Source organism: Lampris incognitus, chromosome 17 (assembly GCF_029633865.1).
Source record: "Lampris incognitus isolate fLamInc1 chromosome 17, fLamInc1.hap2, whole genome shotgun sequence".
In the NCBI taxonomy this organism is placed as follows: Eukaryota; Metazoa; Chordata; class Actinopteri; order Lampriformes; family Lampridae; genus Lampris; species Lampris incognitus.
Window position 1 is genome coordinate 20,984,222 of NC_079227.1, and position 142,720 is coordinate 21,126,941.

At 44.0% G+C, this 142,720-nt stretch overlaps 3 protein-coding genes across 3 annotated transcripts in view; 1 reads left to right on the plus strand and 2 right to left on the minus strand.

Annotated features, from left to right (window-relative positions):
• Nucleotides 1-11,690, minus strand: part of myo1d (myosin 1D) — a 126,368-nt gene extending 114,678 nt beyond the window's left edge. Inside the window, exon 1 of the mRNA XM_056296605.1 lies at nucleotides 11,125-11,690. Within this exon, the coding sequence (XP_056152580.1) occupies nucleotides 11,125-11,219 (95 nt within the window). The 5' untranslated portion in view covers nucleotides 11,220-11,690. The remainder of the gene's footprint in view (nucleotides 1-11,124) is intronic.
• Nucleotides 11,691-25,176: 13,486 nt separating this feature from the next.
• pdk2a (pyruvate dehydrogenase kinase 2a) lies at nucleotides 25,177-32,283 on the minus strand. The gene is made up of 11 exons (XM_056296562.1): nucleotides 32,027-32,283; nucleotides 31,244-31,385; nucleotides 30,428-30,499; nucleotides 29,843-30,027; nucleotides 28,592-28,681; nucleotides 28,266-28,343; nucleotides 27,781-27,857; nucleotides 27,534-27,632; nucleotides 26,833-26,943; nucleotides 26,334-26,447; nucleotides 25,177-26,127 (listed from the first exon to the last, which is right to left on the minus strand). The coding sequence occupies exons 1-11, from the start codon at nucleotides 32,166-32,168 to the stop codon at nucleotides 25,984-25,986; spliced, it is 1,254 nt and encodes a 417-aa protein (XP_056152537.1). The 5' UTR covers nucleotides 32,169-32,283; the 3' UTR covers nucleotides 25,177-25,983.
• Nucleotides 32,284-39,985: 7,702 nt separating this feature from the next.
• tbkbp1 (TBK1 binding protein 1) lies at nucleotides 39,986-121,647 on the plus strand. Its single transcript, XM_056297190.1, has 10 exons — nucleotides 39,986-40,242; nucleotides 72,234-72,492; nucleotides 78,598-78,720; nucleotides 82,089-82,193; nucleotides 90,150-90,297; nucleotides 99,120-99,322; nucleotides 100,244-100,305; nucleotides 112,469-112,584; nucleotides 117,778-118,562; nucleotides 119,235-121,647. Exons 2-10 carry the CDS (start codon nucleotides 72,250-72,252, stop codon nucleotides 119,361-119,363), a joined length of 1,914 nt encoding a protein of 637 aa, XP_056153165.1. The 5' UTR covers nucleotides 39,986-40,242; nucleotides 72,234-72,249; the 3' UTR covers nucleotides 119,364-121,647.
• Nucleotides 121,648-142,720: the final 21,073 nt, after the last annotated feature.

Genomic DNA, 142,720 nt, shown 5'->3' on the forward strand with positions numbered 1-142,720 from the left:
TTCTCTGGAGGGGAACACATGTGCAGCAGGAATTCCCTTTTGTATATGAGCCATGATGCAAACAGTGGAACTTCTATGATGTCTGTCATTAGACGCAGTAGATTCAAAGCCAGCTCAGGCCACATCACGTCTTACTCTCACTGATTTAGTCCGTTTTAAGTACAGGTTGAGAAATAACTGAAATTATGACCATATTCTCTTTTAAAAGTTTCAAGGGGGGCGTCCGGGTAGCGTAGCGGTCTATTCCGTTGCCTACCAACACAGGGATTGCCGGTTCGAATCCCCATGTTACCTCTGGCTTGGTCGGGTGTCCCTACAAACACAATTGGCTGTGTCTGTGGGTGGGAAGCCGTATGTGGGTATGTGTCCTGGTCGCTGCACTAGCGCCTCCCCTGGTCGGTCGAGGTGCCTGTTTGGGAGGGGGGGAGAAACCGGGGGGAATAGAGTGATCTTCCTACATGCTGCGTCCCCCTGGCAAAACTCCTCACTGTTAGGTGAAAAGAAGTGGCTGGCGACTCCACATGTGTCGGAGGAGGCATATGGTAGTCTGCAGCCCTCCTGGATCAGCAGAGGGGGTCGAGCAGCAATTGGGACGGCTTAAAAGAGAGAGGTAATTGGCTGGATACAATTGGGGAGAAATTTTAAAAAAGAAAGATTTTTTTTTTCAAAAGCCAAAACAAGACGGCGTTGTGCTATTAGCAATCTAATAAATTTTGCATGAGAAAACTGAGGAGTCTTCATCGACACTATGTAGGACAATACCTTCTGAAATACTGAAATACATCTGCAATACTGAGTGATTATAGAGGTAAACTGGTCCAGATGAAAATCAGGTCTGATCTAATTTTACATAATCATTTGCCGTGGGTGACAAACACATCAGGCTTAGATTAGGTCACATTATTGCGCATTTTGCAACCAGTCATCGGTGATAAAAAGTCTGATTCAAACCTGCTGAACCGCAGCTACTGAAGTAGCGTCAACTGGGTGATATGGAAAATATTATCATCATGAAAATCACGTAAAATTTTACATGATATCGTTGTATATCACAATAACTGCCTACGTATCTAAGGATAAAAAGTGTTTAAGAATCCAGCTGAGGAGCAGCACATTGAACTGACGGGTCATGTTCTGCCAAGTACAGGTCTTATATAACACCAAAGCTAGTTTTCTGAGAGTACTTCAAATATTTCAGACCTAATTTTGTGAGAAATTCTAGATAAATACATTCTTGTTTTCATTAGACAGCAAAATTGTGCATCACAATAAGTGAATCCATATTTTATCCCAATACACTACCCTTGCAAGACGATAAATGGCACTGAATTATTGTCCAGCCTGAGCTCATACCTTACGTCTCATATCCGGTGACTATTAAAATTTCTACTCGTCTATAGTGTACACTTGAAATTCTTCAAACATCTCAGCCAGGGTCCTAAATGCAAATAAAACTTGACCTGGCTGTTGGACACGGTCTAATGAAAACATATACGAACTCTCCGTGGCCCAAACCCACAGGAAAGGAGCGCGGCTCGACTGTACCGTGTTGCTCTCTAATCCGCTCCGCTCTCTTTAGCGCCGAGTGACATGGTCAGCAGCCATTCTAACATCTGGACTCGGCATTAGGGGGATTTTCTGCTGCTTTGTAAAGCCTGCTTGGTGCTAAACAGCAGCTCCCGGGCCGCGTCTGTACAAGACGACTCCCTTCCAACACTCGACACTCCCACCCGTTTCCTTAGCCTGCAGATGAATCAATCTCCTACCAAAGGGGTGTGTGTGTGTTTGTGTGTGTGTGTGTGTGTGTGTGTGGGGGGGTTCCCCTCCAAAGCAGCTTCCTATACAGGATGTTGTGTTGCTTACTGAGTTCTGAGGTATGCACCTGTTTGATGAGGTTGCTGCATACTTTACAAAGTACTAACACTTTTACGCACAATTAGACTTGTACTTAAAAAAAAATCCCCATTGAAAGTGTTTTCAATTGAAACCCCGCATTTGTTGATTATTTATAGAGATCTCAGCCCCCATGTTTGTCGTACTGTGACAGGTTTACATAAGTCACGTATTATTTTATTATCTATGGCTCTGTGTTAAAACACACACGCACAAAAAAAGAAAACCTGTTTTTCTTTCCCTTGCCCTGTGCTGACCGCACGACTGTCTGCCGATGACAAATTTAAACCACAGGAGTTGGATCCTTGTCAGGTCAGAGAGAAAGAGGCAGATAGAGGTGGTGGTGATGGTGTGTGTGTGCGCGCGCGTGTGTGTGTGTGTGTGTGTGTGTGTGGGGTGGAGTGAGAGAGAGAGAGAGAATTGCCAGCACTGTCCATCCACACAACACCTAGAGCAATCCACCCACAAGCACAAAAACAAACACACAAGGAAAACTGCCTTCGCTCTGCAATCACATCATCACATAAGCAGTGAGCAAGTGTAATCTCACACCAGAGCATGAGCCATAGTGGTGGCGGTGGTGATATGAAACACCGCACAGTATAAACCTGTTAAGCTGCCCTTGATTTCTGAGCCCAACACCAATAATGAAAACGGCTGCAGCCTTTGAACGCTTTCGAATCCATGAATGATCATGGTCACTCCTGAAAGGTACTCCTTCAAAGTTTGTTCTTCAAGTGTCAAATTCCCCAGTTGTATCCAGCCAATTACCCCATTCTTCCGAGCTGTCCTGGTTGCTGCTCCACCCCCTCTGCCAATCCGGGGAGGGCTGCAGACTACCACATGCCTCCTCCAATACATGTGGAGTCGCCAGCCGCTTCTTTTCACCTGACAGCGAGGAGTTTCACCAGGAGGACGTAGCACGTGGGAGGATCATGCCATTTCCCCCAGTTCCCCCTGCCCCCTGAATAGGTGCCCCGACCGACCAGAGGAGGCGCTAGTGCTGCGACCAGGACACATACCCCACATTCGGCTTCCCACCCGCAGACACAGCCAATTGTGTCTGTAGGGATGCCTGACCAAGCTGGCAGTAACATGGGGATTTGAATCAGGATCCCCGTGTTGGTAGCCAATGGAATAGACCGCTATGCTCCCCGGATGCCCTCTTTGTCTCTTGAGCCTATGACTTGATGGAGCCTCTGCCATAGGTCTTACCAGTTGCCTCTTCAAAACTGATTATATGAGCATTTTACATTGCTTTTACTACAGATATTCATAGATGGACCTCCAAAATACCCATTTGGAATCTCTAAATATCTACTTTACCTATATGACGTTATGGGAGTGTGCAAGACGGCATATTTTTGATATCTCGACGGCCCCCATAGGGAACCAGTGCATACAAGGTTGAGAACGAGTCTTTGAGATAGAGCAGCTATGCATTGTGGGAACACTGCAACAAGCAAACAGACAAACATACAATCAATATTGCAACGAGGCGGACAGGCTAAGTGAGCCCGGTCGTCATGCTATGCTGGAACAGCATGTGTGGTTCCCATCCACGCCGGGTTCCCCGGGGGCTGGCGGGCCTGAATACTTAGGGAAATGAGAGCCAGGTGTAAACAGCCAAGCCAAAGATCAGGTGGCTAACAGTTATTTTTCTGAGCCCCGGCCCTTTTCATCGTCCGAATGTGATCACAGTTAATCCCCCACCAACCACCTACACACCACACACACGCACGCACGCACGCACACACGCACACACACACACACACACACACACAACTTGAGCCCTGAGCTGTAACTGTAACACATAGTCAGGGAGTGAACAGAAAAGATCATTTCACTTGGATTAAATTTCTAGGATTTAATAACAGGGCCTTCTGTCGACAACTGGGAGAAAGGGAGGGGGAAAGGGAGGGGGAAAGGGAGGGGCGAGGAGGAGTTTGCCGGCCTCATGCAGAGAACCGTTCGCACTTAAACACATCAGCCAGTAGCGGCTGATGTAAAGTTGCAGCAGGCTCAACTAACAGCTGGGATGACGGACGATGGGAGAAAAAGAGAAAGAAACTTCCACAAAAAAAAAAAAGGCAAATGCAAGAGAGAGGAAGAGGCGATCCAAAAGGAACCAGACATTAGTCAACGCACTATTTCAGGAAAGCACCGATTTCTATTGGGGCTAGAAGGCAGGCAGGGGAAAGCACAAAAACAGACAGAGGGATGGGGAGGAAGAGCATGATTCACTCTCTATTCTTGAAAAAAAAAAGGCAACAGAAAAAAAACCCCGAACATTGAAAGGTGGCAGTGAATCAACAAGCACACAGTGATAGAGCTAGAGCATAGTGGCAGGGTTCAGTGTGAGTGTGTGTGTGTGTGTGTGTGTGTGTGTGTGTGTGTGTGTGTGTGTGTGTGTGTGTGTGTGTGTGTGTGTGTGTGTGTGTGTGTGTGTGTGCATCACATGGAGGCTGAGAAGTGATGATATGAGGCCCCGGCCATGAAAGTGAGTAAGTTGCCTCCACCCCTTACTGAGTCGCAGGGCAATTCTCCAGCAGGTGGACAAGAGAACAATAAAACACAGAGGGAACAGGACAATGACATCATCACACAGAACAATAGACACATGCATGTGCACATACACACTCAAAAGAACCCCCCCCCCCCACACACACACACACACACAGTGCCACCCATCTAACTCACACACATCATTTATCATGAGATTCCCAAACAAGCCACACAAGCTGATTCTTGAAAAACCAAAATACGCTCTTTCAATCAGTAGATGGAATGAGATAGAAGATAAAAGACTGACACATGAATGCTTTTACATCTCAAGCCTTCAAGTGAGAGACTGGGGCTTCTGGGAGGTTGTGTCAGAGGGTAATGTTGCAGAGAGAGAGGGCGCAATCGCTTTTTATATCGGACGCCAGACATCATTAACGGGAGGCCCGATCTCATCAAAACCTCTACCATGATCATAACAATGGCAGAGATGGAAATTACACTTTCGCTAATTTTTTTTTTTCAGTGCAGGGTATTGCAAGATTATGGTGAGAGACTATTACATGGGCCATATCTGACCTCAAACCACTGTACTGGCAAACCACACAATTCAATCCTCCCAACAACTATGCATGACATCTAATGTTACAACATCTAAAAAATACAAGTTAGACAGAGAGAAGACACACGTTACACAGCAGCAGAACAGAGGAGATGAGGAAAGTTGTAATGAGAGATCAGATCGGGGGGGAAAAGAGACAGAAATGACAACAGCAAGAAAAAAAAAAGGACAAAGAGAGGGAGAAAGGGGAAAAAGGCGAACTTGTGCTGGAGGGCCTGCTCCCGATCTCGCCTGCCAACACAGGCAGTCCGCAAATGAGACGTCTGCGAGGGCTGCCGAACTTATTTTAGAGGGCGAATAAAGCTCCACATGCACGGCCTCTGTTTATGTAAGGATGGTAATGTGTTTCAGATTACAGGGGGTTGTATGGAAATTCCTGTGGCGAGACTGGACTTTTCATTGCTGGAGAAGTGGGAGAGAGAGAGTGCCTTGGAGGCGTTTCTCAAAAAGCTTTCTATGAATCGGCCGATCCAGAGGAAAACTTCACCATTAGGAAGAGTTCTCTTGCCATGGCTAAGAGCCTTTGCCAGTCTGAACCCAACCCTGAAGCACTAGGGAAGAAGATTTTTCTTGCAAAAAAAAAAAAAAAAGAGTGGCGTGAATTCAACATACCACCGCAGGCCCAAACCAGACGTTTTATTCAATCATTCTTATCAGCTCATCGCTTCCTACAAGGCCTATCATCTGCATCAGAGACCTTTAAGTCTATCAGCATAATTGACGTCTACGCTCCCTCCTGCCTGGCTTTGGTAGGACAGATGACAGACTGCACACAGGGGAGCCCGCTCCATCAGAGCTCCTCTTTAAATATTTCTCTTGCATCGAACGACCACCGCTAAGAGCAGAAAAAGTTTTAATAGGCAGGTTGGGATACAATATTAAAAGAATTAAAAGTAAATTCAAGTTTTTAAGAGGATATATATATATATATTTTTTTTTGCTCCAGAGTTCAGCACCGTTTGTCAGAACAGCATGTTCTGCACATGGGCCTTATTTTCATCAGAGATGCATGAACAAAGGCCAGAAAATATCTGGGATCTGGCTTTGGAAAACACTGTGGGCAACAAAAAAAAAAAAAAAACAACAACAACTTCCGTGCCAGTGCATTAAGTCCAATGGAGCATGAATGAAATTGGGCCTACAACATATAAACAAGCACTGTCTGGTAAATAAAACTTGTTTTCCGTATCAAATGTACTGTAAGTGAAGATAACCACAGCCTTTGATTACTGGACCAAGTCTTACAAGAATAGGAATTATATCCTATAACCTTTGACCTTTTTTCCCTCTTACTGTCGTGGCTCACTCTACCTTAAAGCTACAAGGGTACTTTGATCTATACGTTTTTTTCTGCAGAGACAGATCGAAGTAGAGAGAGAGAGAGAGAGAGAGAGAGAGAGAGAGAGAGAGAGAGAGAGAGAGAGAGAGAGAGAGAGAGAGAGTCAGGTTCCCATATTCTGCACCTCTATCACAGTCTATGTGCAGTTCAAGCAATAAATGAAACACACCTGGAACAGGAGAACAATTGTTTGTATGCCAGCCGGTGGATGAAATTTTCCGTACAAATTTACGGTCAATCTAAGGTGCAAGGAGAACAGAATTATAACTTAGATTTTGACAGATGTGGGTTTTTTTTTTTTATTGCATGAACCTGCACTTGTACTGACAAGAACAGCTTTCCGATAACGTTAAATCTCACGTATTAACCTGTTAATATCCCCTGCTGTGCTAGGGAGAAGAGCTCCAGGAAACAATGAAATATGAGGACCAAAGGCAAGGAAATGCCAGTGGGAAGAGGAGGCCGCTCTTCCTGCTTCCTTACTTTCTCCTTATTATTGGAACCCATTGGTTCAGAAACTCTGCAAACTCCCCATAGATGGGTTCAAAGGTCAAACCACTTGGAGCAGGCCACACACACACACACACACCGAGAGAGGCTGGGGTTTTACCATTCATTTTATCCCAAGTTTCCATAGGTTTACTGATGTGATAAATCTCATATCACATAGCACCACCACAAAAACCCAAAGTAAGCTGAAAGATCTGGGTCAGAAAGTATTCAATATTATATTCTTGTGATACCAGATTTTTTGGGGGGGGGGTGGACTTAACATATCAGGGCAATTCAAACTGTGAGACCCTAAACACTGTCAAATAGGCTAGAGGGCTTGGCACTCATTGCATTTTCCTGTTTGATAAACTCCACCCATCTGGTACTCAAACAAGATTAAAACAGATACCTAGAAATATTTGAAGTTACTTTTGGACCGAGGTCTGCAGTGTTCAGAGCCCATCAAGTACAGCTAGACTGACACTCATTCATCTGCACATCAGTGAATGAAAAAGTTCTTTAAAAAGAACCGCAGACTGAGGCAAACACAGGCCCTAATAGCATACATGGCAAAGGGTTTGTCAGCTATTTAATCTGGAGTATCAGATGCTCATTTAGAGGGGGAATTCAAAATATGTCTCCGTAATTGTTTTGGAAGCACACACTGGTTTGGCAAGATGGGTTTTCCTGTACTGCAACGGACAGTCCAAACAACAATGCTTCGTGAAGACAAGCACAGAGATTTGAGGTGACTGTGTTAGCCCAGTTAGCTTCCAGATAAATCACATGCATATGTGCATGTAACGCAACGATAAGGTGCCAGGACATACAAAACCTTTACAAAAGATACCAATGCTGCATCCAGGGCGTTCACTCAGAATGTCTTTCTTGACTTCAGTGAGTGATACCTTCTTTTAATACATCTTTTATTTGCACTGGGTGAGAGTAGAAGGTAAGTAGGCAGGTTTAAAGCCCTGTGTCTACAAGAATCTGACCCTGCCATAATGTCTTTCAACAAAACACTGAATCTCTTCAAACTGCATGAATAATGTTCAGCAACTGATCTGAGCTCCATATGGAGGAAGGCAAAGGAAAAAAAAAAGTTTCCTTAAAACAACTCTCGAAGAATCCCATCAGAGATGAATCAAAGTACAACAGAGGATATTTTTGAAAGTATTATTCATCAATGACTGTAAACTATTCCCTGCAGTTCACTTGTCTTGAGTCAAACATAATCAGGTAGGTCATTTCAGTTGATTTATCTAAGGGCTTTCATAAATACACATCTGCTGTTTGGGATAGTGTCTCTCACTGCTGTAGTCCACCTTGCTGCTTTGCCAAAATGACAAACTATAGTCCAAGTATAGTGGGCTGTGCCACAAAGATTCTGGCCAAGAGTTCTTCTCTGCTTGATGGTCAGGTCAGGCTGCATTCCCAAGACCTCTACGGGAATGTAGCCTGAGCAGTTTTCCTACCAAATCTCTCCACAAAAAGCCTGAGCATCTGCTGGAGGTCTATTTGTGGAGGTTCTCTGGGACGGCCCTCTCCAACAGGCCAGACTGCTTAACCTCAAGTCAAACAAAGTAAATGTCAACTTGGACAAGCGACTCTGGCCAAATCAAGGGGAAAGCGCACAAGCTTCTGCAGATTGTTCTTCACATGCAGTCACAGGGGGGACTTCACAGCGATTTCCCCCTCAAAATGGCAAGCTATTACCGCCTGGGCATATTTCCCACAGACAGTGTAAAACACACCCAGGAGACCCTGGTATGTGTACCAACTCTACTTGTTTTGAATAACTGCACAAAAGGAGGCCATTAGACACCTCACGTCCTCCGTGTCCTTACCACTGCTCGACTCCGCTGTAGACAGACAGACAGACAGACAGACACACACACACACACACACCAAGGAAAAAGGAGTTAGGAGGAAGTTCTCCCGGTCAGACACACCCTCTGCAAATAACAATCTGCACACGCCATCTCCGGGCTGAGCTGTCCAGCCGAAGGGAAAACAAACAGTCAGAGAAGGGGGGAGACGCTGGTAGAACAAGGACTGGTGTTTCTCCCTCGTCCTCCAGTTTGCTTGCCAGGACTACTGATCACACCACCTGACAAATTCAAGAGCTGAGGTTACGGAACACTTTATCAGCACTGCCATGTCTGCACTATTTTTTGTACTATTATCTGGGGCATATTTACTAAGCTCTTTCTTCTTCTTCTTCTTCCAGCTACACCGTGCTTTCACAAACTGTCCAACCGTCAGCCGCCCATCAGAACAGTGGTCAGCAACGACCATGCACGGAGCACCTTTTCTGACACAGTTTTAGGGAAATAAGCACTTTATTTCAGAGCCCTCAACATTATCTCGTGAAGACGAAGGCAACGACAAGAAATGCAGAACCCCCATTCCTCAAAAACACAAACTGCAAAAAAAGTAACACCGCTAACAGTGGGGAACATTTTTAATTCAAACTTATTGAGAACATGAATTTCTAGCATTGTTGGTAGTTTTTCTAGGGCAAGTCGACATAAGCAGTCAGATATTCTCCGTCTGTCAGACAATTATAAACATGCCTCAGACCACACACACACACACACACACACGGGCTTAAAGCAATTTACAGTATGACAAGGACGTGAATGTTTACTGTCGTGGAAAGAAACTATGAAGAGGCAGAAGCCAGATACTGATAAAAGCTTCTGAGTATCAAAACCAAACCCACCCACAGCCGAGCAAAGTAGTGCCACACAATGCTACAACCATACACAGTATACTTGACCTTTAAGCAACAAAAAAAAAAGTTTTTGTAGCAAAAATGCAGCAGGAATCACATGCATCTCGACCTAGTGTGTACTCTGGTAAAACAACTAAGCCATGTCTTGTTTTGTTTGGCTCTTTAGAGCTGATCAGGTTGCTGATCTTCTAACGTCTAAGCCCTCAAATCTGTATCCTTGAGAAAATCCAAACACAAACCATGACAGTGAAAGTAAATACTGGCTACCTGAGGCATCATCTGATTTAGATGCCCCAGGTGGATTAGCCTATTAATCTTGCTCTACCAGTCACTCAACTTTCCAAAGCTGCAGTGTCAGTAGTGTAGTGCAACAACAAAACGGTGTTAATTCCCACTAGGCTGTCCCATTTGGACTTGCTTAAAAAACAGGTCCAAATGCAATTAAATTATGTATCCAAGATTATCACAGGAGAAAGTGGAGCATTTATTTGTACCAGAAGATTGGAGACAGGTTTTAAAAAGGCACCTCTGATGGAAATATCACACCTCTCTACAGAGAACGGCCACAGTGCTCTGCCACGACGCCTTAGCAGGAACTTGATTTTTGTACTGGTCATATACCCCTAAAATCATGTCAAAGGCTCAAAATCGTGATCACATGCAACAGGTTGGGAACTATTAAAGCTCTTCTAAACTCTTGCTGATCTGGCATCAGTTTTGCACTTTCCCCAGTGAATGGCCGAGGTGAGGAAATGAGTTGACAGAGAGACAGACTATGGGAAAATTCTACCCGCTGTCCCATAATTCACAACTGGTGAGTGCTTGACATCAATGAAACAGTGAAACTACAATGGATGTAAACCAGCCTGTATGGGGGCCTGTTAAAAGTGATGCTCACAATGGGACACTGTCCACTTGGGTGGAGTCCCTTTCAAACACAGCATAGCTCACCATGAATCACCGGTCTAGTGGAAAGACAACATCAGGTGGAATGTACTCAGTCAGTGGTTGACTCAAAAAAAAAAGAAAAAAGAGAGAGATAAATTGCTATTGTTGCAGCTGCATGCCTTTGTGAACACACGGGGACCACCGGAATGCTTCAAGTAACAAATTGGATGTAAGCTATACAGGCAAGCTCGACAAGGAGGACAGAGAGAACATATCACGTCATGCCGAGTTGTTCTGCATGTGTAGTTCATCCATTTCTCTTTCAGTAAAGGTGCTAGCGAACAAAACGTGCATTTTTTTGGTCAGCGTTTCTGCAGAAAGCAGCAACAGCGCCGGCACACGCTACGAAATTCAACAACTCCGTTAAATCTGAGAGCGCGTCGCACCTGTTGTACGTACAGCGCCTATACGAACGACAGCTACCAAGAGCTTCGTCATAATAATGTTGCTGAAGGAGAAGTGAGCGATGAGGTCATGGCGGGTCGACTCTTCACCCTCCCTTTTTGTTTTTTGCAAGTGCCTGCTGCAGTTGCTGGGAATCCTGTTGACAGCGCGGAGGTGGACGACGGCGTTTTTTGGTTAGCCTCTTACCTGAGCTTTAGGTTAGCCATGAATTCTTCCGTAGACACGTTGTCCAGCAGGACAAAGTCAGCCTTTCCAAACTCCAGACTCTCATGTTCTGCCATGACTTTATCCGTTTCTTGTTAAGGTCCCGGCTGGGTATATCTATAGCTATATAGATGTAGATATGTATTTTCTACAGCAACTTCTTACGCCTGTGCAGCGCCCCAGGACGGCCAAGGTAAACCAGGTAAACAAGGTAAACTACGCCGCGCGCCTTCTTTTAATGGACAGCCGTACGACAGACGCACATCGTGGGTTTTAATCTCGCAAAAGTAAGTACAAGTCAAATTACATTGATGCTCATTTTACACTAAGTCCGGAAGAGCTACTGGGAAAAACAAATGAAAACAAGTTTATCAGTTAATCACTATTCTTCAAACTTCCGGCGATTTTTTTTGTTGTTTTCTCTAGATATAGCAGACTATCCCAAACGTATGTAGATCCATACGAAGCAACAGCAGCTTTTCGCCCAAACGCGTCCTTGTCCCGTTACTCTGAGACAGCCCATACACATTCCTCCCTTTTTCCTTCAAGTTCTCTTGCCTTGTCCCCGATGAGTCGACGGGACGAATAGGAGCCCGGCCGCCTGGCACAGAGCTCCGCCCCCTCCCTCCCTCTCCGTCTGTCTGTCTGTCTGTCTGTCTGTGGAGGTGTCGGGCAGGGTTTGCCGCGTGTGTAACTTGAAAACTATTACAAACATTTCGTAGGACCGCCGTTTTAACGTTTTACATAGTTCACCGATGACGTGTCATCCTCCTAAACTGTAAAACACTCGGCGAAAAGCGCAATCAGTTGCCTTTTCAATTACGGGATGCCCACATGACCATATAAGGAAATATAGTAAGACTTTATTCACGTTTGTCGACCGGGTTGTTTTTTTCCCCTTCTTCATTAAAAATAGCGACACACGGCGTGAACCAAAAGAGTTCCGAATAGTACACAGGGACTATAACATTATCAAGACAAGCCTGTATTTGAACGGTCCGGGAATTTAACGAGCACACTTCATCAATTTGTATGACGTTGACTGATTCTATCGATATATCGTGGAAGACCCTGTGCTTTGGGTGTGTGATATCAAATTTTGTATCCCCCCCCAAAAAACTGAATCCCAATTTATCCAGGGCGTGGCGGGATTTTTTTCTCCAATTTTAGGTGGTTTTCACCCTTTTTTTCTTTCTTTTTTTTAGATTATCAACATCGTTTTACATAACAAAGTAACATACCGACAACAACTGGAACAACGCTTATGCGTTCAGTCTGCTACTTTGTGAAACCGTGTTAATAATGTACAAAACAAATTACTATCACATTTCCAGTCCCTCACTTGAAATGTAACTAAAAATCAAGGGCCACTTGGAGTAAACGCATGCGTGCTGCCGCCGCGACGCCACGGATATCGTGGATATACAAATTGTTTTGGGGATACAAAATTTGACATCACATGGGCTCTAATTATTCTAACGGCAGTACGAGTTTACTGCTGGACATGACTTTACCATGCCTACATAGAGCCTAGTGAGCCACCTTGTGTAAGACAGAAGTAAATGCTCAACCGATTTAGCTCAATTTCTATTTTGTTCCATTCTCCAATGGCCATTTCATAGTCATTGCTGGCCACTTATACTCTAATCTGCCAAAGTTTCCATAAAGCACCACGACTAAATATTTTACTATTTTAGAATATAAAATATATTTCATTATAAGAATAACAAATGTCAGTTATAATGGCATAAAACAACAATAAACTTGGTTTGTTATGAGTCAAATACATCGTTCCCTCACATACACATTGCAACACATTCTGCTCAAGGCTCTAGATAAATTATACACGAAACCTGAAAAAGCTATACTATATATGTGTGCAATGTTGCCATATGCTTTACAGAAAACTCAACCCCACTTTGTAAGTGTAAATGGTAATGATGAATAATAAAATAATGAAACAGCCCCCGAATGCAATGGCAATGGATGCAGTGTTGACCTGGAAGCTACCACTGTCACTGCTATGGGTGACACAGGCCAATGGCCCTATGACCTGCTAAAAATGAACGGACTTTGGATGCGAGTGTGAGGGGTAGCACTTGGTTACTGTTTACCACCAGGTGGTTATCATGAGCCATAGATCGGTCTGGAAGAGAGAGACTGGTACTCCTTTGAACGGTGCTCTGAACAACCCTGTGCTCCTGCTGAGGGCCCTGCCCATGTTCCCCATCATATTACTGCAGCGGATTTTGTTCACCTTGCCTGAGAGTTGACCAGAAAACGGGTAAAGGGGTAAAAAAAAGAAAAAGAAATTGGATTTTTCATCAAGCGGTCTTGTATCAAGACTGATTGTGTTTTTCACATGCATTCAAAATAACCAAGATTGTTCAAACTGCTGAGGACAAGCATTTGTCAGGTCAAGACACCAAATCAGAAAGCTAATCCTGCACACTGGAAACAAGGCTATGCATGAATCTATTGGAACCTGGGTCTTGGATCATATATTCACAAAACAGTCTAGTGGAAAGCCACAGCCAGGTCAAAAAATGCCAAAACTAGTATTTTACCAACAATGAAATTATACCATTGTAATGAATAACATCATAAGAATGGTTTACATCCTCTCTCCCTACTGCATCTGCAGTCTTTGTTGTCTCTGCCCAGACAGGACTCAATTTAATCTGCACAGCCCTCATACAAAAGTGTTGATGTCTGAGAAGAAACGTAACATATGGGAGAGTGCACAGACCGAATCCACATGAGTTTAAAGCAGTGCATGGGGCTTGCATGCCACAAGACAATCATCTATTCAAGAGCTCCACAATTCAGGTACATGCTCGAATGGGAGCATAAAGCCGGGGCTGCACAAAGCTGTAATGTGCTCATTCCTGTGGTTTTGAATAAATATTTTGCTCACCACCATTCACATAAAACAAGGCATAGTATCCGTGGAAAAAGCAATATAACCCACTCTAAAGAAAGGGGGGCATGTCTGAAGGGAACTCATTCTGCCACAGGAGACTCGTTTTTTATCATAATTCTTATTTTATAATCTCATATGGTGCGTTTCTTATGATGGTGAATGCTGTCCTCCACTGCTATAGAATTTAACTGCGGCCGAGCTATAAAACTGGTCAGAATTGGGGTATCATGGAGCGTGGCACAGACAGCATTGGGAATGAGCCAGGCAAAAGAATGTAAATGATTCTATTTGATGTAAAGGAAGTTGTTCATTTTTTTTATCGATCGACCTGCTTCCTTCATACTTCCTTATCTATCTGCACGGATAAAGGTGAAGAGTCTGGCGTTCAGCACTTCTGCCAAAAGGAACGTCTGCAGCTTTTGAAGTAAACGGAGGTCATGCTCGTCGTGCTGCCGCCGCCCATGTGTCTCTAAGCATGAAGCGTATATTTTACTGCTGCCATAATCTGTGATGGAAGGTACTGTAGTGACCTACTTTGACGTTAAGTATTCATCATGGGGAGAGACGGTCCCTTTAAGACATTGGGCTGGGTTCAGGGGTTAGCGGGGAGGGGGGTTGTGGGTAGACTTGTGGAATAAATTACCCCAACCGACCAGAGGAAGAGCTAGTGCAGCGACCAGGACAAATACCCATATCCGGCATCCCACCTGCAGACACGGCCAGTTGTGTTTGAAGGAATGTCCTACCAACCCGGAGGTAACACGGGGATTCGAAATGGCGATAAATAACGGAATAGACCGCTATGCTACCCAGATGCCCTCCTAGCACCAGGGCTGTACAAAGGACAGTTACCTCATATTTTCTGTATTGGTTAATGGTTTTCTTATTTTTTTAAATATCTAAAACAGGCAATGGAAATGCTGGGAAAGCCTGATGTGACCGTTTGCACACGAGATCACAGATCCCTGAAAAGCTTCTTTTCTCACTACTTTTCCCACTTGTTGCAGCCATACAGAACATTTTAAACTCTGAATCACGGGCCAAGTAGTATAGCTATAGTAAAAGTACAGGAGTCTGTCTGGATGGAATTGGTGCCAAGATGCAATAAGTAGCTCCCCATAACAAAATAGTACATACTGACACACCACACCATATGTACATCAACACATGGACATGTCGGTGGACGATGCATGACATACAATAGCATTCTTTGCGGCCATAACAACCTGGAGCTGAACACACTCAAAACTGTGGCGATGACAGTGGACTTCAGGATCCCCCCACCATACTCAACAGCACGGTGTCTATGGTGAAAACCAACAAATTTCTAGGTTCCACAATCTCCCAGGACCTAAGGTGGGCATCCAACATAGACACAATCATCAAAAAGGCCCAGCAGAGGATGTACTTTCTCCACCAGCTCAGGAAGTTCAACCTGCCTCAGGAGCTGCTGATTCAGTGCTACACTGCAATAATCCAGTCTTTCCTCTGCACATCCATCACTGTCTGGTTTGGATCGGCCACCAAACAGGACAGGGCCAGACTACAACAGACAGTTAAGTCTGCAGAGAAAATCATTGGTGCCAATCTGCCTTCCATTCAGGATTTATACATCTCCAGAGTCAGGAAATAGGCAGGCAACATCACTGCTGACCCATCACACCCTGGTCACAACCTGTTCCAACTCCTCCCCTCTGGTAGGCGCTACAGAGCACTGTACCCCAAAACAACCAGATATAAAAACAGTTTCTTTTCACGGGCTGTCATTCAAATGAATGCTTAACACTGTCAACTAAATCTAACCATTTTGTACCGTACTGTACATTGTATGTATATTTGTATGCTCTGTCATGTCCATCTACCTCAGGTATGTATGTAAGTAACCTGCTAACATCTATTTCAGCATCTCATATATATTCTCTGCACCATTGCAACTTATCACCTCTTATTTCACCTGTATGCTATAGTCAATCCTTGTGTACATATCTGAAGATTGTTGTGTTGTAGTGTTGTTATTCTATGAGTACACTGTGAGAGCCATGAAACTGGAGTCAAATTCCATGTTTGTGCAAACCTACATGGCCAATAAACATGATTCTGATTCTTTTAATATACGTTTAACATGCAGTTTATTAAGTAATATGCTTACATTCAGCAGCAAGGTGAAAAACTGTGGGTGGATTTTTCTTGGTCTAAAGCTTTAGTGAAACCTATTGTGGGGGGGGGGGAGCAGTGTCGGACAACTGAGAGATTCTCAGGCAACTACATAATTGCACTTAATATATTCTAATTTTCCATTCTCTTTATATAAGGTCTGCATGATAACATCTCAGCACAAATGCTGTATTTATGCTTGTAAAAACATCTGGGAATAACAGGAACATTTTGGATGTATAATACATGAGTTTTATGTTCCAGCTGCCCGACAGTTTTTTTGTTGTTTTTGTTTGTTTTTAATATAAGCAGACGAGACACACAGAGCTGAACTGATTGTCATGTAAGATGATATCTAGTAGAATCTTAGGGACCCCTAATATCTATCAAAAGTACAATGAATGTTGGTTTTGCATGTGTTGGGGGTATGCATAATTTATGTCAAAATGCCCTGGAATACTATAATTATTATGAAACCATTATATAACATGGACTTGAAATTCTCTGTCATGTGAGAAATAGCCAAACACTTCATATTGTACTGTCCTGAAATAAACCCAAACATCATCATTATAATTGTGCATAAACTCTTAATATTTAAATCAACATGGTCTTCCAAATGGCCCCCATTAATTTTATTCTACTTTACAATATGTCCCAGTGGTTTGTTTTGGTCTCTGAACTGTGAATTTTTTTTCCATGTGAAGAGCAATGCTGGATGTCTTTTTTGTTGTTGCAAGAATCAGACTAAATCTCGATGTTTCATGGTGATTTACACTTTAAGGATGAATTTAGTTGAAAGGTTTACCCATGAAAATATTCAAAAGCTATTGACTTCATTGAACAATACCGCATACAGTTCATCTTATTCGCCCTTCTATGTTCCCCTCTCTTCTTCACTATCTACTTTTAAACTCCCAACTGTTGCTGAAATATCTGGTCTTATTCACAAATCCAAATCATCTACCTATCAGCTAGACCCCCTTCCCACTCATTTAGTAAAAGCCTGTCTACCTACCCTGTCCTCTTTAATAAATGATATCATACATTCCTCCCTTACCTCTGGTCTTGTTCCCTCATCTCTCAGAACAGCTGCAATAACTCCAATAATCAAGAAACCTGGTGCAGACCCCAACAATTTGAACAATTTTCACCCAATCTCAAATTTACAATTTCTGTCCAAAACACTTGAAAGAACAGTTGCATCTCAGGTACATGCTCACTTGATGCACAACAATGTTTGAGCAATTCCAGTCTGGTTTTCACTCCATGCACAGTACGGAGACAGCCTTGGTGAAAATCACTAATGATCTGTTGATGGCAGCTGACTCCGGGCTCTTAACCATACTTGTCCTTCTTGACCTGAGTGCAGCCTTTGATACCATCTCACATAACATCCTCCTAGAGAGATTAGCTTCCATTGGAATAACTGGCACCCCCCTTGACTGGTTTAGCTCAAACTATCTCTCTGGCCACACTCAGTTTGTCCAACTTAAAAATGTGAGATCACAGTCCTTTCCTGTTTCTACCGGTGTTCCCCAGGGCTCTGTATTGGGACCCCTCCTATTTATTATTTACCTATTATGTCTTGGCCACATTTTCAGGAAATTTGGCATTCAATTTCACCGCTACGCGGATGACACCCACCTTTATCTATCCACCAAGCCTACTTCCACTCTTCCATAAACTTCAATTGGTCCAGAATTCAGCTGCCCTTATCATTGCCAGAACTCCTTCCATAGATCATATCACTCCTGTTCTTCAGCAACTCCACTGGCTCCCTGTTAAATACCATATTGATTTCATGATACTGCTTCTCACTTTTAAGGCCCTTAATAACCTAGCTCCTTCATATCTTTCTGAACTCCTTCATATCCACACGCCCTCCTGCACTCAGATCCTCTTCTGCTCTCCAACTCACTACACCATTGGCCCGCTTGACGTAAATTACATGTATTGTGGGGGTCTAGAGCCTTCAGTCATTCTGCCCCCCGCCTATGGAACTATCTCCCACAATACATTCGCAACATTGACTCTCTTTCAACCTTCAAATCCCAACTCAAAACGTACCTACGTACGTAAAACTGGCATATTCAGTCTGATCCAACCTTCATTGAGTTTTGTGCAATGATGATTTTATACTTATCTGTTGTATTAAATTTTTGTCTACCCTGCTTTGTTTTCATTGTCTGATACAGTGCTGCTTGTTTTTTTAACTGTGTTCTGTAAGGTGTCCTTGAGTGCTCTGAAGTAAAATGTATTATTATTATTATTATTTTCTTAGGCTAACACGATCTCTCCGATATGGGTGCATAGTAGTCTACATCTTAGCAAACACAATTAAACCACCGTTACATAAACAATGTTTTAGGCGCATATTAAGAGGCATACGTTAAATGCCTCTTAATCGACATTTATGTTGTGTTAATCACCATCTTTTTTTCTTTGTTTTTTTTACCGCTTCATTAACTTCTTTGAATAAATGATCAAAGGGCTCCTGGGAGCATTTCCCCAGAGAGCGGCCATGTAAACGCTAGGGGCTGTTTATTGGCAAGAATCTGGCAATACGATACAGGAATTACGATTCGATAACTTGCAATACATTGCAATACTGTAAGCAAGGTGAGCTATTGCGATTTTTTTCATTTAATATCAGAAATACAAAATACATGTAACAGTAAAAGGAATAACAAAAAAGCAAATATACAGTGCCAGGGGTTACAAAGTTTGATATATAGTAAAATGCCTTTATTATTCTCCCCCCCCCGCCCCAATTAATGATACACGTGACATTAAATGTATTTTTTATATTTTAACTGCCTGCCCTTCCAACTGTGCCAACACCACCCACCACCACCATATGATATACATAAATTACCCCCATTTTACGTTACCTTGTTATATTCTAAATGTATGCTATTTCAGCAGTTGCCCTGGTCATTTAAATGCTTTTTCAAAACAAGCCCAAATCCCTTACCCCATTTGTTGTAACGTTTTCTACCCCACCATTGGTTGCTTTGCATCGTAACTACCTACCCATTGGTTGTAATAGTTGAAATGTTTTCTCCTCTCATTGGTTGCTGTCCACCGAAATTAGGGGCGTGATGGGATAACGTATACTGTGTGTTTTTCTTTGTTTAATCACGTTAGCAGCAGCTGATGAGTGCACGACGCACGAAACAAGCTTGTACTGCTATATATTAAACGTTTTTTTCCTACATCTATATACATATAAATTATTAATATGTTACATTTGGAGCATAAATTTAAAGTTTTCACAGCTTTTGTATTGCATGACGTCGATAATGTTCTAATGTAAGACTCTGCTTCCTTTTAAAAGGTGGTTGGTCACAAGACCGTAATATCGGCCGTTTTTGAACCTGTCTCACAGTGAGACCGGACAAATCGCACAGGCTTCAGGAAGAAAGTAAAAATTCAGGTAAGGTTGTTTTTGTAAAGATATAACTATCTTCAGAGTTTGACTGAACTTGCAAAAAAGAAACAAAAACAAAAAATAAATAAATAAATAAAACGTAGTATGTCTCTGTTTTTACCTTTCAGCTTGAACCGAGCGATATGGCCCAGTTTAAACTTGAACGTACTTGTTTAAAAATGAAAAGAACAGTTTAAATCCAGTTTGGAAAAACGGGAAAATAGCGCCATCTGCTGGCCAACTGAGCGCGTGACTTATTGAGCTAGTAGGAACGTTAGTTTACAGCTGCTGTTTCCTCGGTTCAGGTTTACAGTGCCACACTTCCGCTGCGCGGGTTTTTTGTTGTTGTAATGGTGGAAGGAATAAATGGTGCACGTTGTGTAGCCGAAAGAGAAAGTTGTCACGACTCCTGCTTGAGCTCCTCTACACCACTGCCTAGTGGATACCTCGGGAGAGGAATAGGCTACGGGAGTAAACCCCTACAGAAAATCAACATCTACAGTGCTGTGTTTTTTTGTTTGTTTGTTTTTCTTGCCCTTTTGTATGTTTAAGTCGGAGAGTACTGCTGGCGTCGTGTGTGACTGCCGCTTCTCCCTCTCGTAGCCCCCCCTTCCCATCCACCGCTGTATGTTTGTGCTGTTTATCTGTTGTCTTGTTTTACCCGTTCACTGTAAAGTGACTTTGAGTGTTAGAAAAGCGCTATATAAGATTGATTTATTATTATTATTGTGTGTGCCATCCAAATGTTGGGGAGAGAAATTTCCACACTGACTTTTTCCACGTGGTTAAGTTTTTCCCATATGTTTATAGAAGCGTGATGAGAAGTCCGCCATCCGTCAGATGATCTTACATAATTATCGAGCGTCACAGAGGCACAAAACCTATGGGGAAAGATGGACTTTGGCATCCGGATAGTGTAGCGGTCTATTCCATTGCCTACCAACATGGGTATCGCCGGTTCGAATCCCCGTGTTACCTCCGGCTTGGTCAGGCGTCGCTACAGACGCAAGGCTGTGTCTACGGGTGGGAAGCCGCAGATGTGGGTATGTGTTCTGGTCCAGCGCTGTGCATAGAGTCTGGCCATCCTAACACGTGCTGTGATTGGCTGAGAGCCTGCCACGTGCTTAACGGGCGCCATGTTGCCTACCAACGTGTGGCTCTGTCATCCTGACGTTTCAATGATTTTTCCTGCTTTTTCGGCCAATTTCTCGCCGATTTGTAGCAGTTGAAGAAGAAATGGTGTGTTGTGCGGCTTGGGGCTGTTCCGTTGGCCGGGACAAGGCCGTATGATGCACCGATTTCCACAGGATGCACAAAGGAGGGCAGTTTGGACCGTGAAGATTGGGCTGGTCCCCCTCAGCTTATTCCTACTTGTGCTCGGTGAGCTCATTTCAGTGTTTACGATTTTTCGTTAAATGAACTTCCCTAGAGCAATCTGGGAGTCTGTAAGGTATTGATGTGTGGAAATCAGTTGTATAACACATCCAAGCCATGTACAACCGTTGATAAACTAGACAAGAGCCCCAATACAGAACTGATGCTGCACTGGCTAAACCTCGAAACAGGTAGGCCTAATATTTCTCAAGTGTCCCTGATATTATTGCTCATTATCATTCACTAGTAGCCTACTGAACATTGCAAAATATGTAATACTGGTACTGATCGCCAATTTACCCACCACACCAGTGTAGTGGATAAAATCTAAAGTCTCTGGAGTAAATTCTTTTGGTTGAAATCTACGTGTATGCAGCAGAGGCCCCTGCTCAGTGCCTGCGACTGTGTTATGACCGCTGGTGGGTTTCTTCCTGATCTCATCACCTTCATCATGGACTGAAAAGGTGAAACATGTTATTACCATAGCCTCTGCTCCTGATCTGGTGTTAAACCAGCTACTCTAACTACTGCTACACAATGATAAAAAAAATCTGGTTCTCTGAAACTGGGATCGAAATGATGGAAAATCCATAATTTCTGGAACCCTAAGTACTGGTACTGAATGATGTAAAACACATAATGTGCCTCTCAAAATTATTTACGCAGTGGTGTGGCCTTAAAAGGCCAAACCATTTTCTCAGTAGCTTCAATATGTTGTCTAAATTTTTAATCTAATAAATTCTTGTTTCTTCTAAGTTGGGGTCAACATCTAGTCATAGAAATTAACAGAGTGATCCATTCATGGTACGTTACACCCACAAAACAGGGTCAGCTGTGAGCCTCATTTTGCCATGTGACCAATTAATAAGGTGACAGACACAATAGTCATGTTAAATTCTTATTTAACAGTGGTCAAAAGTGAGGCAACTTTCGGTCAGTTATCTCATTAAGCTGGTCACATGACATAACAAGGCTCGTAGCTTACCCTGTCATATGGAGTGCTTCAATCCTCCTGATTTCTATTACTGCACTTGATCTGTGACCCCTGACTTACAGGAACATGGATTTATTAGATTAAAGAATTTAGACAACATTTTGACACTATTCAGAAAGGGGTTTGGGCTTTTCTGAGGCTGTCATTAGCATTTTTAAGACTTGCAGCGCGATTTTGCATAGCGCGCACATAGGGCTGCCTACCAGTTGGTAGGCAATATGGCGCCCGTGTAGCTAGTTGGCCAGACTCTCTCTATACACGGCGCTGTCCTGGTCGCTGTACTAGCGCCTCCTATGGTCGGTCGGGGTGCCTGTTCGGGGGGAGGGGGTGCTGGGGGGAATAGCGTGATCCTTCCACGTGCTACGTCCCCCTGGCGAAACTCCTGTCTGTTGAAAAGAAGCGGCTGGCGACTCCACACATTGATCGGAGGAAGCATATGGCAGTCTGCGGCCCTCCCCAGATCAGCAGAGGGGGTGGAATAGCGACCGGGACAACTCGGAAGAGTGGGGTAATTGGCCGGGTACAATTGGGGAGAAAAAGAGGGGGGGGGGTTGGATTTTGGATTAATCGCCTGTAGATGTAGACGTGAAATCATCACTGTGTCAGCAGTTTTTTGTTTTTTTGAGAAAGGATGATTAGCTCACAGACCTGTGTAAGCATGACTTATTCTACTAAAAAAAAAGCCACAGTATTCCGCTAACACAGTAGGTCACTGATGTATTATATAAAATAGCAAGAGCAGGCTTGCTGGAAGAGAGTTGCTTCTGCGGAAAAACTTTTTCCACTAACAAACATTGGTAAGCCTCTAGGCTAACCTGATTCAGTTTATATTTTCACCACATCTCTTCACACCCACATTATTGGCCTCCAAATGTGCAGTAAAAGAACACACATGCATGTCAAAGATAGTTGTGATATCTGGGAAGTTGATGATTTCGGAAGGTGGAGGCGAAACTACCCTCAAACGGCTCCATCTGAGATCCTCGTTACCGCCAAAAGTACGACAGAGATCGACCTAAACAGATTGTGCATATAAGTATGTAACTGTGCTAGCCACCTGGTGTCACGTCACCATAACTACAGTCCCTTTACCCATTACTGAACTTGATACATCTCTATTGGGACGACGCTACTGATGAGAATGGCTGTTATGAACGGAACCGACCACTAGAGGACAGTAGTAGCAATCTGACATGACCCCAGCTTCTGTCCGCCTCTCCCTTATCGTTAGAGGATACTGTATATCCCTCTAGCTATAGCATTATTATATTGATTTTAATGGGGAAGGCGATTGCAAGGCATTGTAGCAGAGAAAAATTGAGCTCAAAATAAAGTGGTAAAAAAAGGACTGGAAAACGCTCAACCCACTTTACTGAAAACACTATCGCTTGATTAAAAAAAAAGATAAGATAACCTACCATAGTGTAGTTATCTGTGTTGACAGTTACTGCGCCGACAGAGCAGTATGACATATAGGCCTGGCTATTTGTAAGTGCTCAGGGCACTGTGGCTTGGGTCAGTAATGGGGGTTATCCTTGTCTCCCTTATACCTGTTTGTCAGAGCTCCTACAATAATTGCAGTGATGGACGAATACAAATATCCCTTCCTATTTGATTGTCTTGGTGCATTAAGATGCAAATGGCTGGATTTTAACTTCCGTTAAGTTTGCCGGCCGTTGTTGTTTATCTGGGATACAGCAGACACGAGGGGATTCTGTCATCCTCTTATCCAGCTGTGTTGGGTTCAGTCCTCTCTCACATTTTCTTCCAAACACACTTACACACATATATGCACAGTACGCACTGTCCTACGGGTGACAACACTGACTGACTGACCTTAATATAGCGGTGCTGCTGTATGAGCCACATAAACATGAGGTAAACTGAGCTGTGTTTTGACATTTACAACTCTCAGGATCTTTTACTCATCCAAAAACAAAAACAAAACACAGGGCATTCCCAGTAAGAGAAACTTGCATTCAAAAATAAAGACTATATTTATACTGCCATACAAATTATAAAGATATGAATGTGCATCTGCCCACGTGAAACGACACCAAATGAGGTTAGATCTAAACTTGCTGTCGTGTTACCTAAAGATGAACGTTTGCCTTTTACCCACATCACAGCAGAATAAACTTCGGTATCCAGGAAATGTCGAGGGAAAGTTAATTTGCTCTTGCAAGCTCACTTGCAGTCACGATTTTATCTGCCAGAGGTGCCGGCGATGAAACGGCTGCAGGATAGGGCGAGTCTTGATCGTACCTTAAATTATGTGCACTAGCAAAAGTCTGGTGATATGGTAGCTTCAGACTTGATCCTACAGCATGAGCAAACCTTTCAATTAGTTCCCTTCTCATCAGCTCCCCTTACCTATCACATGTGGCTGCCTTGCTCACTGCTCCACACATCTGGTGAGTGATTTAAAGTGCTTTACAATCCTCAAGCCGAGCTGTATTCCCCACAAATCTGAGTAAAAACAAAACACACACACAATGTAGGTCGCACTGAAATTATTTTATTATTGGGATTAAACGTCTTTAAAATCATTTCAGTTGCAAAAAAAAAGTGGCTATAAAAATAACCTTTCAAATAACGTTGTTTAATTTACAATACAACAAAATATAGTCCCAACAGATATGGACCCTGGGCATTAACCCCTATTCTTCATATTACACAGCGTAAGACACTTTCAGAGACCAGCTTTGCCTTTAGGGATCAGAAAATGGCACAGAAGTTAATCAAATATGACACATAATGCCTTCCAGCATGTGTAGTAGTAACACTGGTTTCACTGAACTCGACCACAAGCTGAAAACCACAAAATGTGTGAGTGAACTGTTGTGGCACAGTTCCAAATCAAGGCTGGTTATGCAACAGAGAGAACTTGAACCAAAACAGTCATTTCAACAGTTGTATCTAGAACATTAATACACAGAAATGACCAGGAAAGGTTGAACCTGGTGCATGGAACGAACACAAGTAGACACAATAGCTTAAATCAGTCAATGTGACTTAGTCTGTGGAGGCTAAAATGCTTGTGCAGACAACTGCACTCAGAGACAGTGCTTCATTTACATTTGTATTCCTCAGTCAGCTCCACGGCCTCACTACCTGGTGAGCTCATTAACATAAAAAAATACTGTTAGAGTGTGGGAACTTAAATGTGTCCTGCGGTTTCAAGGTTGGACTGAACTTTTCTGGCCTTCGCCGTCTCAGAAATGATAGGATCTGCTTGTCACAACTTTTCAGTTGTTCGACAACAGGTCGCCTTGTCAGGCTGTATGGAGCACCACCCCGTGTCTCTTCCCGGACGCCTGTGTCAGATCAGATTACCGTATGTAAAATGTCTTGCGCCAAAATACTTAAGATAGACCTTCATCTGTACTCTCGTTTTGGTTCTCTCACATTACAACACACGCTTACTGACGCACACGACCACACCCATTTCTATTACCATGCTGGGTGCTGCTTCTGGGTCTCTGCCTCCAGCTCTCACCTCGTAAATAGAAACATGAAACATGACTCTGGGATGTGTGTCCATACAGTGCCCCCAACGCCCCCCCCTCCCCGATAATTCTGGATGTATTTCCATGACATCAGAGCTGCCTCCCGTAAATCTCACTGGGGTTTTGGCAAAAGTCATAACAACAAGTCTACGGAAAAATGTCCTGCCTTTTGCTCAGATCCCCATTTCAAGAAGTCTACTATCTGATGAAGAACCCAAAGGATAGCAAGCCATCTAGAGAGGCATTAATTTACTGCATGAGTGTGGATGTGCTATTGCTAAAACCAGAATGAAAGACTTAGTACCCTCTATACTGTAGGTGGCCCTCTCAGGAGCTAGAGAACAGGCCCTTGTCTTCCTTTGTAGTTAAGGAAAAATTAAGAAAGACAGTCTGGCAGGCAGGCAAGGAGGCCTCATGGGATGAAAAACCTAAAGCAGGGGACCATGGAGGCACTTTACTTGGCCATTTTGTAGTTAGCAAGGTCCAGGGGCTCTCTACTGGGTATACACCAGTCGTCAGCCTCCTGACTCACTTTGTAGTTCTTCAGAGCTGTCTTGTTGTACACCGGCAGCCTCTCTATGGAGTCTGTAGACAGTGCCTGCACAGAGAGGAGTCAAAGATGTAATTATAGCGGCCAGGCATTGTTTGCAGTACATCGCTGCACCTTTGTGAAAAGAGTTCAACTTGCGTTTACCTGAAGCACGTCATGGGAGAATTTAATCACTTTCATTATGTGTTGTAGTGATTTTGAAACGTTTGGCCCCTTGTCACAGTCTCATGTATTGGTCCCTGCACCTGGCTTACCTTCAAGTAGATAACAGCGTCTGTGCCATAGCCCTCCATGGAGTAGAGCTGCAGATCCCCCTGGAAGTACTTGGCATAGAGACGAGAAATGGGCAGACCGTATCCAAAGCCAGCCTGCACGGAGAAAGGAGATCAAGGTTTAGCCAAGCCTTTGTTCTCCAGAAGCAGGGATGGGAAGTAGCAGAGCTCTTCGGTGAGATTGAGCACGCAGGTCTTTTTCAATTTTGCTTTGAATATGTTTGGTTGTTTGTGATTGAGAACAATGGATGCAACATTTTCCAAATCGTTAAAAAAAGGCATAAAAAAGGCTGCACGGTAGCTGACATAGGCTGCAGACAAGTGCACCTTTAAGGCAGCTATTAATGCAAACGATGGGACTGAAGAAAATTATCAAAAAATATGGCATGTGTCGATAATGTCAAAATAAATGAACTGGCACACAAGTGCATCCTTGTAAATCCTGCCTGCGTGCCTTCCCAAAGTGTTTGTACTTGCTTACCAATGGAGTCCGCGTGTGTTCCCCAATTTGCGGAGTAGGGGCAGTGGAGTACATGTAGCTGAAGAGATTCTCAGTCCTCCTGAAGGGAACACCCCCGCCCTTATCACTCACCTATGGAAGAGCCAAAACAGATTAAGGGTTAAAGTGCAAAGAACAGGGAGGGACAGCAGTGAGACATAGGAAAAAGAGAAGGAGGCAATAAAGTGGAACAGTGCTAGGCCATAAACAAGTCCACGTAACGACAAGACAGACAAGCAGTTGCATGTCGTGAGGGCCTGGGCAAAATTCAAAAGGCAGAAGTCAAGTGGCTCTCTTGTTTACCTACTCTGCATGTCATCATGGTAACGGAACAACAGCGCCAGACCCACTCGCTTCTCAAACGTCTGTTATGTCACTGACAGCCAGGTGTACACACTTTGAACCAAGACTCTCGACGATCAAGTTACAGAGAGGCCAGGATAATAGGATCTCTAATATGGAGCTTGGCACATGGCCCGTCATGCTGATCTTATTAGAGCTTAATGGCTTTTCCCACTATTAAAAACTGAATTCTTACATAACAGGTTAAAATAGGAAATGCAAGTGGAGATTGGAACAAGGCACATTATTATCTGATACATTTCTCTGTGTTTGCTATTATCGGCTGGTGAATGGCTGTAGTACTGTTGAGCGTGGACATGCAAAATCTAGTGGCCATTTACCTTGATTGACATATCCTCCCCTCCGAGAGACACCATGACTTGAATAGGTGGGAGGCTGTTGCTGCTTTCGTGGTATTCAATGGTGGCCCTCATCGCATTCTACAACCAAGTGCAGTACAGATGATTTATATCTAATGAAAACATTTAGAAAAACTAAACACTGTAAAAGTCTATAAAACCAGCAATAGGAAGAATGCATCATAGTAATTGATAACACATGAGAGTAAGTAATAGTGTATGTAAATACCTTGAACAGTTCAAACAGCATATGATAAAGATGAGAGGGCACATAAACAATGTTTATGGGTTGATTCTTCTTATTGCCTGGATTGGGGAACAAACAGGCACGCACATTGAGAACTACCTCATTTAAAATTCATTACCATCGCTACTACTGGATGTTTTCCATCAATGGCAACGATTCTGTTCTGCCATGCTTTTAGTATTTGGGGAGTGGAGAGGAATGAGTCTGTGTCAATATTGTCTGATGCAGTCAGCCAGCGTCACTTAGCCATTACTTTAGCTTTGATGCTATAATTAGGGGGCCCTCTGGTCCATCGGGCTGAACAAGTATTCACACAAACACACACACACACACACAGAGCTATGTTGAACATTTCTCCTTCATCTTATTCTTTGAAATCGTCACAAGATGCCTTTGGTCCACCAGAAAGCTGGATTGAGAATAAGAAAATGTTTTGAATCTGCCAGATTAAATCAAGGCAATCTTACTGTTCATTTCTTGCACAATTACATCAGGGGAGCTGAGATAATATTGGTCACACAACATCTTGGCACTCTGGAAGGCATCTGCAGAAGAGAGGGGGAATAACAATGTCATCATTAATAGCTGCCATAAGTACACGGCTACTTTAATCAACATATGATAATACAAGTAGATTATAGTACAGTCTTCGTTTTGAGGGAGTGAATTCTACCCATTTTGAAAGGAGATAAAATATGAAATAAGTACAAACCATCTCATTTCATCATATCTGAACAAATCCGGTTCACCCCATGAGAGGACAACTTCCATGAAGTATAATTAGTGGATTTACCTTGGACTACCTCTGTGACTTCACAGTGAGGGTCAATGCTCCCAATGGTATTAGGGTGAACTGGGTTTGTGGCGCCATCAAAAATAAGAGCTGCAGATGAAAAAAGATAAAACAGAGTCAAACAAATAAGATCATAAAACTGTACTACCTAGGGTTCATAATCACTCAGGATATCTTAGTGGCTGAACTAGTTTACATATACCACACAGGCTAAGACCTTAACACTTAATGTTGGGTTTGGGGCATATGCTGCAGGGCACCTCTTTTTCATTCTCTTCTGTCACTTCTCACAGTTCCTATCTAATAAAGCAAAACATTACTTAAACTATAAATAAATGCCGTTAAGTAGAAAACAATATTTAAGGAGATAGTCGTCGCTTGAAAAAAGTGACATCAGGGTCCGCGGTGGCGTAGCGGTCTAAGCGTCGGCTTGGTGTCGATGCAGTTGCCCACTGGGGACTGGGGTTCGCGCCCCGGTCTCGTCAGATCCGACTATGGCCGGACTCGATGAAGCAGCGATCATTGGCAACGCTGTCTTCGGGAGGGGGGTGGAGTCGGCTTGTGTTCGTCATGTGAATGCGTCTCTGTGTGTGTCGGAAAAACAGTGGTTCGGCTTGGATTCGCCTTGTCACGAAAGTGGGGAGGCGCTTTCCTTCGAGACTGCCGGCCGGAGAGATGCAGTTGGCGAACGCATGCAATACGAGGGTGGGTGTTTGAATTAAAATAGGGATCAATTGGCCACTAAATTGGGAGAAAAAAGGGGAAAATCAGAAATAAATTTTTTAAAAAGAAAAAAGTGACATCAAAATATGGAAAATGTGTGATAAGTAAAGTAAAATGAGGGTCCTCTCAAATGGTAGTCTGCAAATCTTTGATTTGCAAAATACCCATGCTTATATAACTAATGCTCACTCTTACAAAAAGGAACCTCTGTACTTAAGAGATAAGGACTGATTGGGGTACACATGAGTGATTAAATCCACCTCCTCTACGATCATGAGGGTAAAACCGAATCCCTGTTTATCTATCGTGACTCCTTTTCTTTGCCTTCCTCTCAACTCTACAACTACCTAAAGAGGAAATGATAAAACTTACTGAACTGCCAGCTTTCCTTTTTTTTTCCCCTTCAAACATTTTTAAAAAGATGTTAGCTTTTCTGGCAAAGTCAACATATTGCTTCTTGGGAGTGGAATCTTCATTCAATCGCTTTCTTACTGACTCAAGAGAACTCCAGAGCAGGTGGGTACTCACTGTGCTGATTGATGAGCATACGGATAGAAATGCGGCTCATGTAGAAGCGGTCAAGGAAGTATTGGATGTTCTGGTTGGTTACTGCGTCCTGACGAAAGGCTTCTTTATACTCTATGATACCCTGGGCCATGGTGGGCACCACATCATTATGCCTGTTCCTGATAGTCACTAAGGCATCAACAAACCTAGGGGGAACCGAACACAGTTCAAGAAATTGTCAGGATTCAAGGTGGTATCAACCCCAGCAATTAAAGGCTGACTGAAGCAGTGAAATAAATACAGAAAAACATTCGAAAATAACCAAGAAAGAAAATGATTCCCACTCCAATGAAAATGAATGAAAGTCATGTGTCTTAACTGCAGGAGCACCTCATGTGTTGGTCCTGTACCATTACAGGCAGAACCCCCCCCCCCATCTCCAAAATCTAATTCTAAAGGTGCTCTCGGGCTATAAGACTTCATTAAGGAGTTACCCCAATTTTAATTGAGAGCCTTGTGTGGCATGATTACCGTATAATCAATGAATCTTATGCCATTTAGTTGAATGAAAATGGTACAATGAACAAAGCTAATAAGGGAACTTACTCTCCCAAAACTCTGTGATCATCAGGATTCTTATCTAAAAACTCAAGGATCTCCATCAAACTCTGAATGTACCTGCAACAATCATACATACAAAGACACACACACACACACACACACACACACACACACACACACACACACACACACACACACACACACACACACTTAAATAACAACATACTGTAGGTGAAATACAAACACAGCACAACCCATCATAATCCTATTCACTGACCAACTTTTCAACTGTATGTGTATTATTGAAAGGTTAAATCTGATGATTTCTTGAAAGAAAATGTGGGCCAAAAGAGATTCCTAGTTTTTATATTCAAGGGGTAATCTCAAAAGAGGGCATTCCCGACAACGGAAAAAAGGGGGCTGTTGAAAAACAAGGTCACATGACATGTGACGAGAAAGTAGAGCAAAGTTCATCATGGAGATTCCCCGCCCTGCAGAGAGTTTATTGGAAGAACTACAAGTTGGTCAAAGGGAGTCCATTGGAATTCTGAATGTGACGTTACCCCTGTGATAAAATACATGTGTGACCTCCATCCAACAGACGTATAAACAAGTTAACAGCTGTTCAGTTCATTTGTGAACGGTCAGGGGATGAATCTGAGCCCTAATAAGGATTGTAATCATAAAGTTATACATTTTCATTTTGTATTTTTCATATTATATGTAAACCGTCCCGTTTATATAACAGTTTTACTCTTCATATCCCAGTATCAACAACTTGTCAAGGAGCACTGCTCTTAATGATGAACAAAACAAAAACTGTTTGTGCAAAACACTGATAAAGCATGTCATCAGACTTACCAGCTCTGTACAATTTGCACAGATGGGGTTGTCAGAAGTTTATCAGGTAAATGTTTGATTTCCTTCATAATATTGGATAATCTGACAGGAAGCTCCTGTCTCAGAAAGACAAAAGAGGTCTTCTCACAGGCGTTGATGGAACCTGAAAATCCCACAAAAGAACAATAATGTCGATTGTATCTTGGAATTCTTGGCCAAACACTGGGTCTTATTACCCACACACATATTTAACAACATAAAATAAATCCTAAAGTCATCTTTTCACTACTAACACACAAAAAACGTCAACCAAACTGTTGTAGAGCCCGCAGGATGGGTCATATGATTGTTAAAAGCTGTGTAGATATATAAAAAATGTATGCAGTCGTGCACGTATTATTTATCATGCATACTATTTATTGTTGTCACGAACTGTTTGTCATGCATATTATTGACATGCATCAGAAGCCTTCAGCCATGCAGTGTATGCATGATGGTCAAATGCAGTTTTTGACCCACAGCATTGTTTTTATCCAGAGAGCTGGGTCTGACGCAATACTCTCTGCACTGTAAAGTGCTGCATAGGCTGACAAAACAGGGGGGGGGTTCAAAATATGGCTTACAACGGCTAACTTCATCAACGAACAGGTCATCGAAATAACAGTCGCAATAAAAACGATTTGCTGAAATGTGGATGAATCGCACATTTCCCAAACGCTTGAATAAAAAAAGCGACGGTCCAAAACTGTAAACACCCCCCTCCCTCCCTCGAAAAGGAGACCAACGTCAACGCCATCTACTCACCAAAATCGAGAAATTGTTTCATGGAGAGGGGCGAAGGTGAAAATTTTGAAAAATGTTCGATATGTTTAGGCACGCTGGCCAAATAGGCGTTTTTCATGATAAACCGTACGAACTTCATCGTAGCTATGTTGGTTCCGGACATTTCGTAAAATCTCGAAATTCGTTTTGTGTGGTCCAGCGGTCAGGGTCTTCCTATAACCGTGCGAACCTATTACCATGTTGACGACTGAACCGGGGGGTATAGAGAGGCTGCAGGCAGAAAACTTGTCTCGTTCAGCCAGTAGGAAAGCGCTATTTTTTTTATTTACAACTCTTTGAGCCAATAGAAACTGCTTATAGAGAAAGGGGCGGGGTTATTGGACCAGTTGCTTGGATGCGCCAGGAACGCATAGATAATCAATGACTAAAGGTACTTTTGACATACCTCAGATTACAGTGGTTCTCTATCAGGTCCTCTGGTACCACCAGTGCTGGTTTTCTGTTCTGACATATATATTTCATTACATTCACCTCTTGTGTCAGTTAGTCCAGCCTCCGATCAGAGATATCATGGACCCTGGAGCAACAGGTGAATGTAATGAACAACATGGTAGAATACAAAACCAGAAGTGTTGGCGGTATGGGGACCGAAATGAGAACCACTGCCTCAGACAAATTGTTATATGTTCTTCAAGAGCCCAGTCATGATGTTGACAACTCTTAAAGTGCAGGTTAAACAACCTTATCATGAGAAAATGCAATATAGCCTTTTTTTAACTCCGCTGGTTTGGACTTTAAACTTAAAAATATTTACTTCAAAGTGTCTGAAACATTTTTACACCGTGTAACAATATATGTAACACCAGTAGATGTAAGATAAACTATAGAATAGTCTCACGACACGGCATATAGTGGATATACTTGTGATCACCTCCTGACATTCTGACCAAATGTTCTGTTTTCACAAGATCTCAGACCAGTTCATGTTTATGTCTGCATGAACTGATAAAGAGGTGGAGGAAATTTTTACCAGGATAGACCCAAGTATTCCGTGACATTTTTGTCGATAATTAGACATCTCCTTATTATCCACAGTTGTGTACACAATTTTCACATATGTTCAGGATTTCTTTGTTGGCAATGAAAGGCTTAAATGTCTCAGGATGAAAAGCTTAAAAGCTCCATATCTCAGGCACATACTGTAGATGTGTAGAAAAATAATACAGTCCTTTTGAGTTTGCACATATAGCCCAAACTCTGCTACTAGTTTACTCTCTACTAGGCTTCTAGTCTGCCAAAGGAACCTTCGTCTCTGAAAGATACTGGGTTCAGGTACTTTATTCTAACCCTACTGTAAGACTTTGAGCATGTGTGCACTCTGTTTCATAAGTATTAATATAACCATGTTTATTTATTTATTCAATGAGGGGATGGTAAGCGGTATAATCAATCAGTAAATACATTATTTCACTGCACATAAGCCCATGGGCACTGCTAGTGATAACTCTTTCAAATACTATCTGTTATTTGTTCCCATCTCTTCAAAGAAACGGACACAAATTTTCCCTGCATGCATGATTTTTTGGAAAGTGGCCACCCATGGTTTTGAATAGAAATACCATTGTCAGAGAACACTGTGTTCTGATGAAATCCCCATTGCATAACCAATGGCTTTGTCAATAAGGTGTGGACTGTCCTCAAGGGACCCTGCCATTCCGTCACTTCATGAGCAGGACATTTTGAAGCGATAAGTAAACATAGATGTAAAAGTAATAAATGAAGATGCAGAAAGTCCCTAGAGACTAATTTGAATGTGGCTGTACTTTTAAAATTAGACATCTAAAGGGAAAAACAAACACGCTTGCTATCAGACATCTGTGAAGGAGGAAATCACGGTATTCAATTCAGCAGCTGTTTGCCAGCAGTGAGTGAATGACAATAAGGTGTTCCTTGAAAAATGCTATGAATACATGAATGTGAGTCATGTTTTCGAGCGGCAGCTGTTTTTGTGTGAGATGCATGAACTATGAAAACTTCCAAGATCTCATAGGGGGCAACTTCACTGAATCATGCAATATAATCTCATGTGAACTGCTGTAGCCTGCCGGAGGTTTTATGCTTGATGAAATACCTGTGATAGAAACTGGTCACTGGTTATTGCAGTGACATACCAGCACAACCCCCGCCCCTTTTTAAAAATAAAAATAAAAACCAAGTTTGAAAGTAAGCACCCACCCTTGCACAACTTACTAGTGTAGGCTTAAAAACCTTCTGCAGGAACTTAGTACACCAGCTCTTAGGCAGTGATGTGTTGAATGCACTCCCACACTAAGGTTTTTTGTTTTTTTTCTTGTCTGTTTTGTTTTGCTTGCATAAAGGCCTTGATTTCAGTTTAGGCTTCCTTTGTGGCAAAAAGATTCAACTACTTTTCAGAAAGTGTCAAATGCTAAAGATGTGTTGTGAGCTGCAAAAGGCATTAGTTATCTCTTGCAAGCCAAATAGATGTGTAGAAAAATGACAAAAGCTATTTCTCAGAGATAACTGAATGCTTATGTTTGGCTGCTTCTGTAACTACACAAATGTCCTGCTTGGCCTGGATTGGATCCCTCCGGGAAATTTCTCTCTTGTGTCTCCACTTCCTTACCTGTCTCTCAGAATTCCTTTCATGGAAAATCCGAGGAAAAAAATTAGTAGACAACCCCACTGCATGTTTCTAGGAAAAGAAAAATGATGCAGTCCTTTTATGAGTTTGCACGGTAACCCCTAAAATCTACTAGCCACCCAGATGAACGTCTACTGGCCAAGAGGTTTAAGGATTCAAGCATTCCTATCTAACAATATAGTAGCAAAATTCCCAGAAAGTTGAATCAGTTCATATGGACACAACATTTACTGGGAGAATGAATGAATTCCAGATGAACTGATTCAACTTTCTGGGATTTCCTTACCTGGATTATTGAGCATTTATCAAGACATAGCTGCAAAATTTACTGTAAGGCTTTAGCATTTATCAAGGTACGCATCAAGCCATATAGAAAACAACAGGTTTGCTAAATTGTGATGCATTTTGCATGTAGTTTTCAACCACAAGTAAATTAGCTTATATGCTTAACCATAAACTAGCTAAAATAATATAGTAGTGGTCTAATTCATACAATTTCATTTCATTCAAGATGAAAAGCAAAATGACCTCTAGATCAGGACCAAAAGTAAAGAGACTCTAACAGTCAATGTGGACGTCCCGCCATGAAACTGTTTTGCATTTATGTTGCAGGGTTTTTCGTGACAATTCCACAATTTCTCTGTGGGGCAACAGTGCATAGACTGTGTAAAAGGCATGTTGAAATGTACAGTAAGATTTTGCAAGATTGCAGGTTAGTCAGCACACTATTATATGTCAACATTTTATCATCATATGCCATTTGAAGTATAATTTCTCCAAACTGCTTTGCAATATCTCTAAGATGCATAACTCGACCCTCGTGGTGATCCACTCAACTTCGTGTTGGATAAGCCTTTACTACATATTTGTTTTTTTGCCGCACATTCATAGCCCATTAAGTTTATAGTTCTGCTCTTGCTTATTGAATTTCAATTCTGTTCCATTCCTCGTTCCTCGGCTGTCCCGTGTCTACACATGGCCCGCGGTGTCATATCGAGTCTAGAGCACTCCTAAATGAATGGGGGGGGGGGGCAGCTACCCCAGTACTTTTCCATTCCCCATGATCCCAGATTCCTGCCAGTAGCCAGCTCCCACTCCCCACTGTCAACAAACCGCCAGGCACTGTCAGGCCTAATTGGCAGAGCATTTTGTCAGCGCCTTAATGATTGAATAGGGAGCAACTGGACAACAGCTCTGGTGGAAAATTCCTTTCCCCACATGCCAAGCTCTGGTCATCCATCCGGCAGGGTTGGCATGACCTTATATTCAGTCAGTTAATATGTAAATGACAATGTAATTGAGTATAATTGAGTGCTCATAGTGGAGCATTAAACTGCCAATTGTTTTCTTGATGGGTTGGATACAACCTCATCGTACCAAGATTTCTTTTAATAGTTTTTGAATTTCAAAGCTATTCCGTTCCCTTAATGTACTGAATTGAAATCCAGAGCTGTGTTCCAAATGCCACCTAATAATCAATTAGTTCTGACTGGAAAATCTGGGACAGATGTGAGCGGGATGATAATCTCCCCATTCATGTCCTATTCATCCATTAATGTCGGAGAAAAGATTGAAGTATTCAAAAGTCTGAATATTATGAGCCTTTATCAGCTTCATCATAGCTATAATGTACTCTTTTATTCATAGTAAAGATGATTTTGAATAGCAATTGAACAGCTTAGCCAACAGTGATTAATGTCAAAAGCGCAAGAGAAAGAGGTCAATCTTGGGAGATGGCATAAAGCCAATACATGGATTTGGAAATATCTTTTAGATGGGCACCCAGTTTAGGACACTTTATTAACAAGAGTTTTTTTCGATGCAGCTTTGGTAATTTCTCACTATATGGTCTCGCTTTCTGAGTTTGATGAATGATAATGTTGAAATTTCATTCTCAATCACTTGTCACAGGTGGAAAAACAGGAAAGTATGCAATAAGCCTCAAGATATGTTCTTGTCATTTACACCAAACATAATCGTCAATGGTCAGCTTTTTCTTCACTCCAAGTATAGCGGTTATCCACAAAACAAATTCTATTTTACATTACCATAAATTAGACACTAAATGCTCTCACCCTTTTCCGGGTGGTGTGTGTCTTCCTCAAGCTCAGGTCCTCTACCAGAGGCCTGGGAGGTTGAGGACTCTGTGCAGTATCTTAGCTGTTCCTAGGACTGTACTCTTCTGGACAGAGACATCAGATGTTGTTCCTAAAATCTGCTGGAGCCACTTTCCCAGTTTGGGGGTCACAGCCCCTATTGCGCCTATTACCACTGGGACTACTGTGGATTTCACCTTCAACGCCTGATCTAGTTCTTCCCCCAGCCCTTGGTATTTCTCTAGCTTCTGGTGCACTTTCTTCCTGATGTTGCTGTTGCTCGGGATTGCTATATCGATCACTACTGCTGTTTTCTGTTCCTTGTCAACCACCACAATGCCTGGTTGGTTAGCCAGCACCTGCTTGTCAGTCTGGAACTTGAAGTCCCACAGGATCTTAGCTCTGCCATTCCTAACCACCTTTGGTGGTGTCTCCCATTTGGACTTGGGGACTTCCAGTCTGTATTCAGTACAGATATTCCTTCCAGCCATTTGGCTATGCCTTTCAGCAGACGGTTTTCCAGCTAGCATTTTACACCCTGCTACTAAGTGCTGGACTGTCTCAGGGGCATCTTTGAACAACCTCCATCTTGGGTCTTGTCTGGTGTGGTGGACCCCTGTCTCAACTGATCTGGTGCCGAGTGCCTGTTTTTGTACTGCTATGATCAGAGCCCCTGTCCTTCAATCCAGCCTTTTCTAGCCACTGGTAGGATTTCTCGATATCAGCTACATCTTCTATCTGTTGATGGTAAAGCCCATGGAGGGGTTTGGTCTTCCATGATACCACCTCTTCTTCTTTGTCGCTACTCTCTTTCTTCTGCTGCCTGAGGTACTCCCTCAGCAGTTCATCCTGGGGACCTCTGCCTGATATTCTCGTGGATGTTCCTTGTTTCATCAAGGACAATGGCTCTGACACTCACTGGCCCCCATCGTTTTGCTTATCGTGCAGTCTCAGGCTGCTGGACTTCAGGTGGAACCCTCCGTGCATTGTGAAGAATTTCTGTTTCCTGATTCTTTGGCCTTTACCTCCTCCTTTGGCCAGCTTATTATTCCAGCTGGGTATCTGATGACTGGAAGGACATATGTGTTGATGGCTTGGATCTTATTTTTCCCACTGAGCTGGCTCCTCAGGACCTGTCTCACTCCCTGGAGGTATTTGGCTGTGGACATACTGCAGCATGTTGTTGGGCTTAATGTATGGCTTTTATGTGCCATTCCTAAGGTCCATGGACATCTCAATGGACCTTAGGAATGGCACATACAAGGCGTACATTAAGCCCAACAACACGCTGCAGTATGTCCATAGAGAAAGCAACCATCCACCCTCACCCTCCATCTTGAAGAACATCACAGAAAGCATTAATAGAAGACTCTCAAAATTATCATCAAATGAGTCCATCTTCATCAAACTACACCCCCATACCAAGATGCATTACAAAAGAGCGGCTACAATTTTAAGCTCAAGTACAACCCACCATTAAATACTGACTACCAGCAAATCAACAAACGTAGCAGAAGACGAAACATCACCTGCTACAACCCACCCTACAGTGATACCATGGCCACAAACAATGGAAAGCACTTTTTTGAACTTTTGGATAAGTGCTTCACCCCGGACCACCAACTGTGGAAGATATTCAATAAGAACACCATCAAAATTAGTTACAACTGCATGCCTAACATTCAACAAATAATATCGTCCCACAACACAAGAATCATGAACAAATCAATGACACCTTCATCACAAATGGACACTCCCAACTGCAACTGCCGCGTGAACGACTCATGCCCCCTCGAAAGAAATTGCCAGATGAAAGGAATTATCTACCAAGCTACTGTGATGAGAAATGACAACGGCAAAATAGCGACTCACGTCGGTCTAACAGAGGGAACATTCAAAAAGAGGTTTAATGCACACGTGTAACTTTAGAAACAACCGTTTAAGGAATGTAAAAAGGAATGTACATTTGGTCATTGGCGGACAGAAACATCAATTATTCAACCACCTGGAAAATTCTCTCTAAAAACAAAGCATTTTCAACCAACAGTAAAACGTGCAATCTATGTCTAACTGAAAAATATTTCATCATTTGCAAACCAAAAATGTCTACATTGAATAACAGGAATGAATTGGCCAGCAGTTGCAGACATAGATATAAGCATCTATTTTGTTATTATAAATAAATCATGCCAATGGACAAATACCATTAACCTTGTATGCAAACTACCCCCCCCCCCCGCGCCGTACTGGACGGTTATCGATCACGTTTTTGAATTTTTGAATGTAGGCACCTCCCTCTTCCCCACTGGACGTTGTGCACGTGATGTGCATGACGAGGCAGGTAATATGTTATGTTCTTTCCCGTGTAGCTTTATTGACAGCTGGTGATTGCTTATGGCATGAAACAGGCTTGTACTGTCTCATAAAGAATTTACTTGACTCACTGGATTATTTTGCTCCTTATTTGTTGATAGATATATATATATATCTATATCTATCTATATATACAAATAAAACTTTGTTAAAAGAAACACTCAATGGTAGGGAAAGTGCTCAACAAATAAGGAGCAAAATAATCCAGTGAGTCAAGTAAATTCTTGATGAGACAGTACAAGCCTGTTTCATGCCATAAGCAATCACCAGCTGTCAATAAAGCTACACGGGAAAGAATATAACATATTACCTGCCTCGTCATGCACATCACTGTTTCATTGACAGCTGATGATTGTTAATGGCATGAAACAGGCTTGTACTGTCTCATAAAGAATTAACTTGACTCACTGGATTATATATATATATATATGCGCATACATATATATGTGTGTGTGTGTGTGTGTTAGAATTTAAACCTGACATTTCTGAAACTAAACGTGAAGTTTAGGCGTATCCTAAATCGTCATATTTAAAGAAATAAAAAGGAAAGAAGGAACTAGTTCGTAGTGACAAAACGGTTATTAACATCTTTACGGCAGTCTGATTGTGTTATAAACGCCCATAAGTGCCCTATCATCCATTCATTTATTAATCCCATTTTAAAAAAAATTATTATTGTTACAGCCGCTCGTTATGACGCGTCGCAGATTAAGGTTATGCTACGATAACCATCCCCAGGTGTGTCATGTCTTTAATTAGAGGGCGCGCACAGCGCCTCAGCCTATACGGACGTCGACGTTCACGTCTGGACAGAACGACGCTCCTGTTCGCGCGACAACATCCCACACCAGCCGAGCTCCGTGTTACTGCTGTGTGAGCCTCAGTCACACAGCAGTAACGGGAGGCGTGCAGGATATAGTGGCGGTGGTGGGAGCACACGAGGAGCAGAGACCACTGTGAACCGGGCTTTGGATAATTACCGTGAAGCGGGCGCTTTTTGGGGCGCACTTGCCTCCCCCCCCCTCCCGCCCCCATCCCCAGCCCCATCACCCCCACCCCCCACCCCCCCGGAGCAATGGCATCTATGGATCGATCAAAGGGACTGCGTGAGTATCCTCCTGATTTGTTTCGCTCTTTCTTTCTTTTTTTCTGGACATACAGGAGTAGTAGACGGAACAGCCTGCATCTTCGGCGTGAGCGTTGACGCTACAAAACTGGACGTAGTGGGAGGTTATAGCGCGTCACAGCCATGTTTTAGTAGTAGTACTCCTCGCAGTGCGAATGCCTACACTGGAAGATCACTCAAAAGTCCCGTTAGGAGAGAGAGGGAGAGGGAGAGAGGGAAAAAGAAGAAGATCGGCAAGCCAACATACAGTGTTTATTGTTCTTGCGGGAGAAAATGTGCCATTCATTTGCGGCGAACGCGAGTGACGGGTGCATCTTCTTAAAGGAGACGCGCACCGCTTTGTGTTTTGGCAACATCAGCATCACGTCGGATCGGCTGGCGTGAGCCTTGGTTTTGCCACCGGAAACGCTGAAGTTGAGCCCGGCGCTGCTGGGTCGATTGCTCTCCGGACGCGGATGAACACGGGCCCACTTTACCGCCGCCGCCGGTTATGTGTGTATGTGTGTGTGTGTGTGTGTGTGTGTGGGGGGGGGGGGGGGGGCGATCCCGGTCGAGACAGTGATCAGATAAGTAACGTTATAGTTTGCGTAAAAACAGAAACATTACGATAGCCTAGCCTTATCCCCACGAGTATGGGGTCATGTTAAGAGGTCATCTAACATCTCACAGCTTTCTAGGCATGCTCTAGAAACAGCCCAAGGCCGCACTATATAACCAGCCCAAGTCAATATTATGATATTCTGTTGTTTAAATGGGCATATAACAAGTTGTGTTCAGAGCGTAGTAGACGGTTTGCTGCTGCTGCTGTTGTTGTTATTGTGATGTTATTGTGCTTATGTACAACGAGCATGGTCAAAACTGGTCATTTCTGAGATGTTTTGTTCAGGTTTATCGCACCTCTCAGTCACTGACACAGCACATGTCAACTGCCTTCCTTAGAGTATCAGCATTGTATTCACATGGGTTTTAGGAGGAGCGTGGGATGCAAGGACAAGATGCTTAAAATGAAATGACGAGCAACTTTGTGCAGTGCCATGGGATTAAAAGTGTAGAGTGGAAAGCGACGCGGTGCTGAAATGTGTCTGTGGTACAACCCAGAATCAGTCGACAAGTAAGTTTACACAAAAATTTAGCTTGGCGGGTTGCTCATTTAGAGAGCGAGAGAGAGAGAGAGAGAGAGAGAGAGAGAGAGAGAGAGAGAGAGAGAGAGAGAGAGAGAGAGAGAGAGAGACAGAGATTCTTTATTGTCCTGCTTGAGGAAATGTCTTGTCACAGCCTGTACATCAAAAGACAAGTTCACCTCCAAACATCAGAATCACCTTCATATATACTTCCATACATATATAAATGTATGCATAAACCTCAGTAAAGTTAGAAACTACACAGGTACCGCCACATCCTACACCCAAACAAAAGCGCATTACACAAGACATGTATGTAGTAGTATAAAAACATTTGGGGAAAAAAGATGTGAAAATTATTGAAACAGAAAATCAGGAAATAGCGGGTCACTTCTACACAGTATGAAGTTAAACACTCTAGGTTAGGAGGAACCCCATCATTTATTTAGCCTTACTGTAAGATGGAATTTTACATCAGCAGAGGACTTTTTTTTTGTTATGTCAAGGACAAGGCAAAATATAGAGATCTACTTGTAAACCTCCCTGAAATGATACATCGAGAAGGCAAGTCCGAATAGCACGAAAACCTATCCAAAGTGTTGCTTTCATTAAGACAACACTACTCACTTCAGCTGGCATTAGAAATAAAACTTGTGGCAGGTCTGGGGAGTCTCTCCACACACAACACTGTCATCCATTGTGGATGTTCCTCTCTAGGGGAAGTTGACGTTCAAATCATGTGGGGAAGGGGGGGGGGACTAATATGCCTGATGTAATAAAACTTGATAACTGTTGACACCTTGGGTCAGCAGAATGCACTGCTTCCTCTGCCTTCTTGCTTCCTCATCCCCCATCAACTCATTCATCCATCCGACTGACAGATCAGCCATCCAGCCACCAGTCTAGACCTCTTATCACTGGTCTTCAGACTGGAGTTGATTACCATCCACTTCATTTGCAGTATCCGCCTCTCCCGTCAATGCCAATGCCCACCGGGGTTTGTCTGAGGGAGATAATTCAAGGGAGGGAATCGTGGCATTAGCTTACCTGCTAATCACCACTCACATAGCTACTGTGCTGATGTGCAGTCTCTCATGGGCTTGGGCTTGTTTTTCTGCCCTCGTTTGCTGTGTTGTTGTTGCTGTTGTTGTTGTTTTTTGAGAGAGGGGAGTGTTTCACGCTTTTAAATCAGATGGCAGCAAGATAGCCTCCAAGCTCTTACATAAAGTTGTGGGTTTATGCATTGAAAAGCGTTGCTAATGCTGTTTACGCGAGCCGTGCACGGCTAAGTGAGGTTAATGTATGCTGGTGACTTTGGTCTCCCGTGGAACTGAGCTTTTAGGTGGGGCTATGTTTGTACTTTCTTGTCATATTGACAAATAATTACATTTCTACAGCTGACTGGGGATGAGAGAAGGTCATGATGCAAGGCCAACTGCAGCCTGTTGACCCCAGTTAAACAAGGTCATATAGTGCCATAGTTGTGAAGACTTTGTTGTGAACAGCATGATATGCGATCATTGTCTTGAGTTTGCAATTGAGGTAGGCCTTGGTATTGCCTGCACATTTTCACCCGAGTTGCAAATGTTGCATATAATTTACATAACATCCCGTATGGATGTTTAACATTGTCATCGCAATAGATAGTTTTTGCACCAAATCAACAGAGCTAACGTTAGCTTGTCTGAATCATGTTTTTAGGTAATCAACGACCCCGAAAAGCAAGGTGACACATCAGAAACATGCTAAAACATTTATCAAAATATTGATTTGAGCACATTAAAGGTGATAGAGCACGTCTTACATGCATCTCTGTTTCTGTTGATGGTGTTTCTGTGAAATCCTACCTGATAGAATATGAGGGAGAGGCTGAGGGATAATCCACCGCAAGAGATGGTCTTCAACCCTCATGTAATTAAAATGGCGATTTTCTTTAACATCTTTCAGTAGCATATATTTTTAGATGCACTCAATCAACAGCATTTTTGGAGGGGTTGCAATGCCCCAAGTTAGAAGGTGGGTTCTTGAGGTGCTTTGCACCTAAAAAACCAAAGTAGAGGCATTCACAACAGCTGGCAGCTTAGATTAAAGTGGCATGGAGGACCTCATTAGATTTGGCTAAATGTGCAATGTGCCTAAAATCCTATAGTTATAACCCATCATCTTTGCATCTGAAAGGCCAGTGTCTCTCTAACACCAACACCTTCTAATATATATATATATATATATATATATATATATATATAGTATATGACATTATTCAGACCTCAGAGATGCTGATCACCGTACATGAACAATGCATGTGATGCGTTTCATGATGGGTAAAAGTGGCGCAGGAAGCGGTCTGTGTCGCTGCTATGAGGGATTCATATTTGGAGAGATACCCACCCTGCAGATGATTTCTCCTGGTGAGTTAATTTTGAAGCTCTTGGGTTTTCTCCGTTTTCGTTTTTTTTCTCAACTGACCTTCAGCAAGGCTGATTTAGCCGGAGGAATTTTCAGCGAGCAGAGAGAGAGTGTCAGTGGGGGTGGGGGGGTTGCTTGGGGGCGTATGGACACAAACAAATTATAGATTAAGAGCACTATGGCACATTTGAGTTGCTGGGCAGAAGGAATGCACTCCCCCCCCCCTCTCTGTTGAATAAGGTATTCCACCGAGGAAAATGTGGAGCATCATTGAATCAGCTGCTTTAAGCATGACTTGTTGTTCAATGTTCTGCATAATGCGACCTAATCTATCTGAAAATCACATACCAACCATGGGAGAATGCATGTAAAGCTTGCATAAAGTTGAAACAGCAGAAAATAGGAGACACTTTTACTCATCAGTTCTCATAGGAAACCATTTGTATGGAGTCTATGTTGTCTCAAACTCTTAATGCAGCAATTTCATAATATAAAGCAAAATCGTGTTTTTAGTAAAAAAAAAAAAGGCCTTATTTACATGAAGCTATTTTCATGCTCCGAATGACATCATGGCCCACCATGATGGAAAGAGGATGTAAGGTGATAGGTAAAAAAACCAGGTCTCTAAATTCAGTTTTTCTTTCCTCTCTACAGTTTAACATTTCTGCAGCATTCTAACACAGCAAAACATATGGCTGCAGACATTCCCAACGTACTGACGGGCCAACGAAAATAAAAGAAAATACGTTCAAATTGTACTCTTTAACAATTAGCAATCTGCAAAATGCATGGCTTGTATGGGAACGCACAAGTTGGAGGCTGAGTTGAACCCTTCGACAATTTCCTGCTGCTTAGCTTTGCCTCACTGTTTCTATCTACTACAAAGTGAGTCTCTTGACAGCTGAAATGAGGGGCCCCGCTCTAAACCTGATGACGTGGGCACCTTTTTTTTGAGTCTCTTCTTCAGGTGAGTCATGGAGAAATTAATTTTCGTGTGCAGCACATATCAGCACCCAAACACAGAGCTCTACTATCAGTTACAGTGGAAAGTAATCACCTTTCTGCAACCCCGTCCATGCTACTAAAACAAAGAACAAATCAAAGTATAATGTAACTGACTTTGTATATACCCTTGATGGTAATTAGCTAGGCGTGTTCATGACAGGAGGATAGCGTCCTATTAGTCAAGCCCCTGAAGCCACATGAATAGCCACCCCTGCAGATTCTGCCTGGCCTTCAGGTTTCTGATGGGTTACTCAAAAGCCATGCTTTAGACATTAGAATATTAAAGTAATTTATCTCTCTCCCAGGTCTCATTTCTGAGGGCCGACACACATTACATCGGACCACCCTTATGCTGTCCTTTGCATTTCATGCGGAATATCCACGCACCTTAAGAGATAATCCTGCCAAGAAACAGTGCAAACATGACTCACCGATGTACTATATGAAACGCATTCCTTGTTCTTTCAATGCCTTTCTCCCCCCCCCCCCCTTTCTGATTTCATATCATCCCTGATTGATGTCTTTGGGAGGGTAAGCCACTTAGAATAATGTGCATGTGTGTAAATGTGAACATTTATGTAAGCTACTTAGACTGACAGAATTAGCAGATGAACGGGGAGAGCAGAGGCCCTGCTGATGGAATATTCATAGGCAGCTTTTAAGGGTCACAAGGGGTGATGGGAGGCAGGGGAAGAAAGAGAGGAACGAGGAACGGGAAATCAGGAGCAATGCCCCGCCGTTTTCCCCTCTTTTAAAGTTACTGTACACCCACTATTTCTTATAAGAGCTCAGACCCCCCCCCCCCCGCCTCCTGCTGCAGTCTTCATTCTGTTGTGTTGACTAAGCAGCCACTGTTAAGTGGCTCCTTTAATCTGCTCCACGTCTGAGAAGTTGTCAGGCTCTTGCATAAGTCAGAGAAACTGCAACGTGGGATTGTGTCAGATGTGTTTGTTTCACAGCAAACTGTGAACATCGAGTGTGCAAAAAACGCAGCGTTTTCCTGCGTTGAGTCAGGGGCCGTTCACTCTCATGTCATCTGCAAAAAGGAGCGTTCTGCAAAAAGTCACCTTTCGAGGCCAGAGCAGAAGCTAGCTAGCAACCCAGGAGATTGCTAACCAGACTGTGTGTCTTCGAGCATGGCTATTGACTAAACGTCAGTCAGTCTCCATAAAACAAGTACTGAAATCCAATTAACCATAATATGTCCTCAGGCGCACCGGCATAAAATGGAAATGAGAGCCTCTTTTTGAAGTAAGACTGATAAGAGTGTTTGGCTTATGAGCACACAGCGTGGCAGGGCTCCTTTCATTTTTTAATCTGGGAAAAGCAACCAGCATCCAATGTCCAGCCAGTGACAGACAGTCAGCTCCCAAGAGCCTTAGGAGATGTCCATCCAGTGCCAACCAGATTTCTCTAATCACGTTTACGGCAACATAACAAATGCTAAACATTTTTTGGTTGAAAAAGAGAGAAAAACACCGTGTCGATTCAAAGCTTTGACAACGCCACTGAACAGTCCCTCAAGGAACGCTCTTCCGTTACCTTCAAGAAATAACAAGGACAAAGACTTCACACACACACACACACACACACACACACACACACACACACACACACACACACACCAGATATACATACAGCGTTCTCATTTTACTAGCATCACAATTTACTGAAACCATGTGTCTTCAGTTGTTATTAGGGATGATACCTGTCATACAAAGGCCTGGCTCTTGATCAGGGAGACATTGAACAGTTCATTTATAAAAGATATTATTTTCCCTCCATAAGTCCTTAACCATGTCACAGTGGTATAGCATGTGTACCGGTGTGTCACAGTGGTATAGCATGTGTACTGGTGTGTCACAGTGGTATAGTATGTGTACTAGTGTGTCACAGTGGTATAGCACCTGTATCTGTGTGTCACAGTGGTACCAGTGTGTCCCAGTGGTATAGCATGTGTACCAGTGTGTCACAGCGGTACCAGTGTGTCACAGTGGTATAGCATGTGCACCAGTGTGTCACAGTGGTATAGCATGTATACCAGTGTGTCCCAGTGGTATAGCATGTGTACCAGTGTGTCCCAGTGGTATAGCATGTGTACCAGCGTGTCACAGTGGTATAGCATGTGTACTAGTGTGTCCCAGTGGTATAGCATATGTACCAGTGTGTCCCAGTGGTATAGTGTGTGTACCAGTGTGTCACAGTGGTATAGCATGTGTACCAGTGTGTCCCAGTGGTATAGTGTGTGTACCAGTGTGTCACAGTGGTATAGCATGTTCACCAGTGTTCCAACGTCATTATGACAATGCCAACATAAATCATCATCTCTTAGTTTGAGTCTGGTCATTCTGCTTGGGGTCCAGTAGCATTGACGCAAACTGAAGAACACAAATATGAGCGCAGACACGCACACACACCCACGTAACAGATATACACACAGCTTTCTCATTGTACTTCCTTTTTCCATTCTTCCCTCTTAACTCTATCACTTCCTGATTTGCAGTGTTGCTGCTGTTCTTTCAAACCAAGCAGATCTATTTTTAAGTGAGTTTAAGATTCCTGGTTGGATTCAGATCAGATTTTCAAGGATGCAACCCAATTAAATTTTTAAGAGGTGCGATTTTATTCATTTGACAGTAGACATGTGGTGTCCCTCGATCTTCCCTTTCTCAGATTACATGCTTCTCACATCAGGCCCTCCCGATTTCCCTTCAGCAAACTTTATTCGCTTCCCGTTCATCCCCCGCTCGCCACTTTTATTGACCTTTCCCTCTGACATAACAGTGGTACACTGTATCCGCAGGCCAGAGCAGTGACCTCAGTATACCAAGAGAAAAGGCCATATGTGGCCCCACAAACGGCACAGTGACGATAAAAAAAGGCTCTCCCGGGGGCGCCCGGGTAGTGTGGCGGTCTATTCTGTTGCCTACCAACACGGGGATCGCCGGTTCGAATCCTCGTGTTACCTCCGGCTTGGTTGGGCATTGGCTATGCCTGCAGGTGGGAAACCAGATGTGGGTATGTGTCCTGGTCGTGGCACTAGCACCTCCTCTGGTCGGTCGGGGCGCCTGTTCGGGGGGGGGGGTGATGGAGAAAACAGCGTATGCCAAATGCTACATCCCACTGGTGAAATTCCTCACTGTCAGGTGAAAAGAAGCGGCTGGCGACTCTGCATGTATCGGAGGAGGCATGTGGTAGTCTGCAGCCCTCCCTGGATCGGCGGGGGGGCTGGAGCAGCAACCGGGACAGCTCGGAAGAGTGGGGTAATTGGCCAAGTACAATAGGAGAAAGGGGGAGGGGGAGGCTCTCCCCTCCTTTTCCACTCTGTCTTGCTGAGCTCGTGAGCAACAAACTCACAAAAGTCACACCGCCTACTGCGCTGTCCCAGCTGCTGTCAAAGTGGGGTCTAACCTCCAACACGTCTTAGGTTAGCCAACAGATTGTGTTACAGCGAGTGTGCAACACGATGTGTTTCTGCACTTGTTATGGACCTGTCGGAGTACGGACGGAGTGCGGTCTCAGTCATGTTGCCTTTATTGTTGGAGACACCTGGTTGCTTTGGAGACAGTGGGGATGAGATGTGACCATGCTGTAATGTGACGGCACTGTTTCTTCCCACTCAAGGCACCGTGCCCAGCTCACCGCCTCGATGGACCCAAATCTGTACAGGCGCTGTCTGTGTGTGTTGTTGCTGTGTGTGTGTGTGTGTGTGTGTGTGTGTGTGTGTGTGTGTGTGTGTGTGTGTGTGTGTGTGTGTGTTTCTATTCAACTGCATTTGTAAGGAGGGATTTGAGTTGGGGGCAAATTTTGTGGGGACATTTTGGCCGGTCCTCATTTCTTCAAGGGTTAGGACTTTTGTTTATGGTTAACTTTAGAATTAGGATTACGTTAGGTAAGGGTAAAGGTTTTGTTTATACCTATCATACACAGGGCTGGACTCTTGATCAGGGAGACATTGACCAGTTAATTTATAAAAGATATTTTTCTCCAAAGGTCCTTAACCATGTCACAGTGGTATAGCAAGTGTACCGGTGTGTGACAGTGGTATAGCATGTGTACCGGTGTGTGACAGTGGTATAGCATGTGTACCGGTGTGTGACAGTGGTATAGCATGTGTACCGGTGTGTGACAGTGGTATAGCATGTGTACCGGTGTGTGACAGTGGTATAGCATGTGTACCAGTGTGTCACAGTGGTATAGCATGTGTACCAGTGTGTGACAGTGGTATAGCATGTGTACCGGTGTGTGACAGTGGTATAGCATGTGTACCGGTGTGTGACAGTGGTATAGCATGTGTACCGGTGTGTGACAGTAGTATAGCATGTGTACCAGTGTGTCACAGTGGTATAGCATGTGTACCGGTGTGTGACAGTGCTATAGCATGTGTACCGGTGTGTGACAGTGGTATAGCATGTGTACCGGTGTGTGACAGTGGTATAGCATGTGTACCGGTGTGTGACAGTGGTATAGCATGTGTACCAGTGTGTCACAGTGGTATAGCATGTGTACCAGTGTGTGACAGTGCTATAGCATGTGTACCGGTGTGTCACAGCGGTATAGCATGTGTACCGGTGTGTCACAGTGGTATAGCATGTGTACCGGTGTGTCACAGTGGTATAGCATGTGTACCGGTGTGTCACAGTGGTATAGTATGTGTACCGGTGTGTGACAGTGGTATAGCATGTGTACCGGTGTGTCACAGTGGTATAGTATGTGTACCGGTGTGTGACAGTGGTATAGCATGTGTACCGGTGTGTGACAGTGGTATAGCATGTGTACCAGTGTTCCCACTTCATAATGACAATGCCAACATAAATCACCATCTCTCAGTTTAAGTCTAGTCATTCTGCTTGGGGTCCAGTAGCATCAATTGAGGATTTTATAGTTGGTGAATTGCCTCTGTACTTCTCAGGCGGGGTTGTGCCAGTTCGATATAACTTCTTTCTGCTGTTTTTTTTTCAATATTTCTCCCAATATCTCTCCCTCAAGCCAATTCAAGACCATCAAGTTTAGGTTCACTAGCATCTCTGATGAGTTATAGAAAAGTGAAGCACCACCTCATTTAAGGCTGACATGTTGTAGTAGGCTTTGGATCTCAGTGACTGAAAGTTGAAAAATCCAACACCGGGTTATGACCCCGCCAAGACCGACCTTTCTGCGTCACAAACAATTCAATCCGAGAGGGATTGAGAATCACTTTTTCAATTTCCACCCAGGCAGAGGCCACACGAGGGGGTAAATTACATCTTGACACTTGTGCAAGTGAGATCGAACAGCGACACCAGTCTAACCTAGGAAGAGAGAGTTCTCGTTATCTTTGGCAGAGTATAACTCACTACAGTTTGAGAGAGTTTTTTTCCCCTTGCCACATAAATGATCAACACATTTATGGTGACACTAGCCTATCAGTTAGTATGTAGTTGACCTTTGGTATTATAATCCCGGCTAGGGTAAGGGTTAAGGTGAGGCATGAGGTTAGTGGCTCGGGAATGAGTGTCGATAATGAGGGTCTTCACAGTTATCGAAAAACAAACGTGTGTGTGTCTAAAAATGGCCAAAAAGGAGATTTACAGTAGAAAGAGAGAGAGAAACTGAGAGAAAGGGTAAGAGAGAGGAAGGGGCAAAGAAAAAGGTGTGTGTGTTTGTGTGTGTGTGTTCTCCTGGATCACCCCCTTGCCGTGGTAGAGAAGCTTGGGTGGACCAATGATCCAAAGAGCTATGCCGTCTGGAGCTTGGCTCCTGGTAGGGTCACCCAGGGCGGACAGGTCAAGGGGGAGGTTCCAGACGAAGCGTGATCCAACAAAGACTGCTATGGCGGAACTGGCGGAAGATGTCTCCAGGTCACAATGGCACTGAAGGCAGATGAAGGCTGCAATAGAGGCTGGTCTCCAATCATCTTGGTTCTCCATGCCATTGGACTCTGGCCACCCCCTGCCAAGGACCGTGTGGTGGCTGCAGGCGCATCAGCCACCTCACGTAAATAGCTGTCACGTGCAGGCGTCCTCCCATTATGTGGCTCCAGGATCGGCCTTTATGCCCACCTGAGGACCCAGGGGGAGGACAGTCATACTCAACTCCAAGTGACCGCCGATGATAATTTGTGTGTGTGTGTGTGTGTGTGTGTGTGTGTGAGAGAGAGAGAGAGAGAGAGAGAAAGAAAGACAGACAAAGAGAGCTTTTTCAGTATGGAGTCTTCATTCACACAGGGGATTTACACAGTTCTTTTTGTGTCTCTGAAAAACCAGGTTACCCACTTGCATGTCACTTGCTGCTGGCCGCCCTTAACTCCCCCAGGTGCACCTTAAAATAACAGCTAGTGCTACGAGAATGCCCTGACGGTGTTTTGCATGAAATCGCCCTGCTGTTGACTACTCTGCAATGGTTAGCGGTTGCGCTGCCACCACAAAGGCGTCATTTCTCTCCTCTGGAATAAAACGGAAATATATGAATAAAGAACAGAGCGAGACAGTTTGACGACACCCTCGTATCTCCCAGAGCAACAAAGACTGCCTAAGTCTCAAATTAGACCAAACTAATCAAGTGTCGTCAAACGGACACAGAGGAGCCAAACAGAAGTATTTCATCTGCGAGATTATCCCGTGGTTGCAACAGGGTGCGGGCAGAGTCCTTAGATTTCCTGTAATTACTTCCTATGGAGGGACTCGTGTGTCAGCTGCTGAGGAGCTGGAGACTTGATGTGAAGTCGGGGGTTGAGAGGGAAAGCTCAGATGTCCCTCTGAATTCTGTCTGTTGCATCATTTTGTTTTGAAAGAACGGGAGGGGGCTAGCCTTTATACAAGCCCCTGTCGGCAGTCTGTTTTGTGCCTGAATAACACTGGTACTGAAGCAAGGATGCTAATAAATTATAGCGTTCAGTGTCGGTGATCCTTGACATCAGAATCAGAAGAGAGTGGATAATTTGACCCAAGGGTCCTAAACTAGTCTCGTCTCCCTGGCATCACATCGTGTCAGGGATCAAGGATTCCCGCCGCAAACATGCTTCCGTTTCCTGAAGGAAGCGAAGGGCTGTGCTCGGAGAAGGGTCTTACTGCAGCATTGCAGTACTACACGACACACCCACTTTACTACACGACACATCCACTTTACTACATGACACACCCACTTTAGTACATGACACACCCACTTTACTACACAACACCCCCCCATGTTGTTATTCTAACAGTATGTCACATAACCCCTCCAACCCCTAACAGCTCACTCCTCATGCGTAATCCTAACCAAGTGGGTGTGTCATGTAGTAAAGTGGGTGTGTCATGTAGTAAAGTGGGTGTCTGCAGTTAGACCTACTTGCATGCTAGCATTGCTTTGTGTGTGGCCTACCCACACGCAAAGGAAGGAGACAATGAACGCAAGCTTTCCAGTGAGAAGCTATATGATGATATTGATGAGTCAAGCGGACCCATCTCCATACTTAACCGTCTTTATCGTCTGCCTGGGTGGAAATATAAGGTCTTACATAACACTCCCCCACAAACGCCCATTTTTCTCCATTATTCTATTGCACAGAACAAGGGCTTGTGCTGTTTCAGAGACTCATATACAACAATCCAGCGCTAACAAGGCAGGCTTACAGCTAATTGGAATGAGCTGAACAGAGCGCAACAGCACATGCACACATAGGTGTGCGTGCACACACACACACACACACACACACACACACACACACACACACACACACACACACACACACACACCACTGTTTCTCCTTAACCACAGAGAAGAATCAGACCCCAAAGTTAGTGCTTTCATTAAAAAAAAAGGTTTCTGCACACACCTGTCATTTCTGTCAGTGTGTCGTTCTCTTTCCCTTTATTATCGGGCTTAATGAGGTGTTAAAGGAAAAAGACATGATTTTCAACATTATCTCTATATGCTGCAGGGACAACGCCACATGAGAAGACATAATACCGAGCAGTCCTCTGTGTGTCCACCGGTGACATCGCTGGAGGACAATCTCTGAATGTGAAAATGTATTTCCTGGTTTGCAGATGGGCTGCGTTGTATAAGACAAGAAAATGTGAATAGTGACGCAACATGCTGCTGTATAATTTTAGCGCCGTTAATCCCGTTTTCCCTCACAGCTGTATGTAGTGACATCACTGGCAGACACTTCACACAATTTCTGGCAGCCTTTTAGAGACACGCAGGGAAGACTGCACACAGTAGCATTATGGCTGCTCATGCAGCGTTATCCCATCAACATACATATACCGGAGATAATGTTGAAAATTGTCCTTGCTTCCGTTTTAGGGGACCTTTGTGTTTGATATGGACATAGCATCAGCTGAAATGAGACCCCCCCTCCCCTTTATGGAGCTGACGGTGTGCAGATGAGTGGCACTTCTTCAATTAACGATGCGAGCGTGGCCAGCGTAGGTGTGTGTGGAGGGACGTGAACTGGAACACAAGCCTGTGTTTGTTTCTGTGTCAGTGTGTAATGATTGGCTGCCGTCCACAGCTGATCTATCAGTCGCTGTAAATGGTGAGAATAGACTAGGCTGCATGCTTCCTGGGCCCGCATTCATTCATCTCTCATCCCCCTTGTTCCCACCTCCCAGCTGCACTGTACTATACTCTGGTGTCTTTTTGTAGCTTCTGCCAGCAACATGCATGTGTCCCCCAGCAGCACTCTCAGGTTCCCGTTATATGGTCCCTCTCTCTCTCGCTCTCTCTTAATTCAATTCAATATTTGCTTTATTGGCATGACCTACGTTTTTGTACATATTGCCAAAGCATGCAAAACAACAGCACAACAGCAACAACTGTAATAACAGCAACAACAACAATGATTATGATATCAAACAACAACAGCAGCAATAATAGTTTATGGTTCCGCGGCCTAGCTGGCAAGAACACAGCCCCCTCTCTCTCTTCTCTCTCTCTATCTGTCTCTCTCGCTTCTCTCTGTCTGTCTCTCTCTCTTCTCTCTGTCTGTCTCTCTCTCTCGCTTCTCTCTGTCTCTGTCTCTCTTCTCTCTGTCTGTCTGTCTCTCTCTCTCTCGCTTCTCTGTCTCTCTGTCTCTGTTCTCTCTGTCTCTCTCTCACTTCTCTCTGTCTGTCTGTCTCTCTCTTCTCTCTCTCGCTTCTCTCTGTCTCTCTTCTCTCTGTCTCTGTCTCTCTCTCTCTTCTCTCTGTCTGTCTGTCTCTCTCTCGCTTCTCTCTGTCTCTGTTCTCTCTGTCTGTCTGTCTGTCTGGCTCTCTCTCTCGCTTCTCTCTGTCTCTCTCTCTCTTCTCTCTGTCTGTCTGTCTCTCTCTCTCGCTTCTCTCTGTCTCTCTCTCTCTGTCTGTCTGTCTGTCTCTCTCTCTCTCTCTCGCTTCTCTCTCTCTCTGTCTGTCTCGCTCTAACTCTCGCTTCTCTCCGTCTCTGTCTCTCTTCTCTCTGTCTGTCTGTCTGTCTGTCTGTCTCTCTCGCTTCTCTCTGTCTCTGTCGCTGTCTCTCTCTCTCTCACACACACACACCACTCGTGGATAAGGGTGCTTGTGCAGACCCATGAGATGACGCACGCGCGCACACACACACACACACACACACACACACACACACACACACACAAATGCTATTCTGCTTCCAGCCTCTTCACACACTTGCACAAATTTACATATACATTTGTTGGAGTACACTTCACTCTTTCGATGCCCAATTCCCTTCTTCTTCTATGTGTACATGTATAATGATGGCAACAATTAACTTATAATACTGGCAATAATTATTAATTCATAAAAAATTATTGTTAAGAGCAAGTCTGTAGGTGATATAAGTTAAAAGCACATACATCCACAAGTCCAAGAGCGCATCTTCACATTTATTCTCGCCACGCTGACCGTGTGTGTGTGTGTGTGTGTGTGTGTGTGTGTGCATGGGTGTGTGTGTGTGTGTGTGTGGGGGGGGGGGGCACATTCATCTCTGTGTGCAAATTTGTGTTTATGAGTGTGCAAGTGTGTCTAGTTTTAAGCTTTGCACTTTCAATGTCAGCTTTGTGTAATTGTTTTTGTGCACGAGTGTGTGTGTGTGTGTGTGCGCATGTCTCAGTGCTTTGTCAGTTCATTTTTGTGTGCATGTGTGCATGCACTAAACTTTCTGTCCCTTAATAGCTTCCCGACTCTGCACTCTGCCAATGTGCCATTCGACTTCACACTGGTCTTTCTTGAGCCGCACTGCTCCTCATGCACACACACACACACACTCTCACACACACACACACACACACACACACACACACACACACACACACACACACACTCGGACTTCAGTAGAGTCTCTCTCTCCTCATGCCCCTTACCCTCCCCTCCACCCCCTCGCCGGCTTTTGATTATTCACCCCCCGCTTCTCGCCACTCCTCCACCTCTCTCTCCCTCCAGCCTCTGTGAGAAAATGAGCTGAGCATCACACGGCAGCCGCAGGCGGAGGTGCTAGAGGGGTCGGTCTGTGCATGTCTGTGTGTGTGTGTGTATGTGTGTATGTGCGTGTGTGTGGTGGAGAGCCTGGAAAAAAAATAACTACAATGCAAGAGACAGAGACACGGTGTGTGTGTGTGTGTGTGTGTGTGTGTGGTGTGGTATGTATAAAAGAGAGGGGGCCTTGGGTGGCTGAGTGGTTGTGTCCTTTGCCAAGGACACCGGAAGTCTTCATTAAAGTAATGGAATAGACACCTCCGCAAAGAGGCACACGTGCCTGGCACATGCAGAAAGATGTGCAGAGAGATGTACGTTTACACTCACGTGCCCACACACACACACACACACACACACACACACACACTTCAACCATCTGTAACACATGGATCAGCATGACGGTATTGTTTATAGAGGGCGCTGCATACACAGACCTGCACACACTTTGCTCCCTCCACAGACTTCATGCTTTGCTCATGTTGATCAAATATTCCTTCTGATCCCAGCCGGCATGGCACCTTCTCTTCTCTTCCCGCACACTGCACCTTGTCTCGCGCTGCAGCCTGCAAGTACCCATAGGCGCTATTTATTAATCAGCCGCCAGAGAATGTCATATTAACGCAAAGAGTCAATTAAACACTTGACTATAGTTTCTCCAGTCAACAGGCCCACATCCATCATTACTTCTCAACATTTACAGCTTAAAGTCCACCAGAATTAAGCGTCAGATCTTTTCCATTCGGTTTTTCGGCGTATTGAAGCTATTGAAAAGGCCCAGATATGAATTAGTCCTGTCAGTCCTATTAGCGATATCTCCAGAAGACTCTTCAATTTGGCAAGAAGTGACTACAATGAGCCAGTTTTTTTTTAAACAAATACATGTTTTTAACATCACTGTGTGCTCAATAGTTGTATGTTTTGTGGCTTCCCCATGTGCCCGGCTGCCAGAAATCTGTTCCCTTGAGGACCGCATGGTTCAATTAAACGAGAGTGAAATATAGGACAACCACTCTAATTTGTCTCTGGATGCTTATCATCGCACTATTGTCACCCTCGCTCAGGCTACAGCAGCATACATGCATGCCTCGTGTGGCCCTTGTGTACCAGGATGCAAGAACTGCAGAGTACGGTTTTACAAGCCATGCATTTTTCATTACATTTCATATTTAATACATCTTTTATACGTCTCATACATCTGACTTTCCTCCTCCATCCATCGTACTTGTGTGCGTGTGTGTGAGTCCTTAGTCGGTGCGTGACAGTGGAGCAGACATACTGGGAGAGGATGTGATGCTCTGCGAGGCACACAACCCTGTAGATGTCTTGCCGGCAGAACAAGACAAGAGAGTGAGCCAAGTACGTGTCAGGGCCATCGGCGGCCGAATGATTTCACTTGCTCTTCGGCTGTCAAGGTCTCGGGCTTGCGTGCATGTATGACTTTACCGTGAGGCAGAAGCTCGGAATCCGAGGGCTGACGGTTGTTGTGACTGATGTCGCTATCCTCCGTTCTGCATCGGCCCTGATGCGCTGCACTTTTTGCCCTGACAACCTCCTCATCGTCATCTGATCTTTGTACCCCCCCGCACTTCTCTCTTACTCATCATCTGTCGTTTTCTCTTCATTTATCTTTCTCTGTGCCTCCATCTCTCTCTCTCTCTCACCCCCCCCCCCAACTCCTGCCTCTCTCCCTGTCATTACCATCTCTCTTTCCCATCTCCTCTATTCTGAGCAGCAAGCGTTCACTCCAGCCGGCTGCTGTGCTATACCGTGCATGGAGGGTAAGCACTGCGCCCTTGTTCTTGCTGTGTTTTGTAACAGCTGAGACCAAACTGCGGGCTTTGTTTCGCTGTGAACCGCAGTGGTGGTTGTGAGTCATCTGACAGTCTCTGTCTGTCTGTCTGTCTGACTGTAAGACTGTCTGTCTGACTGTGTGTCTGTTTGATTGTCTGTTTGTTTGTTTGAGTGTGTCTGTCTATCTGTCTGTCAGTCTGCTGGACTGTCTGTCTGCCTACCTGATTGTCTGACTGTCTGTTTGTTTGTCTATCTGTCTATCTATCTGACTATCTGTCTGTCTGATTGACTGTCTGTCTGTCCGTCTGTGATTCTCTATCTATCTGTCTGTCTGTCTGTCTGACTGTCTGGTTGTCTCCGTTTGATTGTATGGCTGTTTATATTACTGCCTGTCTTACTGTCTGTCTCTGTTTGACTGTGTGCCTGTCTGTCTTTCGATCTTTATCTCACTCCATCCTGTGTCTATCTTTGTACATCAATATATTTGTGTGTGCATGGGAATGCGTACACACTGTGTGTGTGTGTGTGTGTGTGTGTGTCTGTGTGTGTGTCTGCTGAAGTTTGGTATACATTTGTGCAGCCGTTTGTATGACAGAGGTGGACTGAGGTGGAGAAGCGATTGTATGAGGGAGGGTGGGCTGTAATTGCATTAGAAAAGAGTCGCCAGTTGTTTTAATCTCTCTCTCTCTCTCTCTCTCTCTCTCTCTCTCTCTCTCTCTCTCTCTCTCTCTCTCTCTCTCTCGCCTCATGCCTCACTTCTTGGCTGCTGCTTAACTGACTTTGATTCACATTTCAGAGGGAGGAAATTCAAGCATTAGATTGGTCGTTCTAATAATGAGCAGATTAATGTATTTGGTGGGGGTGGTGGGGTTCTCATTTAAAGTCAGGGCTGAGAGTCATTTCCACTGCTCGGGGGGGGGGGGCTGTGGTGAACTTTTACTGCTATATAGCAAGATGGATGATTGAGAGGGAGACTAAGGAGAGGAAAAGAAAGGGGCGAGAGAGAGAGAGTGAGAAAGGATGCGATGAAATGAAAGGTATCCTGCAGTTTCCGAGGACAGAAAAACAATGGGATTCAAGAGTGAGAGATTGGCAGCTGGAGAGAGAGAGAGAGAGAGAGAGAGAGAGAGAGAGAGAGAGAGAGAGAGAGAGAGAGAGAGAGAAACTGGAGCAGAGAGAAAACAGAGAGAAGGGGAAAATACAGCAATACAGCTCATTGTCTCCATCCTTCCCCTACCATCAATCTCCCAAGTGACACCCGTCCTTACTCAGTCACACACACACACACACACACACACACACACACAGCACTTTGCTCAGCTGCCTACACTGCTATGGAGAGATGGATCACGGCATGGTATGGCACAGCGCACATGGCATTTGTTCAAGGCTGTGTTCTGTGCTGAACTGACATGCTGGCTTATTGCGTTGTGCTCTTTGTGTGTCTGTGCGGTGCATGTCTACATTGTGCAGCAGTGACACGCTAGCCCAGGGCTATGCTATCCACATCTACATTTAGCTGGTGCTTTCTTATTCGGAGTGACTTCCAATGAGTCCAACAGCAGAGCATGCTTCTGCTCGTTCTCGTTTCAGCGACATCACAAGCACCCAGTAATTGGGAGCATGAAGGTCAAGGCCCTGTGATCGCAGAAGACTTCCGAGAAAACAAAGCACCAGCAAAACAAATATATTAAATGCTGATGGAGGAAATTAGGAAAAAAAGTTCACCCAACAAGCATCAAGAATGACAGGAGCAAATGTATCATACTGAAGATGTGTGTGTGTGTGTTTATTGTGAAAACACACATCACAGGCATCCGGGTAGCGTAGTGGTCTATTCCGTTGCCTACCAACATGGGGATCGCTGGTTCGAATCCCCGTGTTACCTCGGGCTTGGTCGGGCGTCCCTACAGACAAATTTGGCCGTGTCTGCAGGTGGGAAGCCGGAGGTGGGTAAGTGTCCCGGTCGCTGCACTAGTGCCTCCTCTGGTCGGTCAGGGCGCCTGTTCGGAGGGGAGGGGGAACTGGGGGCAGCGGCGCTGACAGGGGGGAATAGCGTGATCCTCCCACGCGCTATGTCCCCGTAGCAATGCGGCTGGCGACTCCACATGTATCAGAGAAGGCATGTGGTAGTCTGCAGCCCTCCCGGGATCGGCAGAGGGAGTGGATCAGCAACCGGGATGGCTTGGAAGAGTGGGGTAATTGGCCCGATACAATTGGGGAGAAAGAGGGGAAAAAATCCCAAAAAACAAAAACAAAAAACACATCACAAAGAACCTGGTTGCATCAATAACTACATGCTACATACATGTACTATTTTCCAGCGTACTATTGGCATTGGAGTAAAAAGTACGACGGCTGTTCACACACTATTTTGTATGGAGCCCCACCACTTCCTTTCAGCTCCTTGCAGGTTAATGACAAAATGCTGTGCACAAACTTGTGTGGTGACCCAGTTTTTTTTTTTTAATGTAAAAATAAACTATGATTTTAACCACTTTCTGCTTAGCATAGTGTAAAGTAATACTTAAATTTAAAATATTCCACCATTTGCTTGCTGGGTTTTGTATCGCCCTTTCCCATTGCTGGTTGTTGTCGTGAAGTACCACAATGCATTGAGGGATTTTCACGCCACTGTTGTGTCTAGTGTTTGCATACTCCCAAATTTCTCTCAGTGTAGTATGGCATGCAGATATTTTTCAAGTACTACTTCATGTATACTATGGTTTCAGACATACTACATGCTATCTTGGTGTACTGAATAGTATGCTATTATGCGATTTCGGACACAGCCTCCTATCTCCTAGCCTGACCTCTTGATTGGCTCAAAGGAACAACTTCAGCCAACAAAGTAGAAGAGGCATAAAGTTTCATGACCACACGTACTACATTGATAGATAGAGTGGTGCACCGAATACATTTTGCTGATTTGGATGGAGTCTGAAAGGACTCATCTTTTTCTGTCCTGTTCAAGGGCCCAGCTCGGGGATTAGAGGCTTCTTAACTTTATTCATCGAGAGATTGTCATAGTTCTGATTCTTTTGTACAAGGATTATGGATTTGCGTTGTCAATAATATGTCTCAGACACAAGCCTTCCCTGATGAAATATGCTGAGGAATGTCGGCTGTATGGATGGCCATATGTTTGTCGCAGGGTGTCTTTCTTTACGTGCCACGGCCTTATTACTAACCGTACTTGCAACGTTACCGTTTTATTTTACAATGGTGTGAACGGGGAGTTAAAGAGGCCATCTATGTGAAGAGCGAACGACCATCCCTAAACTAAGGGGGCCTAAGAGTACATCTGCCGCCATTTTACAATGCTGTGATTGCAACTATTTTCCAGCCCTCTCTGAATAGTACACATGGCCATTGTAACTCTAGTTAATGGTCACAGCAATTTGCATATGAAACTGATCGTTGGTTCTGGTTGTGACGCATCTGCGCTGGTTTCAGTCATTATGCAGCTGTGCTATTTACAAGGTTGGCGATACCTGCGGTCAGCTGAGACTGATGAAGTCACTTAGATGAGTGATAAAAGGTTTCGCCCACTTAATATTGTTTCCAGATGAACTGATGCAACTTCCTGGGATTCTGTTGTTCTATGGTGTTACATCATTTGTTGATTAATAAACCTGCAGTACATTCACTTTATGACATTACGGGCCATGATGACATTTAGGAGCAAGTTTCATGACGTAGTTTGCAGTACTCCTTCAGACACCAACACCTGGCTGACAGATATGTATACTGTCAACCAAAGTGCTTCTTGTGAACGATTTAGTTTCTCCAGAACAGTGACAGTGGCTCAGATTTCATGGGCATCGCAAGTCCAACTATGAAGCTTATAAATATCTACATATTTTGCCAGAGCCTACATCAAATTTAGCCCACATCAAAGCTAAGATGCTACTAGCTCTCCTGAAAATAACTGTTCAATTTACACTATGGCCACTGACTTCCTAGCCTAACTTAGGTGGCTTTATGCATGCTACAGGTGCCAGAGCATTGTTAAACCCTTCCCAGACCTGCACTGCCATGTGCATTGCCAACAACAAAAGAGCAAGTATGAAGATTGCAGTAAACAATCAAGCCACTGAAGTGTAATGTCCGGACACACCTGGCAGGTGCTCTGGCACCTGCCAGGCATCCCAGGCTTTCCAAAGCTTGGGATGCCAAAAGCTTTCCAGTGTAGTTCATGGATTCAGGTGGGAGAACCACGCTCCGAGGCACAGATGGGCTTTGCCACTCAACAAACACAGTGTCATTGATTCTAACAGGGATTACGGCTACCCATTGGGATGAGTGCTAATCCCTTGAAGCTCTTGAATGTCAGCCAGCATGTGAAATCCCAGTAATTAAAGCCTCAGTCAACATTATGATTATCGGAAGATTACCGTAATCCTGTGCTAGCCAATAGCTAATGTCTTGACAACTAGATTGATTCCAGCAGACTTTTTTTGAGTACGCTATAAAGGCACATGCAAAGCGTCAAGCTCCAACTCTGGTTGCCAGTATCACAAGAACTGAAATAAATTTGGGGTAAAAGAACATTTGCTAATTATTCTTTGAATTTTCTGTACATTTACACCTGCTATTACTTTAGATAGTGTCAGATAAGGTGTCAATTGCTGTACAGTATTGTAAAATGTCTTCCTATGTTGGTGAAGATGAGTCGGTTACAATGTCAATACACAGTTGCAGTGACAGAGAGGACCATCATTTTCTCTGTCCCTCATTTCTCTCTTAAACACACATGCTATATTGATACATACATATGCATATGTTAATATTATATAACCAGAAGAGCGCACTCAGTAGAGTGCAGATCCCTGCCAGGCATATCCCCCCTTCTCCAGTGCTCAGACTTAGGTGAAAAACCAGCTAAGGAGTCATCAGAATCAGAATCATGCTTATTCGCCATGTAAGTTTGCACATACATGGAAGGAGGGAGGAGTTGGAACAGGTTGTGACCAGGGTGTGATGGGTCAGCAGTGATGTTGCCTGCCCATTTCCTGACTCTGGAGATGTATAAATCCTGAATGGAAGGCAGGTTGGCACCAATGATTTTCTCTGCAGACTTAACTGTCCGTTGTAGTCTGTCCCTGTCCTGTTTGGTGGCCGATCCAAACCAGACAGTGATGGATGTGCAGAGGACAGACTGGATTATTGCATTGTAGTAATGAATCAGCAGCTCCTGAGCCAGGTTGAACTTCCTGAGCTTGGCAGAGAAAATAAATCCTCTGCTAGGCCTTGTTGATGATTGTGTCTATGTTGGATGCCCACCTTAGGTCCTGAGAGATTGTGGAGCCCAAAAATGTGTAGGTTTTCCCCGAAGACACTGTGCTGTTGAGTATGGTGAGGGGGAGCAGTGTTGGGGGTGGCCTCCTGAAGTCCACTGTCATATCCAGTTTTGAGTGTGTTCAGCTCCAGGTTGCACCAGAGGGCTAGCTTTTAAACCTCCCGTCTATATGGAGCCTCATCATCATCCCAGTTAAGACCAATGATGGCTGTGTCGTCTGCAAACTTCAGGAGTTTAACAGAAGGGTCACCTGAGGCGCAGTCATTTGTTAGCACAGGTTTTTCAAAGGTTTTGAATCACTGCAACCACGAGAGCTCCTTGGTCATACATTCATAACTGTGCACAAAAATGATAAAGCTGACAGGCCCAGTAGTATGGGAGATTATCAGCGGACAGATGCGTGTGCACACAGACAGAAAAAAAACGGTCTTTTTCCTGCCATTGTAAGACTTTTGCAAAGCGCCCAAATCGGTTGAACGATAAATATGGGGGGGAAACGTTTTAATATGCAGCACTCAAGCTAAAAAAAATCTACCTAATAAAAAACATTTTGCCTGTCAGTCTGTGGGTGCACACAGCCTCCGAGGCGGAGCCTCGCGTGAATGCGACCAAGTCTAATATGAACTTGCACTTTCCAAAAAGAAAAGGTTTGTTATGGTCTAACCCTAACCCTGGGCACGTTCAGCCCCGACAAAACGCAGCAAAACGTTTATTTAAACGGAATCATTGGTGCGTTGTTGGGTTCGCAAACGTAGCAAATGGTGGCTGAGAAAGCCATTCTTTGCGTTCTTTCTGAAAACTTTTTGGAGCCAGGTGAAACTAGTTTAAATACGTGTTTAATACTATTATAAAGTACTTACGACAAACATGTCTTCAATTGTTGCATACACCAGGATGCAGTGGCCACATCTGTAAAGGATTTTAGTTGGGTCCATTGTACGCGCAGCCCTTTCTTTCTTTTCTTTTCTTTTCTTTTCTTTTTCTTTTCTTCTGCTTCTTCTTCTTCTTCTTCGTCTTGATTAGTGGCGAATTGCAACCAGATGGAGCATTATCGCCACTGTTGCATTAAAGACTCCTTAATTTATATTGTAACGTGCATGGATAAGTAGATACGTTGGTCCTTGACTAACGGTTCGGACCCTTTAGTCGACTGGTTAACGTTGTCGCTTGCGGAGTGGGAGACACGGGTTTGCGTCCCGGCAGTGGCGGTTCCCGGACTGCCCCCCGAATTCGCTGTATTGGTGTCAGAAGTGGTATGGTGAAACCGTGAGGTCATCGGAAGCGCGTGCGCCCAAAGGCGTGAGGGAGTTGATATGCCCGTGCTTCCCGAAGGAGGGGGGTAGTGTAACGTGCACGGATAAGTAGACACGTTGGTCCTTGACTAACGGGTCGGACCATTTAGTCGATTGGTTAACGTTGTCGCTTGCGGAGTGGGAGACACGAGTTCGCGTCGCGGCTGTGGCGGTTGCCGGACTGCCCCCCGAATTTGCTGCAATATTCTCTCCACCAAAAAGGGCCTTTTTGATACTGCGGGGTTTATATACACGTGGCTGCTGATTGAGTAACATCTCTGACGCACCCACCAAACCTCAAAGCCCGTTGCACACCGTTTCAAGAAGACGTGTCGTTCAAACTGGGAACCGTAGCATAACTGTGCGCACCATTTTCAGGTTGAACGTGCTCCCTGTCTTTGTTTTCTTAATATTTTCTTAATATTTCTTAAAGCTGGCTAAACTGTTTACGCTCGCGCATGCGCGACTCACATCTACGGTTGACTCAGATCGGACAGCGACAAGAATATGCAACACTTCCTGCCTTGACTACAAACTAGAAGTATTTCCTCTATAACTAACTTTCGTGTTTTTTTTTGGATTATCAAAAGTCTTATAAAAACGTGTGATCATGTCGCTGCCCGATCTGAGTCAACCGTAGTTGTGATTCGCGCATGCGTGGGCGTAAACGCTTTAGCCAGCTTTATTGCATTAGAAAATAAAGACAGAGGTTTGGTTCATCCAGTGTTCCTTCAGTTCTCCTGTGCTGAGATCAGCAGTGAATGGTTTGCTGAACTGTGAAACATGACTGAGCAGTGGTGGCTGAGCGAGCTAGAGAGTGAATGAAGAGAGGGCGCGAAAACAACGTTTTTCAAAGGTTTTGAATCACTGCAACCATGAGAGGTTCTTGATTATGCAGTCATACCTGTGCACAAAAAAATATATATTAAGCTGACAGATCCAGTAGTGTGCAAGATTAGCTGTGGACACACACACACACACACACACACACACACACACACACACACACACACACACACACACACACACACACACCGCGACTAAAGCATCCCCCCCCCCCACTGCTTGGCAGACATCACTATACCTCCTGCAAAACTATATCACAAGTGCTAGAAGTACCATTCTTGCACCTTAGTTTTCACTTACATAAGCAAAATTTGCCCCATCCTTTGAGCATGCAATTCCACATTGTGTTATTCGTGTGCATGTGCATACTTGAGCAATGACAACGTTGAAATGAATTTGTACTAAATTTAACTGAATTGAATTAAATTGAACTGAATATGCACTTTCGCCTTACATGAACAGACATACACATATGCACATGTACAGTGTTTCCCAACCCAGTCCTCAAGGACCCCCTATCCTGCAGATTTTCTTTGCAACCTTGAATAGGTACTTGTTTGTAGTTATTCAACCAATCAGCAATGAATTATGTCAGATGTTGCACACCTTTATTAAGTGCAGTGAGATGATTGGTTGAGTAAGTACAAGCAGGGCTACCTATGCAGGGTTACAATGAAAATCTGCAGGATAGGGGGTCCTTGAGAACTGGATTGGGAAACACACATGCAAGTGCAGGCAAACACACTACTCTGTCATATTTAATTGGCTCTGTGTGTTTTGTAGTGAAGCGCTGGCCTTTTTTGTCGAGAAAAGAGGCTCGAGCTGCAGGGACAGGTGCAGCAGATTGGAGCCAGGCATTATGTGAGCATTTGGCTGGTTGGCATGGGGTAAAGCGGTACACCTCCTCTGTGCCCCAGAGTGACCATTCTCCAGCATACTGTCTGAGTCAGAGGTGCCAAACGTCTGGCCTGCTGGGATCACAGAGTCGCACTGAATATGGAACTGGACTGTTTTACAGCGCCAGAGAGGGCAGAGAGGGAGTTGAGAGAAGAGAAGCGAAGCAAAGAGAAGAGAAGAGAAGAGAAGAGAAGAGAAGAGAAGAGAAGAGAAGAGAAGAGAAGAGAAGAGAAGAGAAGAAGAGCGCAAAGAGAGAAAGAGAAAGATAGAGGGACAAAAACAAGAGGGCAAAAGGAAGAGTGAAAGGAGGGGGGGGGTCTTCGAAAGAGAGGATGAAAAAAGAGTTACGGTGTGTGGTACTGAGGCTGAGTTATAGAGAGCGAGAACAGCAGGCAGAGGGGGTGAGAAGTACAGCGAACATGAGTTACTGAGAGAGGGTGGGTGGGAAGGAGGCAGAGAGAGAGAGAGAGAGGGAGAGAGAGAGTGGGAGGAAGATGGAGAGAGGAAAGGGGATGAGCGATTGAGCGAGAGTAAAATACAGAGAAAAAGAGACAGAAAGCCAGAGGTAGGAGGATGGAGAAAGAGAACAGAGAGAGAGAGAGAGAGAGAGAGAGAGAGAGAGAGAAGTGATTACGTCTCCTTACAAGGTCCGACTTTTGAACAAATGCATTAAAATCCCACTCAGGGGAAGACTCACCCCCCCCCCCAACTACTTCTTTGATCCTGCTTCTCTTGCCACTGGAAAACCTCGCCTTGACCCAGCCGCCATCATATCTCCCGCTCTCACTTATTTATGCCCCAGGATAACAACTAACAGGCGTGCAAAAACACACACGCACGCACGCACACGCACGCATACGCACACACGCGCGGACTTTTTAGTGGAGGGGCGAGAACTGGTGAATTCTCGTCATGGTGGGAGTATGAGTTCTGTGACAAGCAGACCATCAGAGCATCTTGCGTGTCAGAGATGCGTGCTGTGCAGTGTGCGTGTCTGGGAGAGAGCGGCGATAACGCCTGTGTGCAGAAGAACCGGTGAAGATGTGCCCCCTCCCCACCCCACCCCGTGCTTTCATTTTCCAAAAGTTTGTACGGAAACAAACAGGGGAACTTTGTTATATTTCTCTGTAGGGCTCGATGATAAAGGCCTCGAACCGACGATCCCTTTGTTGGTAGGCAACATAGGACGCCATACTACCCGGACGCCCTCCCGCTGTTGGAATGAAATAGCCACAAGTCTATATCAGAGACCAGACAGACCGAGTTTTTTAATTTTTTTTAATTTTAATCTTGTCCATTTGTCAATATCAGCATTAGTGAGCCAAGATAAGCCCTGTTACAGCTTATTGTAGCCCGCCATTAGATCAGTGCCACACGGAAGCATCAGCGTTACGCAGCTGGGTCCTTTCTATCGAGAGCAGTCATCCGTTGCCTCGTAAATCCCCGGAGGACCCCATAAATACGATTTGCAAAAATCACAAACTGCACCAGATCTGGGCCCCAATAGGGTTTGATTATGTTAATGTAGCCCGTGGAATTAGATACCACACAGGACACAATTACTTCCGGGGTTCTTGTAGCTTTAATTTTTTTGTTTGAACCTTCGAATGCAGATCGTTTTACTGAGTGCATAAATTCCTGTGTCTTTCGAGCAAACAGCTCATAAATGTTCGCAGATGTGGCAAGTTTAACAGAAAAGATTTTAAAAGGAAAATAAATACAACATACAACATACGGTGCAAAATACGGCAGTGGACTATGTATGTTAAACAGGGTTTAACAAAGACATGTGGAACTTCCTGAAGATCGCGCAACTTCTCACTCTGTCAGTTACCTTTAAACAGAATTAAAATGCATATAAAACCTTTACATCCCAAATACAATGGCATGGTGTGGCTTTATTCACGCCAACATTACCTTGTCATGCCTGCAATGGCGAACAGTGGTCGACGGCTCGCGCCCAAAATCACCGAACATCAACTCCAGTAGCGTCTAAATCAAACCATCTTGTCAAATTACCGACATACAATATTGTTTGGAATAATGTTACAGGTATATTTCACAAGACATTTACCCTTACTTACTGCGGAGTCAGAGCACCGTCACACCGCAATCTTCAGGCGCTCCACACAAAAAAAAAAAGAAAGAATACCCAAGATGCACTTGGATAACTTGCACGGAGTTACAATAAAAGTCCGCAACACTGCCAATGACTGGTCAAAACATGCAATGACAACCAAAACTATAAAAATACACTCACAATCTGCTTCACAATTTAAATACATCAAATGACATTTTACATGGCTTGACAGTGTAACAATTACATATATTAACAGTTAAACTATACTAAATTTAAGTGGAAAATCATTTAACATATTTAACAGATTTACCACCTGGCTACATTAATAAAAAAAAAGTTTGTGAAATCTAGAGCAGCGTTGCTTTGAACGCGTCTTCCGAGTGAAGTGACGTCATACCCCCCGTTTCTACCCAGGGTGGGACGGTGAGCCGCACAAAAAGTGAACGAGTAAGGAGTCGCTCCAAAGTTTTGATATTTTGCAAGCGCATTTTTTTTAAATTTTTTTTCGAAAAGATAGTAATATAACATGTTTGTTCGGCGAGTACGATTTTTCGCTCCTAATGGGATATCCGTCCATCCATCCATCCAGCTATCCATTATCCAACCCGCTTATCCTACTCTCAGCGTCACGGGGATGCTGGAGCCTATCCCAGCAGCCATTGGGCGGCAGGCGGGAAAACACCCTGGACAGGCCGCCACAGGGCCGAGACACACACACACACACACACACACACACACACACACACACACACACACACACACACACACACACACCTAGGGACAATTTAGTACTGCCGATTCACCTGACCTACATGTCTTTGAACTGTGGGAGGAAACCGGAGCACCCGGAGGAAACCCCCACGCAGACACAGGGAGAACATGCAAACTCCACACAGAGGACGACCCGGGACGACCCTCAAGGTTGGACTACCTCGGGGCTCGAACCCAGGACCTCCTTGCTGTGAGGCGACCGCGCTAACCACTGCGCCACCGTGCCGCTCTCTGATGAGACATAACCCTTAATATTCGTGCTGGACGCAGGGAAGGAGGGATCGCAACAGATACGGGTGGGATTTCAGCAGGTATTAGGAGCCACAGTTTAATATCAAACCCTGGTCCACTGGCGGCAGCGCAGCGCCCTAACATTATGAGATGACGTACAGGGTGATTTATTCTCTAGGAAGGGAGAGCAAGAGAGAGAGTGAGAGAGAGTAAGAGACGGGGGGGGGGGGGGAGAAATGGCAAAGAAAGAGAGGAGTAGAAAGCAGTGTCTCGGTGGAATAGTGTATGCCATCTGGGCCCCAAGTAATATATTACTCCTTGTAGTAATCGCCATAATGACAAGGGGGCTTGGATGGGGAGAGAGGCGAGTGCTTTCACATCCACAGTCCAGCGGGACCCCGAGAGCTCAGCAAATGAGCCCTCAGGTCCAGGAAATAAACTAGATTGGGGAGATTCAGGGTGTATGTGTGTGTGTGTGTGTGTGTGTGTGTGTGTGTGTGAGAGAGAGAGAGAGAGAGAGAGTAGAAGTGGGTGTTGATGGGAGGAGGAGAAAGAGGGCTATCAGTGAGGAAGGTTAAGGGATGGAGAGCTTATCAGGCAGCCAAACCAAGGTAGTCTGTGTGTGTGTGAGTGTGTGTGTGTGAGAGAGAGAGAGAGAGAGAGAGAGAGAGAGAGAGAGAGTAGAAGTGGGTGTTGATGGGAGGAGGAGAGAGAAAGAGGGCTATGAGTGAGGAAGGTTAAGGGATGGAGAGCTTATCTGGCAGCCAAACCAAGGTAGTCTGTGTGTGTGTGTGTGTGTGTGTGTGTGTGTGTGTGTGTGTGTGTGAGAAATAGAGAGAGAGAGAGAGAGAGAGAGAGTAGAAGTGGGTGGTGATGGGAGGAGGAGAGAGAAAGAGGGCTATGAGTGAGGAAGGTTAAGGGATGGAGAGTTTATCAGGCAGCCAAACCAAGGTAGCCTGTGTGTGTGTGTGTGTGTGTGTGTGTGTGTCTTGTCGCCCACATGCATGTGTGTGCATGTAAATCGTGTTTGACTGTGTGTGTGCGCGCGTGTGACCGTGTGTGATAAATGCTTCATCTCTGCTCTGCCAATGAGCAGAGCACAGACAAGACGGATGCTCCAGTCCCCGTGCTTTATATTTCCCAGGCTGAGGTCATATTTTGGCTATCGATCAGCAGCCGCTGCAGCGTCTGTACGGAAACATGCTGGAGAGCAGGCTGAGGAAGCTCAGCTGCAGGAAAACGCGGTGTGTAAATTATCTGCCGTGCCGCTATGGAGGGACCGCAGCTAATCTGTGCACACAGGGTGGTTGGATTACAACACACGTGTCTGTGTTTTACAGATTATTTTCATAGCGTCGTAGTTATTTTGGCCATTTATTTCTTTTTGTACAGATGTGTTGTTTTTTGTTGTTATTTACAGACTCATTCATAAACATTGTTTGTCAATGGGAATTTAGTGCAAATGCAGTCAATTCATCTAATTTTGGGTGTAATCTTATAAATAATCATTTCCATAATATGCAGCCGGACCTAATGGATACCACGCGGTGTTGGGTTGTGTCACAAAGGTAGCGTTTCATCCGATATGTTTGGCAAGTTTGTGTTATTTTTCTTGGGGCACCGTTTGGAAAAATACAGCGACGTGTAAACACACACGAAGAAAGTCACCGGCGAGTTTGTTTTTTGCTTCTTTTTTCTCATCAATGATAGATATATGTCGTAAGGCTGTCAAGGCACTGTGCCATATTTGACAGGAGGGTGTCAAAACGGCACACCTCACATTGGACCCAAGACTTGTGTAAACAACAGCGTTACAGAGACTGGCGGGTGACCAAGTCCCTCTATGCGCATGTCGTGTTTGATCAGCTAGGCCTCTGTGGATGTCGGTGTTTTCTTGCTCTGCTCGTGCGTGCGTGCGCGTGTGCATGAGTATGCGCGTGCGCGCGTGCTTCCGGATCAGCCTGTAGAACAGTTAGATAAAGAGCATGGGATTAGCTAACACCCCCCCCCCCCCGTACTATCTTGAAATACAAGGAAAACATCAGCTAGAAGAGAGAGGGCGAGATTAAAATAGCTCTGTAGGCAGCATCTGACTCACAAGGCAACGACGGTACATAACAGACGGGACTCGTAGCAAAGCCAGGCATCCATTTCATTGTGTTTACGGCTTCAAATCAGTCGGGAGCTGCGTGCGTAACTCGGTAATTCCTCCCATGTCCTTAACGTGAATCAAGGCGTTGTTATCGGCGTGGCCAGCCGCGCCTGCGTCCCAGAGTGACTTTCACACACAGGTCCGTGTTTATAAAGGCGACATGACCGGGCGGGTAGCGACGTCGCAGACGCCATTTATCATTCATGACAAGCCCTGCCCGGAGTCATGCCGGGGTAGTGCGGGGAAGGTCAGGGTCACTTCGCCGTAACTTAGCATGCCGAGCTAACAAAGTAGCACTCTCGGTATATGCTAATCGTGGCTTTTGTTTTATTTTCTCAAGGAGAGTGGGCCGTCGCGCCTCCTCCGGTGTTTTGCTTTTGATAAGCATGGTGAAATCCATGACCGGTGGTGCTCTTCATCTCATGCAACTGGGCGCGCCATTCAAAAGGCAAAGTCCAACTCAAGTTCAATTAGCAAGCCGTACTGGGCAGACATTTAAAGGGACGATTCGGGGTTTGAATGTTGGGCTGCAGCTTGGCTAAGGTTTTGCGTGGTATTGTAGCTGAATCAGCTGTTATAGGGACAACACGTGACAGGGTCTAGGAACTTTGAGGAGAGGACAGACTGCAATAGAAGTTTGGCTGGTTGCATCGTGCATGATTTAGTACAAACAAAAGTTCAACTCAGGCCTGGCACTCAAACTATAAAAAGTTCCCTTTTAGGGGGCACTCAACAGTCTTTTAAAGATGCCCTTGCCAGGCAGATGGACTTTAAAGTTCATCAAATTGTTTTTTTTCTTAGACACGGTCCAGGGTCATGGACTGTCTTTTTTCCCTGCCTTTTCAAGCATATATTTATATGCTAATAGTTTTACTGTGCACAGGTGAGCCTGCTTAGACAGATGGGCTATTGCTGTTTGTCCCTGCCTCCTCACTCGTTCACAAACAATGCCCCCCGCCTGCCACATTAGACAGACGGTCATTACTTGCAATTACAAAAACGTGCACCACCGAAACAGAAAAATAGCAAGGCAATTGGTCAGCTTTTGTTTCAAAATAACAGTTCTTCTCACTCCCATATGTCTCTGTCCACCCTTTATGCTTCTGAATATTCTACATTCCCATGCCAGGAGTCTGGCTGCTCTCAATCACGTTCTGCTCTCTATGTGTTTGTTGCATGCAAAAAAGCAGCATTCCCTTGTCTTATGTTGTTACCATTGTTACAGCAGAACTGACGGCTGAGCACCCGGGTGGAAGCATGAAATGAAATGTTGCATGTGGGAGGTAATGGACCATGTGTCTTTTTATACTGCAATGGATTACACTACTGCACACTCTCCTCTGGAAAACTGAATGTACCACATAGCACTGCCAAAAAATAATGAGGAACAGCTTTTGTCTTCCCTTCTCTCTGCCCCTTCATCCTCTTAGTCAACTCTTATTTATCTGACAAATCAGAATCAACTTTATTGGCCAAGTGTGCATGCACGAGGACTTTGACTCCGGTACACAGCAGCTTCCACCACTTGCAGACATCACTCACACGGGGGGATCTGGTTTCATGTTCATTTCATTCAGCGAAATCTGCTGACATGTATGGTAAATATGTATAACACAGTAAATTGCAAAAAAATTAAGTCTGTTTCTCCCCCTGTGTGTGTCCCAGGTTGAGGCCCTGAGTAATGGAGTCCCTGTTTGGCGGCGGGGAGCTGGGGCTGCTGGGAGGGGGTGGAGAGGCAGGGGGTCTGAAGGAGGATGGCTGCGGCAGCGTGGCATGGCGCTCCTCACCCTTGACCCCCGACGACGTCTACCCGACCTCCCACTTCGCCCTTATCACCGCCTATCAGGACATCAAGACCCGGCTGGCCAGCCTGGAGAGAGAGAACAGCAGCATCAAGAGGAAGCTCAAGATCTATGAGATCAAGGTGAAGGGGTTTCCCACTCACGACCAAGACCACTGAAATAATAAATGAAAAACTACTACCACTTCTTTTTTAACCCCCCCCCCCCCATTTCATTTGAAGCTTGGGGTTTTATTCAAGGTCTCCTTTGAATGAGAACAAGGCTGCAGGATTTCCATTAACCTTTTAGGATGGACATGATGAGGTGTGGTGGCCCTAATAATCACAAAACCATCCAGGAGCCGTATTGTTTCTACCCATTTGCTAACAACACAAATCATTACATTTGTCTGAAAGTATGTACTAATTTGTTTTTCACCCGCCAACAGTTGTGTTATAGCTAAGCTAATACGAGTAATAGGCACCAGCTTTGTGGATGCTGAGGAGCTTTGAGCACCCTCCCCCCATCCCTGCCTCCAAAAAATTCAATAAAATGAAGATGAAAATAAGATAAAAATGATACATCTGGGGGCGTCTGGGTAGCGTGGCAGTCTATTCTGTTGCCTACCAACACTGGGATCGCCGGTTCGAATCCCCGTGTTAGCTCCGGCTTGGTCGGGAGTCCCTACAGACGCAATTGGCCGTGTCTGTGGGTGGGAAGCCGGATGTGGGTATGTGTCCTGGTCGCTGCAGTAGCGCCTCCTTTGGTCAGTCTTGGCGCCTGTTCGCGGGGGAGGGGGAACTGGGGGGGGGGGGAATAGCGTGATCCTCCCACGCGCTACGTCCCCCTGGTGAAACTCCTCACTGCCAGGTGAAAAGAAGCAGCTGGCGACTCCACATGTATTGGAGGAGGCTTGTGGTGGGGCAGTGACCAGGGCGGCTCAGAAGAGTGGGGTAATTGGCTGGATACAATTGGGGAGAAAAAGGGGAGGAAAAAAAAAATCAAGATAAATCCGCTCAGCCAAATCCAAAAGACGTTGAGTGGCTAAAAATTTGGCAAAAACTGGAGTGATATTGCTCAAGTTACCAACCCATCCATTATCCATCCATTATCCAAACCGCTTATCCTGCTTTCAGGGTGGCGGGGATGCTGGAGCCTAATCAAAATAAACCAAACACATAACGAGAGGAAAACAAGCTACATATGCACTTTTATGACTCTCCATTTTTCGATAATAACTCACAATCATGTTTTAGGAAGTTGCCGCCTATGGCTAATAAGCCCACAGTGAATTTTAGTTAAGGTCAACAGAAACGATTGGGGAGCACCGTCCTGATGGTGCCAAACGCTGACGTTTATTTTACCTAGCAACTCGCTACAGTAAGGCCAGCTGTCAATCAGAGCACAGATGCTGCCGAGTCACCTAAAATTATGCATATAACGCATAACCTTATGAAGATCGTGCTTTTCTAGACTTTGCTCTCCTTCGTTTGACTGCGACTACCACACACACACAGAGACACATACATACACACACACACACACTATGACATTTACTGTCCCCGATGATCTGATTTGATTATGGAAGAGTGAGCAGAGCCCTGATGTTTATCTATCTTTGTGTCTTTATTACATAGCAGAGAAGAGCGTAGGCTATTCACCTGGTAAATAGAGGCTTTTGCAGATTTCAGTCCCCCCCCGCTGTGCAGAGAGAGGTATGTGTAGGACTGGCAGCCAGTTAACACAACGCTTCCACACTGCAAAACAGCTCACAACTCTGATGCACAAACACACAGACTCAAGTCAGGTCAATTTTATTTGTATAGCCCAATATCACAAATACTAGATAGATAGATCGATAGATAGATAGATATTCCCCTATCAGCTTCTCCTATGCAACATCACTTTAAGATGACCAAAAAGAAAATGTGGTTGAAAAGAAATTGGTTGTCTTATGCGATGTGTGCGAGCCTCCTGTCACAGCCCACATCAACCTGACAGCTCTTCCTCTCCTCTCTCCCAGCCGGGCCTTGGCAGCTCTCCACGCATGGAGGAGTAATAGTTATTTTTATAGAAAACAAGGCGAACGGCAGCTTGCCAGGGCCAGGACCAGCTCAGACGATCTGTAAACATGATGAAGCCCCCAATCTTTCTAAACGCCCATAGGAGGAGTGTAGCACCGTTGCAGTGCTCCGTCCTTCAACTGATGCTTGTCGTTTACCATTGACTATAGAAATCCAAGTACCATGGGTGTTGAAACCACCCACACAAACACATACACACTCTCTCTCTCCCTCTCTCTCTCTCTACAACAGAGCTATATGGATTCCTGCCATGTGCCCTCCTTAAATGTCTACTCCATAACAGTATTCATCATTTTTAAAACCACGAGCATCAGTTTACAAATCTTGTCTGTGTTTTGGTTGAAGGTCAGTGACATAGAAGATTTTAAGTGCAGATTTTAAGCCCTGTTTCATGCCATGATTCTGGTGGAGTGGCCATGTGTGTGTGAGAGAGAGAGAGAAAGCGAGAGAGAGAGAGAGAAAGAGAGAGAGAGATACACAGCTGGTGAGGCAGATAAATTCCCGTAGCCTGTCCACCTGGCAGTGCGGACCACTAATGTCACCCCAGGGACAACTGTGGGTGGGATGACAGATAGACAGATGTGGAGAGAGAAAGGAAGGGAGAGAGAGCTACAGAAAGAGGGTAGCGTGTGGTTAAAAGACAACGATAGAAAGATGCAAAGAGAGAGAAAGATGGAGAGAGAACGAAATGTGACGAGAGAGAGAAAGAAAGAGGATGTCTCAGTACAGCGGACACTTGTGGAGAGGCTGAACCTGGGCTGAAGGACATTCAGTAACCACTGTGGGAGATATACACAAGTTAATTAACTATAAGCCATAACTACCAATGACAATTCTATTTTTATATTGCTCTTTTCTTAGAGTTTACTGCACGCTTTACATTATATAAAGAAGACAAGACAAGACAACATAAAATAAAAGGATTTTGGTACATGTAGACACTGTGGGAAATACTCTGTGAGCAGGACAACACCGATATCTCCATCAATATAGTACACAGTGAAGGCCTTATTGCTTCAATCCACTACATTTCTCATCAGTACTGACTGCACATACACAAAACCCTTTAGCACTCAACATGCTTCAATCAAACTAGTTTGTATGACTCATTGTCTGACCACATCGAGCAGCTTCTGAATGACTCAGTGGAGGTGTGAGATTCTGTCTGTCATAGAGAGGGGTGGGGTTAATAAACGGCAATTATTTGTAATTACCACACGATGAGTCAAACGAATGCGGGTAAGGTCGAATACTCTTGGGAAATGTTCCTCAAACCTGTTCATGATTAGGGGTGAGCAGTCAACACGGGAGCAGGAGAATGAACAGAATTTGCAGACCGCTTAAAAGCCCGCCCACTTTCACAGCTAAACACACTTGGCCAGTCGCTGCAGAAAGTGGTTGCATTTTCTTTAGGGGTCCTTGCATGTACTGCAGGAACCCTAATGTTACTGTAATGGCATGGCTTGGGGATTTACACCTGATGCTAGACATCGTCTTCACATAATGCTAATTCTGGCTTTGATACGATTGTCACCTGTGCTACTTTTTTCCCCCTCTGTTTATCTCTGCTCTGGGGATGGGAGGGAGGGAAAGAGGAAGGGGATGCATATACTTGACTGTTTGTTTGCATTATGTTTAAAAAATTGCAAAACCCAATAAACAAATTTTTAAAAAAGTGGCTGTCGACTTCAGAAAGTCGGTTTTGGAAAGCAGCAAAAAGTCACAGACTAGCCTACCCCATTCTAACCATCTGTAAAGATCTGACGCTTCCGACAGCTGGCCTTAGTTAAAAGCTTTCTGATGTGGCTAAACCCAGACGGACACGCTTTAGAAGGAATCGATAAAATCCTAAAATCTACCCCAAAACTAACCATGGGCCAGTGAAGAGATGCAAGGACCAGGGTGATGTCATCCCATTTCTTTGCACAAGTCCTAGCGGCTCCAGTGAAGTGTGTCAATTCAGTATTTTCTAAATGGGAGAGCAATGGTCCCTTGTGGTCCCCAGCTGCCCATTTTGACCTTGTCTTTCGCCTCTGAATGCATGTGTTATTGCGACAACATGCATCCTTTTAGTGAGCAGTTCTTCGCCTAAGCCTCAGGCCTCCATAACACAACAGAGCCGTTGACTCGCTAGCAAAGGACAGTTTGTTCAAATCGCGTTCCCGGGGAGGCAGGTGTTGATTTTGGCTGTTTGGAATAGATTATTGCACCTGAGGCAGTGGAAATACACAATATGCCCTTTTAGAGCTTCACAATTAATGGGAAAAAAAATAAACACATTGCGTCACATTGCAATTTTTTTTCCATATGTTACAAATCCCCAAAAGGCTGCAATGGTTTTTAGGAGGGAAAGGTGTTTTGGACTGGTTCCCAGACCTAATTAGATATTCTTGCGCTGTGCAGGATGTCTGGCCTACAAAACAAGTTGCATGTCAGAGAAAATCCCTTAGTCTGTTTACCCTGAACAAATCCTTAATGTTAAAATCCCCTTTTCCAATACCACCGCTACATCCAAACCCCACCCTCACCTCACACACATAACTACTGTACTATGGAAAAATCCCAATGTCACCACTATGGAAAACAACTAGGAAATAAACCACTGGAATATAAGGTTGTTTTTATTTTTTTTCCCGTGGAGTAGCTCACTGCAGAGAAATTACAAGCATACATTTTTATCACAAAATTTGAAATGATGCAGAAGGAAGCTCGGCCTGCTTACTTTGGATGCGGGTTGAAAAGCGGTGACTGGTGAGTTCAGACGGTTGGCAATGGGCGATTACTTGCGCCTCAACCTGGGGAATTTTCCTCTCGCCCTTACACGCACAGCCGACTCCGGCTGAGTAGAAAGAGGTGTTTCTCTAAATGGAAAAGGTTTGTTAGGGCCCTCAAATAGACATGGCATTTGTGACTTTTAAATTGCCCAGAAAATGCATAGGTTTCTCTGCGCTCAGCGTGGAAATGCTCATTCAGACCGAACCAAACGAAGTTACATAATGTCTGCGTTTTCTTTCCGTCCAGAGATTTCCACTGAATACACGATTATTTGGCAGGGCCACCTTTGATGATTTACCCCATCAGAATAAATGATGTGAACATATTATTTACCTAAGCACAGGCCTGTTGAGGCATATGCCACAGAGTTGTTACTGCAGAATATTTATCGCTCACCGTGTTATCACAAGTGCGTAATCACAACTGCAGCTTACATAATCATATCTGCATAGGTTTGGGATGCTCGCTCATGAAATGCTCTTGCAATGACGTCAAGTCTCTTTCCTCTTGGATTGCCTTAGCAGTCATGCAAAATGAATAAAATATTCAAAGAGGGCAGATTCCCCTGCCTTCGCTTTTCTGAACGGCATGCTTATTGTAACAGGGCATATCAGTTTGTTGGTACCTTGTTTAAATCTTCACCTATGTTTAGAAAACCAGGAATATAAATCCGAGAGTAAAAAAAAAAAAGACAGATGAAAGGCCAGTAAATAGACTGATTCCACCATACCAAATACAGTGGATGGGTTTTACAGCTAGCGGCTGGACAGCTGGGATTTTAAGGCAAGTTTACAGTTATAAATGAGCAGAACTTTTGCACACCTGTAGATCCACAGGTACGTAGGAGAAGATCATGGATCAACAACAGCAGAACACAAGACTCGTGCACACTGTCCTTTATACTTGCAGACAGAGGTATTTAATAATTAATAACATCGTTTTGGTACACAGACCTTCATCGGATTATTTTAACAGACAAAAGGAGAAACCATCTCAAATAGGCTGGTTGACCCACGTGGACCAATCAGGTCACACTCCAGACCAACATCACCCATTGAATCAACCAAATACCATATATAATCACATCATGGTACCACAGACCTACAATATGAGCATGAAACAACATATAACCCCATATACATGCCAAACCAAGATCAATACTTATGTTTAAAATCTTAGAAAACATTTGGAAATGATTTTCAATAATTCTGTTGCCGAACACCAGCCAAACATAAAAGAGCCAAGGAAATTACAAATGTGCTTTTATCCAGGTCTTAAAACCTCCTAAAGCTCGAACTTCTGCCGATTCAGCACCTAATTTGACGATTTTTTTTAATTGTCGGTGAAAATAAAACCTCTCTCCGCCGTCTTTTTCTTTTGTTCTTCCAGTTCCCCATGATCAGTGAGTTTGAGGACGACAGTAACTACTGTTCCTTTGAGAGCAAAGAGACGGCTCTGCTGCAGTCTGAGAACGGCAACCTGCAGCAGAGGGTCAACGCCCTCACCCACGAGGTAAGACACATGGATAGATAGGTAGATAGGTTTATTTATTTAGCATCTTTCACAGACAGTCACAAAGTGTATAACAAAATGAAAAAGAAAATTTCTAAAAGATAAACAGACTAAAGGTAAAGGACGGGGGGGGGAGAAAGGGAGTGATTATATAAGAGAAGATTGAAGTGACACAGGAAGGAGAGAGAGACAGACAGACTGATGATGACTCAGGCTACTGTCCATGCCAAGGTTGCAGCCAATTCATTTATCATTCATATTAGTTTTCAATTCAAACTGTATTTAGTGTGCTTATTTCAGGAGCGGTTTCATGCTGCACCCCACCCCTGCCAAGCTGGACAGCATAACCTTCTACCAACCAGTTCTTCACTGTTAAAGTCCTGAAAAAAAAATGATGTGATTAAAAGAAAATTGCATCCAACTCTGGTGGACACAGGTTATATTAGTAAACGAGGACCAATTAAGCACCATATTTGCTGTCCAAGCAACATTTCTGAGACTGGGGATGTTTTGATAAAGCATCCAAGAAACATGGTGATGTGGGGATTTTGCACCGGTGCTATTTAGGTGGAGCAACTTAATTGAGGCGGACATTTTTTGCTGAGGTGTGCACACCATTGATCAAAAAGAAGAAGGTGTCCTGTTGGACATGTCCCAGGGTGAACTTCTGAATAACATAGTGTATATGTTATTTTTAAAATGAAACGTATAAACTACAGTGTGTGAAACGCCCCACAATTGGCGCATGTTACACTACATTTCTATTTTGTGGATAAATAATATTAATAATAATAGATATGTGTCCCAAAGTAAGATTTGTTAAAAGAATTTGCATCCATCTCTGGATCCATGCAACGTTTTTAAAGAATAGGCCTTTCTATCTACATATTGTAGTCACCCCCCCCCAAAAAAAAAGATGAATGACAGTTCCCAAAATGCATTTTAATTAGTTGTGCCTGTCACTCTCAAGTGTACTATTCATATGACTGGGTTGAAAGACAGACAGAGAGAGAGAGAGAGAGAGAGAGAGAGAGAGAGAGAGAGAGAGAGAGACAGCACTGTGGATAGACAGCATGATTGTGTGATAGACGAGTTGAGGTGAGAATCAAAAGGAGAGGTTTTATAGGAGCCACGCAAAGCCTTTGGCCAGGACACACCAGGTCACGCTGCTTTGACACAGGCCATTCAAAGTGATGGAATATGCCACGGCTCACTGACCTGCTCTATTAGGACATGTCAGACCCCCCCCCTTTCTTTTTTCTTCCTTGAATCAGGGACACAAAGGCCCATATAATAAAAGCATTTAAAAATCAAAAATTGGGAGCAAAATTTACATGCTAGGAAAGTTGTGAAGCGTTGTCTATGTTTCACATCCAAAGTGAACATAAAAAACACTTTACAGTCCCCCCCCCCACACACACACAGCTCATTCTCGTGACTGAAATGGCCCTTTCTTGTCTAATTGCTTTGACTGTATTTAATGTCTGAATTCTCATCAGCCACAATTCTGCGGCAGACACTTCCCGTTCTTCTTTCAATCAGACACATAAATGACAAGGCAACACTTGCCGTTTCCACAGACAGGCAAACTCAGGATGAAGGAGAAACTTGATCTTTTTCAGCAGGATATTTTTGTCATTTTACTTTATTTATTTTTTTTAAATGATATGACTGGTTTTGTACATTATAGCAAACCTGCATGGGCGACGCTATTATTCTGGCCTCAACCAGTACCCAACCAGCTGAACCAGTCAAATCCCCCCACATGCTTGCAAGTGGGGTACCACATGATTATGCCAGGTGAATACAAATACTGTAAAGCTGCAATCCACGACTTTTCTCACCATTTGATCCATTTGAAACGTGGCATCAAAAATGGCATCCTTAGACCAAAGTTAATATTGTGCATACATGCTTGCCTCCAATGTCCTGTTGTTGTTCTGTTCATTTGTTTTTTTTCCCCTTTCTTTTGTGTGTGGGTGATGTCTGCAAGTGCTAGAAGCTGCATAGGCACACTTGGCCAATGAAGTTGATTCTGATTCTGATGCTGATGTATTATAAACTTCATCAAAATATATCGTGGCACCATTCTACAGTCATACCAACTGTTCATCCAACAGAAGCGTCGCCACATCAGCATCATGTTTCAGTCCTTATTTTTTCCTGCTGGATTTGTTTCCAACACATAGGTTTGTGCCGCTGCACCGTTCGATGTGACCTAACCAAAAAAAAACAAAAAAATAAATCAATAGCATTATATGGAGACCAGGGAGTATCTCCAACAATGCTAAGGGTGCTAGTTAGCCATGATCCAGATGGATAGAATAACGATTGATGAAGAGAGAATAGTTATGGATTTCAGCGTTAACCCAAACAAAAAAGATAAGCAACTCGTGTTCTTTGAGAAACACAAATCATCCAGTCCAACGTTCAGGTCATATATCTTGGTTGTCTTAAGAGGATTTTTGACAGTCTGACCCAAAATGTTCATCTCAAATAGATTCACAAGACAGGGGTGGGGAAAAAAAAACCTCTCAGGACCCCCCCCCCCCCCCCGTGAGAACGTAGCTTCAGGAGTGGCGTTCTCTGCTCTTAGCCACGGTTAACTCACCTTGGAGATGATTTCTGTTTCCATAGACACACACTAAATAGACCTCAAGGCGCCCGCCACTGACATCACCTCTTTGTCCTTGCCTTTCTTTCCGTTTAATCTCCCTCTCTCAGTCTCTCTTTTTTTTTTTTGCTCCCTCCTTTTCCACATCATTTCTCTCATTCCTCGCCATGGCGTGGCCCGGAGTGACCATATTCTCATTAGAAACTCATTGCCCATCCTCCTCTGATGGTCCATTCATTTGTAAACTCCCTCCCCTCCATTTATGTCACTGCCCACAGATCTGTCATACTCAACGATGATGTTGCAAGTCGAGATGTGAGAGAGATAGATGTCAGCAAGACTTGAAGGCGTTATTGAATTTTTTGAGGGCTTTTTTTTTTAAAATCTTTTTTCTGGGTCATAGTTGAGTGTAATCGTGGATGGCGGCCATTGCGATCAGTCGTTGTCTAGATGCAATGTGGCGTTGCTCTATATTTGCTGAGGTGTCAGGATTTGGTGTCCTATATTTGGATGGTTATACAACTGTCTCTAAGGAGACACATCTGATGACTCTCACGATGGAAGTTTTTATTGTAGAATGTTTTTTTTTATTTCATATTTTTTGTATTTCTTAGCAAGAAAGTTTGAAAACTGACACAAAGAAAAAAAAAGTACATGTGTGTCAAGCTTATGAGTCTCCGCATTCAACTCCTCCCTTGTTCCTCTCCCTGTCTTTAAAATCAATTCTCTCTCTCCCTCTCTCTCTCTCTCCTAGATCCAGAAGAGGAAGGACAGAGAGGAGCAGTTGGAGGATGTGATCCAGGCCTATGAGAAGATTCACTTAGAGAAAAGTAACCTCCAGAGAGACCTCGACAAGATGGTACCACACGATGCATCACACCACTCACTGACAAAGACAATGCATTTGATCATTTTAAAAGTGTCAGAGGGCACACACGCCCCAGAAAATTCAGTCACACCAGACACAGGACCGAAACAATGACAGTAGTAAAAAAAGATAGTCTGCACTCTGATATTTGCTCTCATTAATGATTTTTGATCTCTCCACTTGCAAACTTTATAATTTTTATTATTTTTTTACTTTTGCATTTGATAATTTTGACAAGGTATTTTCAGAGGCCACCCTGCAACCGAATGGTTTCTCTGTAAGCTCCAGTGGTATCTGTAGTTGCAATACTGAACTTTGACCTCTTTGTGGAGGCCAGGATCAGTGGAACACATATCTCTTTCAAGGCAACAGTATAGGGGTCAAATGGGATAGAGAAAGAGCTGCAATTGTTTCATTCCTTGCCAAAATCATTCAAATTTTATGAAGATTGTATCGGAAGGCAAACGCTTATCTAGGATGATTTGTAGTGGCTGTAGCGAGCATGAAAGATGACTTTTTTTACTACCTTGCACACAGAGGGACACGTGAAATAGGCTGAGTTAACATGCAAAACTAGCTTGGTGAAACTGTCTGTGGGGATGTCGGTATGTAGTCTGACCATTGATTAGGAGACAAGAGAGTGTCAGGAGTGGCTCACACCTTTAGGCAAGGCAAGGCAATTTTATTTGTACAGCACATTTCATACACTAGGGCAATTCAAAGTGCTTTACAGAGTGACAAAATTACAAAGGTAAAAGGCATATAACTTTTACAATTAAAAAGCTTAAAAAGTGCAAAAGTACAGACAAAAAATACAAAGGATAAAAGACTTAAAAGTAAACTAGTTGAGCTAAAGGCTATTTAGCTAAAAAGATGTTACAGGGCATGGTAAGCAGTACAAAACAGGAACGTTTTTAACTTTGATTTAAAAGTGGTCAGGGTTGGAGCTTGTCTGATATCATCTGGGAGGTTATTCCAGGTCTGTGTAGCATGATAATAAAATGCTGCCTCACCATGTTTTGTTCCAACTCTTGGGACAGCCAATAGGCCATCCCCAGATGACCTAAGGGTCCTAGAAGGTTCATATGACACAAGCATGTCAGAGATATATTTGGGCCCAGAGCCACAAAGTGGTTTATAGACCAACAGCAATAATTTGAAATCAATTCTCTGAGTTGCTGGTAACCAGTGTAAGGATTTTAGGACTGGTGTAATGTGATCATATTTCCTAGTCTTTGTTAGGACCCTGGCAGCGGCATTCTGAATAAGTTGGAGTTGCCAAATAGTTTTTTTTGACAAACCTGTGAAGAGACCGTTGCAATAATCTAATCTACTGGAAATGAAGGCGTGGGTAAGCCTTTCTAGATCTTGTTTGGACATTATGTCTCTGACCCTAGAAATATTTTTTAGGTGGTAGTAGGCTGACGAGGTTACCGATTTAATGTGGCTATTAAAATTTAAATCTGACTCCAGGATAACGCCAAGATTTCTTGCTTGACTCTTAGTTATGAGAGACAGGGACTCAAAATGAGAGCTGACATTCTGTCGTTCTTTCTGTGTTCCAAAGACAATTATCCCGGCCTTGTTCCTATTTAGTTCGAGAACATTTTGACGTATCCAGTCATTGATTTGTTCAATGCAGTCGCACAGAGATTCAATAGGTCCATAGTCACCTGGTGTCAGTGATATATACATTTGCATGTCATCTGCATAATTATGGTAGGATAATTTATTGTTCTGTAGAATTTGGCCTAAAGGAAGCATATACAGATTGAACAAAAGAGGACCTAAAATGGACCCCTGTGGTATTGTTTTGTAGAATTTGGCCTAAAGGAAGTATATACAGATTGAACAAAGGAGGACCTAAAATGGACCCCTGTGGAACCCCACAAGTCATGGCCATCTGCTTGGACACACAGTTTCCAATGGAAATAAAGTACTTTCTGACATACAGATATGACCTGAACCATTTAAGGACAGTCCCAGAGATGCCCACCCAATTTTCTAATTGTTGTAATTGTATGTCCACAGTGTTAAAAGTGGCACTAAGATCCGACAGTACTAAAACAAGAGACTTTGCCAGAGTCACTGTTCAGGCGGATGTCATTTAGTACCTTTATACGTGCAGTCTCAGTGCTATGATGGGGCCGAAATCCTGACTGGAAGATATCAAAGCAATTGTTCAATATTAAAAAGTTACTAAGTTGTTTGGAAACAACTTTTTCAATAACTTTACCTAAGAACAGTAAGTTTGATATAGATCGATAGTTATTCAACACAGTGGCATCAAGACCGTTCTTCTTTAGGAGAGGCCTAATGACTGCAGTTTTCAAAACCTTTGGGAAAATGCCAGATTTGAGAGAGTTGTTGACTTCTATTAGCTCCTTCGCCAGGCTGCTCAAAACTGTCCTAAGGAAGCAAGACAGCAGGTAGATTAATTAAGATTTGAGACAATTTTGTCAAGAGTTTTCTTGTCAATGGGAATAAATTCAGTCATACCTACTAAGTTGGTTCTGGTAGACAGCAGTAATGATGCTTTTTTGTTTGTCATTGAGGAGTTAATAGAAAGTCTGATATCTTGTATCTTGTCATTAAAAAAGGATGCAAACTCGCTACACTTGCTTGTAGAAACTAATTCAGGTGATATTGGAACCGGAGGGTTAGTTAACATGTCAATAGTAGTAAATAAGATGTGTGAATTAGCCTTGTTCTTGTTGATAATCTCAGAGAAAAATTATTGCCTAGCACTTTTCAAGTTCAGACTATAAGTATGTAGCTTTTCTTTATAGATTTCAAAGTGAATTTGGAGGTTTGATTTACGCCATTTTTGCTCTGCTTCCAGGCACTCCCTTTTCTGGGCCCTTACAGACTGAGTGTTTCTCCATGGTGCCTTTTGCTTACTGGTGATCGATTTAATCTTAGTAGGAGTAATATCATCAATTACATTCAAAATTTTAGAATCAAAAGTATCCAGTAGATCATCAACATTATTTGAAGCTGGAACAGTTTCACATTTGACGGCTTCCATAAAAACAGTTCTGGTATTCTCATCAATGTACCTTTTTTTTTTTAACAGTTTCAGATCTAATGTTGATTTTTGGTGTAATAGACAGATCAAAGAATACACAAAAATTATCTGCTAAAGCAGCATCAAGTACAGTGACATTTGAAATGTTAACACCCTTAGTAATAACCTTTACCCAGTTAACCTCCCATTCCTTTATATTTGGCTGGTTAAATCACTCAAAGGCAGATGATCCTGGATCTGAACCAGCCTTTCCGCCATGAAGAAAGTGATAGATTGTATTGTGTAATCTTGTGTATCCTGTAAAAGACACACCCACTGAGTGCCAGGCTTTTTGATCCAATTTGTGTTTGCATGATAAAATTACGCAAAGTTCACCTTCAGAAGGTTCCTCTGATCCTTTGTCCTACGCTAGGCTGCAGATGTGCTACAGTGAGCCATGCCAACTTCTACAACTTTAGCAGAACATGCTAGCAGCAGTGTCTTCATGACACCCTGATAAAATCAACTTCTGATCCTTTGTCCTACGCTAGGCCGCAGACGTGCTACAGTGAGCCATGCCAACTTCTACAACTTTAGCAGAATACACTAGCAGCAGTAATGTCTTCATGAGGCTAACAGGTATAAAGACACCCTGATAGCGTCACCTTCCTATGCTAGGCCGCAGATGTGCTAGTGAGCCATGCCAACTTCTACAACTTTAGCAGAATACGCTAGCAGCAGTAATGTCTTCATGAGGGTAACAAGTATAAACACAACATAACAGCATCAATAGTGGGCTGTAGGGTACATTGTAAGTACTTGGATAACCCATGTGTATCCACAAAAATGTGATTTCCTTTTAGCAAAGCGTGCATTACAAATAAATAATATCATTAATTTGGTCAAATTAACCATAGCTATATTGTGTATCTCTGTTTTACCACATCGTATTCGTCACAACAAACTGCACCACATTTCAACTTTAGTATCATTACTTCCCTTTCAACATTTTAATTACACAGTATAATTCTGCATCATGTTGACCCCAAATCAATGTCTATCCATCCATCCCTTATCTGAACCGCTTATCCTGCTCTCAGGGTCGCTGGAGCCTATTCCAGCAGTCATTGGGTGGCAGGGGGGGAGACACCCTGGACAGACCGCCAGGCCAAACACACACACACACACACACACACACACACACACACACACACACACACACACACACACACACACACACACACACACACACACACACACACACACACACACACACACACACACACACACACACACCTAGGGACAATTTAGTATGACCAATGCACCTGATTTATATGTCTTTGGACTGTGGGAGGAAACCGGAGCCCCCGGAGGAAACCCACGCAGACACAGGGAGAACATGCAAACTCCACACAGAGGACGACCTGGGATGACCCACCAAGGTTGGACTACCCCGGGGCTCAAACCCAGGAACTTCTTGCTATGAAGCGACCGCGCTAACGACTGCGCCACCGTGCCGCCCAAATCAATGTGACCCCATGTAAAAGTATTTTTAAAATCTGCTAGAAACAGGGAGGTCTGGAATAAAGATTTTACTTTACAGTGTCTGTCCTAATGTGAGTTTTGATTTTCAATATCCTGATAGAAAATGCCATGTGAACTATGGAGGCAGTACAAGATGAAGACACACTTTCTAAAACGCATTGGATCAGTTAGATCCAATGTGTTTTAGTATTTTAGAGGAACTGGAGAAAAAAATAGAATAGCTTATAGTCAAAGTTGGATTATAAAAGCTGTGGTTTGGCATTCATTTAGTAAAATGTTCCCTCTAGGACAAAACTTTACTGATGTGAAAGAACATGAATCCAGCAAGAAATCAATTTAATTTGGCCTACGTAACTTTTTTAAAGATTGGCTCAATTTTCACAGCTTGCACCCAGTGTAGCTCCAGATGTAAACCTGAAATGTCTGATGAGAGTCAGCGGGAAGTTTTCAGTCGATCAATCCAGGTTTATGACTTTTTGTGTGAGTTTTAATTGGAGAGCTCATCAATAAATCACAACATACATTTAGGAAAACCAAAAAAAAAAAAACCTCAGAATTTTTCCTCCAATAAAAGTGGCTGCAGATGGGGAATGTGTTATTATTAGAATATTTCACACACTATTGTTTAAAAGACATTTGCTTTCATTTTGCCCTATCATAGCTCTCTCAAAATAGATTTTATTTTCAAACGGTGGGTCATATTTTTGGGAACCAAGCTCCTCAGGTGTTTACGGGTTGGAGCCAATCCCAGGTAAGTACAGGGATCCAGCTGAACAGATTGTCTGGCCGGCGCCTGCCAAAGCCCCTCTCGTCATAATAAAGGCTCTCATCTGAGGGAGAAGTCCATTGAGCAGCTAACACCGAGCAGCCTCAGCAATTTTATACGGTGCAACTGATTAGCGTGTTAGCTGTGCCAAAGAGGCTGGAATTGCCACCTGCCAAGGGCTGAGACAGTTTCAATGTCACCTCAAATTCAGCCCTGGATATGAATATGGCCCCATCCATACTGTGCCTTATTGACCTTGGTCCTGAAATCTTTTCTTTCACTTAGAATTTTTTGTACCTGCTATTTGTTTTTGTTTTTTTAATTGTCATTTTATTTTCCCCCCCTTTTTCTCCAGTTGTACCCGGCCAATTACCCCACTCTTCCGAGCCATCCCGGTCACTGCTCCACCTCCTCTGCCGAGCCGGGGGGGCTGCAGACTACCACATACCTCCTCCGATACATGTGGAGTCGCCAGCCGCTTCTTTTCACCTGACAGTGAGGAGTTTCGCCAGGGGGACGTAGCGCATGGGAGGATCACACTATTCCCACCAGTTCCCCCTCCCCCCATACAGGTGCCCCGACCGACCAGAGGAGGCGCTCAGCAGCGACCAGGACACATACATATGTACACTACCGTTCAAAAGTTTGGGATCACCCAAACAATTTTGTGTTTTCCATGAAAAGTCACACTTATTCACCACCATATGTTGTGAAATGAATAGAAAATAGAGTCAAGACATTGACAAGGTTAGAAATAATGATTTGTATTTGAAATAAGATTTTTTTTACATCAAACTTTGCTTTTGTCAAAGAATCCTCCATTTGCAGCAATTACAGCATTGCAGACCTTTGGCATTCTAGCTGTTAATTTGTTGAGGTAATCTGGAGAAATTGCACCCCACGCTTCCAGAAGCAGCTCCCACAAGTTGGATTGGTTGGATGGGCACTTCTTGCGTACCATACGGTCAAGCTGCTCCCACAACAGCTCAATGGGGTTCAGATCTGGTGACTGCGCTGGCCACTCCATTACCGATAGAATACCAGCTGCCTGCTTCTGCTCTAAATAGTTCTTGCACAATTTGGAGGTGTGTTTAGGGTCATTGTCCTGTTGTAGGATGAAATTGGCTCCAATCAAGCGCTGTCCACTGGGTATGGCATGGCGTTGCAAAATGGAGTGATAGCCTTCCTTATTCAGAATCCCTTTTACCCTGTACAAATCTCCCACCTTACCAGCACCAAAGCAACCCCAGACCATCACATTACCTCCACCATGCTTAACAGATGGCGTCAGGCATTCTTCCAGCATCTTTTCATTTGTTCTGCGTCTCACAAACGTTCTTCTTTGTGATCCAAACACCTCAAACTTGGATTCATCCGTCCACAACACTTTTTTCCAGTCTTCCTCTGTCCAATGTCTGTGTTCTTTTGCCCATCTTAATCTTTTTCTTTTATTGGTCAGTCTCAGATATGGCTTTTTCTTTGCCACTCTGCCCTGAAGCCCAGAATCCCGCAGCCGCCTCTTCACTGTAGATGTTGACACTGGTGTTTTGCGGGTACTATTTAATGAAGATGCCAGTTGGGGACCTGTGAGGCGTCTGTTTCTCAAACTAGAGACTCTAATGTACTTATCTTCTTGCTCAGTTGTGCAACGCGGCCTCCCACTTCTTTTTCTACTCTGGTTAGAGCCTGTTTGTGCTGTCCTCTGAAGGGAGTAGTACACACCGGTGTAGGAAATCTTCAATTTCTTAGCAATTTCTCGCATGGAATAGCCTTCATTTCTAAGAACAAGAATAGACTGTCGAGTTTCAGATGAAAGTTCTCTTTTTCTGGCCATTTTGAGCGTTTAATTGACCCCACAAATGTGATGCTCCAGAAACTCAATCTGCTCAAAGGAAGGTCAGTTTTGTAGCTTCTGTAACGAGCTAAACTGTTTTCAGATGTGTGAACATGATTGCACAAGGGTTTTCTAATCATCAATTAGCCTTCTGAGCCAATGAGCAAACACATTGTACCATTAGAACACTGGAGTGATAGTTGCTTGAAATGGGCCTCTATACACCTATGTAGATATTGCACCAAAAACCAGACATTTGCAGCTAGAATAGTCATTTACCACATTAGCAATGTATAGAGTGTATTTCTTTAAAGTTAAGACTAGTTTAAAGTTATCTTCATTGAAAAGTACAGTGCTTTTCCTTCAAAAATATGGACATTTCAATGTGATCCCAAACTTTTGAACGGTAGTGTACATACCCACATCCGGCTTCCCACCCGCAGACATGGCTAACTGTGTCTGTAGGGACACTTGACCAAGCCGGAAGTAACACAGGGATTCGAACCAGCGATCCTTGTGTTGGTAGGCAACGGAATAGACCGCCACGCTACCCAGACACCCCCTCTCTGTTTTAATTTCTGTCAATTCATTATTGTTGTACTGTGAATCAAGGTCCATGCAAAATGAAAAGTAGACCTGGAACTCCCACACCGTGCAGCTTCTTTGAAGACACACAGCCATTGAATTTGATCGTGCCACAGTCGTTGATGAAACATGAATCTGCTTATATGCATGTCATTATCCCGGATGCATGTTGTTAACGGGCACGTTTGCGTGTGGTGTGCTCAATTTCAGACAAGTCTGGTGGAGAAGCACGTCGAGCGTATTTTGAGTCTAGAGTCAGCGCTAAGACAGAGGGACAACTCCCTGCAGAAACTCAACACCCAGCTGCACAGCAAAGACATGCAGTACCTGCAACTGCACGCCAGCCCAGACACTCACTGTGAGTACCTATGGATTCATGCACTGTGAGTTTTTATGGTGAACAGTCTTCTAACAATGCAAGTAAATCAAAGAAAAGAATGCTTCTGGTGCCCTTGTTTTACAATGCAATAACAACGACGGCAGAAAAAGACAAGAACTTCAGTTTAATGTCTGGAACTCTCTCAGTGGATTTTATACTACAATATCACTAAGATCCATGGTGGGCTTTATTTATTCATTTATCCCAGGGTAAAGCACAAAGCCTCTCCATTTCTGTCACACATGCAATTTCCCTTACAGCTATTAGACAGGACTCACTTTTGGGTAGGTTTATATAATCCAGTGGTGAAAAATTGATTTGATGGGTTCGTTTTTGTCAACATTTTACATGTACACTTACTTGTTTGGCAGACTGTTACCCAAAGGGACTAACAGGAGAGTTTAATTATGTACCTCACTTCTCTCACCCCTCCCAGTAGACATCCATAATGAATTGACAATAATGATCAGGGTTTGGCTTTTGGAGAAGTGGCCAACCTTTTTAATTTCATTTTCCTCATTCATACAATTCCAGTCTAATTAGTCAGTAACAAAATGTTGATTGCAAGTCAATGTCAAGTTGCATATAAAAACAATGTTGGTCATTGTTAATTTTTCCAAGCTACAATCAGAGCCAACACACTCTGATGCAAATGTTTAAATATAGTCAAGTAAATCCCATTACTGTACTGTACTGATTGTTGATTGCTATTTCTGAATAGCCCCCCCCCCCACCTGGCCGAGATTAAGAGAACAAAGATAAAAACATCTTGCAGTGTGTTGTGTTGTGTCATGTCGTGTTGGTTTGTGTTGTGTCATGTTGTGTTGTGTCGGTTTGTGTTGTGTTGTGTCATGTTGTGTTGTGTCATGTCATGTTGGTTTGTCATGTCGAGTTGTGTTGGTTTGTGTTGTGTCATGTCGTGTTGTGTTGTGCTGGTTTGTGTTGTGTCCAGTGGTGGCGCCAGAGAACTTTGATTGCCAGTGCTACGGGGGTGCTTGATCATTGACTGGGGGAGCTCTGAGATATAGGCTAGCCTAGTGCATAGGTACAAAACACAAAAACAGGTTTGGGCATGCTAATTTAATATTAGATTGCAAGTATCACAGAACTGTAATTGCTATAATGCCAATGGCAGACATTCATGCAATACAAAAGCCAAATTTGGCGTTCCACACAGATTTAGATAAACAGCTAGATTTATAGCATAATCAGAACACGACATGCACGATGCGAAGCACAGACCTAATGCCAGAGGCCTCTATGTCAAAACACAAAACTGCAGGGAACTCAAACACAGTATCCACATAACTATTAAGCAATTGGCTATAACCATCAATGCCATATGATACCAAAACAACTAAATGTCTATCCATATGATAATAGATAAGTTACAATCATTCACAATATACAACACAATATTCAACCCATCGCCATGGGGGGAAAAAAAACCACCAGTCAATTACCAGTCGATGTTTCACAGGAGGACAATGTGTCGGTTGTTTTGGCTGAGCTAGGGCAAATGTATCGATGATCTGGTGGACATCCAAGGCTCTTGCTCTCCTAATATTCACGGCCAAAAGTCCAAGGTTACTGGTACGAGCACCCCCGCTGGTGCTCCTCAAGTATGTCTTCAAGCATCGGAGACAGAAGAAAGTTTGCTCACAGGATGCAGATGTAACGAGAAGTGTCAAGGACATACATGTGAGTTTGTACAGGTCCATAAACGCATCCTTGTATGGTGCCATCAGTGACAAAAATTTCAAAGTGGTATTAATGGTGTGTCCTTGCTGTGATTTCCTTTCAAGTAGACGTCGGACTTGGCGTAACTCAGCATTTAAATTATAACTGGGTTGAGGGCTGAGACACCTGTCAGCATATGACCCACATCTGTGGAGAAGCGTCTCCTCAATTCATTGACCTGCCTGTCAATTACCGGATCAAAAAGCTGTGTGTGCAGGTCATCTGATGAATGTGTGCGGCGTATCGGATTCGGGGCCTCTACCACATAGTCCCGTCAACGGTTGGATTGCTGCCGATCCTCTCTCCTTGGTGGTGGTGGTCTCTGCTGTGCTATGCCAGCCTTAACACACAGCTCTTTAGCACGCTCTTGTATGTTGTTCCATGACTCTTCTGACCGTTTTTCCAAAAACGTTGCGATGACTGACTGAATTCCAATTCTGGAACCCAAACATAGTAAAAGCTTCCTCTGAACGAAATCCATAACTGCCCGCAGGGGCAAAATGTCTGCATGAGAAACAGAAGGCTGCGTCCTTTATCACTGAATAGTCCAGCCAGCTATATTGCTCATACCATACGTGATTAAAGCTCCCTTTCTGAGTACCAAAGGTCGTTGCTGGGTACTTGCGCACAGGGCGTCGTTGTCCTTCCACTGGATTTTCGCTAAGATCCTCCGGTCCACCTTGCTTGAGGCTGAGCTGCTGCCAAGGTTAACAGCAAAAGAGTATTAGCAGTAGCAACACGGTCCCTGGCAATAGCTAGCTCCCGTGTGGAATCAGCACTTGCTGCTGAACAATGTTCATCTGATTCCGAGGTGTTGTCTGTTGCCATATCCTCAGTATTTAGCGGTGGAATGTCGGTATCCTCCACACTGCTTACTGGTACTGGTTTTTCTGAACTACGAGCACGCTTAATTGGGATCACGAAACGTTCCATTTTGCTGGCAAGGGCAAAAAGACTACTAGCAAACAGCACTGAGCGCGAGCGGGAAGTTGACAATTTCGAGGGGGGAAACACAGGTGACGTCAGACCTAAGTGCATTTCCTCCATTTCGTAATGTCATTAAATAAATGTTGGTCATTTTCGGACAAAAATTAGCTAAAAAGTGAAAAAGATAAACAGCCATACAAATATATTTAGTTTGGTAACTTTTCATTTGATTTCATGGGGGTGCTATGCCACCACTAGGGAGAGCTGAAGCACCGGCAAGCCCCTCCTTAGCGCCGCGCCTTGTGTCGTGTCGTGTCATGCTGGTTTGTGTCGTGTCGTGTTGGTTTGTGTCATGTCGTGTTGTGTTGTGTCAAGTCGCGTCGGTTTTTGTTGTGCTGTGTTGTGTTGGTTTGTGTCGTGTCGTATTGGTTTGTTATTACGGACTAGTCGGGTCTAGGGGTTAAGGGTTAAACACGCCACACCAGTCCTAACCTGGAGTGTGTAGAAAAGATGGAAACGAGGGAAGAAACAGGAAGAAGGACTGATTTCCAAGACGAGAGAAATAGCCGGGAGGTGGGCTAGCTTACCGAGGTAGCAGTTAGCAGGTCCCTCCGACAAGGCCTCGGCCATATGGGTCTCAGCTCCCGTAAGCGGCGGACTCCGTCTTGGTATTTTAGTTCGGTTTAGGTTGATGGTGGATGGATCCTCAAACATAAAAGAAAGTTGGTTTTCTTCAAAGTCCTTGAGTTAGAATGGTGTGAACCTGTAGCGTCCTGAACAGCGTTTTCAAAGTGGCGTATCCTGAGGCCTTTATGCGAACTGCCGCCATTAACTAACTCCAGGGGATGCACCGGCACCTCACAGTGACGTCATCTTATAAACACTGCTTAACCACGCCTCTAATCATTTCTCAATGAAAACCGGTCCAAGTATGTAAGAAAAGGAAGAAAGGAAAAGGCAAATATAACCCCTATCACTTCTAACATTTGTGTTGTGTCAGTTTGTGTCATGTTGTGTTGGTTTGAGTTGGGTTGTGTTGGTTTGTGTCAAGTTGTGTTGGTTTGTGTTGTGCTGTGTTGTGTCATGTCGTGTTGTGTTGGTTTGTGTCCTGTCGTGTCGTGTTGTGTCATGTTGTGTCGTGGTGTTGTGTTGTGTCATTTTGTATCGTGTTGTGTCATGTTGTGCTGTGTTGTGTTGGTTTGTGTTGTGTTGTTTTGGTTTGAGTTGAGTTGTGTGAGATCGTCTGACAGCCACACTGCCCTTGTAGAATAACAGATGGTGTTGTGTCAGAAAAGTCATTGACCTCTGACCCCTTTGTGGGATGTTGATGGCTGAGAGAAAAGGAGAGAAAATGTGTCATCGCCACCCCTGCTGCTGCTGAGTCATACCTTGGTGGAGAGAGGAAAAAGGGAGGCATAATGTTGGGATTTTCTCGATGCTTAACTGAAAGTTTCCATTATGTGTTTGGGAAGTTTTGCTGAAGTGCACAGAATGTATTAGTAGATTTAAGGATGGGATGGTGAGGATGCATTACTATGCACCTGCCAATATTTGTTTTGAATTGCAAAAAATATCTTCCCTTTACTTAATATTTTGTTTGTTATTCATTTTCATCAAGTTTATCCAACACGCCACGGGCCAACTTCATACAGTAGTTTGGGGGAAAAAAAGCTGAATTGGCTGATCTGTTTGTAAAAACACCCAACCTACTGTGATATTTCCTGAAATGAGTTACTTACCTATAGAGAAATTAAGGAGCCAACAGGAGACTGTGCAGTTTGTAGGTGTTGTTTAAAGAGGTGCACACTTGAGCGCATGTGATGTGATCTTATGGTGTTTACAGTTTGAAAAAAATGTTTCCCTGCCAACTTCCTAAACCAACCTATGCCTGTGTAAAAGAGGTAGTGATGTGCAGTGTTGAAAAATGTTCATGTGTGTGTCTCAGTGTTCATGGCTGCATAATGGTACTGTATGTGTATGTGTCTGCATATTGTATGTGTGTTTGCACATGTGTGTGTGTGTGTGTGTGTGTGTGTGTGTGTGCGTGTGTGCGTATGTGTGTGCGCGCACACGCAAGTGTGTAGGGAAGTATTAAACTGGGGGCATACATCCAAAGCTGTGTGAGTCTGCATCAACTAGCGTACAGTGCGTGCACATGCTGTGTGTACATGTGCATATGTGAGTGTCGAGTACATAAATGTGCGTGTACGCGTGAGTGTGTTTTTGAGGAGGCAGGGATAAAAAAGCTTACTTTTGTGCTATCACAATATCTACAGGCTCAACGACTGAGGCTCTGCGAGTGGAGCTGAATCACTATGTGCCCACGCAGACCAAAGCCCCCATAACCAGGGGGCAACCCCCACTTCTTCTTTTTTTTGGAGATCAGACATGGAATGCTGTAAAAGGTTGGTACCCAGAAATGTTATTTAGGACCTTCAAGGATCATAAGCTGGGCGGACAACCTGGTCAACTAGCTACTGGAACGCTACAGGTTGGGTCCAAACAATGCAACCCCTATTGCAAAATAGCGCCAGTTACGCTGGCGTGATCAGATGCCATCGTTCTCTTTTTGATTGAATATCTCTGCGATAGTTCATACTAGAAACAAACTGAGCCTGCCTATTGAAAGAGCAGAATATAAGCTTTCAGGTGATGCCTGCCAATATATGGTTAAGCATGTTCCCACTTAAGCCACTAGATGGCACAGAGATGAGTTCTGCAGTGTAGTCTTGCTACTGGGGGGGGGCTTTTACCAAGCTCACAAGTACATGAAGGCTGTTTGGGAGATCATTAGGGATGCAGATGCAGAGGATCTTCTTTTCGCAGCTGGTCTGTGTCAGGAAGAGACCGCCAAGAAGATGTTTGGTGAGAAGGCTGACTACTACCAAACCATACATGTCCTCAGGATCCTCAGTTAGGCCATGTGGCTCCTGTACTGAGAAGCATTTGAGGCATGGGCAGCAGACAGAAACAGAACAGTGGCAGTCACAGGTAGAGAAAGACGCCACTGCCACTCAAAAGTTAGAGATCATCCAGGTGACACATCCACAGTTATCAGTCCTACAAGAGAAGATGTTGCTTTTCCAGGAATCACTGAATGAGCAACCAACAGCAGTTTTCTGGTCAGTCTTCCTAGAGATGTCAGACATTCTCCACGTGTTTATCTACTACCAGCGGGAAGGTGACTGGGTAGGACATCTCTGTGAATCAGCACGAACACTACCCTACCTCACTGCAGCAGGCCACTACAAATATGGGCAGCAGTATTTGCCTCTGTATTTGGCTGAGATGAGGAAACTCCCAGAAACAGCCCCAGAGGTACATGAAGCACTGATGGTGGGTACATTTGTTGGGAGGAGAACAGATGGCAATCACAATGGTGTCTCTCCTGACATGCTTCTGGAGCAGACTTATAATACAGATGCCAAGGAGGCAAGTGGTCTGGATGGCATTACGCTCAACCCTGCTGCCCGGATGAAGTGGGTCTACAGAAAACCACTCACTGCAGCTATCTCTGCAGAGCTCAAGTCTATGCCGCACCTCCATTCCTCCAACCCACACCATGAATCTGGTTGGAGTCATGTCACCAGGGATGCAGAGATGGTAGTCAAGGTCATGGCAGCAGTAGAGACCAACCCATTCACAGCAGCCACACCATCCCTGATCAACATATCAACTGGACAGTGTGCAGATTCCACAGTCAAGGACAACATGACGAGCATGAAAGTATTGGGTCTGAAGGTACCATGTGAGTCACTGTCCAGTGATCAGAAGAAGACAAGTATTGTGGAGCTTAACACCTTCCACACACAAAACCAAAGAAGTGCGGGGGGGGGACGTCTGCACCTAGCAAGAGCAATAAAGTTACTGCCCTTCTGCGCATTACACTGATCATTGCCAGTGGTGGAGAACTCAACATTGTTGACTTCATAGGCAACCACGTGTGCAGTGACTTTCCCCCATCCATCTTCCAGGAAGATGGCAGTATGAGAACTGGTACCAAAGCAAGCCTAGTGAAGATCGTAATGTCATTACAATGAAGATCCTGAAAGAGGAGACCAAAGTGACCAGCATCCCTGATCTGCCTCAAGATGACAAAAAGACAGCAGTAGTCATTGATGCTATGTGCGCCATACGACACTTGTCTTTTCACAAAGGTGAAAGATTTGGAACTATCACTGAGTGATACAAAAACCTGCTGCTGAATGATGTACCTGCCGGCACTGAAATCATACACTTCCGGTTTGACAGGCTGTGGACCCAGCCTTAAGTCAGCTGTGCAGGAACAGAGGTATGCCCAATCAAAACCAGCTAAAGTATATGAAGTCAGTGAGCAGTACACAGCTCCTGATCCAAAGGATTTTTTTGCAGTGTCAGCTAACAAAGCAAACCTTCTGAGCTTCCTCTGTGAAAAATGGCATGAGAAGGAGCAACTGGAGCCTGCTCTTGGCCCAACTCATCTCTACCTGGGTGGTGGATTCAAAGATGAGACGAAGAGCTTGGTGCTCACAGAAGGGTCTGTTCCTGCTCTGGAATCCACACAGCAGGAGGCTGATACTAGGATAATACTCCACACCCTCTACAGTGTCCAGAATGAAGAAGTTGACAGCTGTCATCCATGCCAATGACACCGACATCATTACAATGTGCATGTACTATGGTGCAACGCACCTCAGCGATCTACCAGAGCTGTGGGTGAGAACAGCCCAGAATGCATACCAGCCTACACATGAAATGGTTGTGGCACTGGGACCTTCACAGTGTTGTGCCATGCCCTTTGTCCACAGTCTGAGTGGTAGAGATACCACTAGTTATCCATATTTAACTGGAAAGAAGGCATGGTTCAAGAGCAGCATGAGTCTGGACACTGGACATGAGTCTGCACTTGAAGAGTTTGGTGAGAACCCCACCGATGCCATAACAGATGACTTCCTCAACCAGGCATGAGACCTCAACATAGCTGTGTACATAACCACAGCTGATCACTTTGAGGATTCTGATCTGGGCAAACTGAGACCATACAAGTTCCTGAACAACAGATCAACACTCTTCAAGCAACTACCCCCAACAGAGAACGCATTTCTCCTGCACCTGAAAAGGGCTGCTTTGACAAGAATGCACACATCGCCGAGCCAGAATTTCCCTCATGCACAGAATTTGGATGGTCTCTGGATAATGGAAATGCAGTTCCGGTTCCATCTACACAAACCAGCCTGGCCTGTGTCGATGAACAAGACAATCTCATGTGGATGTGTCAAAGGCTATCAGAAGAACTGTTCCTGTGCAAAGAAGATAGTTCCATGCCACATAGGGTGCCGTTGCCAGGGACTGGCAACCAAATGCAGCAGGATACACTCTGCAACAACTGAGAGCATTGACAGCAGTAGTGACTCAGAAAATTACTAGAATGCAAAAACTTATTCAAAATAACTGCTATGACACTACCATGGATATCAAAATTTGTTGTAACACTGGACACTTATTTTCACTGTTGGTTACGTGTTTAAAATGGCAATCCCATTTTCTAGTTCTGGCCAAGTGAAGGATTATTTTGTGTTCAACTTCTGTTAATTCTGTGTCATATCTGCTGATGGGTAATGTCCATCTGTAGTTAATAACCAAGAAGAGAGTATTAAAGTGAAATAAATGTTTTGCTGCCAGGAATTTTGTTTCTTTCATGATCAAATAGGACATTTTTCGTAAAAACAGACATTGATTTGCACAAATAATAGCAGGGTACTAATTTGGCAGTAACAGCTTAACATTTCAATTCCCAAATAAGTTTACCGCAGCTTGGTTTGACCTACAACACAGAATACCTTCAATTAAAGAGTGGGGGGGAAACCGTGGCGGCAATTTGCAATTTTCGCTGCCTGTAGCTTTCCAGTAGATAGTTGACCAGGTTGTCCACCCAGGTTATGATCCTAGAAGGTCCTAGATATCATTTCTGGTGCACAACCTTTTACTACAACATTCCTTCTCTGTAAAACCCCTTTTCCCCCTGCGTACCAAGTAAACAGTTTCTGCTAATGCATGCTCACCATGGACTCAGTATGGAAATCAGTTAAACAACAATTAAATGTATGGTTTCTCTTTTGCTCTCTCTCTCTCGCTCCTAAATTCTTTCCTTCCAGTGCTGGACTGCCCGGCTATGACCCTTCAGAGCTCCCGTAGTTTGGATGCCCTGTCAGACCTGAAGTTGCAGCGGTTGGAGGCAGAGCTAGAAGGGGCACGGCACGAGGCCCAGGGCGCGTGCCAGCGGGAGGAGGAGCTGAAGGGCGAGTGTGAGAGACTCAAGGAGGAGATGAGACAGCTGCAGAATAGCCACAGAGAGAGGGTCAGTGATGGATATACACACATGGATCAGATCTGAGATGTTGTGTTTCACCTGGAGGGCGGGGGTTGGGGGGTGGTGGGAGGGGTTATCACATTAGGAACAGTGTAAGGTAAATGATTAATCACAGACAAATATAACAACATTCCTTTTACTGTTTTAACTTTCTGGCATTCATAGTATTTGAGCAGGATTTGTGCAAAAATGCTGAGAAATTCACCCATCCTTACCAAAACTGGTAGCCACCATAGAACTTATGGCAGATGACACATGCTGAAGGGTTTCATCCAGGATGCCTCACAGATCAAAAAGAGTGTATGCCTTGTTAGCATGGGTGGTACAAGGGCCAAGATCGCTGGCCCTGTCAGGATAGACCTCCAGATCATGATGTGAATTTCATATTCAAATAAGGGATTCTCTATGAACTAAACTATTGTTAAACTAAACCGTGTCACTGAAAACCAGTTAACTGATTTGTGCTCGTACTTGCTCAATGCTGGAAAGAGAGAGGATTTAAAATTTTCCAAATAATAGTTCTCCTGGGTGAAGTAACATCACCGTAGCACTGCAAACAGCAACAGCTACGTCTTGACAAACATCGCCATGAAGGAAAACATTTGCACAGATTCACTCACACACACACACACACACACACACACACACACACACACACACACACACACACAAACACAAATGTGCACACATACACACATGCACACACAAGTGCAGAGTATTAACTATGCACATATATATCTAGAGCCTGCTGCAACCACACGAAACCCACACACCTGCCATCTTCCATTCCTCCTAGGTCCTGGACGTTGTACTTTAGCACGGTGACTTGGTAGGCTCTTGCTGTCACATTTTGTCCAATACCCTTACAGCACCTGCATGCTAATCTAATTTCATGCTCTACTTCGGCAGGAAATGACTTCTTCATGCGAGCAGTGTGATGTGGAGTGGATAAAGAAGGTGGGAGACGAACAGTAAGTGACTACAGCAGGCCGTTGGGGAGGGGATAGAGGGAAAGATTTAGGGAAGGAAGGAAGAAAGGAAGAGGGGAGGGAAGGAAGAAGAAGAGACTAATACGTCATACAGGGAACAATCAGATGAACAAAATGGAAAGACGTAAGGATAGATTGAAAGAAGGTATGAAAGGACAATGTGAAGAACAGCAGAGAGGACATCGGAAGAAAGGTGAGGGATGTAGGTTGAGGGGAAAGTCGGCAGCACCACAGGAGGCAAAGACTGGTGGGAGGACAGAATAAGGGGGAGAGAGAGAAAGCATGAGCCCCCCGCTGATCCGTATCTTCACTGTATTCCCTGCTGCTGTGACGTGTGCACGCTGACCTCCTGGGGCCTCATTAGAAACTAGATGAGCTCTTCCCATCTCTGACCAACCAGATTTGAGGTTAGCACTAATGAAGCCATGGCCACTATGGCCTTTCAGAGTGCTGCGGCTAGCTTCATGTACCATATGCATTACTGTACGAACATCGGTTATATCATAGGATGCTCCTCGGTGGCAGAGATGGGCAGTATTTCAATTAAATGTATTTAAAATACGTATTTAATTACCTTTGAGTATTCTGTAACTTGTATTCTGCTGGACAAAAAAACCAAAAAAACAAGATGTAGTTTGTAAAAAATACTTTGAGCTTGTATTTGAAATACTTAAAATAAATTATTTAATATGTCATTTTATTGTCAGATAAGACAATATCTTATCTGAAATTTTTATCCCCAGGTTTAAACTGTAGAAAAAAACTGTACAATAATTAGCTTATTACATCACATGACATGTCCTGTCAGGTCCTGCAACGCACTCATTGTGAACTACCGTATTTCATTTGTGTTCTTTGTGACCAGTAATTTGAGGAACGAAGCTGCTTTGGTGTTCGGTGCAAATTTCCCCTAAGATAAAGGTATGTAATCAAAATATGATCAGATATTGCATGCTAAAGCAAGCTTTCTGAATGACTCTAAAACAGAAAAGAGCAATTGGCAAACACGTGCTCTAGAATTGGCAAATATACTTACTAGCCAGTAACGTTAGCATAACAGCTAACGTCACAGCCAGGCTCAGGCAAGCTGGAACAGTGGCATCTCATGGTTAGTCATATGGGAAGCTTCATTAGCGAGATTACTTGTTAGCAACTTCTGTAACTCAGGACAAAAATAATTTCTAGCATAGCTTCTTTTCAGGGTTTTATAGTGGCCATTCTTAACTGTGAGGGAAATAGCTTGCGCAGTCCTCTTGAGTATAAGGATAACATTTTAGTGTTTGCTATGCCAGGGATTGGTCAGGTTAATATTCAGGTAAAAAAAAAAAAAAAAGATTTTAAGAAAGCAAGCCATGCATCAATTAAAAATATTTTATTCTGATCTTTACTCTAAAGCTAAATGTTGTTCATCTTTATGCACAAAACGTTTTACAGTATAGATTATAGAGTTAATACAATTCAAAGTAAATTGACTCCATTCCTGGATAATGCATAAATGAGTGCGTTTTAGTGTCTATTGTGTAAGTTGTTAGTGTTTTTTGAATGCTGTTGGTTTTAAGTTGCAACTGGTAGGCCTAACCAATTTGATGGTATCTTTATACATTTTTCTTTAGGTAGAAGTCAGTCATCTCAGGAGATGAGTGGCAATGAACCATCAGAGCCTGGCCAGACTGACCAATCATCTGCCACATCTGCAGAAGAAGCCACACCAATGCTCAAATGTGCAATGCCGGATGGGAAACACTTCTAATAGTGAAGCAGATCCCAAACTTCCCCGGCAAGATTTCCTCGGGTGCTGCACGGTGGCTGCCCACTGCTCCTAGCTACAACGCTAGGATGAGTTAAATGCAGAACATAATTTCCTTACGGGGATCAAGAGTATATCAAAATTTAAAAAAAAATTAAAAAACGGAAAGATAGAGGCTGAGTGTCAGCTGTACACTAACAAAAATATCATAACATGTGACTCTCTTGCAGTGACATCAAATTTCAAACTCACTTGAAATGAAGGCACCCTGACAAAATAAAGGAATTTGAAGACCACAAAAAGGAATTTGCCAGTGAGAAAAGCAAAAAAAAAAAAACAGGACCTCATACTACTCTCTTTGAACATGGTCCAGTGATACAAAATAAAATTGACTCTCTCGTCGCATCCTTTGTCACTAAAGGCATGTACCTGTTGGCCACTGTTGAGCAAAAAGAATTTATAGACTTGGTACAGGGACTTTGCCAAGGTGCTAAAGTTATGTCCAGGTGGACACTTGGTAGAAGAATCGATGAAGACTTTAATAATAAAACAGCAAATTTGAAGGAGAGACTTCAAACAACATGTTTGCACCACTGCAGATGTCTGGTCAACTAAAAAAAACAAGTTATATGGGAGTCACTGTACACTGGACACAAACAGACATGCTAGAACGTGAATCGGCTGCTCTTGCTTGCAGACATTTTCCCAGTCCACATACCTACAATCGCATTGTAGAACTACTGGAGGAAATCCGTTCAGAATATGGACTCACAACTGACACAATAGTGTCAGTTGTGAGTGTGCTATCATTCTACCACCTCACATCAGGTGTTCCACTCACACACTGAGTTTGGTTTCAACTACTGATGCCAAAAGGGCAATTAAAGACTATTCAACTCTGTGCAGAAATACTCAATGACTTGACCAACCAACAACTGAAGACACCCTGCGTTTGTAGGTGGAATTCTCTTTATGACTGTTTGAGTCAGCCGATATTTCTTCCTGAGATCATGCCTGTCTTGCAACTCTCACCGTTCAAAGAGGTAAAGCTTGATTTCCTTGAGGAATACTGCACAGTCCTCAAGCCCATTGCCATTGCAATTGACCACCTTCAAGGTCGGCCCTTATGCTACTATGGTGAGCTCATAGTCAATTTTTATTTGTATAGCCCAATATCATAAATTACAAATTTGCCTCAAGGGGCTTTACAGCAACACAACATCCTGTCCTTAGACACTTGCATCGAATAAGGAACAACTCCCTAAAAAATAAAAATTAACAGGGAGAAAAAATAGGAAGAAACCTCAGGGAGAGCAACAGAGGAGGGATCTCTCTCCCAAGAGGGACAACGTGCAATGGATGTTGTGTTTACTCAATTTACAGAATAAAACATTGAAAGAGGATAACAGAATTATAATGAAATTATAAAATATATGAAGAATATGATGAGGAGGATGCCAAGTTGTGTCCAGACACCACCGGAACAGCCCAGGACCTGAGCCATGCGACCAGCATCACTATGTTAAAAGAAAAAAGAAAAAATTAGTCACACATCTTAGTGAGAGAAGGATATAACATTAAAACAGGATGACGAAATTATATGGATTTATAAGATATATAAAAAGAAAATATGATGAGGGGGATGCCAAGCAGTGTCCAGGTGGTGACCACCATCACCATGGAGACCTGGGAGGAGGACAGACTGCACGTGTACACAAGGGAGACTCGCATCACACCATTCACACACACAGAAAAAGAAAGAAGACATCATTCAGGGACAGAAAAGACATGTGAGAGAAGAGAACAGTTTGCAATAGTCAATAATATATACTCTATAATCTCATCGGCAGAACAGTGGTTGGTAAATTCATTGAGACAGAAACCGACCCGCCATGCAGTACAGGTTGTGAAGCACTCAACTTAAAGGCAACTAATTGTAGGCTAAGGCAAAAAGATGAGTTTTAAGTTTGGATTTAAAGGACTCAACAGACTCTGACTGTCTGATGGCAGCAGGCAGGTTATTCCATAAAAACGGGCCCCGATAACAAAAGGCCCTGCCAGCTCATACCTACCCTCTTTGCTGTTCAGGCTAAACTACATGACCTGCAAGCTTCAAACCTGCGAAACTGCTCATGTATCTTGCAAGCCACCATAGCTGGCCTTGAGAAAAGGGTTCAGTAGCTTCTTATAACTGAAGACTGGTGATAATGAAGCCATCCTGGCTACAGCAACCCACCCGTTTTTCAAGATGAGGTGGTTGCCTCCCAAACTAGCTGCAGAGAAGAAAAGAACACATCACCTGTTTCTGCAGTCAGCTGAAGAGCTTGGCCTTTTGTAAGAAAGTGAGATCGCCTCATCAAACACCACTGGAGAGAACGAAGACAATTTCTTCATCTTCTCTGACCAGGGTACAAGTAAACTACTCTCACGTCAGTGTCTTAAGGCTAAACTGCAATTTCATGAATCATCAAAAATCATCAAAAAATCAATATTCATCAATGAAAAAAATAAATGAGTAGCTCGTTTCCTGTCCCATTTTTAAATATTTTTGTGATATTAAAAATCCTTGAATTGAATTTAAATTCATAACAAACTTGTTTCTCTGTTTGCCTCTACTGTTTCCAATTCCAGCAACAGGAACTGAGAGCCAGTTGGGCAGAGGGATTTTGCCCAGCCACAGCAAAGCGGAGTTGGAGACCCTTCATTTTTCTGGAGGACCCCAGAAAGGACCTTTCCTCGCTGGATTCATATCCACTGATCAAGCTACTATTTGTGAGATTCGACACCGCTTTGCCATTGTCGGCACCAGCTGAGCATCCCTTCTTCTTTGCACGCATAGTTTACCAACCTCACAGAAGAAGATGAACAGCGGAACTGATGGAGGGATTAGTTGTGCTGAAAAACAACTAAAACGGAAATGGAAGGACTGCAATGTTAGGGGGTGCACAAAGGAGTATATTCTTTTTTTTAAGGATGTTGTTGGCATTGGGGGAAGAGGGGTGCTTCTGCTGTAATGCTACTGATATGTGTCTTTTGCACTCGTTTAATTGGTTGCTTGTAAAGTTAGAGATCTCAGAAATGTACTTACTCCACTACACTTATTATTTATCTCTATTGAAAAAGGCATCTGCTAAATGCCCAGTCTTATTATCTTCTGAAAGAATTAGTGCATCACTGTGGCCTAACTGTGCAGTTCCCCCAGTTGTGTTTCAATTGGCTGTTCACTCAGTCAGTCAATGGTTGCTTTGATGGACAGAAACCACCCAGCATCCTTTGTCAATTCGCAGCCTCCCACTTCCAAGAGATCCTGAGTGGTTACTTCAAATGTATGATGTGGGGAAATTAGCAGAGCTCATCTTTTCACTGTGGGGGGGGGGGGTTAAGGTCAGACCCATACTGAGGCTATTAAATGCTTAAAATGTGATATCAGTTTGTATAGAATGTATTTTTGTATTTTCAAATGACAAATTTGGTGTAATTTCATTAAATACCTTTTCTCATACCAGTATTTTCTATTTCGTTTTGATACATTTGATGAGCAAGTATTTGTAATTCGTAACAAGATACTTTTTGATGCATTTGTGCCCATCTCTGCCTCGGTGGCATATTTGTCAAAGGAGTTTTAAGTCAACAGAAACCATACATTAAAATGAGCAGTAGGGGGCAGTGTAAGCATGATATAAGCCCCCCCGCGCACCTCCACATAGAAAACACAGACTCATGTCTTTATCTCGAGCTTTTTGGTATCCACTTCCTTAATCCCTCGATTCATGGTCCATCATGCAGCTCTTCCTTCAGATTTGGCCAAAATGTACAGCATCTAAGTATGATGTTTTTGATAATTTGTGCTTAAAAAGGATGGGGTAGGATGTGTGTGTGTGTGTGGGGGGGGGGGGGGGGTAACTCATCTCTCGTCCTCTCTTCTATCTGCCACACTACACACTTGTGTAGGATGAGCTGTAGGTAAATCTGGCAGGAGGGTAACTCCCATAGTGAAACCCCAAACTTGTTTCGATGGGGAGCAAAGTGAAAGTACATGGTGAGGCACTGAGGCGACGCGGCAATGTTACTCAGTATGCGGTAGAAACCTACAGCTTTTTCCAGACCTCTTGGTTCTTGGTTTTACTCAGCAGCAAAACCCACCCCCACTTTCAGGGCCCTTAATGACTGTTTGCTCTCGGGTTCGCTTTTTCTTGTAATTGCCGTCGTTTTACATAAACTGCAGAGATATCAATATGGAAAATGCACCAGAGTTTTAATGCCTTGCCTTAGTTATTATTAGTACCAGTTTCTTCCATGACCAAAACTGAAATTTGTTCCGTTAGTTTTATCATCTGACCTATTACGCTGCTATTTTGTTTTTACCATTGTGTAGCACTTTATGAGCCTTGGTTAAAAAAAAGAAGAAGGATGCTTTATAAATAGAGCTTTACATAGTTATTATAGTAAACTGGATGTCATCTTCCATTACCCAGGAAAACACAAGTTTCTGTATTTTTGTTGCACTTTAAAAAAAAAATGTTATGACTAATTCTGGTACCAGCTACACATTTTCCATGAATAAATACGTGAGGCGTTGCTTCGCCTCCTGGGCCACCATTAATGCTGAGGTGGATGAGCTGTCCTCGCCAACCATAAGCCACTGTTGTGTAGATGCTGGGCAGATGGCACCCCAGCCTCCGTTTCCTGCACTATAGTGTAAGGCAGGCTGGCAAATTTAGCTTGTTTTCAGCTTTTGGAAAATGATGTTTGCTTCAGATATCAGAAATGTCTTGTTTTCCCAATGCAGGGAATAATAGAAATGGAGGTCACTGTCTCCTGTACTTTAACAACAGGGCAGAAATGTATCACACTCTTGAGCTCCTTATTTGTGATAGGACGCCTATTTATTGCTGCCCAGGTCACAAATAGCCAATTTAGAAGTGGCAATCACAGTTTTAATTTCTGAAAACAAAAAAACAAAAAATCTGCTTCTTGCTCTCCATTTGTGCATATTCACTGATAAATAGAGTAGCTAGCAAACGTTTTCTGCACATCATCACTCAACTTAGAAATGGCCATCGTATCTCTGAATGTTTGAGTTGTACCTTGGGGTCAGGACTGTTTGACCTCGTGTATATTCCCCCTGAAAGCACTTAATAAAGATCGCATAAGTAGATGATAGTGAGACAGTATGTGAAATGCAGTGTTAAAAGTCCCCACTGCTATCTGACAATCCATTTAGCACCATTTCCCTATGGGGGGCAACTATCTGTCTGTTACTCAATCAAGGCCAGTAATGTAATCATTGATCTAGGGGGATAGACAGGATGGGAGTGGACTCCATCCGTCAATAGAGTCATTCATCTATGTTTCAACCCGTCTTTGCTGTTAAAAATTAAAAATGTTTACGTGGTGAATATATAGTATACAGTACTTAACAGCAGAACAAGATGCTTGCAAGTTGCATGAAAATGCACTAATTTCCAAGAGAAGAGCTGACGTATAAAAGTGTAGTTGTGTAATTATCATCCGACGGCGTGCATAGTTTCCCCTCCCATCTAATTTACCAATGCATTACTGACAATGTGTTCAGGTGCTGGTTCACTTTGAGGTCACATCCTGACTGAACTCCAGTGGAGTCAATAAAGAACAAATATTTTATTGAATGTTACTCAACAAAGAAGATCTCAGTTGCACCGCTCCTGCAGGCAGCCATGGCGGTGGATGGTTCTTTTTTTAATGTCTGATCAGAGGTCAGATGCAACCCACACACTCTACATGTCACCTCCCACACACACACACACACACACACACACACACACACACACACATACACACACACTGTTGTGCCTGATTGATTCACTGGCATGAATCCTCCATCGATGCAACGCTGGCATCATGACTCCTACGCATACGCATACACACTGTGTGTGCATGTGTGTGCGTGCACAATATGTACGTTTCTGCAAGTTACATGCATTTTTCTGTCACGTGCATTTTTCTGTGCCTTTCTTGAAAGCATGCACGTGAGGCCCTTAACACATACGCACAAACAAATACAGGCATACATTTTGTGCAAACACGTACTCAGACGCACGTTCTCAACACCTTCTTGTGCAGACAAAAAACTGCAGGGCACCAGTTCAGAGTCTCTCAATCTACTGACAGCAAAAAAAAAAAAAAGCACAGTGATGTTTTCCGGCACACACTCAGAGGTGTTCACACTGCTGAAATACTAGGTGCCTTACACAAGAGGTGTTTGTTTTTTTTTCTGACCCGGGCCTCTGACAACTTGTCAAAACTCATGGGTAAAAGTCGACAACTACTATAAGAGAGAGCAGAAGTGTGAAAAGGAAGAGCTGCCTTCATCTAAACTGTCAGTAAATAGGCCCCCACATTTAGACAGGCATGAATGACATCTCAGCACAGGTGCTGAGATGAACATCTCCTGAGAGTAGTTTGGCAAGGTTTGAAATCTGCAGTTGTGTCACTGGTGCCAAAAAAAAAGTTGGATATAGGTGGGTGAAGAGCCGTCTCTTAACGGGCAGCTTTGGCAGCATCTATAATGTCTCTCAGAATGCATGTAAGTAACTTCCTCCTCACACTATTTATGCCATTTATGCATTGACAGGTGGTTTGTTTGTTTTTTGTTTTTTGGCATTTTCCGCCTTTATTGGATAATGACAGTAGAGACAGAGAGAGCGAGAGAGAGAGAGAGAGAGAGAGAGAGAGAGAGAGAGAGAGAGAGAGAGAGAGAGAGAGAGAGAGAGAGAGAGAGAGAGAGAGAGAGAGAGAGAGGAAAGGCAGGGGAGGGAGAGGGGATGACATGCAGCAAAGGGCCCGGCTGGGTCCTTACCCAGGCTGCTGCGGTGAGGACTCAGCCTTAATGTGGTATGCGCTCTGCCAGGGGAGTCACCGGGACACCCCCAACAGGTGGGTTTTATGTAAAGCCCCTCAGAGGGTCATGAGCGGGTAGAGTCGTGCTAGTGTTGGAACCGGTGGGAAATTTGACCCTGAATGTACCCAGTCAGCCTAATTTGCAGGTGTTGTTGAAGACGGCCTTTGCTAAGAAGGCATAGGCAGGGAATGGGAGACGGGTTTGATAGCCCACTCGGTTTGTTTGAGTCATGGCACCGGGGGAAGACCAGGTGGGCCTGTCAGCTTCTTTTTTTAATTTGTAATTTGCACAGCTGTGAGTCCCCTGTTCCCCTGCACGAACATGCTATAGTCACTCTGAATTTTACTTGTCCTAATTTGTGATATGCGATATACTGACTGCCGTTCCCTGGTTTCTAGAGAGGTTACGAGGTGGATTCTTATAGGAGCAAATCAAGAAGGGGGGCCATAGAACGATATTGAAGGCAGTCGATTTTCATGTCACGCACTTTGTGTTGTTTCCGCATATATCTAAAATGCAAATTGATTGATTGATTGATTGATATCTTGTTTCTGCTTGCGGTGTGCGAAGACAGTGGCATGAAATCACATTTGCAGCGGCCTCAACCCAGTACCGGTGTGGGACGATGGCGGTGCAAATTCACGTTTGCGGCGGCCTCACCCAGTGCCGTCCATGCAGTGTCTTTCTCAACATCTGTGTTTAAAGAGAGACGGACATGCCCTTTCTGAACACATTTTTTAACATTGAGAGTTTGAATCACAACCGAAAATAGGTGTGGTTTTAAGAATTCAAAGCTATTGGCTACCGTCTCCGTGGGTGGATGGGGCTCGGTACCGCTCATCACTTGTTATTTACAAAAAATGTCGGACAGCGAGAGCGAGAGGGAGATCCTCTGCGAGGATTACAGTTTCGAGGAGGAGGATTCGGTGATACAAGTAACTGTTAGAAAGATAGATATTTAGATGAATAGATAGCCAGATAGGTAGTTAGATATATAGATAGATAGCAATACGTCGTAGCAAGATCGATAAAGTCTCAGCAAAATAGTACAAACTCAAGCCAAGTAGCTAGCAGGAGGGGGTGAAAGAACGGCTTCTCCGTGGTTTTATAGCATCTCGCTACGGACACACCCTATATGCAAACTGACTGGTGTCTACGTATCCACCAGCACAATTTGACATTGGACACCATCTACAGTCAATCACAGATCTCTCTTGAGTGGCTGCAGATGCGCTGTTTTGGCAACGGAATTTCTCCGTGGTCACATTCCAACTCGGAACATCGCCTGTCAATAGGAATTTTCAGATTTTGATGTCAGTATCGCTTTAAGTTTCGTCTTCATTTGATGGCTGGGAGAGCTGGCGCTGGATCGGCTGGGAGAGCTTGGTCTGCTGCATCTTGTGGGCCCAGGGACCACGGCCTTGGCACCGAGGGCGGTCTGACAGGATGCGGAAGTGGGGCAGGCTAAGCTGACTGCTAGCCCATGCAGACCGGCAGTTCTGACAGTCATCCTGGCTGGCGTTCGTTCCTTTGGACAGTGATTTTATTTATTTATTTATTTTGTTTAGTTTGGCTATATGTGTTAGTTTCGATATATGTGTGTTAGTTATTATGTGTGTTCTTGAACTTCTTGTAGTTTTGGGATATGTGTTTTTGTCTTTGTGTTGCACTGCTGTGGGCTGGGGGAAACAATATTTCGTTTCATTTCATGTATGGAAGTACATGAAATGAAATGACAAATAAAGTGTTCCTGATACCTGATATCTGCCAGTTGTTAATACAAAATTAATATCCAGAAGTAAGGTCAGAGTTTTTAAGTCAAAATCTTCCGGGGACATCGGTAGACAAGGCACTCTTCTAATTTTGTCCATCTTCTTACTCACACGTACATACACATGGACACACACACATGCCTGCACACGTGCACACACACATGGATAGCAGGCAAAACAGTAAACAATAGCCCTCCCTTGTGTGTGTCTTCTTTGACTGTGTACATTGTTTTATGCTGTGTAGGCTGGATACACGAGTATCTATTGTTGTTGCTGACTGCAGTGCTAGTCTACCTTCATGTCTATTTACAGCATGTTGATGAAATCCACAGGATATGCAAATGCGTTATTTGACATTTTTATCAGCCACTATCTCCAAAAGAGATCAAGTTGAGTCAGATTCTCATCAAGAGAGATGAGTTTTGTTGAAAGTGGATTCATGAGGACTGATAAGATTTGCCTTATCACATCTGAGACCTGTGGTAATCGGGCTAGTACCTTTTTGAAACTCCTTCTTCTCAGTCTGAAACGGATTTGTAACTGGAATATCACTTGTTTGGCCTATGGTTTTGCTCTTACGTGCAGCTTAGGGGTGGGGATGAGGTGTTACAATGCATTTTCCATTTGCACTTTCAATAGCTGCACTCTTTGCTATCGTATGCTATCGTATGCATGCCATTTCCATGTGCTTCTTGGTAGCTGATTTTGAAACAAAAAGATGCATTTGTATTGAAAAAGCATTGCCAAAAGGAAATCTGAATTTCTCTATCAAAAGAGTTCCTGTTTGTTTCCTCTCATCTTTGAGCTGATTTCATTATCTACTGCCATCATTGCTGGCAGGAGTTGACTAATAGATAGGGGAAATTAGAGAAGCTGGTTAGAGGTTAGAGATTAACCGTCCCTTATCAGATTTAAGTTGCATAAGATAGGCTATAATATAATGTAAATGTCACCCTACCTTTTTCTCTGTTTTGGCTACAAAATTAGGTAGTACTCTATCCCATCTTGTTGATGATTATGTTTTGATGATGACGCTTTAAATGGTTTGTTCTGTCTTTTTTCCTCGCATTATCCACACAGTATGGTTGTCTTAACATCTCAGTTCAATCAATAATTGCATTTATTATGTCACATATACTTAAATTATAGTAAAAAAAACCCCACTTAACTGTTTGGATCAATTTGAGCCCTTAAGCCGATGAGTTAAGACCAGTTAGCAAGTTGCTATGGCTAATGCAAAAAGCCTGTGAGTAATCTAGCCACGTCTACACCTCTCAAAATAGAAGTCCCCCGTCAATGTCCCTCTTGAGAGAAATGTGGCATGCCTTGCATGAAATGGCGTGATTTTATGCAGCTGAATTATGTGCTGTAAATATCGCTCTAAAAATACAAGCACCCACCTTGCCAGCTTGTTTTGCCAGGTCTTATCAGTACACTTAAAATCATTTGATTGTAGGCACACCCAACGAGGAACATCCTTATAACTGGGGAGCAAAGCTGAAGGATCAACGTGTATTTGTGTTTCCGCTCTCCTCTCTGCATGTGATGTCCATGCACCAACTGAAGCATCGCAAAATTTGAAGTCGTAGACTAACCTCAAATGACCGTCCATAGCCAGTGGGAGAAGTTAGCACATGTGAAATTAATTAGCGATCTTATCTTCTGCAACACTGAACCAGCATCACAACCTTTTGTCATTATAATGATTGTTAAATAGCGTGATTTCTTCCTTTTGTCTCTCTTCAGGGTGAATTTGGCCTTGGCCTATACCGAGCTTACAGAGGAGCTGGGACGTCTTCAAGCACTGAGCTCCAAACAGACAGAAATCCTGAGGAAGGCCTCACAGGAACAGGCTAGCCCGGGTTAGCATTTACACATTTCAAAGATTTTATCAGTCCACACTAACTCATCACCATGTTTTCAATCCCTTCTCCTTGTTTGGAAAAGGTAGCAATCCGTAAAATGCTGCATACTAGGCCATTTAATCAGAATCAGAATACTTTATTCATCCCCAAGGGAAAATTGGGTGTTAAAAATTCTACCACTGGCATGAAATGCAGATGCTCTGTTGTTGTTTTGTTTTTTTCGGGGGGGAGTCCCCCTTTTTCTCCCCAGTTATATCCAGCCAATTACCCTACTCTTCTGAGCCATCCCGGTCACTGCGCCACTCCCCTTGCTGATCCGGGGAGGGCTGCAGACTACCACATGCTTCCTCCGATACATGTGGAGTTGCCAGCCACTTCTTTTCACCTGACAGTGAGGAGTTTCGCCAGGGGGGCGTAGCGCGTGGGAGGATCATGCTATTCCCCCCCAGTTCCCCCTCCCAACGAACAGGCGCCCCAACCGACCAGAGGAGGCGCTAGTGCAGCGACCAGGACACATACCCACATCTAGCTTCCTACCCGCGGACACAGCCAATTTTGTCTATAGGGACACCTGACCAAGCCAGAGGTAACATGGGGATTCGAACCGGCGATCCCCGTGTTGGTAGGCAATGGAATAGACTGCTACGCTACCTGGACGCCCCTCGGATGCTCTATTCTAAGGTCAATAAAATGAAATACTATAAATGCTGAGTGCGTGGTTCACATTAGCTGAGCCAGGTATTCATGTAGTATTGTAGCATGAAAAAGACATGGGAAGAATACTTAAAATTTTCTTACAGTCTTGTATTTTATATCAACCCCCATATTCAATCCTGCCTTCAAGACTCAAACCAATACTAGTAGTCAAAGCTAGTCATACAGGACCCCCCCCCCCTTCATCATGTAAACATTGTGTTTTCACTCCTGCCCTTTTCTCAAAACTGTGGTAAGGTAAACTGTTTATCAAGCACGATGAGGAAAAATGGTCCGCCATTGCTTTTTTTTTTATTGCTCATTCTGGAAGTCCTGTTGTTTGATGGGATTGTATTCATTTCAAAGGAGCAGAGAAGCCGGATATACTCAAAGTGCTGACAAAAAAGAACTTTCTCAAAACACCCTTTTATCTCGTCTTAAAATCTATCAGTGGAGACCAAAAAGAAAATGAATGCAGGAATATTGCTGCATATAACATGCACATGAGTAATTTGCATGTGGAAGTGGCAATTTCTAGCAGTAGCAACACCTTTATCTTCCTCTGCTAAGAAGACACACATACAACTTTTGTCTCACAGCTGTGGCTGTCACCAACCACAAAACAAAAGCATCACATGCATAGCCTTTACTGTACTGACACTAGTATATATTGTATACATTTTCTGTTATGACAGAGGAACGACCCTCATAAATCCAAATCTCCAAATCAGATTCTAGTTTCAAATGAACGGATAGCCTTACTAGGCGTTTATACACAGAGATCCCACAATACTACCGTAATGAAGACGCATCTTTACGCCGGCTTATAGCTTGCTGGCTTTCTGGAAGCAGAGGCGCCATGACGTGTAACACCAGCAGCGTAACGAGTCAGCACCGGGCCCCGATGCAAGATGGTCAAAGCGGGCCCTGGCCTGCCCATCACAATCAGGCGTAACATAACATCATGTCAGTAGCAAATGAAAGAAGTGAGAGCATGCAGCTTTAAAATGGCCAGCAACAGCAAAATGCACGTCTCAGTTGACAGCTAAAAGACATGATAAATAGGAAGAAAAAAACCACCGCCATGCTACAGAAGAGGAGTCATAACAGCAAGGCCAAGATAGTGATAGACTAGCCAACTTAACAGATGAAAACATAATTGGTGACAGGGCACCTTGACACATGTGAAAACAATGGGTGACAGGGCACCTTGACACAGGTGAAAACAATGGGTGAAAGGGCACCTTGACACAGGTGAAAACATAATCGTGACAGGGCACCTTGACACATGTGAAAACAATGGGTGACAGGGCACCTTGACACGGATGAAAACATAATCGTGACAGGGCACCTTGACACATGTGAAAACAATGGGTGACAGGGCACCTTGACACGTGAAAACATAATCATGACAGGGCACCTTGACACATGTGAAAAAAATGGGTGACAGGGCACCTTGACACGTGAAAACATAATCGTGACGGGGCACCTTGACACGCGAAAAAAATGGGTGACAGGGCACCTTGACACATGTGAAAACATAATCGTGACAGGGCACCTTGAGACATGTGAAAACAATGGGTGACAGGGCACCTTGACACATGTGAAAACAATGGGTGACAGGGCACCTTGACACAGATGAAAACATAATTGTGACAGGGCACCTTGACACATGTGAAAACAATGGGTGACAGGGCATCTTGACACAGATGAAAACACAATTGTGACAGCACCCTCACGCATAGACAACATTATTCATGTCTGCGCAAAGGCCTTATAAACACATAAACACAAGCCCTCCTATCTAACACCTCAACCACACGGCCATAAATGAGGCTTCCTCTTTGATATAGGCTGAGCTGAACACTGCAGTGGTGACTGAAAAGACATGACTGAATCCCAAACACGTTAGCCGATGATTTCAGTTTTTCTATTAACCCCTCTGATAGCGATCTTATTATTGCAGGAAACGATGCTTGTTATAATGACAGCTAAAAGACATGATAAATAGGAAGAAAAAAACCACCGCCATTCTATAGAAGAGGAGTCATAACAGCAAGGCCAAGATAGTGATAGACTAGCCAACTTAACAAAATCTGGTGTCGGAGCACCATAACAGATGAAAACATAATTTTTTGACAGGGCACCTTGACACATGTGAAAACAATGGGTGACAGGGCACCTTGACACAGGTGAAAACATAATCGTGACAGGGCACCTTGACATATGTGAAAACAATGGGTGACAGGGCACCTTGACATGTGAAAACATAATCGTGACAGGGCACCTTGACATATGTGAAAACAATGGGTGACAGGGCACCTTGACACAGATGAAAACATAATCGTGACAGGGCACCTTGACACATGTGAAAACAATGGTTGACAGGGCACCTTGACATGTGAAAACATAATAGTGACAGGGCACCTTGACACATGTGAAAACAATGGGTGACAGGGCACCTTGACACATGTGAAAACATAATAGTGACAGGGCACCTTGAGACATGTGAAAACATAATAGTGACAGGGCACCTTGAGACATGTGAAAACATAATCGTGACAGGGCACCTTGAGACATGTGAAAACATAATCGTGACAGGGCACCTTGAGACATGTGAAAACATAATAGTGACAGGGCACCTTGACACATGTGAAAACATAATCGTGACAGGGCACCTTGACACATGTGAAAACAATGGGTGACAGGGCATCTAGACACAGATGAAAACATAATCGTGACAGGGCACCTTGACACATGTGAAAACAATGGGTGACAGGGCATCTAGACTCAGATGAAAACACAATTGTGACAGCGCACTCACACATAGACAACATTATTCATGTCTGCGCAAAGGCCTTATAAACACAAAACACAAGTGTATAGGTTGATTATTAGTCAAATAAATAATAGATAAGTTCTACTTATCTGTTAAAGCCCAAAGAGTGCGCCTATAAGAGCTGGTGTTATAGGCGCACTCTTTGGGCTTTTTGCTGTGTGAACTCATCTATTCTACTGCATAGTATGCAGTAGTACACACGTCCATAATTATGCGCGGGCACACTTTGCACATTTTTTAACATACCATATACCACAGACTCAGTGCTCGAGCTCTTTGATACGATAGTGGCGACATAAAAAGGGGTTCGTGCATGCGCACCCTAATCTGTTGTGGGCCCCGATGCAGCCGCATTATCTGCATATATGGTAGTTTCGCCACTGTGTCGTACAACACAGATGTCGATTTGGTTCTGTGACCACCTCCACTGCCAGTTTAACGCCAGAACAATGATGACCCCGCTCCCATTCCGTGTACGCACCTTTTAAACCGAACGGATGAAGGGCACAACGATCCTCCTGCCTTGAAAAGGCTGTGTAAAAAGCCCCACTGATGAAACTGGACTTCCTAAGTTACAAGCTACTAGTACTGTAATATTTTCACTGGGCTTTCAAAAACACAACACCGGCATTTTTCTCCGCATGTATCCCCTAAATGTAGAAAATCTGGCTTCGATGGAAACGTTGTGTTTAATTAGTCAAATGAATCCACAAACAGTATGCCCGTCTTTAGGCTATCATTAGCAACAAAACAAATACCCGTTCTAAGAGAAAAGATTGCTTCTTTTTTTTCCATCAGCCCCTGAAATAATCATCGAGGGAGTGGGCTTGCTAGAAGAACCATTAAAATACTTCTGTGCGTGTTGGGGGGAGGGTTTCTGTCTATTTGAAGGTTCGGTAGAAAATTAAAATGTATGAACAACGCCTCCTATCTAACACCTCAACCACACGGCCATAAATGAGGCTTCCTCTTTGATATAGGCTGAGCTGAACACTGCAGTGGTGACTGAAAAGACATGACTGAATCCCAAACACGTTAGCCGATGATTTCAGTTTTTCTATTAACCCCTCTGATAGCGATCTTATTATTGCAGGAAACGATGCTCGTTATAATGAGCAAAAACACGATTAAACGGCACAACTTGGGTAGGTATCTTGATCATAACTGGGCGAGGCTTTTATGGGGACAGCGTTTTTTTGTTTTTTTTTAATCCAAAATTATTATAAACTTGTCATTGTTTTCAGTGAACGCTATATAACTGCGGTGCTGTCTCCTATCTGCATGGCAACAAGACAGGACCTTTCATACCAGAGGGAGTAGTATTTAACCAGTATTTATGAGAATGACCTTATCAACCACAGACAAAGCAGAGAGCTGATGACAGTTTATCATATAATGACTGTCCCGCTTTTTACACCCTGACAGAGCTGCATGTGGTCATACCACCGTTTTGCTGGCGTGTGCCTCTGCAGTTGTTTCAAGATAAGTTTACAGCCGTTGTCAGTAACAACAGGAGTAAACAGTGCAATGGTGTGTCGTGAAAAGTTGAGATGAGTTCGAGCAGCTCCTTGTAGTACTAAATTGACCAAGCTGCATAACTGTCCTTTTGGAAGGTGATGTTTTTCACACGGACATTTCTTTCTGCTGTGTATCCTCAGTCCAGCGTCACTCTCCTATTCACCACCAACGTCACTCCCCAGTGTCTCCTCGCCACTCGCCCATTCCACAGCGCCATTCCCCGGTTCCTCCACTGCACCACTCCCCAATCTCCCAGAGACGCTCCCCGGTCATCCAGCGCCTGTCCCCGGACATGCACCGCCGCTCGCCCCTTTTGGATATCAGCGACGGGCCGGCCTCTTACTCGAGCCGGCCACCCAGCCATCACCTGAGAGCCAGTTTCCAGGGCCGGCGTAGCTACTCAGAGGTTGCTGACCCCTCGGCCTACCAGCGCCCTCCCCGCTTCACCCTGGACCCCGTCTCCACCCTGCCCAAGCCCCGGCCATACGTGGAGGGCTACCCGAAGCAGCAGCAGCCCCAGCACGTCGGCTCCCCTCACGGCGGACCGCAGCACAGAGGCTCCCCCGCTCCCCATCAGGGTGGTTCAGGGGTCGAGGCGGGCCTCGGGGAGAGCTCCATGCGCCACTCGAGAGAGATGCCGTTCCCCCTGTCAGAGGTGTCCCACATGCATTTCGAACCCCTGCCCCCATCCACACCAGCCCCGCAGCCACCGCAGTCCTCGGAGGACGAGGAGGAGTGGACCTGCCCCCATCCCATCAGCCCGCCGCGGACACTGGGTGTGTCCTCTCCAGCTGGGCCCGGGGGCGTTATGAGAGGGCCAGCCTCCTGCTCAGCCTTCCCGATCCCCCAGCGATCCAATACCCTCAGCTGCCACCCGCAAGGATACCTGTCCGCTGAGCACGCTCAGTCCTGGCCCTCAATCAACGTGAGTTAAGTTTCAGAATGAATTCCAAAAAAAAAAAGTTTTTTAGAATTGCACTGTAAAATATGAACGTGTTAAAAAAAAAAGAAGTTGGTTTCGACGTTTGCTGATACAAATCTCAACTGCAGTGACCGTTTCAAGCGACCAGAAACTGAAGTTAAAAGAGTGCAGTGCAGTTTATATATATATGGGTACACTGGAAATTACCCGTTACACCTTTTCCCCACAAGGAGCTTTCGTCTACGTACACTGTCTATTTTGTGTACGCTTATAATCATAACCTTGCCTAAGTCATCCTCGGTCCTCAGGCTTAGATGCACTTCCTCAACCAGTCTACTACCCTTCATCGGGACCCCCCCCCCCGGCAAAAAATAAAGCATATTTAAGGTGAAATCAATGAGGCATGTAGTTTCAACCATGAATTCACCTTGTCAGAGAAACACTACAAGGTCCTTTTGAACACCGGTGGTTGTAAAGCTATGTGTACACAGAGTGGTGTCATTGGGTTGTCTCAGAGAAGCTAATACGACGCAGTAACATGGGGGAGAGGAGGAGTAAATATTAGGTCTCGAGCTGAAGAGTATGCCTTATTATTCTGCTGACTATTTTGTGTGCGTGTGTGTGTGTGTGTTTTTTGTTGGTTGCGTGCTTGTGTATGTGTTTCTCTCTCTGCAGCTGTGGATGGAGACAGTAGAGAGTGAGATGAGGAGTTGCCCTCTCTGTCAGTTGATTTTCCCCGTGGGTTACCCTGATGATGCCCTCATCAAGCACATCGATTCCCACCTGGAGAACAGCAAGATCTGATTGCCATGGCAACTAGCCTGCGTGCAAACATGCACGCACACACACACTCTCTCTCTCTCTCTCTCACACGCGCACACACACACACACACACACTTTGTTGCGACCAGACTCATAGGTTATGTAAGAGGTTGGCACACCTGTCCAAAGAGGAAATACAATTTGTATCTCTTCAAGTATCACACCATTTATGGTCCACTGCAGTTATCTATGGGTGACTGTCTATTGGAGGTCCATACACAGTCCATAGACGGGGCACTCGTTTCAGTGGAGATCATCACATCTCAAGACTGCCTTTATGTGTTTTGAAAAGAAGATGCAATTTACATACATTTAGGTCAAGGATTTAAAAGGTCAGTATTTGATTATCGTACATGTATTTGTCTTAGATTGGTGACCATAGATATCAGCGTGGAGACCTTTATAGATCGCACACATAAGAAAGGTCTGCTTCTCTCTTATCTAATTGGTGCCTCTGGTTGCTGCTCTCTCTTGTGATGAGCAGGGTTCTGCAGTGGTTTCAGGTTTCCTCCGGCTCCTTTTCGGTGTACTTCTACTAGTACTGTTTTTGCAAAGTTTGCTAAGATGAGGATGAACTGCTCGACCTTTTGAGACTTTAACACTTGGACATGTCAGAAGTTCATGATACATAAATGAATGATCAGGGAGATTTGAGGCACTTTTGAGTTTATTCAATGTTGATATAGCACACTTAGCACTCGTTGGCTTTACATTCGCCTGCTTTGAGTTATTATTCTTTTCTCACACGTGTACAGTATGTGGCGGTCCATACATGCCAGTGATGATTCTCCGGATTCCCAGCAGTTGGATAATTGGATTGATTTTACAAAATAACAAATTAAATGTCGGTAACTGTTTCGGGGCTTGGCTGTATTATGAAGTGGTTTTATTTATTTATTTGTTTCTTTTTACGACGCTGTATGAGAGGATGGCACTGTGATTGTAATATGTAGTGAACAACTTGGCTGACTGTCAGCAGATCAGGGTTGGACGTCAGTTCGCCTTCAATTCCTCGAAATGAGAAAGTGTGGTTTCTATGACAAAAAGTCAAACATTCCACAAACACACTGCGTTTTTTTTTGTTGTTTGGTTTGGTTTTTGTTTTTTTTTTGACTGACGCATTATTTAGATTCGGTGGTTGCGAGTGTTGAAATGTGTTTTTGATGGGAGTTGAGGCGGATTGACCCTGACGAAGGTTGACGATGCCCTGCAGGGCGGGGCATACACGTGGATGTGACCTCGCTACGTGCAGCGTGGCAGGAACCCGTTACTCAGAATTACTCGGAATATACCTTTATGCTTGCAGCCTGACCAGATATCTCAGTATCTTAGCACCTTAAGTTAACCTAGCCTACTGATTACTGTAGTATATCTGTTTTCATTTCCCACCATATATTTATTGTTTAACTGTAAGTAACGAGGCAAAAAAAAAAAATGACTGATATATATTTTTGCAAATGTTGATGCACCACATAACTCATGTGGGTGACATTTATCTCCCGTGGTCTTGCACACTGCTGTGTATATATATATATAGATAGTGTAGAGGAGGATGGAGGTTTCATTCCAATGGTCGCTGATGGCACGGGATATTTTTCTGTAGAAAGACTTGGTTTTCATCTGGGACTGCCCTCGATCTTCCTAGAGAACTGAGCTTCACAACACTTTGATGTCACTACTGCCCAGACTACCCCACAAAAAAATGTAAAAAATAAGTGCAGCTGGTGGTGATGAACAAAAACCACCAGAACTAGATGACGCCTTTTGGCCCATGGATTTCATTTATTTTGCTGCAGGTTAAATCTTAATTCCAGATCTGCTTGTGTGTAACTTAAATTTCTCAGTAAAAACTCTGTTACACTGATGTCAGCCTATCTCAAGATCTAAGTTACATGCGCGGTTTCAGAGTTAAGTCTTGTTATTATACATCCACCCATGCATTTAAAAAAGTTTTTTTTTGTAATGTTTGATGAGATAGTATGGGCAGATTAGGACAAATAGTGTAGGTAGAGGTACATTTTATCACGTTGGCGAGAAGGGACACCGCCCTTCAGCTGGAAATCAGCTGTGCAACAAAACCTCTAAGGCAGCATGGACATATTCTACCACTAAATAACTGAGGGCTGTAATGATTCCCAAATAGTTCCTTCTGTATGTACCTTCCTACTGCCTATCACTCTGTGCAAAACTATTTACAGCTGTGTACAGACAGGTGTTTTGCAAGCTTGTAAGGATGATGTAACATGTACTCTATTAAACGACTTCAAATTGGAGCCTCTGTAAAATCCATATATGCTAACCATAGCCGCCACCACACCAAGTACGAATTAGATGCAGGTAATATCCAAACACCACCCTCCAGTTTTACCCTCATGTTTTGCTCGTAGTGACAAGTCCACTAGTGAACCAATAGACATCCACCAATTGGGGCCCTTGATGCAAAAGACAGTACCAGCCGCTTTTTTTTTAAGTTGTGAGATGAGTGACGTCTTTGGGTCTTATTTCTCCAGCATTTAAGGAGTCCTTCGCAGTCAAGCACAGGTACTCTCTGGATATGTCGTGCATGACACCAGATGATCTGGATTGACGATGCAAACATACATGCATGAAGTATATAAATAAATTCAGAATGAACTTACCCGAGTCTGGGTGGGTGGCGGTGGTGGTGGTGGGTGGGGGGTCCTGAAAGTTTCTGCTGTAATGCAGAATGCAGCTGTGAATAAGCAGTGGACACGTCCTTGGTCCACCGTGTTTGTGCGCCAAAGAGCGATTAAAGGAGCACAATGAATGAACTAAACGTGCAAGTTGAGCGATGATGGTCGGATGTTGGAGGACGCCTGGATCACTCACCGTTACAACACTTAACTCAAAAAGATGTGAAAATCATAAGAAATGTGACTGTACTGAAGTCTACCCAAATGGATCCGATGCAAATCTCCCTAGGATTTGACTCCACAAAGCTGGGTCGCGTGGGCCTCCAAATCGAAAAGGCCCTCACGTTTCAATGCAGTGTACAGCATAAAGACTTGACCAAGTATGTGTACTTTTTGATATTTCTCTATCTCACCAGTACGGAGCCCAACGTGCTACACGTAACGTGCTACATGTAACGAACTACAAAAAAATAGAAAAATTGACCTGACCGCTCAGAGGCTCCGTACTTCATAACCAAAGACAAGGAAATTATTTCTCATACATGACCATGCTGGACTGAGCGCTCTTCAGCGGTGACCAAGTCAAGTGTTTCCTGTTTCCGGGGGGGAGGGAAGGGTGGCGACTTTGGGAGCTTTCAGAGGGCACAGCCACGTTTTGCTGAGCGGGAACTGCAGCTGTAGACAGAACAAACACATTGCCAATTAGCTCACAATGTCGCACAGTCAAATGTGTCACCATGCAGTGCACCAGACTTGACCACACGCACAACCTGTGCAACTGTTCATCATGTACGAAACCATCCAGAAAAGTTAAGGACCAAGTGCAGGTTTTCAGATTTTGTTGCATTATCGGTGCCCAGAACAAGACAAAAGTCACGTAATAGTTGACTTCAAATCTGAAGTCGTCTTGTCTCACTTCATTTGTTTATGTCTTTTATTTGAAACAATCAGATCTGTTTGGAAGATATATATAGATAGATAGATAGATAGATAGATAGATAGATAGATAGATAGATAGATAGATAGATAGATAGATAGATAGATACACATATATCGGGTTTTTTCTTTTCGGAAACCGTGAATGGTGTTGATAAAAGTGTCAACGGTGTAAATATATATATATATATATATATATATATATATATATATATATATATATATATACACACACACACGACATTTAAATATATATATTTAATGGTGTATATATACACACATATATATATATATATATATATATATATATATATATAAAATCCAGTGAGTCAAGTAAATTCTTTATGAGGACAGTACAAGCCTGTTTCATGCCAGAGGCAATCATCAACTGTCTATATATATATATATACCATATATACCATATATAAATTTAAATATATATACCATATATACCATATATAAATTTAAATATATATATATTTACACTATATTTAAATATACACATATTCCGAATATATATTCAGAATATATATAGTGATATATATATAAAATCCAGTGAGTCAAGTAAATTCTTTATGAGACAGTACAAGCCTGTTTCATGCCAGAGGCAATCATCAGCTGTCTATATATATATATATATGTGTGTGTGTGTGTGTGTGTGTGTGTATATGTATGTATCTATACACCATATATATATATATATATATATACACACACACACACACATACACACACACATACACACACATTTACACTATATTTAAATATACACATATTCCGAATATATATATTGATATATATATATATATAAAATCCAGTGAGTCAAGTAAATTCTTTATGAGACAGTACAAGCCTATTTCATGCCAGGAGCAATCATCAGCTGTCTATATTTATATACACACACACGCACGCACGCACGCACGCACGCACACACACACACACACACACACACACACACATCAATACAGATGCAGGAACAAACAGGATGCAAGAAGGGTTTTTTCCTGCATCTGTATTGATATTCCGCTCCTCATTAGTTGAGCACTTCAATCAACACTATCGACGGTTTCCGGAAAAAAAACAGCTATAACGTTTTTGGTTTCTTCTTTTTCGGAAACCGTCGATAGTGTTGATAAAAGTGTCAGTGGTGTAAATATTTTTATTTTTTCCAAATCCAATCTGGGTTACATTGATAGCTCGCCCCTCGATAGCCCAGGGTAGTAAAGGGTGGAGGTTTATCATTTCATCGAAGACAGAATCAGATCTGATTTAAAAAAGAGTTGTTGTTGTTTTGTCCGGTGCAGCTTGCAGTAGGTACCCTCGTGAGCGAGGCTGTTCTCTGTTGTCACATGCAGGCCTCGTGGAGACCTCGCTGCTCACGGGCTCTGCACACCTGTCGAAGAGCTAACGAAACACTAATGAGAAGTAATGGCCAAGGTGTTTGCAGCATTGATATAAGTGTTAAACATAAGGAGGTGGGGGGGGTTTTCTGTCTGTAAATATTCTGAAAAATAAACTGGAACTTGCACTACATTTGCTGCAGAACTCATCTCTCTATGGTCTTGTGTTTAAGCAAGAAGAAAGAAAGAAAGAAGATATTGGGGGCTTACGGGTGGCGTGGCGGTCTATCCCGTTGCCTACCAACACAGGGATCCCCACATCGAGTCTCCATGTGGCCTCTGGCTTGGTCGGGCGTCCCTACAGTGACACAACTGGCCATGTCTGCGGGTGGGAAGCCAGATGTGGGTATGTGGCCTGGTTGCTGCACTAGCGCCTCCTCTGGTCGGCGAGGGCACCTGTTCGGGGGGGAACTGGGGGGGAATAGCGTGATCCTCCCACACGCTACGCCCCCCTGGAGAAACTCCACACTGTCAGGTGAAAAGAGGTGGCTGGCGACTCCCCGTCTCCTCCGAGACATGTGGTAAACTGCAGCCCTCCCCGGATCGGCAGGGGGGTCGAGCAGCGACCGGGACGGCTCGGAAGAGTGGGGTAATTGGCCAAGTGCAATTGGGGAAAAAAAGGGGGGGGGGAATCCACCCCCCCCCAAAAAAGATATTGGTATCATGTGGTTGTTTGTCACTGATGTATGCTGTAACTGTATCAGTGTTGTGTACTGGATGCTGTCAATTTTGCAGGGTTGCTGTGTATTGTAGAGATTAACCCGGGCTCATCGTGAGGATGTTAGATTGGATTAAAAGCTCCCTCTATCTTTCTCACGCTCTCTTTCTTTGCCCCCCCCCACACACATAAAAGCTCTCTCTCTCGCTCTCAAACACAATTTCTCTCTCTCTCTCTCATACACACATACACACACAATCAAGCTCTCGCTCTCACACACAATCTCCCCCCTCACACACACACACACACACACACACACAATCTCTCTCCCTCACACACACACAATCTCTCTCTCACACACACACAATCTCTCTCCCTCACACACACACACACACAATCTCTCTCTCCCTCACACACACAAAATCTCTCTCTCTCTCTCGCTCTCTCGCTCTCTCTCTCACACACACACACACACAATCTCTCTCTCCCTCACACACACAAAATCTCTCTCGCTCTCTCTCTCTCTCTCTCTCTCTCTCTCACACACATACACCACACACAATCACCAAACAGACTAATAAATGGAAACCATTTCCAGTCTCTAGTATTCCATCTTCCTCTACTACCATGCTTCTTATTCTTGCACTGGATGTGACTTTAATGAGTAATTTACATTTTAAATCAGCTATCGTGAGGCTGCTTTTTTTCCCCCACTGTTATTATTTTAGGGCGTTGCGGCCGTGTATCAACGATAGACTAACACGCAGCCGTAGGTATTTATGTCACTATTTACAGTCACACAGAGTGAAATAAGCTGTCACAAAAAGATTCGGTGTGCACAACCGCAATAGCAAATGGCCCTGCATGTGCAAAAACAAAAAAAACTGCATATGCAAACACACACACACAAATAAACATGTGCACACGCACACACATGCAGCATGCTAGCCAATGTCAGACTCACATACATGCATCCACAAACAGAGTACTGGAGAGTGTGCTGCTGCCGGTGCAGGAGCCGTCAGACTCCCGGGGAGCAATAATCATGCTCTTCATTAGAGTCAGCCAGCTCGGCCCACTGCTGCTGCTGCTGCTGACTCCTCACTGAGAGAGCCGAGCTGCCTGTGCAGACATGGGGAAACAGCCACCCTGTCGCAGCAGACGCTGCCAACCCGGGGCAGGCCCCGTAGCAGGCGGCTCTCTCACTGTCTCCTTCACATCCAACTGGTACGAGACGCCGCACCGTTTTCAACAGCGGCCTTTTGTAAGAATCTGATGCTCGGGCGCCCAGCGCGTCTCATCTGTCACGCTCAGTGGTTTTGATACAGCTGAAACCAGCTACAGAAGCACTGGCAGGCTAAACTCGCTGCCGGCCTGCACCCATCACCCTCTCTGCCCGGGTTGTGTTGTCCGTGAGGCACTCTTAGTTTTTAAAAGATGATCGCACATTTCCTCCACTCACACGGTGATAAATAAATACCCTTTTATATATATATATATATATATATATATATATATATATATATATATATATATATTTTTTGCTAAGCCCAAGTGAATATATTTTTGAGCCTCCCATACTGAGCCTGTTTCCTTCTGCTTTAGCTCCGCGCCGCAAACCTCAATGCATAGCCTACCTCAGCTGCATGAAATAGCACCCACCCATCCGGGCCACAAAACCACAAACTTCTGAGTGAGTACAAGCAGAAAGCGTACTGTAGCAAAGAAGGAGAGGGACCCGGAAAAAAAAGATGAAAAATAAAAACACTACATGCGCAAGTTGTGAGGAGGGGAAGAGAAGAACCTGATACTCACTGATCAAAAACAACTGCTTGGCCCTAATGCAAATACACACCAATATCCACCACTCACATCTGTACACACCCTTATAGATGTATCACTCATATTTATACACATAGAAGAATATACCCATTCACACACAGCCGCAGATACCACCACACACTTGCACACACACACACAAGGATTACACATTTTTGATAGACACACACATGCACAACCACACACACACACACACACAACTGCGTGTGCACACCTATGCTGACATTTCTAGGAACCCAGTGTTTTCTTTCTTTTCTAAAAATGTTGTTTCCTATAACCGCAAGGCATTTCTTACATGTTGTGCTCGCACGAGTGCGTAGGAGACAAAAAAATCACTTTATTAATTTGGACAAGGACCCTAAACTGACTGGTGCGGGTAACAGCGTTGCAGTATTCAGTGAGGCCGCTGCTGCATATTGTGGCTGTACTTGCTGTGATGCTAGACAGCTGACCGTCGGTTTAATTGTTTTAAAACGATGGTAAAAGCGTGTTCCTGTGTGTGTTTATCCATCCGTTTACTTCCCCCCACTGGCTCCTCTGTGGGATCATGTGATGCTGGAGTCTGTGTGAGCAGCGTTTACGTTGACGTCTCCACCATGCACTCAGGGTTGTGCAATCAACCAGGACTGGGCACTATTTCACTCACTATGCATTGTTTACATCTACTTTTATTTTCTATCTTCCTATCTTCTGTTCTTTGCTTATCTTTCTGTTAATTAAGAGTATTTTTTTATTGAATTGTTTCATTTCGTTGCGGTGATATCTACACCTGTTTGCTGTAAGCACAACTAAACGATTTCCCTTTGGGGCAAATAGTTATCTTATTTTACTTTATCGTATCTTATCATCTCAACTTATATATTATATATATTATATTATATTATATTGTATTGTGTTATATTATATTAGAGATGAATGCACCAATTCATTAGAGTCACTTGACAGGCGACTAACGCTGAAGTGTAATTCAGTCCTCAGTGTTAATTATATGAACTATAACCTATACTTATATAGTGCATTATTTTTATCCATTTATTCATTTATTGGACAAAGATTGTCCACCACCACTTCACAAGTCCCATTCCTTTATGGAAACATGATGTCGTGTTTGGATTCATTCAATAAAACCAGTTTATCAAGCAAATATGTAGCAGAAAATGTGGCAAAATAGGGGGAAAACCCAAAGTGTAAAAATAAAGTTTACTGCGGACAAACTCACAATTACACACACACAAACGAGCGCGAGCGCGCGCGCGCACAAGCAGATGTTGTTGTTGTTTGTTCTCTCGGTGTTAGTTAGCCTGTTGCTTCTACACAACTCCGTATTCACCATCCTGTCAACCTGCCTCGAAGAGCGTTGTGTTTGCCAACTCGTGGGTCAATTTAGGACGAGGTTAAGAGTCCTTGTAAACACTGGAGGCACCCTTCCAAAATCAGCAACACGGACAGACGTTGCTTTTTCGGGCTATTCCCGCTTTCTCGGGTCACAATTTGGTGCGGATTTTGTTCGCTTGGGGGTTAGCTCATCCCCGGAGCCCATTGTAACCTCTGTTTCTCAACCACAACAGGAACGAAGCAGTGAGAGGCAGCAGCAGCAGCATCAGCAGCAGCATCAGCAGCAGCAGCATCTCGGGTTGTGTTCGGGGATGGCGGTATCCTGTTGTTATGCGACAGGAGCGAGACGTTGCCCCGCTGGTTCAAAACGTCTTTCAGCGGGCCCAGACACTTCAGCCGGGGGAATTGACGGTGGCGCTTCCTTCCCACACAAACTCACACTACCGTTGAAATTGAAATTTCTGTGAACATAACACTTAACACCCCCCCCACCACCACACCCACACACACACACACACACACACACACACACACACACACACACACACACACAGTGATGACGACACGGGGAAAGGTGAGAGGCTTTGGCCACACTTGTGTGAGTGTGAGAGCACCTTGTCAACAGGAAAATTACCCAGAAACCCTCCACTACAGTATTTACCTGCGTTACACTGACGGACGTAAAAACATACACCTAGCAAGGGAGCAGGCTACCAAAACTGAGTGCAAGGACGTGATGTGAAAGAGTAAAAAAAAATATATATATATATATATATATATATATATATATGCTACGTTATTGTGTTAATGCTTGCTTACAAATGATTTGCTCGTATATGTATGAGATCTCTCCCTGAACGTGATGGCACCGCAGGTATACGCGTTGTAATAGGAGTGTGAGGTTTATTGACTTTACACCATATTGTGAATTTGAGTTTCAGACTTGACCACAATGTGAAAATCATCCCGCACTCAGGGCTGTCAATTTATCTTATTTTTCCGCAACATTTTCCACTCACAAGTGAATCAGCGGTGCATCAGCAGTACACAGGGAACTACATGTGTTGCTCTGCTTTATCTCTGTACCGACGGCAGCGCAGGAAAAACTTCTCTGCTGGCCGGTGTTTCACCCCATGTTGTCTGCATGCAGAAACTCTCACAGCTCTCCACTAGGTGGCCACATAAACCACAAAAACCACAGCGCACGCTCAGAGACGACGCTGGGTGTACGTCCCATAGCAGCAGGGCCGAGGCTCAAATCGTTGTTTCAGAGCTTTTCCTATCCTGTATTTTCAACCGCACAGGCATAAACAGCCACAATACAGTGAGCGGCAATATAATCATTCCATCACATCCTCTGAAAAGACAACTGCATGTACTTTTCTGTAGGTGACAACTCATTTGAAAACTATTTGCACGGTTCAGATGTGGCCTGCACTATTAATTTTGCATTTGCAAGGCGGCTGAGACAAATGCCAAAGTCGTCTACAAAACACCATCCCTCTACAGACTTTACGTCTATCCTAAGTCGAAAACTGTCTCTTCCTCGCGTCGTCCATATTAAAAATATCCTTAAAAGTGTTCACATAAAGTTGCATTTCAGTATAAACTGCCATTTAAGCGCTGTTGTATAATGATGAACACTATATTTTTTTGCAAATATAATGCCTAATGAACCCATATTGGTGACTCAAGGTAACCAATATGGGTTCATAACTCGTGATAGTTTAGTAGGGAAGAAATACAACCACCATTGCATTACATTACTCTGAAGTAATGCTGGAATCTGTAAGTTTAATTAAGTGTTTTTAAATTGAGATATGCAAATGAGATGCATATAAAATAGCACTGCACAGCACAACAAAGACAGCCCAACAAATGGCGTAGCAGCTGAGAATAGCTGAAAGAGATCTGTGTTTCTCAAATAACCCTGGTTTGATTTTACAGGTCATTAACCCACATGCATGTCATCCACTCACTAAGATCCTCCACGTCTAACAACAAGCTCCTATTGTCTGCACGGTGGAGCAGGTAAGTGACTCTCAGCTGTTCTCTGAGACGGCAGAGGGAACGGTGGAAAGGATTGTCACTGACCCTGCACACCCGGACACAACACCTGTTTTAAAAAACCCCCCCCTCGAGAGACTGGGTCCTTGGAGACTCGAGAAAACCAACCACCTCGTTACACAATCTCTGGAGTGCTCCTCATTTCCCTGTACAAAACCCTGCTGTAATCCTACAACTGTTACGATTGAGCACACTTAAGCTGCCAGTTAAGCCTCAAGAAACAAGATCAGTTCTCAATAAGCCCGTTATATCATGTACACTTTTCTGTTCGGTAAAACTAGTTCACTTCACTAGTCCAATGCATCGCTGGAGTCGCCTTATCTAAATCCACCAATTTGTCTGATTTGCCAAATGGACACACGGTAGTGAAAATGCAGAATTAAGCTCCTGTCGTCCTTATTTGATAAACTTCAGTATGCACCACATATCCCTGTCTTGGTTTGTGTACCAGTGACACCAGCACAAACTCCATACGTTGCATTTAATAAGGAAGTAATGGGATGCTGAATCTGGACTGATAACCATTTTTACACAATATAATTTTCTTGTCAGCTATGTCAGTGTAGCCGCAGATCGGGTCACAGATCCACCACCCCACCATTGGTGAGAATCAGTGCCACTGTTCATCATGTCAGCTAGCAGCAGGCCAGAGATCCAAACCCTGGAAACTGGGGCCCAGCAATTAAGCACCTGATTCAAAAATTACATACACACACACATACACACATACATACATACATACATACATACATACATACATACATACATACATACATACATACATATACACACACACATATATATATACACACACATAATCAAAAATCATACACACAAACACATACCACCACACTCACAACATTATGCGTATACAGTATCTACACACACTCACTGTTACAGTCAATTTGATGATAACATGCAAAAAATATGGCATGCTCACTTTCATACTCTGACAGTACCACACACACACACACACGCACACACACACACACACACACACACACACACACACACACACACGAGAGCACGCGGAGGCATGCATGAAAATCTGTCACACTCGTGCACACACTTAAACAGTCTGACACCCGGATGCCAGTGTGTTTGGGAAGAGGTGCGGGGAGTGTTGGCGTGACGCTGTGACCTGCGTTTGAACCGCCGACCTGTGTAACTCACCCCTATTGATGGCAGGCCACGCACTTGTTCACTCACAGCACAGCGCCTCAGTAAGCACAGCATGGCCCGAGGGATGCTAGGCGCTGGTGTGTGTGTGTGTGTGTGTGTGTGTGTGTGTGTGTGTGTGTGTGTGCATGTTTCATAGGAGTGGGGGGGGGGTATGGGGCAACAATAGACTCGTCCAAAATACATGTAAATATTACCCCAGTAAAACTGCAACCTTGCCCAGTGGTCAGATTTCCCAGTCACATTTTTAAGCTTGAAAAACAAATTGAGAAAGACTGCGAGAGAGGCGAGAAAGACGAGTGATGCAAGAGCGAGACGAACATATATTATGTCCGGCAGGAACGCTCAGTAAATGCTAAGTGGATAACGTCGTGGTTTGTGCCCTTATGGTTTTCCTCTGACCCTCCTTGGTGCTTCGCAGAGACAGCCGGGTCATCTGTTGTAGGTTTAACCTCTGATATGTAAGGCACAACAAATCAATGCACTGCAGAGCTGCAAATCAATGGCATGAATTCAATTTTGTTTTCCTTTGGGGTCAATTAGTGAGTCCAGCCCTTCTCTGGCCTGTGAGTTTTACAAAGCAGTTGACCTGAATTGACCCACATTATAAAAGACGGGCCGAAGTGCAAAACAAAGTTGTGTTAACATGTCTGCGTAGGCCACGCGTTTACACAACGCAGTGATCGGATGTCTAGCTCTGTCTGCAGAAGTGTGCAACTAGGTCACATACACCCTGTGAACTAGTAGTGTGTTTCTGTTTGTGTGTGTAACAAATGTGTGCACGTGATCGTGTGTGCTGCAAGGGAAAATTACACATAGCACAATGGATGTGCGTGCGTGCGTGCGTGCGTTCGTGCGTGCGACGCACACACACACACACACACACACTCATGGGGACCAAATGTCCCCATGAGGATAGAAAAACCAGAAACCAACTACCTTGTGGGGCCATTTTATGGGACCCCACAAGTGAAAGGGTCTAATTTAGGGTTAGGACTTGGGTTTAGGGTTAAGGTTAGAATTAGGGTTAGGTTAAGGTTAGGGTAAGGGTTAGGGTTAGGCATGTAGTGTGCGTGGTTAAGGTTAGGGTACCTGGCTAGGAAATTAATGTAGTCAATGAGGGGGCCCACAAGGATAGATTTGTGAGTATATATATGTGTGTGTGTGTGTGTCTGAGGTAGCTTCGTCTCTAACCCGACAGTGCAGTTGACAGAGAGCAGAGCCACTTTCTCCCCATAAATGATTTATTTCCTTTTAATGTACATTCTCTAATTTTGCATCAAGGCCCCAATGCAATATTTGTGGTTCTATGGGATCCTATATGAAATATTAAGCGAGACGTCTTGAGCTTCAAGGAATTCCCCACTACATGCTTTCATTTATAGCACAAGTTGGCATGTCCTTATCCATGACGCATCATCCGTTTCAGACGCTGGAACAGAGCCACTCGAGACTAAAACGCTACCGGTGTACCAGTGGAGCCGTTGCAAGAGCTTCTACTTTTCATTGTGTGCAACACTTCCAAGTGTGAAATACTGTTGCGCTGACGTTTCACTCCCCAAGAGAAATGTCTGAAAAATTGTAATGGTGTTCTCCCCTTAGCCACCTAAAGGCACGCGGTGTGATCTGGCAGCTGGTTATGAGTCGCAATATCGCTGTTTGTTTCTTCTAGACTAACATTTGACAACGAGCGGACAGCTGCAGCGGTGCTAATGTGAGATGCATACTACAATGGCCTCTGTGTTCAATTGCAGTGAATAATGAACAGGAAGGTCTGGATTTGTAAAAACCATCATACGACTGACTATATACAGGACACTTCAGCATAATTTTTCTTTTTCAAGGGAAGCCACTTTTGAGCCGGGCCTGCTAAGACCACTCACCGAACTAAATATGAACAACTGCAGGCAAATGGGCACAAAAGGGGTCCCAGCTAAAATCAGAACTAGTTCACACTCAATGGTAAATGTGAATTAAGACCATGTTTTAAAGTTGTATTATAAATATTACATGTAATGCGATAAGAATTGTGTTGTGTTAACTGCTCGAAAAGGATATAAACTTCGCCGTCCCTGGAAAAGTGAACTAATCTTAATTTGTCGCCATTACCCTAACATATCTGATGTACAGAGGCTCGGGTAATGTTTGAGGAATATAAATGGAGGCAGGTGCCAGAGTATCTGCCAAACCAATCATACGGCCCCTAGGGTGGAAGTAACAGAAATGAGGGTGCGGAGGCACTTAGTTCCTCTCCATAGTGAAACATACGGTCTCAACGAAACACAAGCGAGCTTTGGGTTCAGGGAGCGAATCTGACAAAGGTGTTGTACCCCTGAGCACCCCGCTTGACTTGGTTTTGCTTTCTTTGCCAAGTGCTGCTACAAATTTCAGCACATCCGTGCTTTACTGTCAGACGCGTGGTGCGCTAATGTGAGTGTAATGCTGTTGCATGGGTTGCCGCTCGGTGACGGACCAGAGACGGACGCGACGTCTAGCTACGAAGGCAGCGACTCGGTGAAAGGTGGGCAGGTCACTTGACTTAGGCAGTCCTCATCATCAGTCCCCCCGCACCACATGGCAAACGAGTGGCATAGCCTTTTTTTTTTTTTCCAGGCAGCAGTATCACAGCTCTGATCTGTCACCCTTCGCTTGCCTTAATGTGCGAAAGCAAGACGTGTTGCGCCTATTAGCACTTCTTGGCAAGGCTGGCATGCTGATCCCTTATCCCCGGGGAGCCCAGCAATATGGTGCCGCACGGTCGCCGCCCGCCAGCCCTGGCTCCCGCTGTCACAACGGATCAGGCCTTGCCCGGCCAACAACACCACCACCAGCTCCTCGAACACACCTCCATCACTGAGGCTGGCTGGCTGCCACTCAGCCGCCGTGACAGCACCACCCCCACCCCAAAAACACTACACGACTGAGGGTCCTGTAAAAAGAACAGAAAAGAGTGGTGTTCCTGTTTTTTTTCTAAATGGGTAGGGGGTGTCACCAACGCCGCCCGAATGCAGGGATTCCAGATGGGGCGACCGCACTTTAAATGGCTGCACTCTCCATAGTGTGTACTAGAGATTGCGTGACGGATCCAGAGATACAGATGGATTAAGTTTGTCAGTCTTTCCATAGAGGAGTTTAACAGCAAGGGAGACGGGGGCGGGGAGACGGGGGCAGGGGGAGCGGCAGCAGCAGGTTTATGTCAAAAATCACTCTATTTGGTTATTTGGTTATTTTTTTCAGCTGTTCGTTATTTGGCATCAGCTCTTAAATACACTAGTTATAGAATAACTATATATTTTAATAACTATATATATTTGGTATAGTACCAAAAAGGATATTCCTTTGCATATGAATATTTAGGAATGTAGATTTAAGTATTTACATCTATATCAATGAATAGAATAAAATGCCACATCCTATGCGACAAAATTTTATTACCTAACTCCCTGTGTCCAGCACCGGCCTGAGGAAGCAGTGAAAGTGTAACACTGCAGTTCAGTAAATGAGATCATTTTTTATTTCACCAAGTTTCCTCGTCCTAAGTCTTACTAATGGGGCTTTTTTTTTATGATGGGGCTTTTGCCTTTTGCCAGCACTTTCTGATCTCACGTTGTGCACGTGAATTATCCATTTCTATATATATCAACATCTACGTCTCCGTCATACTCTGGGAATTTAACCAGTTGATATTTGAAAGGGGCAAAGAATGTTTTTAGACACATTAGTCACAGAAAGTAATATATGGCGACAGGCATGGGCGCAAGTCCATGAATACTGGGATGGCATCCAGCGCTTTTACCTGTGCTCCCGTCCATAGGGTTAGTGGTTGTGTCAGGAGGGGCATCCGATGTAAAATTTTGTCAAATCAGTATGCGGATTGACAAGACCATACCGGCTTGGTCAAAGCCCACGTTAACAACGGCCAGCATTGGTGCTGTGCCCTCACATGGTCCTGCTGGAAACTGTAAAAATCTGCTGTGGCAACCCCTGAAAAACAGGCGAAAAGCTGAAAGAAGAAGTCACAAAAGTAATGATTCCTGTTGGTAGTTGATCAGCAATGTAATGCAGCCACAGATATTAAAAATGATTCGTTTAAAAAAAAAAAGAACGACCAAAAACCTGCAGTATTTGTGCAGCTCTCTGAACAAGAAAAACAAGGGGTCGAGGTGTGATGATGGAACTAATTCACCTCCATAGATGTGTGCACGTTTAATCTTTGCAGCAAACTCAGCTAGGTGTCTTCGTCGGGCTGTGAGACATTCCTCGTGAGGAGGGCGGTGTCCGCTGTCAGTTAAGATGAACTGGCCAAGGTGGAAATACGAGGGCGACGCAAAACTCTGAAGATGTGAACATGCAAAAAGTTCCACTCAGCACACAGGCTATAATAACACAACCCACATATTAAGACCGGGGGAAGAGTCAAAAACAAAGCCCTTATCTGGAGCTGATGATATAGTGAGTGAGTGGTCTCTCCGTCTCGGCAAGGAAAGACAATGTAAGATCCTCTGACTCATCAGGATTCCACCTAGTTTGAGTTTCACAACTGATGCACAAAATGGCACACCCTGACAGGGCTAAACCACGATTACTGCTCTCCTCTGTGGTAGGCGGACAATTTATAGGAAACTGAAATTGGCCTGTTTTTGTTTTTTTAATGGGTTTTCTTTTTCCCCCAGTTTGTCCTTAACATTTCTTTTCTCCATCAAAACATGCAGTGCTGAGCTAACTTCAGTTTGCTCTGAAACCACTTTTTTTTCCCCCCAAAATAAAGTCTTTGCTTTATACGCCGAAGGTACAAAATACAGTCTCCTTCAGCTTAATCCATCTTTTTGTTGCTTTACGTCTTGAAATTGCTCCTCAAACTCGTCTGCTCTTTATCTATATGTCATCCTTCCTTCAATATTAAAAAGCATTCAACAGAGAATCATGGTTTTCAGTTGGATTCATGCCGTCAGTCTTTATTGTTTGAGGGCTCCTAATATTTTGGACAAGCTGTGTCTTTATATGTGATAATATATGTATGCACCATGCAACACTAGATATGTCTGTTTTTTCAGATAGCAGGGAAGTGGAGGGGTGGGGGTGGCTATAGCTGTTGAATGGGGGATTTTGTGCACCATCTTCTTGCATTTTGGTGTCAGTTGCCTCCCAGACAGCACCGCACGGCCTCACCCACAGAGCGACACAGTGTATATGGGGCTGTGTGCACGGCCGTGAAATGTAAAGGTCAGGCTAATGGAGGGGTTTGCAACACGTTGTGACAGCATCAGTGCAGCCTGCCTTACCTGCCTGTCACAACCATAAATACCTACGCCGCATCTGTACACACGTTAACACCCCCCCCACACACACAGACACGCGCGCGCTCGCCATCACGTATATTTTCCAAGAGTTTATATTACATGAAAAAACAAAAGCAGTGGAGGCCTGCCGTGACACCGTGGCTTCCAGCAATGCGTAGGAACCCCCCAGGAGGGGCCTTGTTATCCCAGCCGTCACCACTGAACCTCCATGCCACCCTGGCAGCGCCCACAGGGCACCTCGTGGCATGGCGCTGCACGGTTGTCACGGCGCCATCGTGGGACACGATCTGACCCTGAAATTAAATTAAAATTACATCTGCCAGGGGTAACGCCTGGATTGGAAGGGATACTGGAGCCCTGCGATGGGAGCAGGGGATAGGAGATGCAGGGCAAGGGATGGGAAAAGAGAATGAGAGGGAATAGGAGGGGGGGCAGTGCAAGGCGGGAACGGGGGGGGGCTTGTTCGCTCATCTGTCGCAGCTCCATGCCTGGCTGGCCGTGCTCCTATTAACACTGACAAGACAAAGGGGTGACACATCCCCGCGTGTGCCATGGGCCTGTGAAGATTTATACACACACATGCGTGCACACATGGTCGCCTATGTCAAGGTGCACTGCACAGACTGCACAGACTTGGTGTTCAAAACGCTGGAAACCTCGTTTTCGATTCCAAAATACAACCCGTTTTGTGCAAACCATGTCTCGGCTGTGTGAAGGCTTAAAAAAATCCCTTTTTCCAACCTGTCTCCGCCATTTCCCACTAACCTCACGACCACGACAGATATGATAAGTGAAATCAGCAGGAGTCATAGCTTTCACCTGGATTCAATTGGTTGCGTATTTCAAAGTGCATTGTTCTGCGCAATCTGCACACACTCGTTTGTATCAGTAAGCACACTGTGTCAGAATCTAGGATATGGGTTTCTAATTCTGCATGTGGGTTTCACTTTCACAGGACCACAATCAGTAAAGCAAGCATCCATATCGACAAGTTCCAAAGAAATTTAGAGGCAACTGTCAGAAGCAAAATGGCAGAAGAAACGAAACCTAATGACTGATATACATCATAAAGACGTGTCTGTGTGTGAGCATGTTTGAGTGTGTGTGTGTGTGTGTGTGTGTGTGTGTGTGTGTGTGTGTGTGTGTGTCAGGCGGTCAGACCAGTTCGAAACATCGCAGAAGAAGTGTTGTATCGACCCCTTGAGGCTGGAGCAAGCTGCCATCAACCGTTCCAACTGGCGGGAGATCTGCCACGGAGGTATAGAACAGCTGGAAATGGAGAGGAATGTGGGGGGGGGGCAACAGAAAACACTAAGGAGACACACAACCATGCCTGCCCCCACTACATCAGACTTCATATGCCCAACGTGCAATAGAACTTGTGGATCAAGAATTCGACTCCACAGTCATCAAAGAACACACCATTAATGAGGAGGGATATCATCATCGGACTCGATGGACTACCAGCCAAGCAAGCGCGCGCGTGTGTGTGTGTGTGTGTGTATAAATGGTAAATGGACTGCATTTATATGGCGCTTTTCTAGTCTAGCGACCACTCAAGGCACTTTACAGTGTATGCCTCAAATTCAGCCTCACACACACACACACACACATTCCTGCACTGAGGGTGGAGGCTGCCATGCAAGGTGCCAACCTGCTCATCAGGAGCAGTTAAGGGTTCAGTGTCTTGCTCAAGGACACTTCAACACGCTCTCTGAAGGAGCCGGGGATCGAACCAGCCACCTTCCAATTTCAAGACGACCCGCTCTACCTCTTGAGCCATGGCGCCCCACTGCGTGTGTGTGTGTGTGTGCGTGTGTGCATGTGTGTACGTCTACCTGTGTCTCTCAGTCCCTCGCATCATGTCCTTTCACTCAATTTTGGTGGCCTGCTCCATTGCTAGGCAAGTTGAGTTATTCACAGTGTTTGTCTGGTGTTGCAACAGCGCTTGCATCGCCACGTGTCGCGTCGGGGGATCAGTGTAATGCAGGTAAATACTGTCGTGGAGTGTTTCTGAGTAAATTTCCTGTTGACAAGGTGCTCTCGCATTCACACAAGTGTGGCCAAAGTGTCACCGTGTCGTCATTACTGTGGTGGTGGTGGTGGTGGTGGTGGTGGGGGGGGGGGGTTAAGCGTCATGTTCACAGAAAATTCAACGGTAGTTTGAGTTTGTGTGGGAAGGAAGCGCCAACGTCAATTACCCCCGGCTGAAATGTCTGGGCCCGTCAAAAGGCATTTTGAACCAGCGGGCAACATCTCGTTTCTCTAGCACAACAACAGGATACCGCCATCCCCGAACACAACCGAGACACTGCTGTTTCTCACTGCTTCGTTCCTGTTGTGGTTTGAAAACAGGTTACAATGAGCTCCGGGGACGAGCTAACCCCAAGCGAACAACCTGTCGACGAAAATCCGCACGACATTCGGAACCGAGAAAGTGGGAATAGCGTGAAAAGCAACGTCTGTCTGTGTTGCTGATTTTGGAAGTGTGCTCCCAGTGTTTACAAGGACTTTAACCTCGTCCTAAATTGACCCACGAGTTGGCAACCACAGGCTCTTCGAGACAGTTTGACACGATTGTAAAGGACAGAAAAGAGTTGTGTAGTAGCAACGTGCTAACAACGAGGGAACAGAATTTAGAACAAGAAAATCAGTGCTAATGGAAAGTAGACACTTGTGCGTGTGTGTGTGAGTGCGTGCGGGCATGCGTGCGTGCGTGTGTGTGTGAGACACATCATGACTCCCAAACAGCTTGGCTGATAGATGGGGGTTGGCAGAAAGTGATGCCAAAGCACACTGAACTTTAGGACATTTCTGCTTCTGACAGCTTCAACAAGCAGAGGGCACACGGCGGTCACCGGGGGCATGGCTCCGGTCATCAGGGGCTGGCACAACACCGTGATTGGGAGAGAAGACGGGGTGTGTGTGTGTGTGGGGGGGGGGGGGGTAGGGGCTATGGCTGAGGGAGGGGGGGAGGGGGAGGGGGCGGTTGCATGAGGCGTTGCGGTGTCGCTGTAATGTCAACCCATGTCAAGTGCAATCATCGTTAGCTGTAATTTTCTGAGCAATTAGAGCGCTTATATTGAGAACGCTAGCCAGCTGAAAAACACAGAGGCTAGCTGAAGGAGCGCCTCACAGCTACGCTGGGCAAACATGCACACACACACACACACACACACAATATGATGGCGACTGCCAACTATCAACACTTTGACCTGTTACTTTTCTCTTTCCTGTCCCGGTTGTCTATTATCTACTTTTCTCCCTTTTTTTTTTTTTAATCCAAGAAAGCTAGAATTCAGCACCATGTGTATACTGTAGTGGAGGGCAAACAACACTGACTCATTTGTAAATGAAAATTAATCAAGGGGTAAGGTCCTGTAAGGAAAACGGGCATAAATAAATCAGATGGACGGTATTCTTGTTTATAATCACGGTCAACTGCGTGATGACCGTCAACGACTTGAGATCTTTGTATGCATTATATACGTCAATGGCTGCGATGTATTTCTGAGATGAAGTAACACGCTGCCCATGAGTTGTTGGGGATCAAATGATCATGCTCACAACATGGATGAACTCATCCTGATTTTATGAAAACCAAATATGATAGATGGGTTTTGTCGATACTAATCAGAATACTAACACGGGAAAAATACTTCCCGTTCACTGTTAGTTTGCTGCCTTTATAAATTGGTAGTATTCAGAATATTCTTATTCGTGTGCATCAGATTTCTGCAACAAGGCTGATTCATGGAGCGATTGCAAACTATTGCAAACTCTCCAGTGGCATAACGGTACACTGTTAATTTGGAAGTATATGTTATGCATATTTTAATGTATATACAAAGATTCCTGATTGCTTAAAAAAGACAAATGTTTTCATTTAATCCACAAATTCCTGAGGGTTAATCTTTGTCCCTGGGTGTTGAATTAAATCCCTGGCTGTAAAAATGAATCTACATAGTTCCCTTTTTGAAGGCTGGGTGTTGAATTAACACTCAGAAATACTATATGTACTGCAGTGTTGACACGTTAGTAGGGATAGGCTCTAGCATCCCCGCGACCCTGACAGCAGGATAAGCGGTTTGGATAATGGATGGATGGATGGTTGTTAATTAAGCAGCACTATGTATTTAACGTGTGTGTTTATCTTGTTTTGCACATTACTTGCAAGTGTGTGTGTGTGTGTGTGTGTGTGTGTGTGTGTGTGTGTGGTTTTGGGTTTCTGTACGTGTGTGCCGATGTTCTCGTGTGTGTGTGTGTGCGCCACAGTGAAGACCCGTTTACATAGCATGAACTGAACCCGATATTAAACTGGAGTATTTTCTATTCTCTGAACTGGTGGAAAGTAACTAAGTACATTTACTCAAGTATTCTATTTAAGTATCATTTTGAAGTACTTGTACTTTACTTGAGTATTTCCATTTTCTACTAGTTTATACTCGTCCACTACAATTGGGAGGCAAATGTTGTATTTTTTAATCCACAACATTTATTTGATACATTCAGTTATTTGCAGATTGAGATTAACAATATAAAACATAATCAACAAATAAATTAGGATGTATGATTATGGATTAAGATAAGCCTATATTGATCGGGGGTTCACAAGCTGCCCAGCAGTATATAAAGTCGTTAAAATAAGCCCCTCCTTTACCAGCTGCACCATTAACTACATATTAATGTATCATTAATTATAATACGATAAAGTAATATGTATTATTCTGAAATGGGCCATTCTGCATAAGGAGTACTTTTACTTTTGGTGCTTTAAGCCTATTTTGATCCTAATACTTTTGTGCTTTTACTTAAGTCAGCATTTTAATGCAGGACTTTTCCTTGTAACAGAGTATTTCTACACTGTGGGGTTTCTACTTTTACTCAAGTAAAAGAACTGAGTACTTCTTCCACCACTGATTCTCTGGGATATTCTGTCTTCGTAAATGCATTCCCCTCTTCCTTAGCCTGTCTCTATCTTCCATCTGACAAACTTTCTCTATTCCTCTGGATATCTTTGTAAAAAACTCAGTTCATTTAAGATTTTTAAAATAAGCATTCTAGTGACGGTAACACGTCATTTTAGCCAAATTAAAGAGTAAAAGAAGTCAATTATTTTGTCTTCAAAGTCATCTAGTTTACTGAGGCATACAATTTGATAGAAATACGTGAAACATAATACGTCAAGATACCCTTTTAAATATCGAAATGTCCGTATCAAATGAATGCAGTCAGGTAGGTTTTGTTGCAGACATGGGTGCATATTTCATATTCTGCAGCATCGCTGTGGTGTGACAGCACCATGATTTGGACAAAGCGCTTCAATCTGACACACTTAATAGGGGCATGTGGTCCAAGTCCTTCTCGCTGGCGCTCTAGGTGATGACTGACTGACTCTCCGTCCCCACCCAAGCGCTTCCATACGCGGACACACACATATACACTCTGACACCACCTTGGCACCGTGCCCAGGCCTCTCCTCCTCCTCCTGTCTCACTCCCCCCTCCGCTATCCGCCATTCGTTACGCTTGAGCACTTACACAGACATATATATGTTCACATGGACCCTACCACACATAACACGGTTACACACACAAACAACTGCACACATGCACAGGGTGAAAAACATGGAAATGCACAGCACTGCCCCTGCCGCTGTGATTTTGAAGGCCCATGTCAATACACATAAAAGTGAACTGTGCTGACATCATGTGACATTAGATAAAACCAGGTTATTTGTTGTATCACTGCACCACCAAAAAAAAAAGACTGCAGTGCATTTACAGTTGTATTAATTATTTTGTACTGACGTGGTGAAATAAACTGTGAAAAACGGAGAGAAGAACCTATGTGTAAAGTGTCTCGGTCAACCGTATGGATACGGATACATAAAACGACCCAGCATACACAAATATGAGAATGTCAGTTACAGATGTCAGATCAGATCTGGCAGTATTTGCCAGTTGCCCTT

What these genes read in the sequence shown, in the direction of transcription:
- tbkbp1 (XM_056297190.1), top strand. Translation starts at nt 72,250, where the DNA reads ATGGAGTCCCTGTTTGGCGGCGGGGAGCTGGGGCTGCTGGGAGGGGGT. An exon ending in TCAAGATCTATGAGATCAAG is followed by an intron (nt 72,493 to 78,597) that starts GTGAAGGGGTTT and finishes TTGTTCTTCCAG; the next exon opens with TTCCCCATGATCAGTGAGTT. An exon ending in AGAATAGCCACAGAGAGAGG is followed by an intron (nt 99,323 to 100,243) that starts GTCAGTGATGGA and finishes CTACTTCGGCAG; the next exon opens with GAAATGACTTCTTCATGCGA.
- pdk2a (XM_056296562.1), bottom strand. Translation starts at nt 32,168, where the DNA reads ATGTCCGGAACCAACATAGCTACGATGAAGTTCGTACGGTTTATCATG. An exon ending in GAAACAATTTCTCGATTTTG is followed by an intron (nt 31,386 to 32,026) that starts GTGAGTAGATGG and finishes TGGGATTTTCAG; the next exon opens with GTTCCATCAACGCCTGTGAG. An exon ending in GGGAGGATATGTCAATCAAG is followed by an intron (nt 26,944 to 27,533) that starts GTAAATGGCCAC and finishes GCTCTTCCATAG; the next exon opens with GTGAGTGATAAGGGCGGGGG.